At 37.7% G+C, this 121,896-nt stretch overlaps 3 protein-coding genes across 6 annotated transcripts; 1 reads left to right on the top strand and 2 right to left on the bottom strand.

The window, feature by feature from the left end:
- Positions 1–660: 660 nt before the first annotated feature.
- On the bottom strand, positions 661–1,863 carry C12H6orf141 (chromosome 12 C6orf141 homolog). The gene has a single exon (XM_068558331.1). It carries the CDS (start codon positions 1,861–1,863, stop codon positions 1,285–1,287), a length of 579 nt encoding a protein of 192 aa, XP_068414432.1. The 3' UTR covers positions 661–1,284.
- Positions 1,864–22,670: 20,807 nt separating this feature from the next.
- CENPQ (centromere protein Q) lies at positions 22,671–37,951 on the bottom strand. Of its 2 annotated transcripts, none has more exons than XM_068558100.1 (9): positions 37,886–37,951; positions 33,646–33,788; positions 32,829–32,883; positions 31,648–31,768; positions 30,979–31,047; positions 30,301–30,430; positions 25,249–25,359; positions 25,011–25,085; positions 22,671–23,492 (listed from the first exon to the last, which is right to left on the bottom strand). In XM_068558100.1, exons 2-9 carry the CDS (start codon positions 33,745–33,747, stop codon positions 23,361–23,363), a joined length of 795 nt encoding a protein of 264 aa, XP_068414201.1. In that variant the 5' UTR covers positions 33,748–33,788; positions 37,886–37,951; the 3' UTR covers positions 22,671–23,360. The 2 variants fall into 2 exon arrangements, with proteins under 2 accessions (XP_068414201.1, XP_068414200.1); XM_068558099.1 differs by having other exon boundaries at positions 22,672–23,492; positions 25,240–25,359.
- Positions 37,952–38,079: 128 nt separating this feature from the next.
- On the top strand, positions 38,080–65,374 carry MMUT (methylmalonyl-CoA mutase). Of its 3 annotated transcripts, none has more exons than XM_068557526.1 (13): positions 38,080–38,233; positions 41,698–42,122; positions 43,320–43,687; positions 47,168–47,325; positions 47,843–48,014; positions 49,296–49,544; positions 52,327–52,438; positions 53,527–53,642; positions 55,503–55,618; positions 57,222–57,353; positions 58,506–58,653; positions 61,034–61,201; positions 65,011–65,374. In XM_068557526.1, the coding sequence occupies exons 2-13, from the start codon at positions 41,738–41,740 to the stop codon at positions 65,137–65,139; spliced, it is 2,253 nt and encodes a 750-aa protein (XP_068413627.1). In that variant the 5' UTR covers positions 38,080–38,233; positions 41,698–41,737; the 3' UTR covers positions 65,140–65,374. The 3 variants fall into 3 exon arrangements, with proteins under 3 accessions (XP_068413627.1, XP_068413625.1, XP_068413624.1); XM_068557524.1 differs by having other exon boundaries at positions 38,080–38,253; XM_068557523.1 differs by having other exon boundaries at positions 38,081–38,229.
- Positions 65,375–121,896: the final 56,522 nt, after the last annotated feature.

The following is a 121,896-nucleotide window of genomic DNA, read 5'->3' as shown; positions in this document are numbered from 1 at the left end:
GGCAAAGGAGGAAGAGTAAGGGAGGGGGCCCTGTTCAATAGTTTACTCTTCAAAAGCCAGAGTCCCATTTGTTTTGTCAATTCCTGCAGTAACCAGATAACTCCTTCAGTTCATCAGTTCATCTCTAGAGGGGGTGCTTTGCTCCTAACACACCTCCAAACCAGGCCCCACTACTAGAGTTAATAAAGATGGTGTTTAATAAAAAATAAATTAACAAAATAAAAATGAGTTGTTTCAATAGCATCAGAAGAAATTTTTTTTTCAACTGTATCAGGAGAGATTTTTTTTTCAATCCAGTCTCGACTACAAATCTTATTAGTAAGAAACTTCGAATAAGATATACAGTCATTTTATGGCAAACTATATATTTCTATCTACCTTTGGAGCAGATTTATCTGCAGTGTTTCAAACATTAAGATAACTAAAAATTTCATATTAATAGCATTTTTTACTGAACTAAATTAGATACTTGGGGTAAAGCCCTTTGAAATAGCATTTCACCTTCAAAATTCAGTCTTCTGTTTCCTCCCCTTCTTTTCCTAGCTCCTCTCTTTTCTTAACACTTAAAGGTAATTAAAAAATTTTAAAAAAAGAAAGAAAGAAAGAAAAAGATGTGCACACCAGAAGACAGTAACAAAAAAAGATTTTGTTTACTGGCTGTTTTGTTTTACATTTTATTTTCCCATTTTTTACTTTCTTTTTCAGTTTCAAAACAAGCCTCTCTCCACATATATTCCCACCCCCACCCTTTTGCAGAGAGCAGACTTCAAACTTCACTTCTGCTTTCAGGTCTTAAAGAGAAGGGGAGGGCAGGGAGGCAAAAAAGTGACCAACTGAGAGTTATCTCAAAATAAAAATTAACAACAGATTTTCTTATTTCAAAATCCCCACGTTCTGCCAATTTGAAAATACCTTTCCTCCCCTCTTCTAAGGTTCCCAGACCGTCAGAGTATTTAAGCCACGGTATAAAGGAGGTATCGTGTTGTTTACAGTTCTTCAGTCTGCACTGGGTGCCCTGTGCCTCCCTGAAGCCTCTTAAAAGGTTCTTGCTGTCGGTTAATTTCAGGCTGGAGTTTCCGGAAGGGCATTTTCTTTTCTTAAGGATGAGCGCTCCTTCACCAACTCTTGAACGTTCCTCGGGCTCCTCTTCCCCACTGAATCTCCTCGGGGAGTCAGGTCCTGAGGGACCGTGAAACTGTCCCTCCGCGGCGTGGACACGGGGGTCTCTCTCTCTGTGCCGAGAGCTCGGGGTTCTCCAGGGGTCCCGGCGCCCCGCAACCGGTCTCACTCCGTGTTGGCGGGGAAAGTGACCGCGGTCATGGAGCGCTCCTCGGTCAGCGTGGTCATGCAGCCCTTCGCCCACGCGACCTGCAGGACTTCTTGTGTTACCTCATAATCCACGACCCGCACGAGGAGGGGTCTGGGTGGGTCCCCCGGAGCTCGGGAGGGAGCGTCTGCACGGCTGCCAGAAATTCGCTTTTCCCGTGGAAAGAGAGGCGAAGGGCAGTCGGGTTTCCGGCCCTGTCCGCCCGCTTTGAAAAGGTCCTCCTCATCGGCCACTTCTTCCCGTGCGGAGTCCCCCTGAGTCCCCAACCACCTCTCCGGGTGCAGAAGAAAGAGCACTTTCTCTCGGACCCAAGAGTCACAGTGCACATTCTCTCCGGCCTCGCGGTGCTCGGGGGCGCCGCCCCGGCTGCTGCTCGCCCCCGCCGCCGAGGGGTTCGGCGCGCCCAGGGCCAGGGGAGCCCCGCGCCCCGCCTCGCGCACAAACGGCCGGGCGCGCCGCACGCTGTGGGGCGAGGCCGTGAGATTCGGAGCCCCGCGGGGACCCGGGGCCCCCATCCCGGGAGGAGGGCCATTCATCCGGTGGGTCTTCCGCCGGTTCTCGCAGCGAACGCCAGCGGAGCTCTGGAAAGCGCGGGACAGCCAGTCGGCCGTGGGCGTGGCCTCCTCGCGCCCCGCCCCCCGGGCCTGGGACTGTCCCCGCTCCCTCCCGTCCGCACCTCCCTCCCTCTCTCGCGGCTTTCGGGCCTTTTAAAGGCGAAAAACCTCACTTCCCCCGCAACCCCACGATCGCCCCTCCTCTTCTTACCTGCGATCCTAGACCTGCGGCCGTGGTCTCATTTCTGAGTCGCTCCCCTTTCTCTTCTCAGTTCTATCCTAGTTTCCAGCCCACCACCGTTTGTCTCTAAACAACAGGAGACACCCTTGCACTGCACACACACCCGCACTGCCCCACGAAATGCCCAACACAGTGTATGCCTTCTTTCCAAGGACTCTCCTTGGAGTGAAGGAACAAGGAGGTTAAAAAAAAAAAAAAAAGTCTGATTTAATCAAGTTCTTCTGATAAAAGTTTCCGTGTCCACTCCGAATCCACCCTCACCATCCTACCAAGATTATCGAATGTACATCAAAAGCATCTGATTGGGAAAGTTGAGTCCTTTGAGAAAACGCCTGTGTATTGTTTGTTGTTCTTCCTTGGAATGCGGGAATCAGTAAGACAATGGTCACACCGGTCTTCATTTTGGTTTTGGCCATGCTTGTCCAAAGGGGCATTAGTGCCCTTGATCAAACGGAAATAAACAAAACCAAACCGCTACAAGAACTTAAGGAGGGCTTCCCTGATGGCACAGTGGTTAAAGAATTTGCCTGCCAGTGCAGGGGGACACGGGTTCGAGCCCTGGCCCAGGAAGATCCCACATGCCGCGGAGCAACTAAGTCCGTGCGCCACAACTACTGAGCCTGAGCTCTAGAGCCCACGAGCCACAACTACTGAGCCCACGTGCCACAACTACTGAAGCTTGCACGCCTAGAGCCCGTGCTCCACAACGAGAAGCCACGACAATGAGAAGCCCGTGCACCGCAACGAAGAGTAGCCCCTGCTCCCGCAACTAGAGAAAGCCCACGCGGAGCAACGAAGACCCAACGTAGCCAATAAATAAATAAATTTATTTTTTAAAAAAAAGAACTTAAGGATTTAAAATTTTGTGTTCGTTTTTAAAATTTCCCCTTTCACTACTCCCCTACCTCCCTCACCCCCTCCCCTACACACACACACACACACCTCTTTAACCCCAGAAGTTAAAAAAATATATATATATGGATCTCTGGGTAGGCTTTCAGAATCTCTCGTTGCCAGGCCCTCTGACACACTTAACTTTGCCTGAGGGTAATGCGGAAAGCTAGCTAACAGAAAAAAGGGAGCTTAGTTTGTGATTTCCAGTTTGTCCTCGGTTACAGGTCCTTGCTTTATTAGAAAGTGTTCACTTTTCCTGTCTACTTCAGAAAAAAATGACTGCAATGGTGGAAATTTCTGCCCGTATTTTGAAGGACCAAGTAGTATGGTGAAAGATATTTTGGAAAGAGAGGACCTTCTGATGTCTGACAAGTCACTAAAAAAAAAAAAAAAGTGTACAAGGGGTGAGAAAACCTGGGTCATACCTGGCTGACTGGATGCCTGACCTTGGGCCAGTTACTGCTAAATTACAATTAACTAAATTTTTCGAGTGTATTAGGCAAGAATTGCTCTAAGCATTCTATATATTTAAACTCATTTATTCTTTTTTTAAAAAATAAATTTCTGTATTTCTTTTTGGCTGCGTTGGGTCTTCATTGCTGCGCACAAGCTTTCTTTAGCTGCGGTGAGTGGGGACTACTCTTTGTTGCGGTGCGAGGGCTTCTCATTGCAGTGGCTTCTCTTGTTGTGGAGCACGGGCTCTAGGCATGCGGGCTTCAGTAGTTGTGGCTCTCGGGCTCTAGAGCGCAGGCTCAATAGTTGTGGCACACGGGCTTAGTTGCTCCAAGGCATGTGGGATCTTCCCCGACCAGGGCTCGAACCTGTGTCCCCTGCATTGGCAGGAGGATTCTTAACCACTGCGCCACCAGGGAAGCCCAAACTCATTTATTCTTCACAACAAACTAAGGAAGTAGCTCTATAGTCTCCTTGAGAACTCTGTAGAACAGGGAGGTTAAGATCAAATACCAATAAACAGTGGAGCCAGGATTCTCACAAGTTTAAATGTTTGGTCCTATTTTAAATGACCTTCCTATTTTTTTTGTTTTTGTTTTTTTTGACATATGTTACATGCAGCTTTTTTTATTTATTTATTTATTTATTTATGGCTGTGTTGGGTCTTAGTTTCTGTGCGAGGGCTTTCTCTAGTTGCGGCAAGTGGGGGCCACTCTTCATCGCGGTGCGCGGGCCTCTCATTATCGCGGCCTCTCCTGTTGCGGAGCACAGGCTCCAGACGCGCAGGCTCAGTAGTTGTGGCTCACGGGCCCAGTTGCCCCGCGGCATGTGGGATCTTCCCAGACCAGGGCTCGAACCCGTGTCCCCTGCATTGGCAGGCAGATTCTCAACCACTGCGCCACCAGGGAAGCCCAACCTTCCTATTTTTAAACCTATGACTTCATGTTCTTTTCTCTTCATTTACTTAACCAGGAATCACTGAGTGTGTGCTAAATGTCAGCTACTGTTCTAGGTGATGGAGGAAAGAAGCTGAATTGCTTGTCCTGTTGGAATTTTCATTCTTTACATCAGTTACATACATCAAATCCTCTGTACAAACGTAGGAGATAATAAGCTAACTTTAACGCACATGAAAATCAACTGCAGGCTAATGCCCTAAACTACTCTCAAGGATTCTGCTCTTATACGTTTCGGGGAGGGCTTAGAATGTGGATTTTTAGCAAGACCCTCAGCAATTCTGATGCTAGTGGTGCATGGACAACATTATAAGAAACATTACCAAAGATAATACTCTAGACCATAGATAAACTCTAGGCCGTTTTTTGCTGCTTTCATGTGGCAATAAGAACACTGTGTTTTCCTTCCTTGAAGGAATATTGGGAGAATTCCAATGAAGGTGCCTGTATTCTGAGGGAAGTGTAATGTAAACCACAAGATTTATTGCTTTCAAATTTTCATGCCAGTGGGGGTTGGGTGAGGGATTAGAGTAGGCATGGGGAATGGGGAAAACCTATTTGCTGAGGAGTGAGCCTGATTCATCCACCATAAAGCACCTGCATTTCTAGATGTCAAGAAGTTGTGTATTAATGCATAAAAGAATGTTAAGAGGAAATGCCAAATAAATTAAACTTCAAAGAGATAAAGTCTAAAAAGAACATAAAACAAAGAAATAGGCAGCTTGTCTTCAGGATAGTGGTGTCTGCTATGCTTTACTATCTCACAGTGCATAAAAGCCTGATAAAGGGTGCTGATAAAGTGAACCCATTTACTTCCCCTCTGAATTGCCTACTACCAACTCTAATTTAAGGAAAAGAGGCTTTGTCATAAGGATATTAGGAGCTGACAGATTTGTTGGGAAAGTGGGAATACCAGACTTTAAAACAGGTAGAAATCAAAGCTGTTGCCGAGGGAATAAGGAGTTGGTACAACAGGAACAGATTTCTCCGCTGGACAGAATGCACTTCAACTCTCTCACTTGTCCCTGTGGCACTTACTCAGGAGTCAAATTCCACTCAGAAGTATCCACCTGGCTCAGTTTATGCAACCTGCTTACCCCTTTACAATACAGGACAGTAAAAGAAAAGGTACAGTCAAAGAAGCCTTTGGGGGATCCCCTTGGCTTCTGTAATGGAAAAGCAAACAGCTGGACTTACCACCTAATAAAACTGCATGATAGGGAAAGGTAACATTCCAAAAAAGAAGTCAGGGTGTTGTTAAGAATTTTTTTTAAATTGCACTAATGTCTATCACACTAACTATTATAAACAGAGTGTGGACATGGGAGTGACAGATAGGGTATTCTGGATAAGGCCACATTATGAGCAATGGTGCAATGGTGAATATGGAGGCACGTGTAGAGAATAGTTTTGTCCTTGACATTTCTCTTCTCTCACGTCTAAAACACTCTCCATGATTTTATCCATCCCGTGGCTTCAACTGCAACCTGTACTCTGATGATTCTCCAATTTATATCTCTATTATAGACCATGATGCTTATTTCCAGACTTGTGGTAGATTGTATTATTGTCTCAAATTATTTATTTCCTCATCCTGAAAGAAGATCATACTTCCTGGCTTGTGTACCACATGACTTGCAATGCTCCTTATTCCCATACACTTCTCTACCCCACTGATGTTGACTTTGGCCATGTGACTTGCTTCAGCTTAAACAGGTGTGACGTTGGATGCATCTGAGCAAAAAGGAAGAGTCATTGCAAGGTTGGCCCTGGGCAGGCCCCAATCAGAGCTACCATCTTTGCTGTGATCTGGGAACGAAGACAGTACATGGGACAGAGCTGACTGGAATCCAACAAAGTTACAGCAGCTGATACATATTCTAAGCAAGAAACAAACTTTTGTTATAGTAAAACAATGAAATTTGAGGGTTGCTTCCTACCACAGTCTAACCTAGTGAAAAATGTTTCTGTTCAATTTTCTATTGGACACCTCTTCTGAATGTCACTTGAGAACTAAAATGTTGCCTGCCATATTAGTAAACAAAGGATGTTGCAGCCATCAAGCCATTACATTACAGCTGTCCAGACTGTGGGCCCTGAGGGAACTCAGGATAGAGGCAAAGGGGCTGCCCACTTCAAGCCCATCTAGCCGTCAGCCCCAGCAGTCGCCCCCGACGGTGCACCTAAGGAAACTCAGAATGAGAAAGCATAGGATAACTGCCCCAGATAGCTAACTGGACCCAGATAGCTGGGGTGCATAGCACAGGGATGATTTCAGTAAGCCCAGACTCCTGTATCTTCCCAAACATAGAGAAGCGCTAAACTTAACTTGAGATACCCGATTTTCTTTTATTAACAATAATCTGTTGATATTTCAACTACCTGGTTTTGTTGCAAAAACTCCTATATATCCTGGCTTCCTCCCTCTCACCCCCTGTCCTCTTCGGAGCAGTCTCTCAGTGTTATTTGAGATGCTGTCTCCTAAGCTTGAAGTCCTAAGAATGTCCGCCGAATAAAACATAACTCTCAACTTTTATGTTGTGCTTTTCTTTTTTCAGTCAACACACTCTAAACCTAAAATACCTAAAACTGAACTCATTATGTATTCTCTTAAATCAGTCCCCTCTTTCAAGTGTTCCTTATCCCAAGGATTAGCTTGACTACCAATTCTATTGTCTTCCCTTTCCCTCAGCGGCTAGACCCACCCCACATATCTAATATTTAACCGAGTGTTGATGTGTGTGTATGTGTGTATTTCCTCTCTGTCCCTACCTCTCCAATCCCCACAGCTACAAAAATAAAGTCAGACCCTTAGGCATGACATAAAATATCTTCATAATCCTACCCCAGCCTATCACTGTTTATAGTTTAATGAATAAATGAAAAAAGAAACAAACAAGCCACCTAAATGAACACAAAGTGCAAGTCTGAGACTAGGGTGAGGTTATTGTGTATAAATAAAATCCAGCCTGATTATGGATAGACCTTGAAAACTACGAGCCTTTTAGAAGAGATTCTAATCATATTTCCTTTGACAACTAAGGTTCTGGGGACCTGAAGAACTCAGACCCTGCAAAGAAAATCTACACTGGACTGAGTCAGGTGAGTTTGATGGGCCTTGTTATCTTGGGCAAGTCTCCCAATGCCTCCAAATCTATGTTCTTATCTGCAAGGTATAAATAATACCTGTCCTGTGTGCTTCCCAGGGTTTTTGTGGAGGTCAAATGAAACAATTCTTCTGGTAACACTTTGAAACTATGAAACTTGCAAAATATTTTAAATTTATTTTTTTTAAGTTCATTATTGTTTTTTTAGAACTGGGAACCCAAACCACACTTTTTAATGAAATCCTTAGGGAAAGATGCACAAGTCAAGGGCTGGAGCTAGACAATAAGCACCAGACCCATAATCTTAGAATAGAGAAGCTAATGTTACTAGCTATAAATTGGAGAAAAAAGAGGAAGAGAGGGAACGTGGCAGTTCTGGGGATATCAAGCAGCTTAGCCCAGTGGTCTGAGATAAAATGGAAACTGAGGCAAATTTTTTAAAAAGGAGTCTTTGTTTTAAATTTTGTATTACCAAAGGGTGTGTTCCTGGGAGAAGAAAAAAGAGGCTTAGTTTACCTAACATGTGGCCCTGAGACTAACTTGCTATATATGTATGATATTTTTTGAATGAAACATTTAAGCACATTGCCTTTTCACTCCACAGAGAGTTGGCGACCCTTAAAAGATGTCGGCCAGGCACTTTGAAAGGACAAAGAATGCTAGGTGTGCCAGTCAGCTGCAAGAGATGATGCATGCAGCACTCTGAATAGTAGCTGCATAAAGGGGATTTTTAAACTATAATTCATTGTCAGCTGCCTGCATTATCCAACATTTTAAAGTATATTCATCATCATCGTCTCCTGTCAGAGATTAGGATTTAAGACCAGGCTCTTTCATTGAGTATGAGTAAACAACTTATTAAACAGGAAATTTTGTCATTAGTAATTGAGTTGGCATTTTATGATGATAATAAAGAACCAGTGTTCTTTATCCTACATTCATCTTCAGCATAAACAAAATTTGACTTGTTCAACAGCAGCCCATACTACTATTCCAGAGATAATTCAATCTTTGACTCAATATGGGTGAATTAATACTTATGAAATACTTCATATAAAATAATCACTCAGGTTAGTAAAATAAAGGTCATGATCTTAATATATCCAATCTTGATTAGTTTATAATAAAACATTTTTAATGGGGCAAGGCAATTTTTCTTCCCATTACGTTATTTTATTAACCAATGTGCATGTGATCAGGTATGGGGTATAACAGCTGTAGAAATCCTCAGTGATATTTTACATCTACATTTCATTCTCCAAATATCTAGCTGTTATAATTTGCTACGTTTTATCAACAAGCAAAGAGTGGCTGGAAAATACTGAGTCTCTCATTTAACAAGTCTGCAAACGAGTTGACCTGGAATGTCTAGGAACTCAAAGAAACTGTTAGTAATAATCCCTCGTTACCTCTTACTCATACTTCATAATTCATCCCTCCAGGGCAAGGCTTAGACAGAATGGTATAGTAGGTTAAACTGATCATTAGTAACCCCACTGCTTATCTCTACTCCCCCTTCTTTCTCAACTCTTTTACTGAGGACAATCTTATGTTATTTTCAAAGCCATAAATTCATTAAGAAAGGCATGGAATTTAGCCCTCCTTCAGTTTAATACTCCTGATAGGTACCCTTTCCTCCTTTCCTCTGACCATGCTTTGTGTCTCTTTTACCTCTTCTCCGCACTTTCTCCTCCTTTTTTTTTTTCTTTTCTGGTCTTTTATGCAGTTCCTTCCTTCCTGTCTATTGTGATATAGTGCAGAATTAGAGAGCGTGAGTGATGGAGCCAAACTCCCTGGATTTAATATCTACCTTTGTCATATATTAGCTGAGCGACTTTAGGCGGCCTACTTAACCTTTTTCTTACCTTAGTTTACCCATCTGAAAACTGGGGGTAAGAACAGTACCAATCCCATAGGGTTGTTGTTGGGAGCAAATGATTTAATATATTTAAAGCCTCTAGAACAGTGCCTGCCACATAGTAGATGCCATTTCCTCTAGAATGAATGAAGGCAGGGATTTTTAAAAATTTTGTTCACTGCAATGTAACTATCACTGTTGTATCTCTAGTACCTAGACCAGTGCCTGATACCATTGTTGAATTAATTAATTTTCTATTTCTACTGTGTTTATCTTTCAGTGTTTTTCTTTGGAGCTCTGCTTCTTCTTTCTTCCCTCCTCTCAGGTTTCCATCATCTATTGCTCACCTAAATTGTCTCCTATGGCTCTGGGTCTAAGGTTTTTGAGTAGAGTTAAACATCACAAATTCAACATTTATCAGTAATTATTAGTCACGGAGTTTCCAATGAAAAGAGAAAGAAGAACTCTTGAGTCAAGGAAAACTGAGAATAAAATAATACTTTAAATACAATATTTTACATGAAACTTGTGGTGACCTGTGTTTGTCATTTATACATAGGTTAATAAGCTGCCTGTAAAAATCTGCCACTTTCTACCATTAGTTTTATTTTGATTCAAACGTAAAAATATTTAAAAGAAGAGTGTAATAAACAGCTGTTGTTCACCTGGATTCACTGATATTTTATCATATTTGATCTCTCTCTGTCTTTACAGACACACACACACACATACACTATATAGACATTCCTTTACTAGGAATTATTTGAAATTAAGTTACAGATATCGTACTTTACTGCTAAATACTTCAGCATGCATCTTAACAAAATAAATGCCACCACATTACCAATATCGTACTTAAGAAAATTAACATTAATTCGATAGTATCATTTAATGTATCATAATAAATTTTTCCCAATGGTCTACAAAATGTGTGTTTTAGAGTTTGTTCCTCTGATCCAGAATACAATAAAGGTTCATGAGTCGCAGGTGATTCAGTTTCTTAGTCTCCTAAAATCTAGAATGAAGCACTCACATCTTTTCTTCCCACCCTTGATATTAACTTTTTTGAAGAGTTCAGGCCAATTATCTGATAGAATGTTCCATCCACAATTTGGATTATTCTGATTCTTCCCTTATGATTAGATTCAGGTTACGCAGTTTTGGCCAGAAATCTACATGGTGATATATTGCACTTCTCACTGCATTGTATCAGAAGGCACACAATGTTGGGTTCTTCCACTGTGGCTCATGCTAAGTTTGACCACTTGGTAAAGATGGTGACCACCGGTCATCTCCATTATACAGGTCCATTTTACCCTTTACAATATGTAAGTAGTAATAATATTAAATAAATTTTATTTAATATTATTTAATAATAATTCTTGCTTAATTCTTAAATTGGAGATTGCAAAATGTCAACTTTCTAATTTGTCATTCCTTCTACATTCCTTAGTAGGTATTCTTCTGTAAAGAAGAGCTTTTGTTTGCCAGACCACCTCGTTTTCATATCATTGTGGATTCAAGGATTTTTTTAAAAAATTCATGTGTTATAATCCACTGCATTATTGTTATTTTCGATGCTGTTATATATGGTATCAAATTTGCCAAGTAGGAAGTTCGTTGTACCAGTTCTGTTTTCTTTTGACCTGACCAGTTTTTTTTTTTTTTAATTGAACCCGGGTCCTTGGCAGTGAAAGCGTGGAGTCCTAAGCACTGGACTGCCAGGGAATTCCTAACATGACCACATTTAGTCTTGAGCATTTCCTTACTTTCTTGCCCAAGGTGTTCTTTCCTTTTCTTCTTTCCTTTTCCTGTTCTTCAGCCTTTTCTCCAAGAGTTCTATTTTCCCTGAAAGGTATTTACGAAGATCTGACTATCAGGGATGAGCATTGAGTGTTGTTACTTGTAGCCCTTTTCAGTCAACAGAGCCAAAGAATAGATGTTATCTTTAATCCCAGGTCCCTACACTGTTCAAAAGTCAAAACAATATAAAAGGTACATATTCGGGGAAGTCTTATTCCCATCCCTAACTCCACTACTTATAAGTCACTTAAAAAATAGTTTCTCGTTTAATCTTCCTGTGTTTCTGTTTGCAAAAGTAAGAAAAGTTAGCAGAGATCTATTTGATATACACTAATTTTCTCATTCTTCCTTACATACTCTTGTACATGTAGCTTTTTTTTCCACTTAAAAATGTATCATGGAAATTACCTCAAATTACATCACAGAGAACTTCCTTGTTGCTATAAGTGCTTCATTGTGTAGATGTGTCGTAATTCATTCACCTGGACTTTGAAGGATGGAAATTTAGGTTGTTTCTAAAAGTTTGATATTACACATAATATGGGAGTGAATAACCCAGTGCAAACATTGGTTTTATATTTGTGGAGGAATCCTCAGGGTAAATTTCTGGAAGTTGAATTGCTTGTGTAAATGCATATGTATTGTGTTAGACGGTACTGAATTTCCCTCACTGGAGTTGTAACTTTCCTACTCCCACTACCAGTATATGAGTATGCCTATTTTCTACAGCTTCAAACTTGGGTTCTCAATATTTTTTAATAGTATTGCATGACAGTTTAATCACACTTTTTTTTGAGTGAAGTTAAGCATCTTTTCATATGTTTAAGAGTCATTTTGTTTTTCTGTGAACTAACCATGTCTCTTGCCCATTTTTCTATTGGATTTGAGTATGTATTTTTTTTCTCCTCTCAGTGTTAAGGGCTCTTTATATTTTACAGAAAATAGTTCTCTATTTGTGATATAAATTGCAAATAGCTTCTCCTAGTGTATAATTTATATTTTGACGCTAGATCTTTTGCCACTGAGAAATTACACACGTGCACACATACATATGTATTTTATCAAACTTAATATTTTTCTTTTATTACTTCTGAATTTGGAAAGCCTTTCCTTATACCCAGATTATAAAGGAACCAACCAATGTTTTCTTCTAGTATTTGTATGACTTTTCTTTGTAAAGTCTTTATTTATTTATTTATTTATATCTTGGATCAATTTGGAGTTTATTCTTGTATAGGTATGAAATATGAGTTTAATTTAATTTTACTTTTTTTCAGATTGCTATCCATTTGTCTCACTGCCACTTATTTAAAATTCCATCTTTACCCCAGTGACTTGAGATGCCACTTTGATCTTATTTTAAACTTTCCTGTGTACTCGTTATTTCTGGACCTTTTTTTCCCCTGACTTTGTTCTGCACAAGCATGTACCATTACTACACTTTATATAAGTTTTGTAGTATGTTTTAATGTTTGTGGGGTTAATCTCCCCTTTTAACCTATTTTCTTTTCCTGAAATTTGTATTGTTATTTTTGCATATTTATTTTCCATGTTCTTAGTCTCAGGAATCTGATAAAAGGAAATAGTCAAAAATGCAGCAGAGAGACTTCCCTTGTGGTCCAGTGGTTAGGACTCGGCACTTTCAGTGCTGGGGCCTGGGTTCAATCCCTGGTCCGGGAACTAAGATACCATAAGCTGCACAGCGCAGCCAAAAAAAAAAAAAAAAAAAGCAAAAATTCTAATGGGACAACTAGAAACATATCAAGATATCAAGTGCTCGCTTTGGGAAATAATCTAGAACTAAAATCTGACATCTAGTGTTCACTGCAGTAACTGCATGGTACTAACTAAAGTCTGACAGTCTTACTGGATTATAAGCAATGTCTTTTAACAGTGTTTAAAACCTAGAGTATATTTTGCCTTGGAAACAGATCTGTTAGAGGGAGAGAAAGCCGCACATCAATTAGGAAGAAGAATACCCGGATGTTCGCTATTTTTGTTTGTAACTTTTAAAATCACAAGAGCCAGAATAAGGGGGAGTGAACAAAAGTTCACTCAAGAAAATAAAGTTCACTCAAGAAGTGAACAGGGACTTCCCTGATGGTCCAGTGGTAAAGAATCCGCCTTACAATACAGGGGACTTGGGTTTGATCCCTGGTCAAGGAACTAAGATCCCACATGCCACGGGGCAACTAAGCCCCGTGCCCCTCAACGAGAGCCCACGTGCCTGCAAACTACAGAGCCCATGCACCACAACTAGAGAGAGAAAACCCACACTCCTTAACGAAGATCCCTTGTGCCTCAACGAAGACCTGACGCAGCCAAATAAATAAATAAAAATAATAAATAAATAATTTAAAAAGAAGTGAACAAAATTGGAACAGGGCTGGAACACACATGCCGCCAACACTGCTGAGGTTGGAGGGGGTAAAGAAAAGAGGAGAGGCTGGGAGTGGCTTCTTTCCCTCTTTCACCTCATTGCTCAGGTACAGTAAGATCAGAAAAAGCAAAGGGCTGTCGGCAACTGGGTTTTATAGCTGGAGCCAAGATTTCTATCAGAGATTGAAAAACATGGGTGAATAGAAACTTGGGGAAAGAGAATTAGGCTGTTAATGTTACCTATACTGACACAACAATCCCTCCGTCTGCATTTTTTTTTTTACTATTTTTATTTTCCCCAACTAAAATGATTTTAATGCTAACATCCCAGGTTAGAAGGGAGAAATCATCTTTGTAGTAGGTGCTGTGCTATTCCATCGGCTGTGTTTTACTTTCAGTTTTATTTTTTCCCTGTTCCTAGTGCTTACTGGGATTAGGGAAAATGGATACAAAACTTTAGGTATTATCACAGACAACTTACAGAAATTTAATTTATAGTTCTTTGTTTTTTTCTCAAAATTCAAATCACCCAACAAAAATTCGTGATGAAAAATGCAAAATGAGTAGAAACAAAACTTGTGTTATTAAATGAGATTCTATTCTAGAGGATGTCTAAATGTCCTCCGAAACTGCCCTGCCTTGTCCTGCTCCCAAAGTTTGAGCAGACTGAAATCTCCATTCTTCCTCTGTATTTCCCCTCAGTGAGTCTTAGGCAGAGTGAACATTCATCCTCACTAAATACAGACAATTGCAAAACCCAGTTCGCATCCACCCAGAGCCGACAAGTACATGTCTCTGGAGAGTTGAGCATGTTGCCTGTACTGAGTCCTCAGAGAGTTCCTAGCTGCCTGAGAGGCCAATTAGCATAATAATTCAAAGTACAGGCTTCAGAATCTGACAAACTCAGGCTCTGATCATGACTTAAAATCTGCATAACCTTTGATGCGTCATAAAACCCCCGAGCCAGAACTCCGACAATAAGATAAATCTCACACACACACACACACACACACACACACGCACGCACACGTACACAAAAGTATATATAAAATTCGGCACAGTGGTTGAGAGTCTGCCTGCCAGTGCAGGGGACACGGGTTCGAGCCCTGGTCTGGGAAGATCCCGCATGCCGCGGAGCAAATGGGCCCATGAGCCACAATTGCTGAGCCTGCGCGTCTGGAGCCTGTGCTCCGCAGCGGGAGAGGCCGCGGTGGTGAGAGGCCCGCGCACCGCGATGAGGAGTGGCCCCCGCTTGCCACAACTGGAGAAAGCCCTCGCACAGAAACGAAGACCCAACACAGCCATAAATAAAAATAAACAACAAACAAACAAACAAAAATGAATCTAAGAATAAAGTCTTAAAAAAAAAATTTGGCACAATTATCAGCATGTAGTTAAATGTTAAGTAAACAGTAGGCACATTATTATTAGTAAGACAATAAGGCACAGGGCTATAATAATGATGCCATGTACCACCTGGGAGTAACCCTCAGTTATCAATGCTAAAGATAATGAGAATCCCTGGGGCAGAAACTAGACCACATTCTCCCCAGAGATTTATGGACTCCAGTTACTTAGACCTCTTCCCTCTGGCACCAAGGATAAGTCTCTAGGTAACAACTGGCTCATGGTGACCTAAACATACTGTCACTCCCAAGGAATCATACTTTTTTATTAAAACAAAGCTCTCCTTCAGCCAGTTTGTTTACTTTTCTAAGAATAAATACCTAAAATTTAGATTTCCTCTAATCTTTGTAGTTGGGATTTTTGTGACCTCCATGGGGTAAGAAACCAGTATTTTCTATATGGCTAAGTCAACTTTATCCAGACTAGATAAATCCAACCATTGTGTTTGTGTCTGCTTTTATTGCAGATAGAAGAAAATAGCTTGTGATGTTTATCTCTTCCTTTATTGTCCTTGAAAGATATGCATACACAATCAATTGGAACCCAAATTAAAACAAAAATTCTGACAAGGATAAAAGACTAATAAGAGTATTGATTTTAATCATTTAATCAATTTAATCATTTAAATTTCCTTTACGAAAAAGATACGTGACTTAGAAAAAAATAGGTTGAAATCAAAATAACACTGTTCTGGCTCGGCCTCTAGCACTGATTATCTATATGATCTCGAAGAAGTCATTTATTTTCTTTGGCCCGTAAATCTTCATATGTAATGAGAGAATTAAAGTTTATCTTATCAAAATTCTCTGAGTATGTACATATGCATACAGAAATATGAAATAAATGTAAATATATGTGTATGTATGTTTACACGTGCATTTGCATATCCAGATTCACACCTACATATGCATCTTAGTTTCCCATGAGAAAGCAGATTATAAACAAGGGGGCTGGAATAGGTGATAGGCAATGTCCAATCCTATGCCAACATCATCTGTTTTGAGCTTTTTTAAAAAAATTTTTATTGATTTATTTGTTTTTGTTGTTTTTTTGTTTGTTTCTAGCTTTTAAAATGCCCATATCTTCATTCCTCCATCCAAGGCTACTGAGAAATAGAAACTTGTTAGCAGTACAAATTCTCAGGCCTGACCTCGGACTTACTGAATCAGGGGCTGTGGGGAGAGGCTCAGCCATCTGTGTTGCAACCTGCCCTCCGGGTGATTCTGAAGGGCACTAAAAGGTGAGAACCACTGCATTCAAACATTCCCAGGGAAGAACTATAGGCTAGAGTCCTAGGCAGAAGTGGAGAGACAGTAATTAAAGGGAAAAAAGCAGGATATTCTACAGAGAACTTGAGTCACAGGTGGTAGGAAGAGTTTGGGGAAACAGCAGTGGCAGGCACAGGGGAGCATTATTTTGGGTCGTAGGGAACTGGCGTGGTAGTGGGAAAACCGAGCAGAAGCCCAAGCAGCAATAAGGAAGCAGTAGCCACATGCTCCCATGTTAAATCACTTGTTCTCATGCAGTCATTTCTGCTCCTTTGCGAAGACCCGCTGACTTTAGAACCTTCTTCCTACAGTGGATCGCAAAGGAGGATAATTATCTTGTTTTTAGCCATAGCTGTCTCTGACCCCTATAGTCATTACTGTAGAAACTTGAGACAGGGAGAGTTAGGCATTCCCAGCCTAACCCTGCTTGTCTTCTGGTCCTTTTCAAAAATTTAAGGTTCTCCTGATTCTAGTTTTAATTTTTCCCCTCATTGACAGCTAAGGAGCATGTGTTATGTTCAGAAAAAGGAAGAAAATTCCTGGAGTTCTAATGGGCTAGGGGTGAACTTGCCCAGAGAAAGCTGCAGGGGTGAGAATAAGCCTATAGAATCGACAAGGCAAGAACTCGGCTTGGATGCTGTTTAGGAGGCTAATGGAGAACACGTTGTCATCCAGGACATTGCCCTGAGAGGGGAATCCAGCGTGAGGGCCACCAGCCAGCTGTAACCTTTCCTGCGAAGCTCTGGCAGGGTGTAGCCATGGCACATGGTGGCAAACTGGTCTGTGACAGACCAAGACACGGGGTTCCCCTTGTCATCATTGACACACACTCGGGAAGCAGGAGAGGAGGTTGGCAATATACCAACCAATGAACGACACTGTTCATTGCCGCCCCAAGACCAAGTCCGGTTGAGTAGATAAGCATCAGCAACTCTCAGGTAGGTTAGTCGTGGGGAAGAACTCATTCTCGAAGAAAATGACATGAGAAGAAATATGAACTCGGTATCACGGGACCACAAACAACTACTTCTCTTTTTATACCAACTCAAACTGAGAAATCATCCTCGAGATAGTGCCTTGCAAATACCAGAATATTTTCAATGAATTAGAATCAGTCACTCACCGCTTATAAATATCTTTTAGGGTTTCATTTCTGATAAGACACAACACTCATTATATTAGATTTAAGTCTTTCCTTCGAATTTAATGCCCCTTTGTTATTGTCCTCAGAATAGATGAAGGTAAGTATTTCATTTTTCTGTAAAACAGATCTCAGACTTGATCTTATTAACTCCTGAAACTGCTGACACCCTCTCTGAGGGCCTTAAACAAGTCCAGATTCTTGGGCCCCTAATCGTTTCCTTGGTAAAAATAAACGTTTTAGGATAGAATTTCTATCTTTATGCATCTGTGACCAGAAAAAGAAATACAAATTTCTTAATATTCTAGGCATACGTAGATGCTCAAGAAATGCTAGCTCTTCCAGACCTTTCCCTAAAAGGTCTGGAAAAAGGTTTAAAAACCCATGAAATTAAGATTAAAAAAAAAAAAAAAAAAAAGGAAAGATAGAAATTGGTGCAATTTCTGAGAACTGAGATGGATTACTTAGTTGCAAGTCTCTGGGGCTGGTTGTGCTTCCGAATTTGCTTTCATTCTTGAAATTATCAGTATCCTAAGACCATCCCCACTTAAAAGATTGGTAATGTCATTCTCACTATGTCCTTCTTTATAAAGAACACGTTTGTGTTTTCTTTTTATTAGCGGTTCTGCAGTGTTAGCTCACATTCCAGGCATTCCGTGGACTCTGACACTGGGTCACTCATCTAACAACTAAGCAGGGGGAAAGAATAAATAAATACAAGCAATAACGGGCTCAATAGGCTTTCTCATTTAATTCTTGAAAATAAACTTCAAAACAAAGTCAAAGAAGCCTCAGGCAGAAATGTCACTGCAAATAAAAACACTAACACATGTGTTTCAGGAGTGACAGTGGAGACTATGACCTTGTATGTGAAGGGCAGATATCCAAAATAAGGTATCCAAATTTGGGTAATGATGTAGGTGTTAAAGACAAACTGTCAGACTTCCCTGGTGGCGCAGTGAATAAGAATCCGCCTGCTTTGGGGCTTCCCTGGTGGCGCAGTGGTTGAGAATCTGCCTGCCAATGCTGGGCACACGGGTTCGAGCCCTGGTCTGGGAAGATCCCACATGCCGCGGAGCAACTGGGCCCGTGAGCCACGATTGCTGAGCCTGCGCGTCTGGAGCCTGTGCTCCACAAGAGAGGCCGCGACGGTGAGAAGCCTGCCCACCGCGATGAAGAGTGGCGCCCGCTTGCCACAACTAGAGAAAGCCCTCGCACAGAAACGAAGACCCAACACAGCCAAAAATAAAAATAAATTAATTAATTAAAAAAAAAAAAAAAAAAGAATCCGCCTGCCAGTGCGGGTTCGAGCCCTGGTCCGGGAAGATCCCACATGCCGCGGAGCAACTAAGCCCATGCGCCACAGCTACTGAGCCTGCGCTCTAGAGCCCGCGAGCCACAACTACTGAGCCCACGTGCCACAACTACTGCAGCCCACGTGCTGCAACTACTGAAGCCCCTGTGCCTAGAGCCCGTGCTCCACAACGAGAAGCCACCACAATGAGAAGCCCGCGCACCACAACGAAAAGTAGCCCCCGCTCGCCGCAACTAGAGAAAGCCCGCATGCAGCAACAAAGACCCAACGCAGCCAAAAATAAATAAAAATAAAATAAATTAATAAAAAAAAAAAACAGACAAACTGTCTAACTTCCTATGCAGAAATAAATCTGATTTTAAAAAGCCTGACTGGGGATCGAGGAAAATTTAAAACAACACCTCAGGGATAGGACAGTAAACAGACTGTGGGAAACTCTAAAACTCTAAAGGACAAATAGCCTGATCTTTTCTACTTCCTAGCTCTATCACCACTTACTATTTGAGTGATCTTAAAACAAAGTTACTTAGCTTCCTTTGTCTCTGATTATGCAGGATGGGAATAACAGTGATTGCTATGAAGTTTAATCCCCATAGGGTTGTTACTAGGATTAAACATTGGTATAAATGCATGTATACATGTAATGGGCTTAGAATAGTGCCTGGCATATAGCACATATCAATAAATATCAGCCATTTTAACCATTATTATTTCTGTTATACAGCACTGTCGTTCCATTTGAAAACTTACCTTAATTTTAAGGACCTCCTTGGAGGTGGAAATGGGTAAAACTGGCTAGGGCACATTTGTTTCTATTAGTTAAAAAAGGAAAAACGTCCATGTAAAAAAAGTACTCTATGGTAGTTTTATTGTATTTGGAAAACGTCCCTCCTTCATCTTCCTCTTTGTCCAATTTTAACCAGTATAACCAGTCTTTGGATATGGTTATAAACAGCTGTCACTTTAATGAGGAGACAAACACCCAAGGCAAGAGAAAGTGGTTGTGTGGTGGTGAAGTAGTGAGAAATACATTCAAGGGTGGCAACTCTTAACGAGAAAACTAGTTAGAACAGGAAAATGTATCAGTCACTTTGGACAGAATAAAGCACAAATGGGAAATTTGAATTTCTCTCTGCTTTTGCTTTCCTTCTTTCCTCTCTCTTCCTTAAAGCTGAATATTTCTTGACAATGAATGAAACCTGAGAGGATTTAGGATACTTATGTTTGGAAACTAAGCCAACCTAAATGATTCAAATATTAATGCTGACAGGTGCACCTACATTTATTTCTGGTAAATAGAGAATGCCAAGAAATTCTGTCCAAATGAAAGAAAGTAAATCCCTTAATTTTAGGTTGCCGGGCAGGTGTCTCATATTTAAGCAAAACCTGTTTGTTAAACATATGCCCAACTGAAAGTTGGAGAATGGTAGAACCCATATAAAATAATGATTTTAAATGACTGACAGTAAACTGTGTTTCTGTAACATCTGTACAGGCTGCCTTCCCCCCACAAATTACACCATTTTCCCTCCTTCCTTCAGCAGCATTACTGGGGACCCATTTTCATGTATGTTCAGCAACTTTCCCTTTCAGCCTTTTTCAATCTTTTCCAATCTGATAGGTGAAAAAGTTTTGCTGTTTTAATTTGCATTTACATGATTATTTTAAGGTTGAAAATCTTTCAAGTACTTACTGGCCATTTATGTATTTTCTTCTGAGAATTGCCCATTTTCCTATTGGTATTTAATCTATTTTTTACTGGTATTTAAGAGCTCTTTATGAATAAAGATATTATTTTTGTTTTATATATGCTATAGATATTTTTCAGTCTGTGCTGTGTCTTTGGCCTGGTTTTTTAATTTTTATTTTAAAAAGTTCAGTTTTATGTAATGATCTATTAATTTTTTTTCTTTATGGTTTTATCTCTATTTATATGAGACAAAACCATGTGTGTCTCTGTTTATATGAATAATACAGGCATACCTCAGAGATACTGCAGGTTCAGTTCCAGACCACCACAATAAAGCAAATCTCGCAACAATTTTTTGGCTTCACAGTGAATATGAAAGTTTAGTGTATGACTACTACTACAGTCACACTGTAGTCTACTAAGTGTACAACAGTATTATATCTTAAAAAATGTATATACCTTAATTAAAAAATAATGGTGTTGGAAAAATGGCATCAATAGACTTGCTCAAAACAGGGTGGCCACAAACCTTCAATACGTAAAAAACACAGCATCTGTGAAATGCAATAAAGTGAAGTACTACAAAACAAGTATGTCTGTTGGGCTTTATCTACACTGACATCAGTTATTTATTCATAAATTCTGTTCAGTTTATATTTTTCTATTTAATTTTATTTATTTTGAATATATTCTGTCATAAAGTAGGAATATTTACCACCACCCTCCACCAACATCCCCAGTGTGGATGGTTCGCTAGCTTTCTCAAGACCATTTATTGAATAATTTATTTTCTCTACATTTTATTTGATATTCTATCTTTATCAACAGGCTACATTTTTACACCATATAGGCTCCATTCCAAAATATTTATCTTTTAGAATTTAAAGTTTCTGGCATGGGCACTTATCAGTCACCGGAGAGAAGGTGTATGATAGTTGGCATGGCCTGTGTATGTGAGAATTTAGACAGATGAGGATACTACATAAGATGACCATCTGAATTACTAGGACCTTGTGCAATTGAATTTCAATTTTATTTGGGTCTGTAATTAACTCTTAAATTCTTCACAAAGAGTATACCACAATTCAACCTTTGAAGAAAATATTGTGTATGTTGCCTGCTACCTGCCAGAAGATACTGTACGTCTCTCAAAATTAGATCATGTACTTTACAAAGCTACAAGAGGGTAGTATGACCAGTTTATGCGTGGTAGAGAACTACCCCTCAGCAACAATGGTAAGTCAAAATTCCTGTTGACTTTCAATCATCTGTTAAACAGATGTTCTGAGAGAAACAGCAGACTTAATGTAACTCCTTCATCCCCACCAAAAGCGATTATAAACATCATGGTTAATGATAAAAGTGATCTGGGGCTCTACTTGCCACTCTAAAAACACAAGGGTTGGGCTTCCCTGGTGGCGCAGTGGTTGAGAATCTGCCCGCCAATGCAGGAGACATGGGTTCGAGCCCTGGTCTGGGAAGATCCCACATGCCGCAGAGCGACTAGGCCCGTGAGCCACAACTACTGAGCCTGCGCGTCTGAAGCCTGTGCTCCGCAACAAGAGAGAACGTGATAGTGAGAGGCCCGCGCACCGCAATGAAGAGTGGTCCTCACTTGCCGCAACTAGAGAAAGCCCTTGCACAGAAACAAAGACCCAACACAGCCATACATACATACATACATACATACATACATACATAAATAAATAAATAAATAAAATTAAAAGAAAGAAAAACACAAGGGTTTTTAAGTTTTAAGACATTTTGTGAAAGCTTTTTCCTTTAGTTGCTTTGCCTGGCATGTAGCAGACAGTCCAAAGTATATACTGTAATGTTCTCTTTAAATGTTGCACTATAGGTTTCCTTTCTCGAAGACTTTCTTTCCCTTAAGATCCATTAATGTCCTTTTTGACCATTATTTCCTGAGACCTTTTTTTTGACCCTTTTGCTGAGCTGCCCAGGGTTCCCCATGACGTGTGGTCTCCCTCACTGCAGTGAGCACTAAACCCAACTTATTTAACCGAAGCTGTCTTCCTGGTGGTCTCAGCCTGGAGGGCATTAACAGAATTATAGCACCCTCTAAATTAACTGACAGAACATTCTAGGTTAGACAGAAAAGTAATTATTTTATTTTATAAACAGATAAAAGCAACCCAGACAATATACTGTGGTTGGTTAAAAATGATTTTTAATATATTTAAGTGATAATTTCTTCACGTGTATATGCTTATTATCGCAATGAGAAAAGATTTAGAAAGGGATTTTTTTTTGGTTTGGTGTTTATTTTAAGGGAATAAATGAACTTGGGTTCGTTTTTAACAATTTTATGAAATAAAGGTATGCTCAGATGAGAGTAGAAAATAAATATTCAACATCTATTCACTAACCTAACCAAAGAAATAAAATGTTCATGCTACCTCTAAAGTTAAAGACACCTGGCAAATCTTAATTATGCCACAAAAAGTCTAGGGAGTTATGTAAAAGAGCAAAGGCATTTGGGGACTTCTAGAGTTCCACATGACCGGACAGAAAATGCAAGTCATCAGCCAAAAAAACAATACTGATACCAAACACATTTTTATGTGCTAGGCACTATAAACACTTTATGTATGTTAAGTCACAGTATCATATTTCCTCTGCACTAACCAATAAATGAACTCTATTCAGCCATTATAAACCATCAGATTGTGGCTGTTCTCATTTTACGGTTTTAGGCAAATAACTGGAAATACAGCAACATAAATGTGAGTTCCTACATGTGGGAATTGATAAAAACAGTTTTCAAGGCCTACGTTAGATGTATAGAGGTTAATGGTAGATTTATAGAGGTTAATTTTAAAGCGCATATTAGGAGAATCCTGAAGAAGCCTCAGCCCCGGCAATATCACGTAGAATAACATTTCTACAAATTCATAAACATTAAACTCATATGGAACAATCTACAAACAAAACAAAACGATAAACTCTTTAAGAGGCATCCAGTCTTTTATAGACTTCTTCAATGAAAGTTAACATGTTCTTCATCTGGGGTGAATTATGGAGAACATCTAAGTCTTTCAGAAGAGCGTTCTGGTTTGGAATTAGCATCAAAATTTCTTTCTGTGGGCATGACAATAATTCTTTTTTAAATTTTATTTTTATTTTTTGATATATAATTGACATTAACATTATATTAGCTTCAGGCACACGGCATAAGGATTTGACATTTGTATACACTGCAAAATGATCACCACAGTAAGTCTAGTTAACATCCATCACCAAACACAGTTACAAACTTTTTCTTCCTTGTGATGAGAACTTTTAGATGTACTCTCTTAGCAACTTCCAAATATACAATACAGTATTAACTCTAGTCACCATTCTGTCCATTACATCCCCATGACTTATTTATAAATAACTGGAAGTGTGTACCTTTTGACCACCTTTACCCATATAATTAGTTTTTAATCTTTCATTATGAAAAATGTTATATGTATGTTATTTAGAGAGAATGGTATAATAAACCTCATATAATCTTCACTCAGCTTCAATTATCATCAACTCACTGCCATTCTGCTTTTAAATCTATGGTACTCTGTTTTCCCTCTGCCCATTCCCATTCCTCTCACCCTAGGTAGATTTGAGACAGGAAAATTTTTTTACTTTCTGGGGAAACGTAAAGGCTTTCTACCACTGTGAACACTTACACTATAATACCTATGGGGGTCCTTTGCAAAGGTAAGTTAGCAGTGTGCTGTGTACGCCCAAATGGGACACAGTACTGTCTTAGGAAAAGTTGCACGTGCCATTATCAGAAGCACAAACAAAAGCAGCTGTCAGGATTTGCTTCCAGAAACCCCTCCTACAGCCATGACTGCACAAATGTGGACACAGCACTGTCTTAGGAAAAGCTACACACGCCATTATCAGAAGCACAAACAAAAGCAGCTGTCAGGATCTGCTTCCAGAAACCCGTCCTACAGCCATGACTGCACAAATGTGGACACAGCACTGTCTTAGGAAAAGCTACACACGCCATTATCAGAAGCACAAACAAAAGCAGCTGTCAGGATCTGCTTCCAGAAACCCGTCCTATAGCCATGACTGCACAAATGTGGACACAGCACTGTCTTAGGAAAAGCTGCACACGCCATTATTAGAAGCACAAACAAAAGGAGCTGTCAGGATCTGCTTCCAGAAACCCGTCCTACAGCCATGACTGCACAAATGTGGACACAGCACTGTCTTAGGAAAAGCTGCACACACCATTATCAGAAGCACAAATAAAAGCAGCCGTCAGGATTTGCTTCCAGAAACCCGCCCTACAGCCATGACTGCACAAATGTGTAAAGATATATGCACAAGGGTGTTCCTAGCATTACCTGTACTAGCAAAAATTATATATTTCCATCATTTTCACAAATTATTACATCATGGCACATCCATACAATGGAATGCTATACAGCTATTGACAAGAATGAGATGTTCAAGTTATACTGTCAAATGAGAAAAATAATTTTGCCTCACAGTTTATATCATGGATTTTGTTTAAAAAAAAAAAAGGAATAGCATATAATGTTTTTACATATATACAATTCGTAACTGGTGATGCAGTTAATATGGTAAATTGGTACTTACCTGAAGTATGGGTGCTTTGAGACTCTTCTGAGAAAGTTCGGGAAGAGAGAGTACCTCACTATCTATTTGAAACATCTAAAGTAGAAAAAGAAAGCTACAGATTATTTCATAAAGCTAGATTATTTCAAAAGGCTGACTTCTCTTATTACACTCAAAAGCTGTCTGGGTAGAATCTAATCATGAAAAATTATATCCAGATTCTAGCGATACTTTTTTTTAAAAAAATTACCTGTTTTACCTTCCTTTCCTCTTCTTCTACCTCACTTCTCAGAACATGAACTTTGTTCTTTAAGCTGTGAATATCCCCAGTCATTGACTCTATGGTCTCCACTATTTTATCTGTTTCTTCCTGCATCAGAGAGAGAAAGCTAATGTTTTAAATTAAATATATTATTAAATGAAACCCAAACAGCTATTAATATATACATACATATTTTAAAAACACCTTATATATTGAAACACTTCTGGAAGAAACTGATAATTTTCATTTTTCTTTCAGAAAACAGACTCCCTAGAAATTGATTTACCAACGGAACAAAGATGTATGTGAAGCTTTCCTCAAAAACTTACGAAAACTGCAGGCATCAGATAACCTGGAAGACCTGTGTGAATCTAGCAGAGCCCAAGGACTGATGGCAGCAGGTACAGGAGCATTCCTTAAGCGGTATGTAACAGCAGAGAAACTCTAACTTTAATTTAGGAACATCTGAGTGCTATTTTCATTTGCCAAAAGAAAGAAATGCTGAACATTAGGGCAGAGATAGTAATAGAAAATGAGTGGCAGTTTCCCACCTAAAAAGAAAATATAACTTACGGGGGAAAACAAAGAGAAAATAAGAAATGAATGAAATGAGTATAATGATATCAGGGGTGTACTGATTGCAGGCCACACATAGAGTTAGCCAGCTTCCAGGTTTCTAAATGGTATTAATACTGTACTGCTTTCAAATCTAGTCCTAGCAACAGCCAAGGATAGCACTGCCCCTGGGGATCAGGGAACAAGTAAAGAAGCCACACAGAAGTCATACAGAAATAATAACTCTTAAATCCTGAGGAGTGATATGGTTGATACTTACATCTACATCATTCTCCAAATACTGGAAGCTGAATTTTTACCGTCAACTATAGTAATTTTCCTCAACAAATATATTATGGCTTCTAGTAACCATTAAAAAGGGTACCTGCAGAGGTCTGCAACTGCCCATAGGCTGTTTTTGATCAGTCCAAGAGCTATGAATGGTTTTTACATTTCTAAAGGATGGTTAAAAAACAAAACAAGACTATGCAACAAAGACCATACATGGCTCACAAAGAGTAAAATGTTTATCACCTAGCCCTTATAGGAATAGTGTGCTAATCCCTGAGTACCCACGACTTTGGGTCTGTGAGCTACACTTATTAGACCAAATAAGGTCACATTCATGGGTTCCAGGCATTAGGACTTAGACATATCTTTTGGTGGGCCACCATTCAACACACTACAAAAGGGAATGAATAATAGCACTGAATGAAGGAAAGGGTTAATGTAATAAGAACTAAAATTTTTCAGTATAATTTTAAAAATTAATTTTGTTTCATTGCTTTGGTTATCTTCTTTGGGTATTCATACCATATCCATGCTGTATCTTTTTTGCCAAACTTTTATATTTGTCACTTTTCCTCAATACCTTAAAAAAATGTCATTCTTTCTTTTTGAGTCTTAAGATTTTCTCCTTACTTTACCTTTTATTTAAGTATTATTTGTTCTGTTCATTTGCTTATTGCTCCTTCTAACTTAGTCTGCATTACTAAAAGCTTTTTTTCTTTTAGCTCTAATTCTTTCCTGAATTCCATAACTTCATTTTTTAGTATTTCTAATATTTATGACTTTTTTCATACCTTCTATTCTTTTTCTAAATTTCTTTCTGCTCGCTTGGGAAATTAGGTTAGCATTCATCTGTTTTGTGAACACATATTTTTGGCATGCTTTTGTTGTCTGTAGAAATGTACTTTTTGTCCTTCTTCTAATATTTTCTTATGCTAACTCTGGTTGTAAGATCAGAGAGATTAAAAACTATGCCCCAGGGCTTCCCTGGTGTTGCAGTGGTTAAGAATCCACCTGCCAATGCAGGGGACACAGGTTCCAGCCCTGGTCCGGGAAGATCCCACATGCCGTGGAGCAAATAAGCCCGTGCGCCACAACTACTGAGCCTGTGCTCTAGAGCCTGCGAGCCACAACTACTGAAGCCTGCACACCTAGAGTCCATGCTCTGCAACAAAAGAAGCCACCACAATGAGAAGCCCGCTCACCGCAACGAAGAGTAGCCCCCGCTCACTGCAACTAGAGAAAGACGGCACGCAGCAACGAAGACCCAACGCAGCCAAAAGTAAAAAATTAATTAATTAATTAAATGAATGAAAAAACAAACAAAAAAACTATGCCCCAGCAGGTCCTATACCATCTTCTCGGTATCTCTGAAAGACTTTGTTCACCACTGCCTTTCCCTAGCAGCAGCAGCGAGAGTTCAATGAATGTGTCCTTATTGCATGAACACAACTTCTCTTACTGGTAACTGATACAGGTTTTGGAAAGTCATCACCAGCAGTAACTCTAGGCTGCAGTGGGAAAAAGCCATTCTAAGTAAGGCACACTGGAGAAAACTAATAGACACAGATAACACCTACAAATTCCTAGTTCAAAGACTCTTATGCCAATGAAGAACTCTTATGCCCAAAATGCCAACAGTGCTTCAACTGAGTAACTAACTGACTGTGAAGCAAACGTTAGGCTCTTGTGATGTTATAAGAAATATACATTTGATTTTCATCCCTGATTCTTGGCACAGAGCTTCCAAATCCTTGGCATTTTCTGAATGATTGAAGTGGGAGGAGCACTTTTTGTGATTCATAATCAGCGCCTTTCAACCATACCTGAATTTATGCTAATGAATAACTCATAGAGGATGGAGGCTGGTTGCCAGAGCAACCAAAATCCTGTGATCAGAGGGTTGGAACTTTCAGCCTGGATCCTTGATCTCTGAGAAGGGGAGAGGGCCTGGAGATTTAGTTAATAATAGATATGCCTACATGCTGAGGCTTCCATAAAAACTCTAAATTACTGGATTCAGACAGCTTCTAGGTTGGTGAACACATGGAGGTACTTGAACAGGCATGGGACTTCCGTGCCCCTTCCCATATACCTTGCCCTATGCATCTCTTCCCTCTGGCTGTTCCTGAGTTGTATCCTTGTTAATAAACCTGTAATAGTAAATAAAGTGCTTTCCTGAATTCTGCGAGCTGTTCTAGCAAATTATCAAACCGGAGGAGGAGGTCATGGGAAGCCCCGATTGATACTTGGTTGGTCAGAAGTACCGGAGGCTTGGCCTTGCATTGGCATCTGAAGTGCGGGGCAGTTCTGTGGGACTAAGCCCTTACCCTGTGGGGTCTGTGCTAACTCCAGGTAGTTAGTGTTAGAATTGAATTAAATTGTAGGACACCCAGTTGGTTTCCACAGAGAAGTGGAGAATTGCTTGGTATGAAAACCCCACAAATTTGGTGTCAGAAGTGTTGCGAGTATAGAAAAACAGTTTTTTCCATTTAATTCTATTTATGCTTTTGGCACACGGAGATCCAGTTTTAGGTGTAAAAGAGAAATGCCTCCCAGTGTTACAAAAATCACAGTATCATTTACTGTCTCTGATCAAAGACTATTTGCTATCTCTGATTTAGTACTTTATGCAAATATTAAATGTTAAAATAACATTTACCATTATTATACTTTAAAACCTTTTAAAATAACCTTTAAAAAAAGTCAAACTCATAGAATCAGAGAGTACAAAAGTGGTTGCCAGGTGCTGGGGCGGGTGGGGGAAATAGGGAGAAGTTGGTAAAGGATACAAACTTGCAGCTAAAATGAATAAGGTTTGCGGATCTAATGTAAAACATGGTAACTATAACTGATATTACATAATTGAAATCTGTATTATATAATTGAAAGAGAGTAGAACTTAAATGGTCTTACCAAAAAAAAAAAAAAGTGAGATGACAAGGGAAATTAACTAGATGGGGGGAATCTTTTCACAATGTATAGTTATATTAAATAACCATGATGTACACTTTAAATATCTTACATTTTTGTCAATTATATCTCAGATAAAGCTGAAATTTAAAAATTAACCTATATTAATGTTATCCAACTGTTCATTAAGTGGGGGAGCTAGTGTCAGTACTGAGAATATACTCTTGCAAAGTAATAACATTGGGATGAAAGTTAAATACAATCTCATACAATGAAGAAAGTGAGGCAACCACTAAAAAATACCACTCTATAAATTTACAATATATGTAGAGCTGTTGCTCACAAATAAATCCTTCCATTGTTATTCTCAATCATATGGAAAATCTGGAATGACCTATTTGTGAATGGTGAGTTATTAGAAATCGTTAGGGATGCATTCCTTGCTTAAACTACCACCACCTCGTATTTACTAACAAAGGTTAACAAACTTATTGATTTACAAAGTTGAATTGCTAACAAAGACCGTATCTACAAACTACTTCAAAATGGCAAACGGATATATGGTCCAATCTGTTTTAGTTTTAATAATTATTTAATAAGCCCCCTGAGGTTGCTTTTCTTAATTGTTCAAGTATCCACTAATTAAAAGCCTGCAGTTTATCATGACAGCTAATATTATCTCCCACTGTCTTCTACAGAATAATGATTAAGAATCACTTGCCCTGAAATCGGACTAATAGGTTTGCATCATAACTGTGAGCAGTCTGTCTAAGTTTCAGCTAGAAATGCCCATATGTCTCTTTTTCACACTTGTAAAATGTGAAATATAGCACAGGTCTCTTTAAATCATTAAGGGCTATAACTGTAAAGTGCTTAGAACAGTGACTAGAACACAGAAGGCCCTCATTACATGTTATCTATAATGACTATAACAACAGTAATGATGATGATTGTGTTCTTCTTGCCAATAAAGTAGCATATACAGGACAGAAAAACTAATATAATGGGTTTTGAAATGCTACAGCATTTAGTGATGAATTCCTATAATCTGATATTTAAAGTCCGATGAAAAAAATAAGACTGCTACTTAATTACAAATATATTAGAAATAGTCTTAACTTTAGAGGCCCAAAGTTCAGGCAAAGTTTTTGCTTTGTTAAAAAAAAAAGTTAATGAAAAACCTGGTCCAAGATCTAGTATTTGTTATTAGAAGAATATCATGACAATTTTAAAAACTTTTTGGTCTTTTCCCCCTTCCCCTCTAAAGATGAACTCCCTGTTCAAACTTCATACCTGCAATAATGCCAGACCCTCTTCATTAGCTCTGTGCTGTGCCCTTTCCATTTTCAGTAGACTTGACACATGAGTTAAATCTTGCTGCTTTTTGGGAGGGACTTTCAGGGTTTCACACAGTTGCAGCAATCTTATGGATAGAATAAAAACATAACTTTATTTTTGAGTACCATTAGTATCATTTTTGTTTCTTGTTTTGAAATACTGTCATCCTCTTTTTTCTTCCCTCATACTCCCAAGGGCTGTAATATTCTTTTATTTTAAATAAATTTATTTATTTTATTTATTTATTTTTGGCTGCGTTGGGTCTTCGTTGCTGCACGCCAGCTTTCTCTAGTTGTGGTGAGCAGGGGCTTCTTTTGTTGTGGAGCACGGGTTCTAGGCACGCAGGCTTCAGTAGTTGCGGCACGTGGGCTCTAGAGCACAGGCTCAGTAGTTGTGGCGCACAGGCTTAGTTGCTCCGCAGCATGTGGGATCTTCCCGGACCAGGGATTGAACCCGTGTCCCCTGCATGGGCAGGCGGATTCTTAACCACTGCGCCACCAGGGAAGCCCTGTAATGTTCTTTTATTAACAGTGGCTAATCTTAGCAATAAGTCGCCCCCCCAAATCCCTGACAAATCATCATTTAACCTTTCAATTATATTTCAATCATTTTTTAATTGCATAACTGTATTACCTTTTCTTTAGGAAGTTCAGATGATATTGAATTTTTTCCTTTTCTCTAACACTGTTACTCAAAATTGCTCTAGAAGAGAAAAAATAGGGATTGAATAAATATTAGTTTGAAACATAACTAGTATAATCTGTTTACTTTTTCTCTCTGATTTCTTTCAAGTACCCCTTTTTACTAGCCAGGCAGAATCAATCACTTTTTCTTTTATGTTAAATACATTTAAAGCAGAGGAATAATCTAAGTTCTTTTTTATCACATTATATTGTTGTAATTAATTTATAGGCCTGACTCCTCTGATAGATTTCAGCTCCTTGATGGCAGAATCCTGTCTCTGTATTCCTTTTAGCATGTTAGCTTCCACATAAAGTGTCAATTTGAGCTAACTTCTTCCTAAAGTATCCCTCACCAGAAAAAGTTGTAGATAGCAGATCAAGCAAAGATTTCAATTTTATTCCACTGATGAAATTCCAAGTTTCTGAAATTAATAAAGACATTTTTGCTGAATGCTAAGGCCATCAAAAGACATTAAATAAATCTTGCAAAAGAGAAAAACACCCTATCACCATAAAGTACATAATAACATTTAAAAGGATACTGTCTATAGGAAACATATAAGCGGAAACATATAAGCAGAAATGAAAAGAGTGAAATAGAAAAAAATTTCATACTCACATTATTACTGATTCCATCATAGTTTGCAAATGTTCTCTGCTATTCTTCGAAAGAGGTTGCCAGGTTTTTCTCTTGTGGGTTGCGATCTTTACCTGTTTTAGATTAGTATGCTTTGCTTGTCCTGTCACCGGTGAAAGAAGAGACTCTAGTTTTTCTAGAAGTTTTTATGTTTTTACTTAAAAAGTGATTCAAATATAAATTTATCTAAAAGAGCTAATGGAATTCTGAGAACCAATATTATGAAGCTGTATAAACTATTTAATTTCCTTTTTATTGCACAGCCATAACAGGCCAGGTATTGAATATGAATATGCTATTGTTATATTAACTAATACTATTAAGTGATATTGCGGATACAAACTCAAGACAATCTTAAATAAAGAACCAAGCTACAACTCTTAGGATTCAACATAAAAGTCTGGTTCTCAGAAATGACCTGAATTAAAGGGCTTCATTGAGAAGACTAGAAAATGATTTCTGCCAAATGCTGGATGGCAACTGAAACAAAGGAGATTAACCAAACCACAAACAGATAATCAGTGTCTACTAGGTTGTTGATATTATTCTACTTATAAGAAATAAACAAAGGAGATACACTATTGGCTCACATGAAGATTAGTTTTGGAGAGAAGGGAGATTAAATAATTACATTTCAGGTATGCAAAGCATTACAAAAGAAAAAGTACAGTGCACTATGGAAGTATAAAACCGGAGGACCTAACTTGGTCTTGGGTGAGGAGAGGTAGAAAATTCTTCCATGCTGAAGTGATGTTTAAGTAAAGATGACTACTCCAAACTAATTTACTCCAGACAAACTTAGTGGTTCCAATCTAATCTAAATAGTGGTGGCGAAACAGAAGCATATTTGTCTCAAAGAGAAATCAGTAGGTGTGTCTGTATATCACAAATCAGTAATAATACAGACTGTGGTACACTTTGAATTTCTCTTGCTCCTTTCAACTTAGGACCCTACACAGTATTTTGCTACAGGTGGTAAGTAAAATTTCAGTTGACCAAAAGAACTGACCAACCAGTGCTACTTATTCTTGCAAAAATAAGAATGTAACTGTTTATTACTGTCTTTTGCTTATGCAGAACTCATAAACAAGATACTGAGAATTTTTTCATAAATATAGATAGCTTGGGAAAGATAGGTTAAACAAGACATAGAAAAGGAATACCTTCAGAAGACAGATGTTTTGGATGACTTTTATTTTTTTTCGTTGTGTTTCTAACCTAGAGGGAAAAACACATGTGTATGCACAAAGAATTAAACATTAGATAAAAAGATACTGCTATTGCAATAGATTTGTCATGTATGTTGGAGAGAATTCATATACCTTCTGGCAAGACAGAAAAAAAGTATATTGCTACTTCTACAGAAAAAGGATGTGTATTTATCACAAGCAGAGGATATACTAAAGCTACTCCTGAACAATGGTGATGAAGTATAATAGAATTTCATATGGTGTCAAAGAATGTTTTAAAGAAATCATACTCATCTTGTCTGTGAAATAGTGTTATATACTTTTCCTGAAAAACAAATATAGGCATTGTCTAATACAGGGTAAATAGAGAAAAATTGTTGATTATTTCTTTTATGGTAGGAAGAAGTTAATTCCTCCCAAACTAATTTTTCTCTATGTTAATAAAAATCTCCTCCACCAATTGACAGATTCTCTTGTCTTTTAACATATGAATGCCATAGAATCTGTATACTATATTCCCAGTCTTCCTATTTAAACACCTTAGCAATGCCCCATAGCACTTCTTCCCTAAAGAATTCTCAGATCAATATCTTTAGAAATTGAGGTAAACAATTTTTATGTGAGAACTTTTACAAACCATGTTGCAACAGCTCCCATATAACAATATATGTGGAATAAGAATTACTATAATTTGTAGTAAAGCTGACCTTTAGTCTTCACATACTGCTTTACATAGAACAGATGATATTTCTAATCAGAGTCCTGAATGATAAACTTGATATTTCATTACCTCTTTCTCTGATAACTCCGCTTCTTCATTATCAATTTTTCTTTTTGGATTTCTTTTTAAATGTTGAGACCTTTTCTTAGAAGGATTTGCTTTGCTAGACATCTTGATGTAAACAGAACAACTATAACAGTGTTTCAAAATGTCTGTAAAGATGAAAAGAACACTAAAGACTTGTTTTATTAAAAACATTTTGTTAAAAAGACTACCTATAAATGTTCCAAATTTGCCTTTAAAAAAAAATCATAAAGAAAGCTTTGGCATAGTATTGTGTGTTTTTAAAACATTTAAATATATTTTAAAACAAATAACATTGGTTCTCATTAGAGTAAAGATATCTAATTCAATTTCATTCCTAAAAATTTCTTCCATTTGTATGGCGTTAAAAAATCTTATATAAAAACACTTTTACACCTCTTACTTTATACTCCCCCAGACAATAACGTTATCTCTATATTTAAACCCAAGAAGATGGAAATATATACTGCTAAATTGTTTTACTCTAGTCACAGATAATGTCAACTCAAAGAATAACATTCAGGCCTTCTTATTTTAGGCTTAATGGATTTATCATTCAACTTAACGTCAAAGATAGGAGACGATAATTTTTAGGATTATACCATGAATCTACGCTGTAGACATTCATGTGGTAAATTCACTCATAAGGAATTAAGAATTAAAAAGTTAAAAAGTTAAGCTTTAACTTTTTCTGGGTTATGTGTATTTTAACAAAAGCACAGAAGTATACTGATTACTCTGTCTTCTCACACATTACAAAACAGGCACCGGAGTGGGGATGAGAATGTCAATGACAAAATTTAGAATAATTCCTTTTCCCCATTTAATAGTTCTTTATCACCAAACTCATTTCTGCTAAAAGAAAGAGAGGGATAAAATATATATTCCTGCATTAGATCATAAAGAGCAGATAGCTAAGAAGTTACATACACGTTTGGTACAGTACACGTGAACACAAACCCACATACACACACACACACACACACAAGTATGTGTGGTGTGTACATTATATATACATATTTTTCTAGACATGTATAGTTAGATATATAGATAAACCAGTCACCATTCCTTTTCTAAAAATTCAGAGTTTATCACATTACAATTTAAATATACATGCAGATTTAGAGACAGACAATAAAGTGGGTACTCTGGATAAATCTATTCTCTCAAATTTTAAAAGGAAAAGTTCAAGCTTTTCTTTTTCCCGTAAGACAAAAATAGTGGGAAAGAAAGAATTAACTGAAAGATCACAAACCATACTTGGAGACTACATGTCAGATCAGTTACAAAAAGCAGTGGAAGCTAAAATACACTTTACCCTGCTTTTGAACAATGTGGCACCTTATTCTACACACAGTCTCCTCTGTTGCATTCCTGAAATGTCAAATTCTCTCAACTTGACATCCATGCCATATATTTCCCCTACTTAAAAACCAATCCATATGAGAGTTTTGCCTGTGGACCTCTCCTGGAAGGACTGCCATGTACAGTACAGTTGTTCACTGAAGAAGAGCATCCAGGTGAGAGAACAATTGAAGGCTGAGATTTAGTCCTCATTCCATTTAGGAGACTAAAAATGGTGCAAATTCCTTCTCACTCTTGTTATTGAGAGGTGAAGTATATGTCCCCTTGTCTTAAATCTTACAGACTGTGCATCGGTTTGAGCAGTAGAATATGGTGGAAATGATTCTGTACCAGTTTCCTGGCCCAAATATGAAGAGACTAGCAGCTGCAACTTCCCCTTGCTTGGAATATTTGCTCTTGAAACCCAGCTAGCACTCTATGAGGAAGGCCAACATGGAGAGGGACTAAAGACCCAGGCAAAAGCCCCAGCTGAACTCCCAACCAATAGCTAACACCAACGACTGCCAGCCTCACGCATGTACCTGAGCCAATACACTGCAGCTGACGCTGCGTGGAAAAGTTATAAGTCAACCCTACCAAGCTGTTTCCAATCCCAAATTTTGGAACAAGATAGGTATTTTTTTTTAATTAAAAAAGAAAAATCCTTCCGTAATACCTACCTTATAACATCCCAACTCTTTACCATGACATTTATAGTCCTTAACAATCTAGACCTGCCAAGCTTTCCATACTTCTCTCCCACTACTCCTCAACTGTATTTCCCTCTCCAGATAGACTGGATTCCCGGAACACACTTTGAGTAGTGCACATACTCTACCAGAGCTGCTCTCTCCTGTCTGTGCGCAACCTCCTCTCAGATCATGAGCCACCTGCTTCTGAAAGCCTTCCTAACCACTCCACCTCAACGCTCTACAGAAGTCTGTGGGCTCTTACGGTCTCTTTCATTTGGCACTTATTTATAGTTTGGTTTTGTTCATCGTTTTTCTTGATATTCTTTATTCAGTAACATGTAATTCAGTGCTACTCCAAATTTGATTTACAAACTGTTTGTTACAGTCTTTTAAAGTATAGACATTAAAAGTATTCATTTAGAAACTTTTATGGCAATTTGACAACAATTTTATGTATGTTAGATCTGGCCAAAAAATAACTGGCTTCGTTTTTTCTTTTTAAGTTTAATTTTTCTAATAATTCATTAAAAAAGACTTTCTTTTTTAGAGAAGTTTTATCGTTACAGAAAAATTCAGCAGAAAGTACAAAATTCGAGCATACCCCCCCTTCCCTACTATCAACATCCCATACCAGAGCAGTGCATTTGCCACAGTCCATGAACCGACATTGACACATCCTATCACCCAAAGTCTATGGTTTACATTAGGGCTCATTCTTGGTGTTGTACGTTCCATGGGTTTGGCTAGTATTCAGTTTTTTTTAAATTGTATTTTACAAAAGTATCAGTTGTGACTGATTAAAAATTTTAAAAAAACCCCAAATTGGTCCTTTACCACAGACAGTCTGAAAAGCTCTGTTTTCATTGATACCTACTTGAGGCAATTAGCCATAGTGCAGAAAGTTCCTCCACCTCAGCACTATTAACATTTTGCATGGGATAGACCAAAATTGTCTCCAGACAAATATCCGCTGGTGCAAAACTGCCCGAGGTTGAGAACCACTGCCAAGAGCCAGCCAGGGATGAGGACAAATTGCCCAGGTTCCAAATCCCAGCTGTCATTTAACCAACTGTATAGCCTTGGGGAACTAAATTTGCTCACTTTCCCCATGGCTAAAAGTATCAACATCAAAGGCTTTTGTAAAGCTAAAATTTTGTACAGAATACATAAAGTGCCTAGAACTTGGGACATAGTAAGAACTCAATAAATAAAATAATCTACTGTTACTGTTGGGCTAGTTGTAGCAGATACAAAAAGGAAGAGTAAACTTTGGCCTGTTTTGGATCCGCAGGAAAGCACAGGCTAGTGGTAGTAGCTACAGACACGTGAAAACAATTCCTATGTATATTCAGTTATACACAATGCGACAAATGTTACGAGACAAATGAGTGAATATCTCAAATTGGTGTGGGTATGGGGGGGGACATACAGAATTCAGAGAAAAAAGTAATATTTGAATTACATTTTGCAATATTTAGCCAGAAGGAAGGGGAGTAAAGCATTTGAGAGAAAAAAAGCCCGTTGGCAAGACACTTCAAAAGAAACTGGTCTGTTCAGGGGCAGAAAAAATTCAGAGAGGCTTTGACGTGTACGGGAGGAATGGACAGAAAAAAAGACTGGGACTGTAGTTTGCAGCCAGACTATATACTGCAGTAAGGAATGTATTCTTTACTCTGTAGGAAACAGGGAAGTATTCTAGGTTGTCTTGTTTTCTTTGCCAGCGTGCTGAAACTCGTGGAAGCCACCAAGCTAGACCTCTGTATGGGCACAACAGGTGAGCACGACGTCTGGCAAAACTGCAAATACACAATGTTTACCTCTTGACAAATGAGGCCTAGGTGTAGCGACGCTGCCGACCGCAGCTTCCTTAAGGCTCAAAGGCACTCATCACTAAGGCCACACTTAGCCCCACGACTGACTGCGGGAGAGGTTAAGGAGGGAGAACAAGGACTACGATGATTCGGGGAAACGAGGAAGGAACCATGCGTGGCTTCACTCACTCCTTGCGAATCAAATACCACTTTTTCAATCACTGGCTCCGAAGGGCACACCTGTTCGGATCTCCCTGCTCTTTGAAAACCACCTCAAGCTCCTCAAACACGAGTCGCCGAGTTTGCCACCAACGCGCCGCACACAAAACTCATCCCCAAACTGGAGCCAGCGTCAGGGAAAACGCTTTCACTACTCACCAAAGACGCCTCTTGAATCCTTCCAGGTGCCGCGCTCAGAGCAATTCGCGCCCAAACCTTCCAAAGCCGCGGAGACCCGGAAGTGAACCAGTAGAAACCGGAAACACTTGTGGAGAGAGGCGGGAATCTAGCCACGCCCCTAACGTCATCGGGAGCGCTCCCGCGAGAGCGCAATGAGATTGGCTGGAAAGAGGGTGGTGTCGGCCTACGCCCCCGTCCCGTCCCGCTGGCCTTTGCGTTTGCTTGGTCGCAGGCCCAGCTTTGGGGACCTTTTACTTGTAGGGCTGCGGGCGCCGAGGTGCAGCCGTCCTCTCCCGCATCCGCGGTCCGAGATAGGCCGACCCGTGAGTAAGACCGTGCACCTTGAGGCACGTCAGCCTTTCAAATCCCTCCATTTTTCAGACTCCTCTCTCCCCCCTTACCTGTCCTCTGAGCCTCGGTCCTTTCCCTCCTCCCAACCTCCCAACTTTCTCCTTCTTGACTTTACGACCGGGAAGGGATCCCACTCTCCTCTACTTGCTTCTTAGGTTTAGATTCTCCACCGACCGCTCTCTTTCAGCGAGGGGGAGTCCGGAGGTACTGCAGGATAGAAGGTGCCTTTAATGTCCCAGAGGCCATGTCGCCATCTTCCTTGGCCCCCCAGGCACCCCGAAGTTTCTCTAGGCCGAGGGCGATTGTAGATTTCACAGGGATGTGCTGGCTTCACAGCTGCCTCCCGTCTAGGCCGCGGTGATTGTGAGGGTTTTTTGTAAGAGGTGGCGGGAGTGGAAGTGTCTTTCTGTGTACAGATGAAGGTAAGGTTGAGAGGGGGAAAGACAGGTCTAAGTTGACATGAAAGTGTAAATTACTAACTTGTTCTCATTTTTATCTTGAAAGTGCAATCCTTCATAAGCTCGAAACTCAATAATCTGTTTGTGAATTTGTGTCGCATTTAAAATCATTTGATGATTTTCTCCCAGTATTTTCTTATGGTTAATGATTTATTTATGCTAATAGTACATTTAATTGGCATGCTGTATGCTGTCCTCTCCAAGCTAGCTTTTTTTGAAGTATTAGTGCGGAACCACATGTAAACAAACTTGGAAGTTACTTGATTCAGAGCTGTATGTAGGTGTTTTACCCATATTTTTTGAGGGTGTGGGGTCAGGCTTGCTTCATCGTTGCTCTTTAATACATTCTAACCATCAATAACTTATTATATTTGCTTTGCATGTTGCTTCTTTGGATGCTGAAGCCTCTTTTGATTGATATGAGAAGAATGCAGAAATCCTGTTGCCATCAGCAGAAGTTGTGTTCTTATCTAAAAGTGATGTCTATTTCCAACCGTTACCAATTTGCCATGCGATTTTAGGAAGTCACTTATATAGGGCTCTTTCCTATCATTTATCCAGGTTTAGAAAAGCCCTACCTGTATTTTGTGTGAAATGAGTTTGATATTATCTGTCTGCAATCTAGTCTCAGGCAGTTTTCAGATTACTTTTTATATCATTACTACCCTAATGGTTCAGTTATAAATTAATTATTTTTCTCACCCACCTTTTAAGCTGGTACCTGTAGTTTATGGCTCACAAGAACTTGGATGACAAGGACCCCATGGATTTAATAGAATAAAAATCATTATAGTTAAAAAAAAAAAGGAATTGTTTTTGTTGTATTTCTGTTTCGACTTTGTTCTATGCACTTTTTAACTAGTTGAACACATTGCATGTACAGTTTTTTATCTTTCACTTAATACTTTTTGAGCCTATCTCCTTTTTTAAGAAACCGTGCATAACATATTTTAAACTTTAACTTACGTATAATATACTTGCAGATAAGTGCACATATCATAATTGTAAAATTTGAGGAATTTCCACAAACTGAACACATCTTTGTAATAGGAATTCAGATCAAGACCATCACCCCAAAGCTCCTTTCTTGCTCCCTTTCTCTCCTAGTCACCATACGTAACCACTCTTCTGACTTCTGACATCAAAGATTAGTTTTGCTAAAGTCCTAAACATATTTTAATAGCTATATAAAATTCTGTAATTTGTATATACTGTAATTCACTTATTTCTTCATTGTTAGACATTGATGATTCTAAGTTTTCTTTACTACAAGTAAAACTATAGGGACCATGTATTTTATCTAGTAACTTTCCCAGGACTGATGGCCCTCAGTGGAATGGCATAATCATTTCAGAGACTTTTTGTGCGTATTGCCAGTTTGCTTTTGGAAATAGTTAAATCAGTGGATTGTCTTTTGTTTAACAACTCCCTAACAAATGTTGAGTATTCTTATTTTCTTTTAAGCTCCACTAAATTGATAGGTAAGAAATAGTATGGAAAATAGAATTTTAGGCTCACTTTGCTCCCACCAGTGGATTGTCTTTTGTTTCACAACTCCCTAACAAATGTTGAGTATTCTTATTTTCTTTTAAGCTCCACTAAATTGATAGGTAAGAAATAGTATGGAAAATAGAATTTTAGGCTCACTTTGCTGTTGCCTTATCTACTATATGGCATGATGACTATATTGATAAAATTTGCAACTCAAAATCTTTTAAAATACTAGGCTCTACATATTGAGACTATATGACTCTGACAAGGATTTAGTAATTCAGGTGAACAGTTACTGCTTTTCTGTGTGGAATTTTGATCAAGCCACTTTATTTCTATATTTCTCTGGACTTTAATTTCTACATCTGTAAAATGATGAAATCGGACTTAGTTACCTAAAATGATGAAAAAGACTCTGCTAATTATCAGGAATATACAGCTCTGATGCTGGATCAGTTTATAGAATAGAGGAGAATATATACAGTATATGATATTTTATATACGTGTGTTTTGCGTAAACGTAAAACATATATAAAGAAATATATGAACATAAAAAAAAACAACGTTCTAATATATTGTAGTGTGGGAGATGATAGATGTATAAAGAGGAAAACAGAGCTCTGTGGTATGGATTACTGAAGAGGCCATTTAGCTGAGCTTGTAGTTTCAGGGACAGGCTGTGAGTATATTAGTTAAATGCTTCCTAGGTTTAAATGCTAGCTCTTCCGTGCCTCAGTTTCCTCATCTGTAAAATGGGGATAATATTAGTACCTATTTCTTGGTGCTGTTACGAGGATTAAAATTGCTGCTCTACATAAAGTCCTTAAGGAGCGCCTGTCACATAGAAAGCCCCGCATACTGGAGGTGATGCCTTAGCCAAAGAAGAGCATCTAGGTCGATGGAAGAGCAAGAGCATGTCACGGAACTTTGACGTATGCAGGGAACTGTAGATAATCCAGTATTTCTAGAACACAAAATGTGTAGAGGTCAAAGACAGAGGTGATTCTGAGAGATAAGCGGGGATCAGGTCATGGGGGCCTTGAATACCTGTTTCGTTCACCACTTTTTTCTCCAGCGTCCAATGCTGCCTGTCATAAAGTAGGTGTTAAATAAAAACCTTTTGAATGAAAAAGTTAGTTAGGAGGCTATGCTCAATCCTCTATGTGATGCAGAGCCTTTGAAAAATTTTAAGAGAAGTATGATACATGATCATGTTTTCATTGGTGTCAGTGTGTGGAGTGGATGAGAGGTGGTAAGGTTGGTCGGTAAAACCAACGAAGAGTCTCTTGAGGAAGAGGACTAGAACTAGAACAATGATAGCAGTTATGGAAAAGAGGGACCAGAGTTAAAAAATATCAGGTGGAGGGAGCAGCAGAGGAGAAGAGATGAAATCATACTAATACAGCCTTTCTTTTTCTTTTCCCTTTTCACCAAAAACTCCTATTTTACTGCTCTCTTATAAATACATATGCACTGTGTTTCTTTTTCTAGGTCAGTTCTTGTTCCTGTTGGGTGTTTTCCATGCTCCATCATGTTGAGGGCTAAGAGTCGGCTTTTTTTGCTTTCACCTCATCACCTGAAGCAGCTGAAAGAGTCATCAGGCTCCAGGCTTATATGGCAGCGACTTCTGCATCAGCAACAACCCCTTCACCCAGAATGGGCTGCCCTGGCTAAAAAGCAGCTGAAAGGCAAAAACCCGGAAGAACTAATATGGCACACCCCAGAGGGGATCTCCATAAAGCCTCTATATTCCAGCAGGGATACCAAGGACTTACCTGAAGAACTTCCAGGAGTAAAGCCATTCACACGTGGGCCGTATCCCACCATGTACACCTTCAGGCCCTGGACCATCCGCCAGTATGCTGGTTTTAGTACTGTGGAAGAGAGCAATAAGTTCTATAAGGACAATATTAAGGGTGAGATTTTAGTGAGACGTAATATTTATGATCAAACATACACTTCCTCATCTTGGTTTTTTTGAAGGGAGGCTGGTTAATCTCTATAAAGGTAATAGTCACTTTATAATTTTGTAGTTAAGGCTATACTCTGAAAAAAATATTTTTCAACTTCCATGGTCAAAAAGATAGATGACCCAGAATAAAGTGCTAAATTCTTGAGAGTAAACAATACTTATATGCACATTGTGTAAAAGGAATTAGGTGAAGTGAAGTTGTATGAAGAAAAGAGACCTTGGCTTTGCCTTTGAGAAGCTTTTACTTAAAACCATCAGGATAGGAATTGGAGGGGAAAATGGTTTAAGTGATGGCCAAAGAAAGGAATAAACAAATGACCATGTACAAATTTCAGTTTTTTGCATGGTTTTCATAATTCTATTTCCCATAATATTTGAATGGTCAAGACAAGAACAAAAATAAATAAGCGAGCATACAAATACTAAATTATGTTAACTATATACAAACAGCCATATGTTTTTGTGAATCTTAAATATATTTCTATCAAAAATTGTTAAGATAGGGCTTCACTGGTAGCACAGTGGTTAAGAATCCACCTGCCATTGCAGGGGACATGAGTTCGAGCCCTGGTCTGGGAATATCCCACATACCACGCGGAGCACAACTAGGCCCGTGCCCCACAACTACTGAGCCTGTGCTCTAGAGCCTGCGAGCCACAACTGCTAAGCCTGCGTGCCACAACTGCTGAAGCCCATGTGCCTAGAGCCTGTGCTCCACAACAAGAGAAGCCACCGCAATGAGAAGCCCGCGCGCCGCAACAAAGAGTAGCCCCTGCTCGCGGCAACTAGAGAAAGCCCGCGGGCAGCAATGAAGACCCAACGCAGCCAAAAATAAATTAAAAATAAAAAAAAATCGTTAAGATAAAATCTTGAGATGGACATGAGATATATGACATGTTTGGTTCCATCTATCCTTTATTATAGTGAAGTCTGGAATTCACTTTGTGCATTTTAGCACATGGGAAACAGCAGACTTTTAGTAGGAAATAAAGTATTTTATTTAAGTTTGTTTTGAGCATAAAAAATGTTTATTATAAAAGTATAATGTGATGAGATGAATCAACACTAAGTAGTGTTAAAGAAAATCAGTTTACTTTGATGCCAGACTCTAATCCTACATTATTTTTCTTTATATATTTAGCTGGTCAGCAGGGATTATCAGTTGCCTTTGATCTGGCAACTCATCGTGGCTATGATTCAGACAACCCTCGAGTTCGTGGTGATGTTGGAATGGCTGGAGTTGCTATTGACACTGTGGAAGATACCAAAATTCTTTTCAATGGAATTCCTTTAGAAAAAATGTCAGTTTCCATGACCATGAATGGAGCAGTTATTCCAGTTCTTGCAACTTTTATAGTAACTGGGGAAGAACAAGGTGTACCTAAAGAGAAACTTACTGGTACAATCCAAAATGATATACTAAAGGAGTTTATGGTCAGAAATACTTACATTTTTCCTCCAGAACCATCCATGAAAATTATTGCTGACATCTTCCAATATACAGCAAAGGTATCCTTTGTGGTTCTTATAGATTTTGCTATAGTTCTTTGAATGTAGGAATTTTTATAAAATGCCATAGCCTAATTTGAATTTGGTAATTGAGTCAGAGTAATAGTTGTAGTATAGAGTTAGGGTGTGGGTTTTGTGTTTATGTGTGTGTATTGTTAGTTTTTAGTTTTTGGTCTTTAATGTACTAGTTTTATGGTCTGTCATTACCTATGGGACTCTGGGCAGTAGACATTTATTGTATTTTCTTTATTGTTAAAATTTTTATTCTCTGATATTTGTTAGAATCAGGGAGGGCTTATAATTTACACTTCTTTTATTTCTCTCCAAAGTTCAGATTCAGTTGTGAATAGACACTGGTGTCAGACAGGGATCAAAATATTAGCTTTATTTCTGCAAAAAACTGGATTAGAAGATAACGCTTATATCTGCAACCACAGTGAGGTCCCTAATATTTCACCCCTGAACTAGGTTCATTTTCCCAAGATTGGTGGGAAAATAAGGTTCTTGTAGTATTCCTATATTAGCAGCAATCCTTCTACAGGGAAACATAAAGCTTCTTCATTTCCTCTGAGTAATTCATTTATATTTTCCCCCATCATTCCCATTTTACTTTTTGCTGGCAATTCTCTCTTCTTACCTACCTTAAAATTAGACTATTATTTCATAGCAAAGGGCAAATCTCTTCTCCATCATCAAACCTTTTTTTTAATCTCTTTACCTCTTGTAATTGCTGTTATCTCAGAACTCTTGCTAGCATTGCCTGCTCTCCTCATTTGATAAACTTTATACTTTTAAATTTTATTGCTTTTCATAGATTCCATCTGCTCACATGAATTGTATAGAATACACGCCTATCACCTTTTTCAATTTCAAGAACACATGCACAGGAGGATGGATTTGAGCAGTATATGACAAATACACACACACACACACAAATAGCAGTAGCTTTAACTAAATAGGAGTCAATTCTGTTTCAACTAGAAAAAGTTGGAAGGTAGACTCAGAGTCTTGGTTGTATGGAAACACTGCAGTCCTGAGGATTCCAGCCTCCTTTCATTTGGCTTCTCTGTTGTTTGTGTGCCAGCTCATGATTAAGGAAGTAGGTGGGCCGACTGTGTTTGTGTCGGGAGAGGGACCTAGCCCCTCTGATTAAAGGTGAACTTCCAGAAGGAACAAACCAAACTTCCACTTATATCTCAGTGGACACAAAGAGAGAAGATTGGAAATGTAGAACACTTTGGCACTGAATGTATGGTTCAGGTACAAGAGGAGAGTGGAGAATGGCTATTGGAGTGGATAGTACCAGTCTGCTGTTACGTACTTGGGCATTTAACCTTGTGAAACACTAATGTCATCTGCAAGTTCAAAATTGCTTTATATAATCTTTCGTATAAGTGATAAAAGTGCCAGTTTCAGATATTGATCAAGTATGTTATTTGAAGTAACTAAACTTTTATATTGTTCCTCTAAAAAATACTTAATTGTGACAAAATACACATAGCATAAAAATTACCATCTAAGTATACAGTTCAGTGGCTTTAAGTACATTCACATTGTTGTGCAACCATCACCACCATCCATCTCCAGAATTCTTTACATCTTGCAAAACTGAAACTCTGTACCTATTAAATAATAACTTTCCATTCTCCCCTTCCTTCAGCCCCTGGCAACCACCATTCTACCTTGTGTTTCTATGAATATGACTACTCTAAGTACCTCATATAAGTGGAATCATACAGTATTTGTCTTTTTGTGTCTGGCTTATTTCACTTAACGTAATGCCCTTAAATTGCATCCATTTTATAGCCTGTTTCAGAATTTACTTACTTTTTTTTTTTAATTTATTTATTTTATTTATTTATTTTTGGCTGCGTTGGGTCTTCGTTGCTGTACGCGGGCTTTCTCTAGTTGCGGTGAACGGGGGCTACTCTACGTTGGGGTGCGCAGGCTTCTCATTGCAGTGGCTTCTCTTGTTGCTGAGCACGGGCTCTAGGCACGCAGGCTTCAGTAGTTGTGGCTCGTGGGCTCAGTAGTTGTGGCTCGTGGGCTCTAGAGTGCAGGCTCGGTAGTTGTGGCTCATGGGCTTAGTTGCTCCGCAGCAAGTGGGATCTTCCCGGACCAGGGCTTGAACCCATGTCCCCTGCATTGGCAGGCGGATTCTTAACCACTGCACCACCAGGGAAGCCCAGAATTTACTTCCTTTTAAAGGCTGAATAATATTCCAATGTTCCCAGTGTTTCTACTATTCTTAAAAAAAATTCTGCTATTAAACTCCTCTCAGTAGAGAAGCACATGTTTGTTTCCTTCTCGTTTGTAACTCCAAATATATTCAAGTAGTCTCTCAATTCCATGTAATTCAATCCCCTTATTGCTTTTGTGATGAACATTTTTCAAGAACTCTTGGTTAGTTATAAATAAAATATTTGCAAATGTAAAATATAGATAATCCATACCATACACTAACAACAGCTAACTTTTTTTGAATACTTATTGTATACTGGCATAATACTGTACTAAGTTGTTTAGATGAATCGTTTCTTTTAATCCTACAACAATTCCATGAGGAAGGTAGAGTTATTATCTATTTTATAGTTTAGGAAACCAAGGGATAACAAGGTTGAGAAACTTGCCTACAGTCTTCTGGCTAGTTAAGTGACATGACTAGAATTTGAGCACTCTGACTTGAGTCCATGTTCTGAACCAACTGTAATGAGTGTCTGATTTAGTTTTTATTATTTTATCTTTGGTTAATTCTTGGAAGGATAATAGTTTTTTGGTTCTGCAGGTTCTGTGTGATATGTACCCCACCTAACGTGACATTTTAGGGGGATAGTGGATTAGTGGTTGTGGTAGAAGGAACCTGTCTGAATTATCCTTAGCATTAAATGTCACAGTAAATCAAACTGAAATCTTTGATTTTTAAGCCATGCATTTTTTTCCTGTTTTGATATATAGTACTAGCACTGAATCATTTTCTTTTTTTACCCACTGTGTACTTATGCATATTCAATGAGTTCATTCAAATAAGATAATTAATAACTAGTTAATAATAATTAAATTTATACATCTTCAACAGATTCTCCCAAAAGTTTGAGGTCTTAGGACCTCTTATGAGGTCGAAGTCATGAGTTTGGAATTAAAGATGTCATCATTCAGTTCTTGGGCCAAAGGTTACATTCCTAACCTCAGCCAGCTAATTTCAGAGTTTAACTTTTGGTGCTAAATGATGGTTGGTGATTCTTTTTCACTAGAAAAATAAAACAGGTACAGTCCTTACAGTGTTTCATTGGATCAGCCATTTTAATTGGAAAGTGAATTGAATGTAACTAAACATTAAATATTTTCAGTTAATATTATGAACTAATTAGTATATCTGAATCGAATATCATTTTAAAATAATATTGTCTTTTAGAAGATAGGTCTAATAGAACCTTTCTTATACTTTTATTTACAGTTGTATTTTTTAATTATTTTATATAGCACATGCCAAAATTTAATTCAATTTCAATTAGTGGATACCATATGCAGGAAGCAGGGGCTGATGCCATTCTGGAACTGGCCTATACTGTAGCAGATGGGTTGGAGTACTGTAGAACTGGACTCCAAGCTGGCCTGACAATTGATGAATTTGCACCAAGGTGAGTAAATTAAACTCCAATATTGCCTCAACATTAAGAAAGTTCACAGGACCATTTTATGAGTGTATAGCAAAATATATTGATAAAAATGAATTTGTATATATAAATATACCAGATTTTTTTTTATGTTTTATCTGAGTGATAAAGAGGGAATAAGCCAATACTGTTTATAATTAAAATTCAGAATTAAATTTGACTGTACTTCTTGGTAAATTAGAGGAATTTTGGCCTCTGCTGTTCAGAGAACACAATTAACCGGCACATTTGACAAATAATATTAAAATGTAAATATGGTTTTCAAGACAGATTTGCTTTTGTTCTTTTAATATTTCCATTTTAAAATACAGAAGTCATCTATTATTACAGGTTTAAGGTTACTGAAGTACATATGCTTTGATTTTAATTCAAACTAAGTTGCTTGAAATTAAAATCTGAGCTTTTTGTGTGTATGTGTGTGTGTGTGTGTGATACAATTAATTTCCATTTTATAATCAAATTCTGGACTTTACTATTTTAGGTTGTCTTTCTTCTGGGGAATTGGGATGAACTTTTATATGGAAATAGCAAAAATGAGAGCTGGGAGAAGACTCTGGGCTCACTTAATAGAGAAAATGTTTAAGCCTAAAAACTCTAAATCTCTTCTTCTAAGAGCACATTGCCAGACATCAGGATGGTCACTTACTGAGCAAGTATGTATAACATTTAAAGTGTAGAATTTTAGTAAAGTCATATATTTTCTTCTAAGCAACTTGGCATAGTCAAGAAACAGATTTAAGAACTTATCTGCTAATTGAAAATCATAATTATTCTGAAGCGTAACGCATGCTTATATTTGTTTTTACACAAATTATAATAAATAAATGAAATTGGCCCCCTCTAGTGGCTAACAATATAAAATCATTTAAATCTTAGCTTACATATAAGGCTGTGTATTTTACTTTTTTAAAAGTAAAAAAATGTGATGAGGAGGAAGAAGTACAAATTATAATTTAAGTAATATTGTCTTAAATAATTTTAATGGTTAAAATTCTTAACACAAAACTTCCTCATTAAAATTTGATTTTATACCTACACATTTTTTTACTATAGTTGTGTTTAAATAAGCATGCATGCAAACAAGCCATTTAAAAACTATTATCACTTGGGTAATCTATTTAAATTTCATTTCATTAAAAAATTATGTGGTGGTGATCTTTTTTAACATGCATTTTCTTTCCATATTAAATTATTTTGATACATTAAAATAATTTATAACTTTAAAGTTACATTGCTTTTATAAATTTAAAACAAATATAAACTAGTAGTCTCCCTATTAAATATGATTTCAGGTACTTATAAATGGAGAAATATAGATTTCAGAGTTGGAAAGAACTTTAGTAATTGTTTTTGACTTAGCCTCCTCATTTTTGCAGCTAAGGAAGCTGAAGTTCAGAAAGGTCCAATGACTTGCCCAAATCACAGTTAGGAACAGAATGAACTAGAAGTCATATTTCTTGTCTCATAGGCCATTGTTCATCTGTTTTATTAATCGTTTATTAATAAATCATTGCCAGTTTTGTGCACCTCATTAGGGTAGATACTTCAAGGTATACAATAATTAGGAGATAGTGAATTATGAAATGAAGTATGTTAATTATCTAAGTAGACAAAGTATACACTCATGATGCACATATAGAAGACTATTTAGGCAATACAAAAATAAGCACAACAAATACTTCATATTTCAGATGATTATAAGAGGCGATGTTTTAGTGCCTAAGCACAGACTAGATCCTTTGGCTCTTAATCCTAAGTCTGGTTTATTTACTAATTTGTCTAAATTTATTAGATATTCTGAAGACTAATACAGACTTTGGCAAAGAAAGTATGCATCAGCCACTGCTTAATCATTGTCATCTTTTACGGCTGCAATATATATCAATTGTTGCCTTGTTTTGTTTTGGTTTTTTGCCTTTTACTAAATGTTTTAGGATCCTTACAATAACATCATTCGTACCGCAGTAGAAGCAATGGCAGCAGTGTTTGGAGGGACTCAGTCTTTGCACACAAATTCTTTTGATGAAGCCCTGGGTTTGCCAACTGTGAAAAGTGCTCGAATTGCCAGGAACACGCAAATCATTATTCAAGAAGAATCTGGGATTCCTAAAGTGGCTGATCCTTGGGGAGGTTCATATATGATGGAATCTCTCACAAATGATGTTTATGACGCTGCTTTGAAGGTCAGTTTCTCCTCTTTGAAACTTTGTTTATAAGATTTACAGATTTATAAAGATTTATAGATTTTTGATTTATAAATCAAATCATTTATAGATTTATATCAAGATTTATAAAGTGTTTCAGAGAAAAGGGAATTTTAGATTTGACTTTATAGTATTTAAAATTGAAACTTAATTTAAAAATACATTTGTATTTGTAATAAAGTATTTTATTTCAAAGAGTTAAAAAGACAACTAATTTTAAAAGACTATAACAAAAAAGCAGTCCTTTCTCCTCCACTTGCTTGTTTTCCTGCTTCCTTGAGTCAGCTACATCTTTTTGTTTGTTTTTTTTTATCTTTTTTTGTTTGTTTGTTTTTATCTCCATGTTTTAAAATTACATGTATATACTGTTTGTTCTAATTCAATCAATTTTAGACCTTATCTACTGCTTTGCTAGTATGGTAGCTTAGTATTTTAGCTGGATCTTGTCCCTTCTTTCCTTTGTCCCATATTACCAATATAATTATATCTCAATGTAAATCCTTCCTGAAGTCCTCTATATTCTCATTTGATTTAGACTGGTTTCTCTCTAGACCGTTGCTGTCCTTGACCTTCCCTTTGTCATTATTGTCAGAATCCTTTTCACCTCTGCTATGTTGAATCTGTGTCCTGAATCCTGTCTCTTTGTTGATTATCCCTTGTTATTTTGAAGCACATCTTATGGGAACCTCCTAAAAATGGTGCATGGGAGATGAATTAGTTGAAACTTTGGATGTTTGAAACTGTCTTTATTCTACTTTCATATTTAATTGATAGTCTGGGTTTGAAATTTTTCATTTGGGAGTTTGTAAGCAAATTTGTAAGCATTCACCTACTTTTTATTCTAGCTTTCAGTATTTCTGTTCAGAAATCTGATGCTATTCTCATTCAGGATGTTTCTTTCTGAAAGTTTCAGGATCTCTTCTTTATTTTTGTGTTGATGTACCTTGGTGTGTGTATTTTTTCCTGCACTGTCCCCTTTGGTGGACATTTTTCACCTGGCCCCTTTTTCATGTTCTCATAGCTCTGGGAAACTTGTCATGTATTATTTTTTTGATAATTTCTCTCCACTCATTTTCCTTTGGTTTCTCTTTTCAGAACTTATGGTTATCAGGTAAGGACCTCCTTAAATGATTTCTGACATTTTTATCTGTTCTATAATGCATCTTTGAGTTTTTGTTCTGGTTTTTTGGAGAGTCATCACCTTTATCTTTCTACTTAAATACTTTAAAATTTATATATCGTATTTTTAATTTCTGAGAGCTCATTTTTGTTTTCTAATTTTTCCTCTTGCATTCATACTAGTTTCATTATTACAGAATCTCTTCTTCTTTTTCTGAGGATCATTATATTTTTTGAAGTTTTCTTTTATATCCTGTATTGTCACTGTTTCCTCTGTGTGCCTTTTTGTTTGCAGTCTTATCATTCAGAATGTAGGTTTTTGTTTCAGTAAGACATCTTATTCTTGCCTCTCCCTGTACTTGATGTTTCATAGTCCATTGCTTCTCTAGTTCAGTAAATTTTGGTTTTCCTGACAGAATGGGAGAGAGGTAGTTGCAAATTCTCAAGTAGTCCCCTTCTTTTTAGCTTCCTAGAAGGTTCTTGGCTTCTGTTGAATCCAGTACAGGTTCTTCTTTCTTGAATCCATCAGCAGAAAGCCAGTTTGACCTTGCTCCTATCTACGAAATCGTATTCCATTCCACCATCCATTTTCCACTGTCTCATGTATATATGAGGCTGTGATTGAAGGTTTAGGTGTTTCTTGACGTCAGTAATGCTAGAGTTATATCATTACTCTGCTGCTCAAATCGAAAAATAAAATGGCATTTTGAGATGTACTTTTTAGAGTATTTATGTAACCACAAAAACTTTATTTATGTAATTAAAAATAAAAATTACAGAATTAGTGTTATCATTAGTTGGCTTCTAAGACTTGAGCGAGAGATTTTTGTGTTTTCCAAAATATGCTTGTTAGTGTTTCTGTTGTCTTTTTAAATAATTTTAAACACAGAATGTCTTTTTTCTTATTGATATAATTGGCATATTAACACTGTATTAGTTTGTATACAACATAAGGATTTAATATATGTATATATTGTGAAAGGATTATCAGAATAAGTTTAGTTAACATCCATTACTACACACAGTTACAGATATTTTTTCTTGTGATGAGAACTTTTAAGATCTATCTCTTAGCAACTTTCAAATATATAATACAGCATTATTATTATTATTTTTTTTTATATTTCAGCTTACTTTTTTTTTTTTTAACTTTGGGTTTATTTATTTTATTTATTTATGGCTGTGTTGGGTCTTCATTTCTATGCGAGGGCTTTCTCTAGTTGTGGCAAGTGGGGGCCACTCTTCATTGCGGTGCGCGGGCCTCTCACTGTCGCGGCCTCTCTTGTTGCGGAGCACAGGCTCCAGACGCGCAGGCTCAGTAATTGTGGCTCACGGGCCTAGTTGCTCCGCGGCATGTGGGATCTTCCCAGACCAGGGCTCGAACCCATGTCCCCTGCATTGGCAGGCAGATTCTCAACCACTGCGCCACCAGGGAAGCCCCCTAATACAGCATTATTAACTCTGCAGAATTTCTAATTAATGCTCTGTTGTTAGTTCTTTTCTTATGAAACATTAAATTTACCACTAAAATAGTTTATAATTTTATTAACATTAGTAATTATATAACATAACACATTTGTATTGTTTATTAAAATATTTTCATCTTCTCTTCTAGTTTTATTAATCTGTTTTTCCTTGTTAGCTCATTAATGAAATTGAAGAGATGGGTGGAATGGCCAAAGCTGTAGCAGAGGGAATACCTAAACTTCGAATCGAAGAATGTGCTGCCCGAAGACAAGCTAGAATAGATTCTGGTAAGATGAAGTAGAAAAGTTTATATGTGAAATCCAGTATTTAAAAAGAAATATTAATTTCTGTTTGAAGATAACATATAAAGTTAGTAAAACAAAAATTATAGAAAAATGAAACTTGGATAAAATGTTTCTTATGAATCTGTATGTATCTATCTCTGTGTTTGTATTTTTGCATGCCTGGATGCACATGAGCAAACACATGTAGAAAGTATGTGTGGAGGTTTGCCCATTTATTATGTGTATATATGTGGGTAGATATCTCCACCATTTTGAAGATGACATTATTATTGGTCATTGTGCTCTGCATTGGACTATTCATTTATTTATTCATTCAATCAGCCAGTACTTTTTTAGTCTTTAGTATTTGAGACACTGTGCTATGTCTGGGCATACAACTGTGAATGGGACAGACATGGTCTCTACACCCATAGAGCTTACATTTTGGTAAGAGAGAGAGAGAAAATGAACAAGTAAACAAATAAATAGACAAAATAGTTATGGATTATGGTAAGTTTTATGAAGAAAATAAGAAAAGAGGTATATCCTGAGGTAGGATATACCTCTTTTCTTGGCGGGATGTCTTTAGCTAGAGTAATAATCTAGTAGTTTGAGGCAAAATATATTTATAGTGTTAAAGAAGTATAATTTGTAATTCTGGTTTATCACTTATAGATTTTAAAGGTATTTTTTGTTTAAAAGTGATTGGCTGTAAGAGGATTCAAGAAAATATTAGAAAAGCCATTGCATGTTTGTCTTCTACCTCATAAGTCTTAGTTGGTAGCTGCTACTACAGTTTTAATTTCGTAGTGTTAGAAGAGAGTTTATCAGAAACTCTGGGAAAGCATATAGTTTGGGTGAATAATCAAAGCCCTCCCTTACAGAGATCCTGATATATACCTGTCTTTTCCCCTCCTATCCCCATTCCATATTGGTATTCACTGATCTATATTGAAATTTCATTAAGAGTAAAAATACTACTTAAAAATATCAAACTTATAAGGAAAATATGTGTGGTGATCAGAGCATTACTGTTAGACAGTTATTTGTGAATAGAATCTACATATTATTTTCCTCTGGGAGATTAACAGGTTCTGAAGTAATTGTTGGAGTAAATAAGTACCAGTTGGAAAAAGAAGAATCTGTGGATGTTCTGGCAATTGATAATACTTCAGTGCGTAACAAGCAGATTGAAAAACTTAAGAAGGTAATAACAGCTATCATATTTTGAGCGTTTTCTGTGTGCTAGGCACTGTCCAAGCCCTCACGCTGTCCTGCTGCATTGTTAGAACCACCATATGAAGTGTGTATTATTTCCCAACATTTTAAAGGTAAGGAAACTAAAGATAAGGGAGATGGAGAAACTTGCCCAGGATAAATAATTAAGGATCCAAGACTCAAATCTCTAAGTCTGTTGACACCAAACACTCATGTTTTTAATCATGATATCTGCCTCTGTGAAACTTATACGTTCTTATTAAAAACCACACCATAATAATAATGTCTCCTATAATTTACACATTTGAAGTAAGGCTTAGATGATTATATAACTCACTCAAAGTTAAAAACAAAATTAAGTTCAGAGTCCATATTTGAACCCAGGTCTTCTCACTGTAATTTATTTCCATGTTCCTGATACTACTATGAAAGAATCATTTGCTTTCAATTTTAAAAAAAAATTCAAATATATTTGAATAGTGCTTTAGTAAGATACAGTTTAGAATGAAAGATATTTATATTGAAACTAGAGAACTGTTTTAACTTTTAATTTCCAGTTTCTCACTGAGATGAACCGAAGTATATAAAATACTAAAGTAGATAAAACATATTAATTCTTACTGCTGTAACCTATATATTTCTATTGTATGAATCTACTTTGGTCTCTTAATCTCTGGCTTTAGTAATTACTGCTATTTCTAAGGCAGGAAAGTTGAAATTCCTTAATGGTTTTCTCTGTTAACTTTCCCTATGATTGTTTAAGATAGGACTTTTTTCCCCTCAGTTCAGATGTTCTTTAAGAATCCAGTAGACTTTGTCCAGTTAGACTGTATGTGTAACTTTCAACTTCCATTTGTTTTTTCTATTAGAGTTAATGGCAGATGTTTAATGATATTATTTCCTTTTTCACCCTCATTCAGGAGACAATGACTCCTCTCCCACATTTTTGTCATTTTTTAAAGGGTCCTATTTAGGATGTAGCATTATATTTCCAGTGGTCACAAAAGTCTCAGTATTTATTGTATTTGGAAAACTGCTTTTTTCCTCACTTGTACTTAAACTCTCTTAAACGCACAGCTTGAGGGCATCCACTTACCATAAATGATATCTACCTTATTTTGGGTAAGAGTGAGAAATTCAATAATGATAATGGATTTGGGTTCCTCCTTGCCTTTAATATAAATTTTCTAACCCACCTCTGCTTATAGATATGATATAATTTTAGTGGCATCTTAGGCAGTATCATATTTTAGACTTCTTTACAGGTGGTGAAAACTTGTAAAAAATTGGATTTTAGGTAACTTTGTTTAGGCAGGTTGTTAGCAGAGCAGAATAGAGCTAAGACCCAAGGGAAAATGTTTTTGACTACACTTTTCATTGTCTTTCTCTCTCTTTTGCAGTATTTCTCATTGTCTCTGTCTCTCTTTTTCTCTTGGGATTATTTTTAAGTAGAATAGCGATATACATACATATTATTACCAGTAGACTATTAATTAGCTAAGGGAAACTTAAAATATAACTAAAATATTCCCTAAGTTGTAATCTATTAAGTAGCATGTACTACTTGGGAGGGTCAGCACTATTATTTATTATTGCCCTGCTTGTTTCTGAATTATCAGTGTTATACAGAATTTAGTATTATTTTAGGAAGTCCTTAAATGTTGAGGGAATGAATAAATGTAATGAATATCAATGCTAGGATACATATTATTCTCTTCTATTTTTTTCTTTTGTTTTTTAAGTTAGGATTATGGAACAATTTCCATATGATATAAATAAGAGTATAATCTGATCTCTGTTTTATTCCCTAATCACATAAATGGTCCCTTTCCTTACCCTTTTCTGTGAGGTCAAATCCATCAGGGATCAAGCTTTGGCTGAGCGGTGTCTCACTGCCCTGACTGCATGTGCTGCCAGTGGAGATGGGAATATTCTCGCTCTTGCAGTAGATGCAACTCGTGCAAGGTAAGGATATGTAAGTTTGGAGATTTCCACATCCTAAAAGTTGACCAGTTTAGTTTTTCAGGGTGTACTTAAATGAAAGGCTGATTCTATAAACCATGTGAGCCTAAAAGAAAATATTGGAAACCAAAAAAAAAAAAATTCTTGTTTTTCTTAAACATCTGTGCATTTAAAACATTCATACATTTTGAATGGAGTGTATTAATATTCGTGTATTTCCCTGTGGCTCAGGACATTCGAAGCTATTATAGTAAACCTGTGTCACTGATTTGCAGGTTGAAGTTTGATATACTTTCAAGGATAGGGAGACATTATTATGTTGGACAGTAATCAAACCTGCCCTTTGTCCAAGCTGGACAGTATCTCTGTCTTCCAAGACTGTGTACTATGTAGACATCTCTGAAAAGATAGTCCAGCATAAAGGCAGTCAGTGCTTTGCCTTACAGAACATGCAGAAAAGCAAGTGACACAAAAACGTTTCTCCCAATATACGATAATGTCACTAAATAAATTATTTTTGCTTTTATTGATTATTGCTTAATATAATGGACTTTTAAGTTGTTTCAAGTGCTTAAGGGATGGAGTGAATAGTATATTGGTTGTTTTTTTGTTTGTTTTTCAGTTTTAATTTCTTTTTTTTTTTTTTTTAGTTTTAATTTCTTAAAAGAAATAAGACGACTTCTCTGCTTAAAATCCTTCAGTGGTCTCCCAGTCCTTTTAAATTAAAACTTAATCTTACCATGGCCTGCAAGACTGCTGGATATGATCCTTGCCTACCTCTCTGACCTTGTCTTATCCTACTTCCTTTGTTATGCTGTGTACCAATGTCCTTCTTTCTATTTTTAGAGCATAAAACTTGTTTTCCTACTTCTCAGAGCCTCTGCATTTAGCATTTCCTTTTCAAACACTTTTCCCTCTTAAGTTCCCTTGCGTGTCTCTTTCTCATCATTTAGGTCTTAGTTCAGAAGCTGTATCTTCATATCTTCAATATCCCTAAAACATTTTTCCCAAACACCTCATTCCATTTTGCCTATTTTAGTGTCTTTATAGTACTTATTACCATAAAATTATCTTATTAATTTATTTGTTTGTTAGTGCATTATCTGTATTCCCTGACTAGATGATAAATTCTGCAAGAGCAGGTACTTTTGTTTTTTTTTTTTTGGTCTTATTTATCACTGTATCTCTAGCACTTAGCAGTGCTTGGCCCATATTAGGCACTCAAGACATGTTGAATGAATTAATAACCAAATGGAATATGCTAAAAGATTTACTTTTTATCAAAAAATATCAGTAGGAATATTGCTCTTTGCCCATTTGTATTGTTAAGCAGTGAATTATTCAGTAACCTTTAGATACTTGTCTATTAGTAGTTTTTAGGTCATTCGGTCATTTTTCAGTAAAGGCATTCAGAATCATTTTTTTTCATAAGTATTCTGAGGAAAGATCCTATCATGAATGCAGTAGAAAGCATTCAGATTTAGATTTTTGACAGCCTATTTTTGAGTTAGGTAAGAAAATATGTCTAATTATATTGAATGTTAAGTTAAATAAATATTTTTATCCCAAATAATGATGTTAACAGAACTTCCATTTAATATTTTAGATGTACAGTTGGAGAAATCACAGATGCCATGAAAAAGGTATTTGGTGAGCATAAAGCTAGTGATCGTATGGTGAGTGGAGCCTATCGCCAGGAATTTGGAGAAAGTAAAGAGATATCATTTGCTATCAAGAGGTAATATGTGAGATTTCTTAAACCAGAATGTCATCTTTTCTGTTAACACAATCCCCATGAATCTACGGTGGGCTTAATTTTTTCACATACCACTGGAAAATATTTGACTTGTACTTTCCTCTTAATCTGTAGCTTTACTAAAATAACATTTTGAACTTTCACCACAGTCCCCTTTAGGAGTTTCTCGTTTCAAGCAAATGTTTGTTTAGCTAACATTGATATTGCTTCATATCCTCCAGGTACTTAGATTTCAATCTCCTTACGACGGTACATTTTCATATTTTCTGAAGTTTTATTTACATTGTTTAATTGCTCAAATAATTATAAAATCTTACTTTTCCTATTTGAAAGTAAATATTTGGTTGCCATCTGTGCATAAATTAAAATCACTCGTCACTGGACTGACAGTAAATAACTGTCAAACATGATTTGGAAATATGAATTAATATAAATTGATCATGCTTCTGAAGTGAGTAGTAGCTTCCTGATGATTGGTTTTCTCAACCACTGTAATAAATTTTCCATGAAAAATATTATGTCACTACTCATATATGAGATAAATATCAAAACAACCAAGGTGAAAGTCATCGAAATGGAACATTTTTTTTTCTTTTAACAAAAATAAATTTGTTTCTTCGTGCTTTTTCATCTGAGGCGTAAATTTATTGATTTAAGCAAGCAAGTATTTTGATTATACATTAAGATACCACATTGAGGTCACCTTGGGGGAGTTCACACTTGTGAAGGGTAAGTGAGATATGGACAGTTCAAAACAGCTAGGAGTCATGTATATGTACAAATACTTCTGAAGGCATTTTTTAGTTTATATTTAACTATTTCTGCATATTGTACTCTGGGGACTGTCTTAAGTTGTAAAGTTGTTATTTCCTTATCTTGCTTCACTGTGATGTTCTCAGTGTTACAGGCTTACAGTCTGTGCCATCTTTCAAATTTTTTTCTAAGGGGGGAGATGGTAAACATACTCAGGCTCTAATGGAGTTCTTAATGTGAAACAGAGATATTAACAAAATATGAGTAAACAGATTAGATGTTTTAAATAAACTTGAAAGTTTTACTGCAAATAAATTAGAGTCTTATATCTTACCTTTGGACAATTAATATATAACTGTTGTATTTTAAAATGTTCCTTAGGGTTCAGAAATTCATGGAATGTGAAGGTCGTAGACCTCGTCTTCTTGTGGCAAAAATGGGACAAGATGGACATGACAGAGGAGCAAAAGTTATTGCTACAGGATTTGCTGATCTTGGTTTTGATGTGGATATTGGTCCTCTTTTTCAGGTATTGAAAATTGTTGGGAGGAATTTCAAGTACTATTGCTACATACTGCGGATAGGTCAACTGGAATGAAGACTAAAGAGTATTCATTGCATTTTCACCAGGAAAGAAGTAAATCTTCCTGAAGAGGCCCAGCCTTTATAGTCTCCCATAAGAGTTTTCCCATTTGGGATTTTAAAATACTACTCTAGAGAGGCTAGAAGAAATTGTTACTATAAAGAGTTAGCACAGACTTCTGGAGATATGTCCTGAACTGTTGGTAGATAAATATGTAAATGTGTTTAGAGTCTTAGGCGTTTAAGGTGGGTTTTGTTAAGAATCTCAAATATGTTTCAGATTAAACAAATAGTATACACTGTATTTAGATTGCTTTCAGTCTTCCTCTAAGTTGAATACTTTCCCATTCTACTTTTTTACTTACATTTTGCTGTCCTTTTGCTTTAGTTTGTTTGTTTGTTTGTTTTAAATAGTGATCAGATATAATGCATTTTCAACATTTAGTGGTTAGCTTTTGGGAAATAATTTTTCATAAAATAAAAGAATTTTAAAAAATTGTTGTCAGCCATTGGCATCTAAAGGAATTTCTCAAATAACCAAAAGTTTATTTCCCCATTATACACCATCTGCAAAAATATAATTTGTCTTTTAGTACCACCAACTTTGTTACCATAATTCTGCATCATTAAAATAAAAACTTACCTGTGGCTGAAGGTACAATCATGCAGTTCTCTGATGACTGATTTAATTAAAATTAGATTTGATGTTTTTAAAATTGCAACATTTGATCATTTAAAATACAGTTTAATTTATATAAACATAAGGCATGGAACTGAATTGTTTAAATGGAATTTTTTAATATAAATTTATTTATTTATTTATCTATGGCTACTTTGGGTCTTTGTTGCTGCACGCGGGCTTTCTCTAGTTGCAGCGAGCGGGGGCTACTCTTCATTGCGGTGCACAAGCTTTTCACTGCAGTGGCTTCTCTTGTTGCAGAGCACAGGCTCTAGGCGCGCGGGCTTCAGTAGTTGTGGCATGCGGGCTCAGTAGTTGTGGATCTTGGGCTGTAGAGCGCAAGCTCAGTAGTTGTGGCGTATGGGCTCAGCTGTTCCTCGGCATGTGGGATCTTCCCGGACCAGGGCTCGAACCCATGTCGCCTGCATTGGCAGGCAGATTCTTAACCACTGTGCCACCAGGGAGGTCCCTACGTGGAATTTTAATCTAATCAATTTTGGTAGCATGGATGATATGAATAACAAATCATGCTTAAATTAAATGTCTTACCTCTAAGAAATCAATAGCAGGAATATGCACATTTTTAAAGGTTTTAATTTCGTGTGTTAATATTTTTCACAGACTCAAGGTTTTACCAGTATGTTGTGTGACTTACCTAGAGATCTTCTTGAATGTGGCTCCATTACTGAGTATAGAATCTTTTGTTTCTGCACTCAAATTATGAGCCTTAAAATCTTGCCAACTCAGAAAATTGACAGATTTTGATAGTATTTTTAGTGCTTATAATTGTGCAGTGGTTTCTCAGGTGGCCTTATCCTTTCCAGTTGTCTCAATTTACATTATATTTACAATGAGAAACTTGTAGGTACTTTTTACATGAAATGATTTAAATATATGTGTACAGTATCAAAGCAATGTCACGGACTCATTACAGAGCAGATATTATCTTCGGTAATTCAATTCATAATTGAATGTTTGAAAACATCCTTTATGATTCTATATCCCAATGGTTAAATTAGTTAATAAATGAGAGGCATGCCCTCCTTGGCACTGTCCTTTCTCTTGTTTATGCACTTTCCTGGGTGCTGCAGCCCCTTAACTAGTTTCTATAGTTCTTACCTTATTTTGCTCCATATATTACTGTTAATTCCGTGTTTCCATGGGAGAATGAGGTCCTGGAGCTTCCTAGTCCACCATCTTGTTCTTTCCCATTCTATTTTAAAACCTAAGGCTCACTTTTTCATGTTGCATTTTATGTTCAGTCTTTTACTTCTTTATAAACCCTATGCCATGTTACCCCTCAGTAAATGTTGATAGTGAAGACAACAGATGTATTTTTTAAAAATTATAATGAAGAGATAATATATATTTTGCCTATATTCCTACTTTATCTTGAACATTTTGGGGGGGACTATATTTTGGTGTAACTTAAATCTAATTGATAGTTTGTAGTGCTAGAAGCAGATATAGCCCTGGTGTTTGTTATAATAATTGGATGAGTTAGTGTTTGATGATGAAGTATGAAGTTATATTCACTTCAAGATTTTTAATGAGGAAAATCTTGGAATGTTGATTGAAGTAGTATAACACTTTAGAAACACATTTCGGGATAAATAATGGTTTGCCTCTTTACTTTTGAATTGTTCAGACTCCCCGGGAAGTGGCCCAGCAGGCTGTGGATGCAGATGTTCATGCTGTGGGTGTGAGCACACTCGCTGCTGGGCATAAGACCCTGGTTCCTGAGCTCATCAAGGAACTCAGCGCCCTTGGACGGCCAGATATTCTCGTCATGTGTGGGGGGGTGATACCACCACAGGTATTGTTCATCTCCTACATTTTCTAGTACCATGATGGGAAACCTGAGTAGCTTATTCGTAGTTCTTTAATTTTCTATATACTTTCTCCAAAAATTTGTTGCAGATTTAGAGCCAAATCATTTCCTAGGTCATTTACTAAGTAAATTCTATAAAAGTGGTCCATGTTGTTTTCTATTCAGACTATATTATAATTCAATATGCATAATTTGATTTAATAATATATAATGCTGTATGAGAGAGTTGGCTCCCTACAAACTAGTCACCTAGTTAGAGATCTATCTTCTTTATATTCAATAAGCAATGATGGAGAAGGAACAGGATAAAAGTAATAAAATCTCACAACTGGAGTAGCGAAAAATGGTGAACACACAGTGACTATATCAGCCCCTCCCAAGAGATAGAGTGAGCACCCCTTGTCCTAGCAGTGGAGCCAGTCCTTTAGTCAGTCAGTCGGTAGCACTTACTTCTGTTGTTTTAGAGTCACTGCCTTGTCCATTTCCTGCCTGTTCCCATCCCTAAATGTTGCCTTAACTCAGCACTGTATAAATTACATGGTCCTGTAAGAGCCCCTTTTTCATGAAGCTAATTTGATTGGGGTATAGTTTTCTTAGCGACAAAAATACCTAATTCAGACATAAATGGAGTCAGCCTGTCCTAAAAATTATTGGCTGAATGGGGCAGAGGTAGATTCTTGAACAAAAAGATCCTCTTAGGAAAGGAGAAATGGATGCTAGGTAACAATAATGTCAATTAATTTATTAAGGGGGCAGGGACACCTTCCTGATAAGTTAAAATAGTTAAGATATAAATTGAGTCTATTTCCAATTTAATTTTTAATTATATCAAATTTTCTTTTTTTACTAAGAATGGAAAAAGTATTGAGTTACAAGAACTTTACATGAAACTGCTCCTAAGTAAATGATTCATACATACTATAAAGGCCTCACCACTATATAGCAGGAATCTGTCAGTGACATGTGACCTTGTGCCCATGTCTACAATTGTTTTCCCTCCATTACAACTCAGAATATAAAATAATGAATTTATACACTACTTAGGAAATGAGAAAATACATATATGAGGTTATGAGATTGGTGACAATGTGGGGCTGGCGACCAAGCTGTGTATTACTTATTCTTTCTAACAACACAATACTTAATGTGGTACAGTCAACACAAAACTGCTTTTGTTAGCACATTTGCTCTTATCTTCATAAATATAGTTTACTATTTGGGAATATAAAGGGCTTTTAGTCTTTATTGCTGTCTGTCTGTGGAATACTTCTATCTATATTGCAGTTTTAGAGTCTACAATCCCTAAGCTCTTGGGCATGATATTAAAATTTAAGAACCAAAATAATTAGGCAGCACAAAATACTGGCATTGAAATATGAATTGAGAAGAAATGCAGGCCTGTTATATAAGTGAGTTGACATTTTCAAGAAATATATTTCGTATAAGTCTCTGGATTTTTAAATTACCTAGAACTTCTGTAGGTGTTTGCCATACTTTTTCCCCCATGAGTTTAAAGACTAAGGATCAAAAAAAAAAAAAAGACTAAGGATCATATTCTATAATGACACACTTGTGTGTTAACATGGGTATCCTTTATAATATAATTATATATCAGTTAACACCCATGCATTTTTCTCATTATTTGTTTTCAGTAAATTATATAAAATGTTGGTATTATTCAACTGAAAGTCTCCTAGATTTTAGATTAGAGAGCACTAATATATGGCGGTTAATCAGAATGATTGAGCCATTGCCATTGTGGAGCTTATAGCAATAAGATGTTAAGTGCCATTGCAGAATTATGGTATTACAAGAATATTATAAGGAAATAATAGAGATAGAAAAGAAGTAGCTGGGGGATAATTAACATGACCATGTAATTAATCATCCAATGTGATCACTTTTAAGAATGAAAATGAGTACTACTAAAAAGGGTGCTGCCAAAATAATCCAGTTAAAAAATGGACAGAAGATCTAAATACATGTCGACAGGTACATGAAAAGATGCTCAACATCACTAATTATCAAGGAAGTGCAAATCAAAACTGCGAGATATCACCTCATATCTATTAGAGTGGCTATCACCAAAAAGACAAGAAATAACAAGCATCGTCAAGGATGTGTAGAAAAGGGAACCCTTGTGCACTGTTGGTAGGAATGTACATTGGTGCAGCCACTATGGAAAACAATATAGAGACTTTTCAAAAAGTTAAAAATAGAAGTACATATGATCCAGCAATTCCAATACTGGATATTTATCTGAAGAAAACAAAAACAGTGATTTGAAAGATATATGCACCCCCATGTTCATAGCAGCATTATTTACAATAACCAAGACATGGAAATAACCTAAGCGTCCATCAGTGGGTGAATGGACAAAGAAAATGTGATACACACACACACACACACACACACACACACAGAGGAATATTATTCAGCCATTAAAAAAAATGAAATCTTGCCATATACGACAACATGGGTGGATCATGAGGGCATTATGCTAAGTGAAATAAGTCAGACAGAGAAACAACAAATACCACATGATCTTACTTATATGGAGAAGAACAGATTGGTGGTTTGCCAGAGGCAGTGGTAGAGGGTGGGTGAAATGGGTGAAGGGGGCCAAAAGGTACAAACAGTCAATTATAAAATAAATAAGTCTTGGGTATATGTGTACAGTATGGTGACCATAGTTAATAGTACCGTACTGCATATTTGAAAGTTACGAAGAGAGTAGTATGTAAGTAAGTAGTACCTTAGAGACTAAGGACATAGTACTAAGTAACTAAGAGAGTTACCAAGAGTAACCAGAGTTACTAACCACAGTTAGTTAGTAACCACAGTTACTCAGTGTGTTACAGAGTTTTAAGTATAAATCTTAAAAGTTCTAAACTCAAAAGTGCACACACAAAAAATTGTGTAACTAGGGTGACAGATGTTAACTAGACCTACTGGTGATCATCTTGCAGTATATACACATATTGAATCATTAAGTTGTATACCTGAAACTAATATTATGTGTCAGTTATACCTCAATAATAAAAAAAAAAGACTCATGGGAAAAAAAAAAAAAGCTGTTGCAACAGTAAGCACAAACCAGAATGTCCTGGAAATATGATCACCCTAGTGGATGAGGATCAGGACTTTAAAGCACGTCCTAAACTTGATACAGCTACAAATATTCTGCTGTTAAAACAGTCTAAAGCCTGGAGCAGTATTTGTGCCCTGGGGATCTTTTCACTCAAACTTTGTGTAAAACTAACAAACAGCAGCAGCAACAACAGAGAATTTTTTTAAATGAGTTAATTTTCATTTCTAGAAAATCGAATTCCATCACGAAGCCAAATTCAAAGTACTACACCATTCACTAGCTGTAGACAAAATTACCTTGGAGGAAATAAATAGCCTTGTAAATTTAAAGCTATAATGTGTTGCTAAATTTAACACAAATAATGGCAAGTAGTAAAAATTTAGGTGAGAGAAAATTATGGTTTAGGGCTCAGAAGTTCTCAGTTGGTGGACCATACAGCTTCCCACCACAAACAACACACTGGGGTGTTTGGAAAATGGGCGGGATGTCTTTTGTTCTTTTAATGTCTTGGAGTACTAACGGTGGTGCTAGTGGCAGTCCCAATCAAGGAAGAAGTTTTCAGCCCCAAATGCCAAGAGTGTACCGGATGAGAAAGCTTGGGGCGTTGGGGATAAAGAAGAAAGGACAGCATTCATTGTCCTTTTGTTTCATTTTCTTGAAATTAGAAATATTGTCTGTTCTACTAATTAAATTCTTTCAACAGGATTATGAATTTCTGTTTAAAGTTGGTGTTTCCAATGTATTTGGTCCTGGGACTCGAATTCCAAAGGCTGCCGTTCAAGTGCTTGATGATATTGAGAAGTGTTTGGAAAAGAAGCAACAATCTATATAACATCCTGTTTTTGTTTTAGCTTTCTAAACTGTTCTTTCACTAATGATCAAAGAAGCCACGTCTTCAAATTATTCAACACCTAATATGTGCTTTCCTGAAAGCTTTACATTCAAGTACCTGACTTATAAGAATGTTGTTATGCTATAAGTGTGTATGTATAGTTTCACTTTAATTTTAATATTAAAAATTAAAAAAAATCCTTAAAAACTCTCTATAAAATTATCCTTAAAAACTCTCTATAACATATGCTCAATACTTTGTCAGAAACTCTAGACAAAGGTATTATTTTTTTTAAATTGTGATATTTATTTGAAAGATTTCTTATAAACCTATTTACTTTTTATTTTAAGAATTAAACAATGCCTAAAAAAAAATCTGACTAGTCCCATTCTTTAATTTAGTTTTACATTGACTTGAATACCAGAAGATGTAATCCCTATATATAAAATAATTATACCTATCTTGGAAAAAATAATGGGAGTGTTTATGTAGGGACTATATTGTGATTGTAGTCCTCAGCCAAATTCTACCAGAATTACTTCTATAAGTGTATTAAATCAGACCCAAAGTTGGAATGGGGAGGCGGGGGGGAAATGGCAGAATATTCCTTCAGGTCTGACTTTACTTTCTTCCTGAACGTGAACACGTGACCCTGTTATTGCTAGGCTTGGCTTAAGACTCAGGAGAGTGGATCTTTATGAATAGTCCCTAAAATGAAAGTGCACAGGCTGTTACCATGGCTTCCTCCAGAATGATGATGTGAACCGGGAGTGTAAAAGGGCTATGGTGTCTGTATCTGAAAAGACAGTGGTGTGATTCAGTCTGAGTCTGAAGGCTTGAGAACCAGGGGAGCCTATGGTGTAAATCCCAGTCCAAGGGCCAGAGAAGAGATGTCTCAGCTCAATTAGTGAGATGGAAAAAAGTGGTGAATTCCTTCTTCCTCCAATTTCCTTCCTCTTCCAGGCCCTCAACAGACTGGATGGTGCCCACTCACATTGGGGAGGGCAGTCTACTTTGCCAAGTCCACTGATTCACATGCTAATCTCAGCCAGAAACACCTTCACAGACACACCTAGAAATAATGTTTAATCTGGGTACCCCATGGCCAGGCAAGTCAACATATAGAATTAACTATCACAGAGCCCTTTGACATTGCTGATGGGAATGTACAATTATACAGCTGCTGTGGAAGGTGATATTATTCCTCAAAAAAATTAAACAATTAACATATGGCCCACCAATTCCACTTCTGGGTATACGTGCACAAGAATTGAAAGCAGGGAGTTACACAGATATTTGTACATTAACCTATGTATATTAATGTTAATGGCAGCATCATTTACAATAGCCAAAAGGTAGAAGCAACCCAGGTGTCCACTGACAGATGAATGGATAAACAAAATGTGGTATATACATACAACAGAACGCTATTCAGCTGATTTCTAAAAAGGAAGGAAATTCTGACACACATAATAATGGATGAATCTTGAAAACATTATGCTAAGTGAAATACGCCAGTTACAAAAGGACAAACATTGAATGATTCCACTTACATGAGGTACCTAGAAGAGTCAAATTCATAGAGTCAGAAAGTAGAATGGTGCTTGCCAGGGCCTGGGGAGCGCAGGGGACAGGGAATTAATATTTAATGGGTATAGAGTTTCAGGTGGGGAAGATAAAGTTCCAGAGATGGATGGTGGTGATGGTTGCACAACAATGTAAATGTACTTAAAGCCACAGAACTGTACACTTAAAAATGGTTAACATGGTAAATTTTATGTTTTGTATGTTTTACCACAACAAAAAAGTATTTAGGACAGCCCTGGCATATGGTACCTGTTTTATAAATGTTAGTTGTTATTATTAAACAAGAATGAATGTTAAGTCATGAAACTGGGAAGGTAGGCAGGGACCTTTTGTACAGAGGCTTGTACAGTTCAGGGATTTGGACTTTATCCTGAAGATAAAGATAGAGATTCATATAAGGGTTTTAACCAGGGAAATAATCTGATGAGATTTGTTTCAGCATAACAGCTGTGTGGAAGATGGCTTTTAATGGAGTCGAGACTGGAGATAAGAATTGAGAGACTGTTAATATAATACAGAAATTCTAAGTATCTAAGCTTATCTGCTTAGGTGCTGCTCAGAAATGGCAAAGATGGAGAGACTGTGATCTTATTTTTGGAAGACTGAATTGACAGAATCTGGCTTTTGTCTTAAAAAAAAAAAAAAGGCTCTTGATCCTTAGGTATTTGCTGTGTGGAATCTGCTCTCCCCTCACCCATTTTAGTTGTTCTTTTGTGGACCTTTTTTGATGTGCAGTGATTTCACGACTGGATACACTGGCATAATGTCAACATTAGGAAAAGGCAGAATTACAGGATTTGTTTTCTAATGATTTTTTGGTCAATACCAGAGCTTCAGAAGCTTTTCTGGCTTTGGAAGTATACTAGAATGATGTCTCTAGGCATCTGAAGATGTCAAATCCTTTCCTTTAATGGAAATATAAGTGTTACAGAAATATTAATATTATAATAGTAATATAGGCAGTGGAGGGGAGCTTCGAAGACGCAGCCTTTCTGAGCAAAACCTGCATAGAAGTAGGAGGGATAAGCAGCAGAAGAAAACCGGATGAATTCTTCTGATTTCCATTTCAGGGAGTGGGGATTCATTTAATGGGGTGGGGATGGGGGGCTGTTAAACAGCTCTAGGTCTATATTCACAGACAAGATTATGCTATTCGTCAGCATCACTCTCCACTAGTATCTGTATATTCCTATGCACTCCATACTACTCAAAATTCTTTTCTTTAAAAAAGAACCTAATAAAATCACCTACGTTAAGGCATAAAAGTCTGCTAGCATTGACCATGTTTGTTCTATCAGGAGTATTTTTATTTTTATATTTTAAAATTAATTAATGTATTTTATTATTTTTGGCCGCGTTGGGTCTTCGTCACTGCGCGCGGGATTTCTCTGTTGCGGTGAACGGGGGCTACTCTGTTGCGGTGTCTGGGCTTCTCATTGCGGTGGCTTCTCTTGTTGCGGAGCACAGGCTCTAGGCGCGTGGGCTTCAGTAGTTGTGGCTCACGGGCTCTAGAGCGCAGGCTCAGTAGTTGTGGCGCACAGGCTTAGTTGCTCCGCAGCATGTGGGATCTTCCCAGACCAGGGCTCGAACCTGTGTCCCCTGCATTGGCAGGCGGATTCTTAACCACTGTGCCAGCAGGGAAGTCCAATCAGGAGTATTTTTATTTTAAATGAGGAAAAAAAAACTTACTGAAGTGATGAATATCTAAATATACTTGTTGCTATTTGGACACTTGGTAAAAATGATGATGATGATAATAGTAATGGTGATAGCAACTAATGTTATTTCTACCAATAGATAAATCCTGACCCATTTCCAACAATTATGGACCATGCTTTAGACCATTTGACGAAGTTTGATTTTTATAAGTACCTTAAAGTTGAGACATAAAATTAAAAAAAAAATATATATATATATTTGCTACTAAGATATTCTTATCTAATTTGTGCTTATCATTATGAAAAGTGCTCTCAGCATTCAAAACTATTTTCAAAGAAAATTATTTTGGTTTTCCTGATTAAACATAATATTGTTTTCTGGTTCTCAGATCCTCCTTTTATTTGATTTGATTTTTCTATTCTACATGTAGGTGTCTCCCTAAGTTCAGGATTATTCTATTTCCCTGAAAATATTCGAAATGATGCCCATTCTGGCGACCCATAGGTGCTATAAACACTCTCAGAAAATTTCTTTAATAATCTACTTAGATGCACCTAATGTCATCCTTTGTGATTGTGATCTATGGTTGAAAAAACAAAATGTTGATAATTGTTCATGAACTGTACTGCATTTGTGCTAAAATGAGCAGTTCATTAGCAGTGAAGCTAGAATATGACCTTGGATATGAGATTGTTATTGAATTCTATTCAGTAAATCCATCCCTAATTCACACTCATTTTAAGTTACTAATTCTTCATGGCATGTTTCCTCCCTCTGCACTTGAACCTCTTATTGTTATACTGATCTTCTCTTTCCATTTACCATGAGATCAGAGAATGATATTAGGAATATTTATACACAACGCAATATACAGATTCCATTAAAGTCCTTTAAAAAAGAGAAATGCAGAATTTAATAACTTCTTTCAGGATTACTTGAATATCCTTTTGATTCTGAGACCATGGACAAAATATCAATTCAGATAAATGCCATGAATTCATGTAATGTGTACTATTGGTTGACTCTCAGGTGTTAAATTCTAATATGCTATTACTTTTTATTTTTTATTTTAGGCTGTGTTGGGTCTTCGTTGCTGCGTGCAGGCTTTCTCTAGTTTCGGCAAACAGGCTACTCTTCGTTGTGGTGTGCAGGCTTCTCATTGCGGTGGCTTCTCTTGTTGTGGAGCACAGTCTCTAGGCGCGCAGGCTTCAGTAGTTGTGACTCGCGGACTCTAGAGCGCAGGCTCAGTAGTTGTGGCGCACAGGCTTGGTTGCTCCGCAGCATGTGGGATCTTCCCAGAACAGGGCTCGAACCCGTGTCCCCTGCATTGGCAGCCGGATTCTTAACCACTGCGCCACCAGGGAAGCCCTAATGTGCTATTACTTTTAGAAAATAAAGACATACAAGATTTTATTATGTTTTAGCAGAGCTCCACATGGCCAGTACGCATTACATATGTCTATAGAAAAGAGACATTTTCATGTTAAATTATTACCAAAATAGCCTAAAACTTGTAGTAGAGTAACATTGATGGTATTCTCAGATTTTCTAGACTATCTTTACTTCAAACAGTCTGTCCTATTCTCTCCTTTAGTTTTCTCATTCTCGTTAGACCATATGGTCATCAGAGCAATGTTAGTGACAATTTTCTGTCAGAATAAATGGTTATCTGGACAATAAGCTTTGAAGGACACTAGGCAGATGGCTGTCTTTACCTCTAACATGTTCTTTGGTTTAAGGCATTAAGACCTCTAAAATTATTCTTCAGAATTGCAAATATATCTGATGAAAGCCTACTATTCAATTGAAAATTTAAATTTGATTCTAAAAGCATTGACTGAGAGGGCTGTTGCTAATTCTGCACGGTTGTGCACTGCCCACCTCCAGGGAGAGCCATTTACTTTGTAGTCTTGCACTGTCACAGCCCTGCATACTTTGTGCTGCTGTTTTCCACCTTGAAGGGGGCATAACGGCAGACCCCATGTCAAATGTTTGTCTTTAGGATTAAATGAGATAGTGCATGGAACCCACTTTGAACTGTGCAGCCTGCAGTGAAAGACCAATCAACGTTATCTATAGTAATTATTACACTTTATGCTAGCCTCACTTCTAGCCCTTGGAAATAAAAATAATGTATACATATGACATGGTTCCTCTCAAGGAGATGGTAGCCAGTTTGCAGGAGATGAACTCGCAGGAAGGTTGTGACTACATGATGTGAAGGAAGTCTCCACATGATGCTGTGAGAATACAAAATTTCTGACTCTCATCAAAGTCACTGCTCAGTTGGACAATAAATTTGTAGACCAAGAGAAGAAATAATCAACTCGTATGATTTCAAAGATGCCACCCCCAAATATACTTTCTCGCATGCTTAGTTGTGCTGGAAATTCCTTTAACAGTAGACCACATCTTTAATTCTAGTTAGGACTGAGAGTAAACTCTAAATAACTCTGGGAGAAGTGTTGACAATTCATATTAGATCTTTTTACGCACATACATTTTGATCTGGGAGAGAGTATAAAGGAGCTAAGAGAATAAAAAGGGTATTTGTGTGAGTAATAGAATGGGGGCAGGGGCAGAGAAGAAGGGAAAATTGAGGCACATTCTTGCAATGGGTTTTCCTGAACAATGGGAAGTTGGCAACAAAGTTTTTTTTGGTTGTTTGTTTTTTAAATTACCTGTGTACGACTTATGCTTTCATCCACCCTACTGTCCCACCATTCCCAATGAAAATATGGGTTTGCTGAGGCCAAATTTGGTTCAAGAACCAGGAGAGCCCAACATTTGTCTGATAGGACACTTTCGTAAAGAGAATGTCAACAAAAACTACGCGCCCCATAGAGAACCAAGGATGGAAAGAAAATAGTATGTATGCTAGAGAATGCTGCACGTACACCTCTTCTATACAGACATATCTCCTCTGTCAAACTATTTTCATTAAATAATTTGAGTATTTTTAACAGGTATGTATGTGTGTATTTGTGTGCATGCATGCATGTGTGTGCGTATGCATGCACAGGAAAACAATTTTCACTTCATATTTTTGCTGAGGGTCCACTTACTGGTACTGAAGATATGCGGGTGACGTGGAAGCAAACTATTGTGGGTATTGATGGGTATAATGCTTTCTATTTCTAGGATTTTTTTTTTTTTTTATTCAATACACATTTATTGGGCAGCTTGGGTATGCCCGCAACCTTTCCAGGGTCCCGGGAAAACGGAAAGTAATAAGAGACGAGAATCTAAGTCCCCTTGGCTTGTGTGCCCTGGAAGGGTAGGTCGGGGCTGTCTGGGTCCCCGCTGGGCCCCGAGGAGGGCGCAGGGCACACGGTAGGCCTCAACAATCGGTCCCGGAAAAAACGCGAGAATTGATGTGCCACGCCCTCCAGGCGGAAACAGACCCGACATTGCGGAGGCGTCCCGGGGCTTCTGGGAATTCCACCTGCGGCCCGGGAGGCCTAAGAAGGGTCGGACCCTCGTGCCTAGCGCCCTCTCCGGGGCCCTCGCAGCTCAGAAGACCGACTGAGGTGAGTGAGCCGCGTTTCGGTCCAGGCCAGTAGCTACAAAGCACCCTTCATCCCTGCGCCTTCCACCCTTTTGGCTCCGAGGCCCTATTTCTTCAAGATTCCACCCGGGAGGCCTCACCTCTTCTCCATCCTTGACTCCTGCTACCTTTTGGAACCCTCGGCGCTCCCCCTGGACACGTCCTCCTGCCCCGTGACCGTGCTCCTCGTCAGGGCGCCTCAGGGCGCACGGAGACCCCTCCCCAGCCTGGCCGGGCGCCGGGGATCTGGTAGCGAATCCCTTTAGCCTTTCCCTCTAACCTGGAGTATCCCTTGATGTGCTGGTGCACGGCCCTTTCCAGATTCTTGGACAGCAATACCGTAGAAATGAATATTGCTTCCTTAAGACTCTTAGACAAGCAAAGCTTTTTATTAGAAGAGATAGAATGTGCACAACGGAGAAAGCAGGCGGGGGGAAAAGGGCCAGCTCCCAGGGGCAAGTTGCTTTTATAACAAAAGGTAGGGTTTGTCTCATAATCACTGATAATTTCTTTGATCAGCAGCAGGGGGCTCCAGGGTGGCTGTCAGGAATGGGGAGTGCTGCTCTGAGAGGAAAGAAATGCAGGAGAATTTTCTGCGAGAAAGCACAGGCACGGATAAGGTGCAAATGTATAGTTGAGCTTTTTGTGTTATGGCAGCTAGATATACTCGTCAGTGTAACAGAGATAAAGTTAATCTTTTAAGCCTGTTTTTTCCCCCCTTCTGGGACTCAGGCCCCCAGGGCCTTTGTTCTTTAGCTTGCAAGGCCTGTTTTGCCCAAGGCGTTCCCTGGTCCTTTTCCAAAATGGCTGTGCTCTTGTCTTCCTGTCTCAGACAGACAGGGGACTCCAGCAGAGCCTGGGAAGGAAACCCTCAACCCCACCCCGGGGACTAGGGCTGGGGAGGGAGCAGTGCCAGTGTGTGGAGGTCACTGTCTGGGGGCCTCTAGTTCTAAGATTCTGATTCCAATATGAAAATACATTTACTTTTTCTTCTTTTCATTCTGTTGATCAAGTGGCTTCTCTAGGCATGTGGTTTTTTAATTTATTTATTTTGAAGTATAGTTGATATACAGTGTACAATGTTGTGTACAGCTGGTGTACAGCGTATATATATATATATTCTTTTTCAGATTTTTTCTATTATAGGTTATTACAAGATATTGAATATCTGTGTTATATAGTAGGTCCTTGTTGTTTATTTGCTTTATATCGATATGTAGTACTGTGTGTATGTTAATCCCAAATTCCTAATTTATCCACCCCCCCATCCCCTTTGGTAACCATAAGTTTGTTTTCTATGTCTTTGATTCTATTTCTGTTTTGTAAATAAGTTCATTTGTATGATTTTTTTTTAGATTCCACATATAAGTGATACCATTAGATATTTGTCTGACTTACTTCACTTAGTATGGTAATCTCTAGGTTCATCCATGTTGCTGCAAATGGCATTATTTCATTCCTTTTTATGGCTGAGTAATATTCCATTGCATATACATATATATATCTCCTCTCTAGGTTTTTTTGGTTGTGCATCAGCTCAGCCTCTGCGAATCATGTCCAGTTGTGGAAAGAGCATGGACTTGGGCATTAGATTGACCCAAGTTCTAGTTCAGCCTTTTTCCAGATGTTGGATTGTGGGCAACTTCAACTGCTTGTCTTGCTGAGCCTCAGTTTTCTGTCACCCTCCTTGAATGTTTTGTATATGAATATATGTCTCAGACAGAGTAAACACTGAAGAATGTTAGTTTTACTTCCCTCAGGGAGATAGAAAAATGTGTGGGTTATCCAAGAAGACAATGACACAATTTTTCACTCAGTTAAGACTGGAAGGGAAAAAAAAAATCAGATTTTCTACTTTACTTTGACTACTAAAGATATCAGAGGACACTAGTACATAGGATATGTTATTTATTTAGTCTGTTTCCAAGGTGTGGATTTGTGATATATAGAAATCTACAATAGCAAAGCCAAAGTAAGTTCTAAAAATGGATTTGATTTGAGTCACCTTGTCAGCTTAGAAACAATATTGTGAATACAAGTGACAAAGTCCTAAGGAAAGGCAACAACATGCCACTTTGCTGGCTCTCACAAAACTTAATTTTCCATGCAATCTCTAGTGCATTAAAAAAATGAAATGTAACATCAGTGTTGAAGGGTGTCTCCAGATGGCCTTTTATTAGCTGCTGAGAAGGCTGCTATTATTCTCCATCAACTGTACACATCACAACAACAGTTCTCACCTTTATATGCAATAAGCTATCACTGTTGCATGAGATACTAAATGACTCTTGGAGGACTGGTCCCTGAAATATTTTTTGAAAGGCCATGTGCATGGCAGAGTTCACATGACCACAAATCTGAATTTGTTCTATTTACTTGAAGGTCAGACAGTGTTGGTTTGCAACCTTGGGAGCTCGGTGGGTGAAATCTGAAATTGGCCTCCATACGCGGAGGGCAAAGAGAGAACGAGGAAAGAGGTAGATCACTCCAGATTGGTAGGTGGCAGTTTTAATAGGCAAAGGAACTTACATCTGAGGCTTGTCTTGGACGACTGTAAGATGAGTAGATCTCCACACCCATCCATCAGAATCTTAAAAGTTTATGTAGAGGCCTTGATTGGGTTCAGTCACGTATTCAGTCCAGATGGTCTCAACAAAACAGTGCTCTCTCAAGAATTGTCCTTGATATGTCTCCGGCTGTGGGAAAGGTGGGTGGGATGTACATTCCAAGAACAGGGAAGGGGGTGAGGCACCTCTGATTGCCTGGGTTCAGCTCTTGGGTCAGCTGGTGGTCATGTCCTCTTGATGACCTCCCCCAACAGAGAATGCCAGTGAATACTTTTTGCTTGTTTTTTGTACTTTAAATAATTTCTGCTTTCTACCTCTCTTATGAGAGTTCCATTGATTGGAATAATCTCAGAAAACTTTTAAAGTGGAAAAAATAAATTATTATTTGAGACTTTATTCAACTGAGCACATCCCAACAGCTCAAGACTAGAAGTTTCTTTGTAAGGGCAGGTCAACTTAGTTTTTTAAAGAATACTGAGGGTAGGGAAAATGTTTAACTCCACTTTACATTAGCGTACAGAAAATTTTTGTTTACTTTCTGAGCTTCCTGCCGCTTTCCAGCACCTCTCCCTGTTTCTAATTGCATCATTTTCATAAGGCTCTGCATAGAGCAAATTCATTCAAAGTTCCCTAGTGATACAGATTTAAGAAAAAAAAACACAAAAAACCCTAGAAAGATGTAGAAAAGTTAGGGCTAAATAACTGTGTTTTAGGCGAAATTTTGGATGGAACCTGGGTTTTGACAGTGTGTTGATTTACATGGTTATTAAGGATGTGAGAGCCAGGTCATGATAAGCCCTTGGTCTGAATAGGAGAAATTAAGGGTCACCAGGAACAAAGTGTCTAGTGAAATGGAGGCCAAGGACTCTTGTGACCAGCTCGTTACTGTCCTCCAAGGGGTCTACACGAACCATGGGATGTGGCTCTCTCCACTCACACTCTTACCAGGAGCATGTAGGGCATTAAGAATATGGCACCCTGGCCAACATCCATCCTGTCTGGTTGATGTTCATGTCAAATGATCTGGGAACCAAAAATAGTTGCCCAGGAAGAAAATAAACTCTCATTAACAATGAACATCACATGTGGAGGGAGAAGAGAGCTGAATAAAAGACTGTGGTGTCCTACTCTCTAAAATCTGCCTACGTTCTTTTTTCTTCCCTCAACTATTCATGAGATATTGAGTTCCGTGTTTCTATCAGAGCATTTACTAATTGGTGCTACATTCGACTCTGCTCTTAGAGCACAGAGACTAAGTCTCATTCACATTGATTTTCTCCACAGTCTAAACTTTGCACCAACAGTAAGTGCCCAATAAATACTGTAGAATTAAACTTCTCAGTAGGGCTTGCATTCATGACCCCTGTCTTAGATTTACCTATTCACTGGGTATTCATTTTTTCTTGTCTGCTGATTTCCTCTTCTCCTAGACTATTGGCTGATTTTTGGTGGTGATCTGCCTACCTGGTTCCAATTCCAGTTGATCCCTGTGATTTCTAAGTTTGTATACTACTAGACTTACAAGGTTGAGGAAGCTTAATTTGTACTATATTACTAGCCTTTTTCCATACTGAGATTCAATTCCCTCTTTAAAAATATGGAAAGGGTAATTTAATCTATTTTGCAGGGTAATGTGAAGATTAAGTGAGATAATTTATTCAAAAGGACTTTGTGAACTGTCAATCACCATACAAAATGATGTTATTATTAATAGTTAATTGTAAGCTCTTTGAGAGTAAAATGTACCTTGTACTGTGGCAGATTGTGTTGACTGCCGAAGCATCCTACAAGCCCCTTTGTGTTTCCTTGCTGGTAGAATCCTCCTCCTGCCGTAGAGGCTGAAGATGCCTAAATACTCTCTTTGCTGCATCTCCGGCAGCTAGGATTGGGCAGGGGACCCAATTCTAGCCAACAAGACCTAAATGAAAATCAGCTCTGTGGTTTCTGGGAAATATTTAACTCTCTGAATTGAAAAATGCATGAAAACAAAATATCCTGTTTTCTGCCTTGCTGTGGTTGTCTGGAACCCTGATGGTGATCATGCCACTCCAAGGAGAAGAGCCAAAAGTGAGAGTAATTTAAGAGTGGCAGAGTGGAAAGCTGTATGGAACGTGGGTCTCTGATTCTATTGAGCGACTACTGATAAATGGAATATTTATAAATGGAATATTTCCTGCCATATCAATAAACAAAGGATGTCACAGTCACCAATGATTGCAGCCCTCCAACGTGAGCTGGTGAGCCCTGAGGAAGGTCAAGGCTGAAAAGAATACCTGCCATCTAGCAGCCATCAGATTGCAGCCATTTGAGCCCTGAGGAAACTCAGGATGTGAAAACACACACTGGCCCCAGATAGCTGAGGTGCATATCACAGGAATGATTTCAGTGAGCCCAGACTCTTGCATCTTCCCATACATAGAAGAGCGCTAAATTCCTTAACTTGAGATGTCTGGTTTTCTTTATTTAACAATATAATCTTTTGACTTCCCAATTACCTGCTCTTTGTTGAAAAAACTCCTGTATAACCTGGCTCCTCCCCTCGCCTCCTCAAAGGAGCAGTTTCTCAGAGTTATCCGAAATGCTGTCTCCCGGGCTGCAGTCCTCATTTAGTCCCAGATAAAACTTGACTTGCAACTCTCACATTGTGCATACATTTTTTTTTAAGTCAACACTACACAGACCCTGGAACTGCCTGGCCTCCAGAATTTTTGTTATGGGGGAAAATAACTGTTCTGACCAATTAAACCAGTTTTAGCTGCGTATTCAGTTGCTTGCACTGAACGCATTCTAGCTAATATATATTTCTAATATATCCTTCACAATGTCAAGACCAAGTTTATGTTCTTTTTTCAAAACACTTTTTTTATTGAGGTGTAACTGGTGTACAATATTATATAAATTTCAGGTGTACAACATAGTGATTCACAGTTTTTAAAGGTTATACTCCATTTGTAGCTATTATAAAATATTGGCTATATTCCCTGTGATGCATAATATATCCTTGGTGGCTTATTTTATACACAGTAGTTTGTACCTCTGAATCCTCTATCCCTACCTTGCCCCTCCAGCTCCCCCCTGGTAACCACTAGTTTGTTGTCTATATCTGTGTAAGTTTAGGTTCTTAAATACTCCCTGTTTGATTATAATTATATTTCTCTTCATCACATGTTTGTGTAAAATGGGTACTCATGGTCCCAGTCTCCTTGCAAAGGCAAAGAAATTGCACCCTAGGAAAACAAAGACAGATTGTTCAGATTATACGACCTTGTCCACAGGCCCAAGGCCTGAAATAAACTTGACTTAAATTGAAAGCAGACAGGCTGTAGGCAAGATACAAAGATTCACTGGAAATGGAGACCATGATTGAGGACAGTGCTTCCAGCTGACTCTGCAGACTGGAAATGCGAAGCTTCACAGCCTCTTGCTTAAACAGCCCCACAGTTGCTTCATTGTGGTGAGTGCTGTTTCCTCTCCACTTCTTCCTACTCCTCTTTCTCATTCCTGGGGTGAAATTTGTGTGATTTAGTGAGCCCTATAACAGTTTAAATTCAGAAAGACTGGTCACAGATATGCTCAGATACACTCAAAATCGTGTGTATGCTTTCTTAAGGGAACGGCCCTTAGAAAATCCCAAGGCTATCATTGAAAATCTGTGTCATCTAAAATAATCCATCTAACATGTTTGTCAGGCTATAACCATAATATAAATGGCATCGGACACATTTTACCAGTTGGATAGTCTTCATTGTTAAAGCTTTGCTTTCTAATTCTATCCTAGCCAGCCATTAACTCTCGGCATGAAGAGAAAATATTGCTTGAAAGACTGACAAATGCCCTCATCAAGTGATTGTGTTGGGCTGGTTGTGTTGTCGGCAAGAGAACCGACTGGTCATTAGTGGCTACAACAGTTTTATGACCCATTAGTTTGCTTGGTAGTGGAGTGATGACCATTAGGACTGACCACAATGAGGCTGTGTTTTCCACCACAGCTGGAGACCTGTGCAGCCTCCTTTTAGATGTCAGGACACAGCTCCTAACATTGAGAGTTCCCCAGAGTGACAGATGGAATTTCAGTCATCCAAGGGCCTGGTCTTCCTTCTCTCATAAGTGATATTGCTGCCAAATTCAGCAGTTTTATCGGCTGCTGTAGAGACTCTTAATGATCAAAGCCAGTCATACTGTTCAATTAGGCAGAAAGAGGACACAGATGTGAGCAGAAAGGCACAAAACCAGGGAACACAAATGAGAGTGAGAAAATTCAAATCAGTGATGGAAACCCTGTCTGGAAAAACTCGCTGAGTCTAAAAGTGTCCACAACAGAGAAGTCTCCAGTGCCCAGGGCTAGGTGGTGAGAGAGCTCTTAAGAATGCCCACCCAGGGTGAACTTGGATTTGGATAATGGCAAGACTGACACCAAGGAGGATTATTGGCAGTGGGTCTCCAGCAGCGTTAGCCTCTTAGGTACCTCTGGTCATTTTAGCTCATCTGCAACAGGTGAAGAGAACAACAGGTTGACAGCTGCCTCAATTGGAAGAAGTGCAGTATCAGAAATGGCCAGGAGAGGTCACCATTCAGGAAGCTATGGGAGGACTTGGCTGTTTGGGGAAGCTGTGAGAGCCACAAGCAATCCAAAAGTGATGGGAATCTCCGACACAGAAAGGAAAGGTGTGGCTTTCTCAGGGACTTGAGCACGCAATAGGTTTTTGGTGAGTATAGCATGGTAGGATTGCATGGGCCCAATCTTTTCAAGGCCCAAGACTAGAGCTATTTATTGTCTTTATAATTGCCTATCTCCTGCTATTTCTCCTCAAATACACAATATACTCTTTTCTTTCCTTATCTTTCTGTTATTAATTCTTAGCACTTTTTATAATATTTATGTCTGTCTAATACATGTACACACATATATAAGACAGACAAACACACATATGTCTGCATATCACATAATTGGATTTGTTTCTGACAATGTTTATCCTAAAATTTGCAACTAATATCGTCATGTCATTAAATACTTTTGAAAGCATAACTATTAATGACTGTTTCTTATTCCATTGACTGCATATAAATAATTCATGTAACTATTTCTTTATTGTTGAGTTTTTAATGTTGTTTAGTGTGGGGTCTACTTAAACTCAATGCCATCCTCCTTAGGGAGAGGCCAGCTAACATGCTTTTTGTGCTTTGAGGACGGAAAATTAAGGAAGCAGCTTATTATAGTTGAAATTGCTTGGGATTTAGACTCAGCAGATCTAGATTTCCGCCTGAGGTCTGCCCTCTCTTAGACAATCATGTAACCTCTTTTAACTTCAGTTTTCTCACCTATAAAAATAGGATTAATCATATATGCTTTATGAGGTTATTATTATTAAGTTAGAATGTTATTGGGAAAACCATGGCACTTAGAAAGGGCTAAAAATATGTATATATTTTAGGAATTTTAAGGGCTTTTCCTTTTCTAAGCGAAATCTTTAGGAGAGGAGGAAAACTAAGCAGCAATAATACCCATACCAGTCAGGGTTCTTGGTTACAAAAAAATAGAAACCGATTCTGGCTAAATGGAATTTATTGAAAGGGTAATACACAGATCTCTGAATTTAAGGGAGGGCCGAAGAAATAGACGAAGAAAGCAGACCAAAATTTGAAGTCATGTCACAACCAAAATTTCATCCTGCAAATAGGAGCATCCCTTCCTACATTATCACTGGACTGGCCTCCAGGAAGTCAGTCCCTGTTGTCAGAAACATCTTCATCTTTAGATGCTCTGGTAGTGCTTTACTCTTAACTTCACCACAGCTGCTCTGAGTAAACACATTCTTTTTTAAAATTTTTTTAGACAAATGAAAACATGTTTTATTTACAAGAAAAAAAGTCTGTACACTGTGTACACATAAAAATATACAAAAACAAATTAGAAAATATCAAAGTGTTAAAATGTGTACAGACACTTTTAAAAGGTAACTCCTGGAAAACCTCAAGCCTTAGTTCGTTTGAAGAGTACACATTTCAATTTTAAAAATTATCATGCAAAAAAATTCCCAAAGCTGTTAAAAAAGTTCACTGGTTTCCACCGGAAAAACTTCATAAGGATTTTATCTAGAGTAAAACAGGATATGTGGTATCATAAATGTTAGGTTTTAACACGTTCGTTCTTTAATCGCTTTCAACGTTTCTATAGTTTTTATAGTGTATGTTCTATCCCTCTTCTGTTAAATTTATTAAGAATTTGATCTTTAGGATGCTATTTTAAATGAATTTTTCAAAATTTTATTTTCGGATAGCTCACTGGTAACGTATAGAAACACAGTGGGTTTTTGTATATTGATCTTGTACCTTGAAAATTTGCTGAATGCATTTTATTCAGTTAGCTTTTTAGTGGATTCTTTAGGAGTTTCTATATGCAATATCATGTTATCTGAAAATGGAACAGTTTTACTTGTTTCTTTCCAATCTAGTTGCCTTTTATTTCATTTTCTTGCCTAATTACCATGGCCAGAACCTCAGTACAATGTTGAATAGAAGTGGCAAGAGTGCATATCCTCATCTTGTTCCTGGTCCTTAGGGAAAAAGCATTAAGTCTTTCACTATTAAGTATGATATTAGGTCAGTTTTTCCATGATGCCATTTATCAGCTTGAGAAAGTTTCCTTCTATTCCTAGTTTGTTGAGTTTTTTGTTTTTTGTTTTTGTTTTTTTATCATGAAGTGGTATTGGATTTTGTGAAATGCTTTTATTTTGCGCCTGTTGGGATGATCATGTGGCTTTTGTCCCTTACTCTACTGATATGGTGTATTACATTGGTTGATTTTCAGACGTTAGACTACTTGGTCATGTTGTACAATTCTTATATATTATAGATTCTGTTTTCTAATGTTTTATTGAGGTCTTAATTTTCTCTGAAATTTTTTGTATTATTTTCTCAAGGTTCAAAAATTCAGTTGGTACATCTGCTGGCTAATGTTATGTCTGACAGCCATGCCCCAACTGCCAGAGGTCTGGGAAAGACACTTTTTTTCCTTTTCTTCTTAGGTAGTAAGAGATGGAACCCCACCTCTACTCACTCAAACAGAAAAAATGTTTGCATACTAGACATCCCAAAATGACAAATATTCATTTTAACATTCCATACAAACAGCCACATTTTGGAAGTCATTATTTTGTGTTGTGTATTCATATTCATATTTATAAGCATATATAGAATTATACCGTGAAAGGGGCAAGTTTTTTTGATTTCATAAGGTGAACTGAATCACACCCTGTTTTGCATTTTCACTTTGATGTGCAGCCTCTTTGGTGCCTCTGGGGTAACAATGTAGGCAGAGGAGAGGTTTACTACCTAAATTACAGTATGCCAGTGTTAGTGCTGAGGGTGACTTTTGGTGGCATGAATATATTTCAAGTGCTAAAGAGTTTCTCTTTCTACTTTTCAAAGCCATTGCCTGCTGCTGGTTGAGGATAGTAACAGTCCATCTCAGAAAAGTCAGAGGTCCCCTTTTATCCTCACTGAGTTCCAGGCTTCTGTATTAATTCTTCCTCTTTACAGCACCCTTCCACTCTCAACACACATACCCACGTGGACTGGGAAAGCGAGTGTGGAGATCCTCCCCAGCCCCAGGGTGGGATTTGGAAGGTGAGTCAGAGGGAGGTACAAATTTAAGCTCTTCTAGCACAGGGAGGAATCAGCAATCGAGGTATTCAGTGCATGCTTGTGAATGGATTACCTTAAGCTCCATGATTTAGCACAGTGAAGCCTTCCCAGAACACTAGGGAGAGAGCTGGACATCTCATATTGTGCTGATCAGAATTCGCTTTTGAGTTTAGGTCACGAAACCCTGGCCCCAGAGCTGAGGAGCTCTCCTCTGTTACTTTTCAGGTTATACTCTACTGAGGGCAAGGTGCTGCTGATAATTGGACACATTCGTCTTTTGGTGACAGGGTGATACTACTTAACATCCAGGCTGTCTCCCACTGTGCTGTTCAGAGTGAATGAGCTCATTCTGTGATTCCAGAGGAATGCAGGATAATCGTCCTCTCACATCTTAAATCAAACCCTGCATTTTTTTTTTCTTGGAAATTTGAAATGGTTGGATACGCGTGTTTATTTGAGAGAGGAAATGCTTCTGAATCTTGCTGGAGGGCCATTAAATGAGGATTCCATTATTAAGATGGAACAGGGGGATCCTGAACTGAACCAAGAAGCTGCTAGTGAGAGCTGGGTGATGCTGATCAAGACACCCTCTGAGGATAAATGCTGCATTTATGGGCACCATCACATTCTGAAGTGAAGAACAGGGAAGTGGCAGACTGGCGGGGGGGGGAACCTTCTAAGGTTATTTACACTTTTTTTTTTTTTTTTTTTTTTACAAACAGAGCCAAGTTCATGTTCAGGCCAATAGGAGAAGACTATTTATGGAATGGGATTTGAAAAAAGAGAAAAATGGTCTCTGAACTCCATGAAACCCCATTAGCTTATCAGGCATAACTCTTCAGTGATGCTCTTTTCAGTTCAAATATTCCTGGGAAAGGAAACATGTGAAACCATAGTTAGCTTTTCTCCACTCAACTTGAGACATTAGTTTTTTCCCCCCTCATTTATTTAAGACACTATTATTTGGTATCTACCGCATAGGATTTTCCTGGGGTGTGTGTGTGCGTGCGCGCGCGCGTGTGTGTGTGTGTGTGTGGGAGAGAGAGAAGGCGGGTGGGGGGGGATACATAGAGAAATTGTAGAATTTTTCCTCTTTAGAGCTTACAGCCTAGTTAAAAAAATAACTCATGTGAGTAAATAACTTTAATATAACACACACAGTGACATATACCTTGAACAAAGTAAAGGTGGATTTCAGAAAGGAGAAAATTTCCTTTATTCTTTTATCCATTTACTAATTTTAAAATTTTATCCAGTCAATGTGTCTTGAGCCATACTCTGTGCCAGGAACTATGCTAGGCACATGTGAAAAAAATAAGGACAGTCTTTTTTTCTTCATGGAACTTAAAGTTCAGCTAGGGGACAGAATTTAGAGACGTAAGCCCATCACTGCACACATAGTTACACTGCGCATGTCAACTCTAGCCAAATAAAACAGACTGCAACAAATAGGGGTGGGTACTAAGGCGGTCTTATTTAATTTGGGATGTTGGGAAAGGCCTCTCTGTCAAAGTGACATGTAAGCGAAGATCCAAAATTCAGGAGGAATTAGCTGGAAGAGGACCAGGAGAAGAGCCGAGGCAGCAGGATTTTCTAAAACTCAGAGTGGAGGAGAAAACAAAAAGAGACAAACAAAACTCCCATGACACATTGGAAACTGGAAAGTTGGCCAGTGGAGTATAGGAGAGATGAGAGTAAGATGAAGCACAGGATAGGGCGAGTACTGATGGGTGAGCAAGATATGATAGAATGTTGTGGAAAGTGATCAACAGGAGGAACCCTTCCCTTAATGACAGTGCGGTAAAAGCATGAGCTTAAAAATGGAGATTATGTTCCTAAGAGACTTTCATGAGGGCTTAATTAATTAAAGAGGGTCAAGTACCTACCAAGTGTCTTGGTGCATAGTAGCTGCTCAACAAGTCTCAGCTCTCTTTCTTTCTCCCTTCCCATTTCCTTCAGTCCCTTGTTCTCATTTTTCTTTCCGGAGAAAAGAGGTATAGCCAGATGGCTTAGTGGGCATCAGATGTTGTTGGTCACCTAGAGACAGGGAGGTAAACAAAAGTGGGAGCCTGGAGTTGTTGGGGGGCTGTATAAAGTAGACCCCCTAGAATGGAGCCAAATCTGAACAAAGAGAACAAAGTGGTGGATTCTCAAGATGTCTTTTGAATTCTAGATCAAGCTGGTGCCTGAAGTCAGATATCAGACTTGGGCAAGTGAACCGCCCTTTTTGTTTGTTTGTTTGTTTAAAGGCTGTCACATTCATTCATTCATACCTGAAAGATTCCTAAATGATACAGGCCCCAAATTTGTCCATAACAGAAGGATGAATTATGGGGAAAAGGAGAAAAAAAAACCACCATGAAGGTCACCATAACTGAAATGAATGCCTGGCATGTGCAGCACATTCTGCTGTGGAGACTGCTGGGACAAGGCTAGAACACCCTAACACCTATATGTGCTTTGCACGTCATCTCCCCTCACCCATGGGGGAAGAAAAGAAGAATGGTGAAACCAATTCAGTAAGAGCTCAAGAAGCTCGAATACCAGGTATTGGTGCAGAGGGACTGCTGCTCGGATTCCATAAGAAAAAAATACACCCACGAGTTACCATATGTTACAAAGCTACTGGAGCAGAAGTGTTCCCCAGGTTACACATGTAAGCATCCCTGAGGTGACTGAAAATATTTTGGGAATAAAAACCCTAAAAAGGGAAAGAATATATGTTTCTTAGCAGGGTGGGCATTGGTATTTTTCCCTGAGAGAGCCTGGGATAGTGCAGTCTGGGGCATAATCATGGTGGGTTCCCCAGATACACTCCGTGTTTCATCATTTTCATGCTTCAGAGCATTCAGTCTCCAGAGAAGAAAGACAGTGCATCCTCAATGTTGAAATGTCACTTTCAATCAATGTCAGGAATGCTCTTTGGAGATGTTAAGTTTGTAAGTCTATCAAGGGATTGGATATTTATTTGAGCCCACTGTTGTTGCCAACTCAGGAACTTGAGTTTTATGTTGGGTTCTGCTTGTAATTAGCTGGTCATCTGGGCTCCCTGGGTCCTCCTTTGTCAATAACTATAGATACTTCGATAAATTTTTAAACCTTCTTGGTTTATTTTTATGCAAAGTGTAATAAAAAAGTATCACAACAGCAAGATCCTTTTTGACCCACCTCCTAGAGAAATGGAAATAAAAACAAAAATAAATGGGACCTAATGAAACTTAAAAGCTTTTGAACAGCAAAGGAAACCATAAACAAGACGAAAAGACAACCCTCAGAATGGGAGAAAATCTTTGCAAATGAAGCAGCTGACAAAAGATTAATCTCCAAAATTTACAAGCAGCTCATGCAGCTCAATATCAAAAAAACAAACAACCCAATCCAAAAATGGGCAGAAGACCTAAACAGACATTTCTCCAAAGAAGATATACAGATTGCCAACAAACACATGAAAGAATGCTTAACATCATTAATCATTAGAGAAATGCAAATCAAAACTACAATGAGATATCATCTCACACCGGTCAGAATGGCCATCATCAAAAAATCTACAAACAATAAATGCTGGAGAGGGTGTGGAGAAAAAGGAATCCTCCTACACTGTTGGTGGGAATGTAAATTGATACAGCCACTATGGAGAACAGTATGGAGGTTCCTTAAAAAACGAAAAATAGAACTACCATATGACCCAGCAGTCCCACTACTGGGCATATACCCTGAGAAAACCATAATTCAAAAAGAGTCATGTACCAAAATGTTCATTGCAGCTCTATTTACAATAGCCAGGACATGGAAGCAACCTAAGTGTCCATCAACAGATGAATGGATAAAGAAGATGTGGCACATGTATACAATGGAATATTACTCACCCGTAAGAAGAAATGAAATTGAGTTATTTGTAGTGAGGTGGATGGACCTAGAGTCTGTCATACAGAGTGAAGTAAGTCAGAAAGAGAAAAACAAGTACCGTATGCTAACACATATATATGGAATCTAAAAAAAAAAAAAAATGGTCTTGAAGAACCTAGGGGCAAGATGGGAATAAAGACACAGACCCACTAGAGAATGGACTTGAGGATATGGGGAGGGGGAAGGGTAAGCTGGGACAAAGTGAGGGAGTGGCATGGACATATATACGCTACCAGTGGGAAGCAGCTGCATAGCACAGGGAGATCAGCTCGGTGCTTTGTGACCACCTAGAGGGGTGGGATAGGGAGGGTGGGAGGGAGGGAGACGCAAGAGGGAGGAGATATGGGGACATATGTATATGTATAGCTGATTCACTTTGTTATAAAGCAGAAACTAACACACCATTGTAAAGCAATTATACTCCAATAAAGATGTTAAAAAAACAATATCACAGAGATGTTGTGAGGGTTGAATGCAGTAACTTAGAACAGTGCCTGGAACACAGAATAAAAAAAAGATCTCAAATGAGTCTACACATACCCCTGAAGTTATGATTTTGGGGTAGGAAAAAATATATGTGAACATTTCTTATTATGATACTTCTTACAAGAGTCCAAAATCCAATAATCTTCAGCCTCCGCAGTGTATCCCTAACGATGAACCAATTGCCATTGTGAAGTAAGACTTAATCAGGATATCGTCATAAGAAAGAGGTAACAGTATTCACAGCACTAGACTCCAAGCAGAGCAGTGAGAGGTTGGGACATCTGTGGAAAGAATGCTTGAATATAGAAATGGTGCATTTCATCATTTCAACATATATGATTTAGCTCCATCTGTATTCTGTGTACCCATTGTAGTGTCCTTGTGCTGTCCTTTATCTTGTAACTGAATGAAAGTGTGAGGTGTCTGGAGGGATGGAACAGTGCTAGGGATGTAATCATTATTTCTTAAAAAATTAGAGGAACATAGTAAATGTCAAATCATAATTATTACACCTGAAACTAATGTAATATTATACATTAATTATATTTCAATAAAAATAAATAAAAGAAATTCAGGTTTGGTAATACCACTTGGTTGCTTTACATCTTTCAGTAACTCCACAAGGATAAACTCTTTCATGTGTGCAAATATCCTCATCTATGATCTGTCCACTGCCTAACTGCATCCCCCCATATCTCTTCTTTCTCTGCTTCATAATTTACAATCTGTCATTTTAGAGCTATTCATAGTTCCCCTCTGTGTTTTCGTTCATATTACCCCTTCTACCTGGTATGTCCTTCCCTACTCTTCTCTCCACTCCACCCTTCTGCCTGGTTAACACCTACACACCTTGATCTCAGCTCCAGTAGCTACTCAGGAAGCCCTTCCTGTACCCAATGGCCTGCGTTAGTGGTCACATCCTAGCGAACATACAATGCATGTCCACATCTCCACCAGCATACCTACCTCAGAATTTTATATTTGTCTGTGATGGTCTGTATTCCTCATAGACAGTAGGTTCCTTGTGAGAAGAAGCTATTTATTCATCTTTCTATACACTGAGCTCAGCAGAGTGCTTGGAATATCAGTTTAGTTCATCCTTTGTCTCCCAAAAAAAGACTTCTTAGGAGAAATCACCTCTCTTTGTCTCATTTTGGCAGAACTTTTTGAACTTGAAAACTGTTAAATTCTATCAGATACATTTATTTTGTGCTACTCGTAAAGATTAAAGGCTTTGAGGCTACAGATAGGCAATGAGAGATTAGGTAAAAAATAAGATAGGCGAAAGATGTACTATTTTCTATGGATACATATCATGAGAATCCAAGATATTTGTTTTCCTTTGGAATGCCAAAACTAACTGTCATGACATAGTGCCATTTCTATTTGTTAAATACTATAGGTAGTACTTCTAATATTAGTATCCATGCGGTTCATGGTATAGGAAAAAATATCAAGTTCCATTCTTTGAATGGAACACTTTTCTTTACCCATGTGCCCGAAAAACATTCAGGGAACGAACAACTTGGATTCTCCCATTTTTCATCCCAACCTTCATACCTTAGGACTTACTTCAAAGTCAGGCCAAACTTGGGACTAACTACTTAGACAATAGGTAGCTCTAAATTGCAATATTTGTTAGGGCTTTTTAATTCATATCCACATTCTTGAGTTATATGGTAACTGGTTTTATCAAATTTATTCTAAGCCACAAAGAGGAAATCAGTTACTTCCTCTACACTTTTGGATAAACTGAGCCTGTCCTACTTTCTGAGTATGTCCCAGCATTTACCTATGGGTATATCTTCTTTGATTAGAGCTATCATAAAGTCAAGCATAATGCTCCAGAGATAGCACTAATGGATTAACTTTTAATTATTAAAAAACTCCACAAAACCCGTGGGACTGCATTTACATCCATGATTTTTGTTAATGCATTGAAGCAAAGGGCCTGTCTCTTGTGATTCATTAGAATCATAATGAATCTCCTCTGATTGCTGTTTCTTTCAGCAATGCTTTCGGGATGCATTGCTGCCAAATGAAAGAGGATGTCGGAGGCAAGGAACAAGTTTCTGTCCTTAAAAATCACCTGGGACCTTCATTAAAAACTTGAGAGGGACTTCCCTGGCAGTCCAGTGGTTAAGACTCAGCACTTCCACTGCAGGGGGCATGGATTCGATCCCTGGTCAGGGAACTAAGATCCCACATGCCACGCGGCATGGCCAGAAAAAAACAAAACAAAAAAAAAAATGAGAGACTGACCCTAATAAAATACAGGAGAACCAAGATGGATAAGCCCGGATGTTACCTAAAAGCATCTGCCCTCAGCACAGCAATCTCTACTACAACTTTCTCGAGTGCTAGTAATTCAGTTCCCATCTGGATATATCAGCCAGGGAGCACATTCTTGCTCACGAGATGCATATTTTCTATACATATTTTAAACAATTGCTTATTGTAAATTTTATTTTATATTCTATTCATTTGCTTTACATTAATAACTTTAAACTTCTTCCAGATCCACATGGCTTGCCCCTCTCCCTTCTCTCTTCCACTTAACAGATTTGAAATTTTACCACCGACATTAGTTTGGGGTCAGACAGATGTGCACCTGAATCTCACTCGCTTCTTAACCGAAGGACCTGAGCTGTGTTACTTAATATCTCCAAGCTTCAATTTCTCATCTGTAAAATTGGGGGTGATGATGATTACAGAGTTGTTTTAAGAATTAAGTTTGTTAACTACGTACACGTTACTAAAGACATACACTCCTCTCTTTTATTTATTTGGAGGTGGGGTATCCAGAAGTATCAGATCTTATCCCTGACCTCAAGTTGCTCAGAGTTTACTGAAGAGAAGAGATGATAAGCATTGATTGGTATAATGCCGTGTGTTACTAGAGCTATACACGGTGCAAGACTTTATGTACATGTCCTTGTTCATCAGCCCATACATAACTTTGACGAATAACTTAATTTCTAAATAAGTAAAATTTCTAAATAACTAAAATTTCAAAAGTTATATCTATATTTATATATCATAAATCTTAGAAATTAAAGATAATCAAAAAGAGGGAAAGAAGAACCATACTCCACTCTGAGCACTGCTAAGATCTTATATTCATTTTCAAACTTTTCTTCTGTATTCTATATTTACCTATATCTAGATATTATACATTTATAAATAAAGGGGTACACATTAAATACTGCATTTTGTGAACTTACTTTTCCCCTCAACAGTGGACTTACTTTCCAGAGCCACATTTTAAACACCCTTTATTTTGGGCCAAAATGCTGTATTTTGGATAGTCTCATCCTCTAGTTTGCTGTTTCTGTTTCCTTTTTCAAGGTCTGGCAGAGGGAATTCAGTGTTCTCTCTACGAAGGTAATTCCTGCCAGGGCTTGGTTGTGGCGAATTGCGGTGGCAGTGCACTGTCAAGTTTGGTTCCCAGAACTCTAAATGTCACGTTTAAGTTCTGCTGTGTGGCTGGACCCTTGCCAGAAAAGATTAAATATAGGACCAGGTCGCTCTTCCTCCCACCCCATCCTTTTTAGCACTGCAGCACTCAGAACACAGAGAAAAGCACATGTAACCTCTACAGTTTTATAAAATCTTAACTGACTCCACTAGCTTATATTCTAAACTAATTCAGACAGAAACAGGGCTGAAGTTTCTTTTTCCTGGTCTATGCAAGAAAGGTTTTTACAGAGAAAATTAATAACATAAACATGTCCAGAAAGTAATAGATTCTTGAAAAGAAAATTATTTTTATAGCTTCTGGGCACATTATTTAGTTACAAACGTCATTTATATACATATATTTTGGCCACTTCAACTTCCCACCACATGTGTCTACTTTCAACAAATTCACTCTGATTCTCATTCAGAGTGGGCTGGAGAAAAGGGTGTCTAGGTCTGTGCAACTAGATGTCTAGGTCTTTGGTAGAGTTGTATGTCCCCACTGCTGCTTTCCCAGATGCCTCAGACAATGCTTCTCTCACAGCACAGAGCAGAGCAAGTCAGTCAGGGCAAAGGATTAGGGTTCTTCCTTTCGTTCTTGTTGTTCAGCTTAACTTCTGCTGAGCATGATATGTAGGAAACACACTAGCAAGATCTGACATGCTAAGCTTATTCATAAGACCCAGGCTGTTGTTCAGTGGGTATAAAGTTTCAGTTATGCAAGATGGATAAATTCTAGAGATCCACTGTAAAACATAGTGATTAGCGTTAACAATACTGTATATCTTAAGTGGGCAGATCTCATGTTAAGTGTTCTTACCACAATTGAGAGAGGGAGGGAGAGAGAGAGAAAAGGGAAGAGAAGGGAGGGAAAGGAAGGAGGGAGGAAGGAAGGAAAGAGTAAAGGAAGGGAAGGTGGGATTTACTGCCAAGGGATGATGGTCCCCCTTCCTGGCTTTGATTAACAGGGATATTTCAGACATTAAATTTGTATGGTTTACTTTCTCATCTTTTATCTTCCCAATTATTATCCAGAGCTGTTCAAGTAACTGACAAGCTGTTGCTCCAAACTGTCCTTCCTTCACTAGTTTGTTTTATTTTTTAGATTCCACATATCACTGATATCATATAGTACTTGTCTTTTTCTGACTTATTGTACTAAGCGTAATACCCTCCAGGTTCATCCATGTTATTGCAGATGGTAAAATGTCATTCTTTTTTTATGGCTGAGTAGTATTCCATTGTATATATACACCATATCTTCTTTATCCATTCATTTGTTGATGGACACTTAGGTTGCTTCCATATCTTAGTAGTTTTAAATAATGCTGGCATGACTATTGGTGTGCATATATATTTTCAAATTAGTGTTTTTGTTTTCTTCGAATATATACCTAGGAGTGGAATTGCTGGATCATATGGTAGTTCTGTTTTTAGTTTTCCGAGGAACCTCCATACCGTTTTCCATAGTGGCTGCACCAATTTACATTCCCATCAACGGTGTACAAGGGTTACCTTTTCTACACATCCTCACCAACATTTGTTATTTGTTGTCTTTTTGATAATAGCCATTCTGACAGGTGTGAGGTGATACCTCATGGTGGTTTTGATTTACATTTCTCTGATGATTAAGGATGTTGAGCATCCCAGGTCTTCTGCCCGTTTTTTAATTGGGTTGTTTGTTTTTTTGATATTGAGTTGTATGAGCTGTTTATATATTTTTGCTATTAGCCCCTTATTTGTCATAGCATTTGCAAATATTTTCTCCTGTTCAGTCGGTTGTCTTTTCATTTTGTCAGTGGTTACCTTTGCTGTGAAAAACCTTTTAACTTTAATTAGGCCCGCATTTGTTTGTTTTTACTCTTGTTTCCATTGCCTTATGAGACAGCTGTAAAAATATATTGCTACAATTTGTGTCTGTTTTCTTCTAGGAGTTTTATGGTTTCTGGTCTTACACTACTTTGAGTTTATTTTTGTATATGGTGGGAAGAAATATTCTAATCTCATTGTTTTTACATGTAGCTGTCCTGACTCTATTTTAATTGAGGTTTCTGTTTATTAATTTTTACAATATCAATCATCATTACTATTACCTCCTACAAGTTTGGTATAACTCTCAACCTCTCTTTCTTTCCCATCCTCTGCAACCGGTTAAAAGGCACCTCTTGGCTTGATACATAGTGAAGTGATTATGTCCAAATTGAACTGGAAATTATCTGTTTGACAGCCCCATACAGCTCAATGTGCACAGCAGTATTCAGTATAAAATGAAAATGAAGTAATGTGATTTGATCTGAGCAAATCCAGAAGGTAAAGAAGTAGAAACAGGTGCTTCAGACTCACATTGTACTATTTCCTACTGTGCTGTTGCTTTCCCCTCCACCTATAGCTGTGGAAAAGTAAGGACTAGTTTTTATATGTTATCTGCCTAGCCAGTTAGCAGGGTTGGTCCTGAATGTAGTAAAATAAGTCCTTTAAATGGGTAGCACTTCAGATTGTGCCTTTGGTCATTTACTTCAAGTTGGAAGGGGGCTTGAGGTACAGATCTACAGTGATTCAAGGGCAGAGACTAATAGGTTGGTCAAATGGTCAAGGACATGGAAAGAATAGGTTGGAAAATTGATAACAAAGGTGTTTGGGTGAGGGGTTTGTAGTATGAGCACAGAGTGTGATGAGATGTATATCTCATATAAATGTTTCTCAGACGTCTTCAGTTGATGAGAAGGGTCTTAGAGGTGCACTGTCCAGACTCACCTTCAAGTCAAGTTACTCATTCCCCCAACTATGGCAAGTGTTGGCTGTTTCTTTCTGCCAGAATTACCCTAGTTGATGGCAATGGACTCATTCAAGAATAGTTCCCCTCTTCAGGAGCAGTCCACGTCCAATTACTAGTAGATGTAGTGGTAAAGCCTCACCCTTTACCTCAACTTAGGAAAACTTTGAAGGTCCCCAAATACAGAACTTCCTGTAGAATTGGCTGAGACCTCTGTTTAAACTGTACTGTTTCTTTCTTTAGAATTATCAACGCAAAGATCCCACAGATAAAATGACTCTAATAGTTCCTAAATTCATTATTTTTTAATATTGACTATTTCATGTCAAGTTAACAAATAACAGGATATTTGATAATTTGATTGATTATATGAATATATGCATCTCAGAATTTGGGTAAGGCAGACTTCATGGTTCAGAAGAGATGTGCCTACCTAGAAATGGTTAGGTTTTTGTTTATAAATTGTAACAGTTTGTAAGCACCAGTTTTGCTCAGTTGGCAAAATTAAGAAAGTTTTAAAAAAGACTTAAAAGAGGTTGTTGCTAATACAGTAAGACTTGTCGATTCCAATCTGGCTGAGAAATAGAGCTCATAGCAGATCCGTCTATTTGGAAAGGTGAGCTACTTTCTCTGTAGTCGTCATTGCCTATGATCAACAGTCCTAGGACTTCCGAGAAGCATGTGTATTATCAGTGTTAGGGCAGACTCTCAGAGCTTCTGAGATCCAGATGGTTGTCACATATACATTGAGAAAGAGTAACATATTAACTGAAGAAGGATTTTATGAAAAAGGATGGAAGGAATGTAAACCATGACCATTTAAGATGCTTCATCAGGATGTCTCTTCTTTCATTTAGTTCTGTAGCAAATGTACCTTAGGCACCTGCTGGGTGATATTTTCGTTTTACATTAACTTATCCTACTTTATTTATTGTGTAATGGATTCTGTGACATTCTGCATAAAAATCATAGGAGAATACCATGTCAGAAGCTCATGATTTTATGTGTAAAGTTTTCTTCCACCAATATGACTTAAGACTCATGAATTTATCATAAATGCTCATATAAATAGTTGTCCTCATTCAAGGAGATTATTATATTTTTTGGTAGTTGCACTAAAGATTATTATCAGTTACGGATTGCATTTGGCATGATGTAACAGAAACCTGACTACAGTGGCTTAAGCCAAAAAAAATTTATTTTTTGTATAAGAATTATTGAGGCTCATGGTCCAGGTCTGAGGTAGCAGCCCCTTGAGACCACCCATATCTCAATCCTATAGCTTTATGTCCCATCACCTTGGGCATCTCTTCTCATACTTTTGGTTTCATGATGGCTGCTTTAGTTCCAGACCACATTCCAAGCATAAAAAAGGAAGGAAAAAGAAAGAGTAGGAGAATTGCTTATCTCAGTAATACAAAGCATTTGTAGAAACCCCTGGCAGAATATGGCTTATATCTCGTTGTCCAGAAATGTGTCACATAGCCATCATTGCTGCAAGGGAAGCTAAAAAAGGTTGATTTTAGTTGGCAAATAGCCTGTAGGTACAAAAGCTGTGAGTAAGAAGGAAGGGGAGAATGGATACTAGGTAGGCAAGCAGTGGTTCTAACAAAATGCATTTCGACTGTATTTTACCTTTCTTCCCTAAACTCTGCCTGCCATTGCTAGATTTTGTTGACTTACACTATTGTCTACTCTGACACTAAAAAGTTAGTGATATATTTCTCTAGAGTAATTCTTTGCATATAAAATGGAATTTGAGTATGCATAAAAATCTCTCTGGGTACTCATTTTTATGAGAGGAGCCATTTTCAGTTAAGAGGTTGCCAAATTATCCTCTAAATAGTACCGCCAAATGTGTAATAATATTTCACTACTAAGAAAATTATTGTATTAAGCCCGATTCCTGATTAACTAACTTTGAAAACTCACCTTTCGATCAATGCCATGTAAATGAAATTTTTCCTTGGACCAGAGAAATCATCTTTACCCTGTATGATTATATGTCTATTATTAAAAATGGATGAAATGTATTTTTTCTTGCACCTGATAATCCTCAGGTTGGTAAGGACAGTTTTAATTTTCCTGTGGTTCAGTCACAACAGTGGTATCTCTAGCTTCATTGGCAATAGAATGACTTGCTTAGTTTTAAATGACTTAATTCCTTGCTGAATTTCACTGGCATGCTTTTCCAAAGGAGAAAATCTTCAAACGACGAACTTCCCAGATTGCTAAAAGAGTCCTCTGGGAAGGAGACACTTGAAAAGAAGTTCAATATCTGTTTACTGCCATCACCAACTCAGCCTGTCACAGATGGATTGTAAAAAAAAGTCAAACAGAAGCTCATGGTGTTTTCAGATCCAAAGATTAGAGTGCTGTTGATTTCTTATTTACCAAAGGAAAAAATCTAGGGGCAAAATGTTGCAAATAAAATAATACAATTTTTAAATTGGTTTGTCATTATTATGTGGTAAAGATTTGGATGGGTCCTGAGGGACATTTTAGCAGTAGAAGATTACAGTGTTGACAATTTTTCTTAAAGAAAGGCATTAGAATTGTTCTTGTTAAGTAAAGTGGTATTTATTTATTTATTTTTTAACATCTTTATTGGAGTATAATTGCTTTACAATGTTGTGTTAGTTTCTGCTGTATAACAAAGTGAATCAGCTATATGTATACATATATCCCCATATCTCCTCCCTCTTGTGTCTCCCTCCCACCCTCCCTATCGCACCCCTCTAGGTGGTCACAAAGCACCGAGCTGATCTCCCTGTGCTATGCAGCTGCTTCCCACTAGCTATCTATTTTACATTTGGTAGTGTATATATGTCAGTGCTACTCTCTCACTTCGTCCCAGCTTACCCTTCCCCCTCCCTGTGTCCTCAAGTCCATTCTCTACGTCTGCCTCTTTATTACTGTCCTGCCCCTAGGTTCATCAGAACCTTTTTTTTTTTTTTTTTAAGATTCCATATATATGTGTTAGCATATGGTATTTGTTTTTCTCTTTCTGACTTACTTCACTCTGTATGACAGACTCTAGGTCCATCCACCTCACTACAAATAGCTCAATTTTGTTTTTTTTAATGGCTGACTAATATTCCATTGTATATATGTGCCACATCTTCTTTATCCATTCATCTGTCATTGGACACTTAGGTTGCTTCCATGTCCTGGCTGTTGTAAATAGTGCTGCAGTGAACATTTTGGTACATGACTCTTTTCGAATTATGGTTTTCTAAGGGTATATGCCCAGTAGTGGGATTGCTGGGTCATACAGTAGTTGTATTTTTAGTTTTTTAAGGAACCTCCATACTGTTCTATTTAGTGGGTGTATCAATTTACATTCCCACCAACAGTGCAGGAGGGTTCCCTTTTCTCCACACCCTCTCCAGCATTTCTTGTTTGTAGATTTTTTGATGATGGCCATTCTGACCAGTGTGAGGTGATACCTCATTGTAGTTTTGATTTGCATTTCTCTAATAATTAGTGATGTTGAGCATCCTTTCATGTATTTGTTGGCAATGTGTATATCTTCTTTGGAGAAATGTCTGTTTAGGTCTTCTGCCCATTTTTGGATTGGGTTGTTTGTTTTTTTGATACTGAGCTGCATGAGCTGCTTGTGTATTTTGGAGATTAATCCTTTGTCAGTTGCTTCATTTGCAAAGATTTTCTCCCATTCTGAGGGTTGTCTTTTCATCTTGTTTATGGTTTCCTTTGCTGAGCAAAAGCTTTTAAGTTTCATTAGGTCCCATTTGTTTATTTTTGTTTTTATTTCCATTTCTCTAGGAGGTGGGTCAAAAAGGATCTTGCTGTGATTTATGTCATAGAGTGCTCTGCCTGTGTTTTCCTCTAAGAGTTTTATAGTGTCTGGCCTCACATTTAGGTCTTTAATCCATTTTGAGTTTATTTTTGTGTATGGTGTTAGGGGTGTTCTAATTTCATTCTTTTACATGTAGCTGTCCAGTTTTCCCAGCACCACTTATTGAAGAGGCTTTTTCTCCATTGTATATTTTTGCCTCCTTTATCAAAGATAAGGTGACCATATGTGCATGGGTTTATCTCTGGGCTTTCTATCCTGTTCCATTTATCTATATTTCTGTTTTTGTGTCAGTACCATACTGTATTGATTACCGTAGCTTTGTAGTATAGTCTGAAGTCAGGGAGCCTGATTCCTCCAGCTCTGTTTTTCTTTCTCAAGGTTGCTTTGGCTATTCGGGTCTTTTGTGTTTCCATACAAACTGTGAAATTTTTTGTTCTAGTTCTGTGAAAAATGCCATTGATAGTTTGATATTTTAGAATCAGCTTGTAGATATCTACAAAGAATTCTGCTAGGATATTGATTGAGATTGCATTGACTCTATAGATGAATTTGGGAATACTTGACATCTTAACAATATTGAGATTTCCAATCTGTGAACGTTATAAATGTCTTTATTTATTTAGTTCTTCTTTAATGATTTGTACTTTTCAGCATAGAGAACCCTTAACTATATTGTTAGATCATTACCTATTTAATTTTTGTGTGGGATTATAAATGGCCCTTTAAGTGTTTTTGATTTCTGGTTGTTCATTGTTAGATGATAGAAAAATAACTTTTTTTTCGTTTTATTTTGGTTTGTTTGTATATTGATCTTGTATCCTGGGATTTTAGTTCACTCATTAGTTTCAGAAGACTTTTTAAAAAATTTCCTTTGGATTTTCTACCTAGACAATCAAGTCAGGCAAAAGAGACAGATTTACTTTCCTCTCCAACATGCATGTCTTTTATTTATTTTTCTTGCCTTTATGCACTGGTCAGGACTTTTAGTATGATGATGACTAGGAGGGTTGAGGACATTCTTGTCTTGCTCCCCAACTTAGGAAGAAAGCATTCAGTCTTACAGCATTGCACTCCTAGCTTGCTGAGAGTCTTTCTCATGAGTAGATGTTGACTTCTGTTAACATGCCTTTTCTGCTTCTTGCTCATCGTGTGAATGGTTGCCTGGCTCCCCTCAACTCATGTAAACAGAAATACACATTGTTTATGTTTGGATTCCTTTAGGAAACATGTGCCTAACCTAGCAGAAGGAATAATTTTCCCGTATTCAAAGCCGGAACATAAGAGAAAAGAAAATTAAACTGTTACTCACTCACTGACAATGAGTAAATTGTTTTCCCCATCTACAAAAATGTTGGGCTAGATGACCCGTAAGGTTCTTTACAATTGTAATACTTTATGGTGCTAGAAAGCATAGAGCTTCTATGTTTACAACTGGAAATCAGAGAGCTCTGAAGCTAGAGAAACTGTTCTGGAAATATAGGTCTAGGTAGGGCAGCAAAACGAGAGGAAGTAGGCAGCGATGGGCAGCATGAAGGCACTAGGTGCTTAAGAAATTGTATGTGTACAAACTTGGGATGCTAGAAAGAAATACAAAGGAACATTAAAAGAAACATTAAATTTCATGTATGACTAGGACAATTAAGTAACTTGTCTATATCTCACTCAACTTCTATATGTTATAGTTATGATCATTCAAATACATCATATGTTTGAAAACATCAATTATATTAATGGCAAATATATAAATTCTAATTGTTAAAGTATTCTAAAGAAACTAATGGAATATAGTTCCAAATGAAAAGAAGACAGTCTTTCTATATTGAGAGAAATACATATTTTATATTATTCAGGCTTGTGGAAGAAATTTGGTCTTCCAAGAGGTCCAGGTAAATTCCCAACTTCACTTTCCAAATTTGATAAATTACACAAAAATTTCCTGGACTCTATCTTGGTCATTAATTTTTTTGTCTGAAGTTTTCCTGAATATGCTTTTGCGTTATAGATCCTTGTGTATTTATTATTAGGTAAAGTAGTTTACCAGCTCATTTATCATTTCATGGCAATCTGTTGTGGTTCTTTCTTTATTAACTTAAAAGGTAGCTAAAATCAGTAATTTTCATTGCGGCAAGGAGACTTAGATTCCAGTATCTTATCAGTAGCAAGTTTTCTCTCTTTTGAGTTATAACTTACTACCTTGTCAGGCAGCCCAAATGGCCTCCTGGTAAAACGGGTAACTTGTTACAGTGATCTTAAGAGTTAATCGACCATATCCTGGATCTGGGATATTTTGAATGTCTTTTTTCAATTTTTAGTCAGCTGTTAGAGAAATTTTAAAGGTGGAGTAGATAGGTGTTAACTATTTGATATACCATCTGTGAGGACTTTGGGAAATATCTCTTAAAGAAAATGCTGTAATGAAAAACTCTTTTATGGTATCTATACATTTTTGAGAAAAACCACAAGTGATTAAAATTACTTTTCATGGCTAAGTGACTTTTTAGGCATTAATCAAGACAAGAGATCTATACTGTGGGCCTGCAAGATGGTAGTAAATGTGTTTTGCTGCACAGTCTATTAATAGCTTTGATACATCTTACTAAAACAATTCTGGGAAATGGAAACTTAATTAGCTGGCTGACTCAGTTTAAAAGAGATTTTCAAGTGCTATCCCCCAAAGCATTAACTTCAGAAAGTTCCAGCTGGAACCCAGGATTTAGCTGAGGTTACATTTTTATGACAATTATCCCACAATAAATATGCAGAACCACAGTTCATAGACACTTTCTACTGCTGGTTTCTGTACTCTGCTGTAGTTGCTTAGTCCGCAAAATCTGAGCTGACATGGGATTGTGTTTAAGTGTACTGTTTTGAAGAGATGTAGTACTCTAGAGAGTGAGGGTCCAGCCTGGGGAAGGGTCAATGCTTTCTCCCTGATCAATATTGTCTACAGTTCTGTGTTGGGGAGGCCTGGAGCTAGTGGAGAGATGGACTCCTGAGGAATAAAGAAGGTTTCCTAGTCCAGGCTGGAGCAGAAAGTTGAATGTATGCCAGGGAGCTTGGGGAAACACGTATCATGGTGTGGGGAAGTTAAGGCCATTTTTAAAGAAAACTACTAAGCACAGAAATATCTCTTCATCTGAAGAAATGGATTCCTTTGAAACGTACAGTAACAGCAGTAGTAGTAATGTGGGCACGTTTCTTTCTTCCTCCTGATGTTTCTGAGGGGGCTGAACTGGTGAAACACTACGTTTTTCCCCACCTCTTCACCACGTACTTTACTCTAGTCGAAAGGGGTGGCTTATCTCTGGCAAATTTATGAAGACATTAAACCAGGAGTGAATACCCTCTACTCCTTCACTCAGGAAGTCTGAACCTGGGCAGGTTCTCTTTGTGGAAAGGCATTTAGTTCTCACTTTAAGCTCTCCGGTCCACTTTAGTCTTTATGGATTATCACAGTGATATTTTGGTCTTTACGAGATTCCCTTTCTCTTATTTCTAAATGTGTTCAGAATTTGGAGAGAGAAAAAATATCCTATTTCTTGGGCCTCCTGGGAAACCCCAGCAGTAACACCAGCTTACATGTACAGGGTGGGTCATGTGTGTCCCAGATAGTCCTAGTTACTGATGTCAAGATAGAGGTCTTCCTCACACTTGGAATGTGTCTAGTGCTTCTGTCCTAGGTAATTGTAATTTTGTAACCTTAATATTTTAATTATCATAAGGGTAAAATCTCCATGATAATTAGAACAAAATTACAGAGTTTTAAGGAATAGATGCATAGGTTTTAAAGAAATACGCTTTTATGTAGAATTTTCTGTAATGCATGACTCTACTCAAACCCAAATCTCACACATAGTTTGCACATAGAATAAACACGATGTTCTTTGTTGATATTTCCAAAAGCCACAACATCAATTCTATGTGGGTTGCTTTCTTGGAACACAGAGCATTATTTCTTTTGCTGAGAAATGGAATAGTCTGTGAACATTTTTTTTTCCTGGCTTAAAATTATTTTTTTCTGTTTTTCCCTTTTTGACAGATCCATTAAATTTTTCAGGTTCAACAAGGACAGAGTCCAGCTTGCGGCCATGTACATGGTACTATCTGCCTATCTCCATTTTACCAAGTATGGGGGTGGTAAAGAGCATATGGAAACATTAACAGGCACTGTGAAGGTCCCTTACTCAGTGGTTCTCCGAGTGTGATCATTGCACAGACAACATCGGCATTACCTCAGAAGTTGTTAGAAATGCCAATTCTTAGGCCCCAACCCCAGATCCGCTGACTCAGACACTCTGGGATTGGGTTTAGCCATGCTGCATTTTAGAAAGCCCTCCAGGTGATTTTGATACATGCTAACATTTGAGAACCACTGCCTTACCTTGGATAAAACAGCTCCTTGCTGAAATACTCAGCCTGGGAGAATCCAGTTCGTTTGGGAAACATATCCACCTGCTAATCTTGTCTGCTCCCATGCATTTTTTTAAAATGCAGGCAGAGGGCAAACAGCCTCATTTCTGAGATTAGCAGTTGTTATCCGTCTGGTTGTATGGAATCTTCTGTTCTGACTTCTAACAAGATTCCAGTTATTTTCTGAGTAACTACTACGTGTCAGGCAATGTGCTAGGCTCAGCGAATACAGGAGTGAAGAGAAGTGAAATCTCTGCTTTCATGGGTTTTACTGTTTAATGAGTAGAAATTTCAGAAGCAAGCAAATATGTAAATGATTTCAGATTGTGATAAGGTTTAGGAGAGGACTATCAGAATGTGGATCTATTTACATACTGTGGTCAGGAAAAGTGCCTGATCTTAGCTTTGCCTGAGATAGCACCGAGCTTGGCCTTCCCTAAGAACTGGTGGAAAGCCAGCCTTAGGACAACATGATTATCGGTGGGAGGGAGACTAGCATGAGATGAGGTTGGGTTTGTAGGCGGGGCTAAATCATTGTATTCCAAAAGAATCAGTCTGTACACCTCTTCTGCCTGATTCCTCATCCCCCGTGAATATCACACTTAGTTCTTTTCTCCTACAATCAGAATTCACCTGCCCCGATTGAACTCAAGTCTGCAGATACTGGTGTTTGCCTATGTTTCTTATGTGGCTCAGTACCCTTGGACACTGATCTTAGCTTTGCCTTCAAAACTCTTGTTTTTCAGATATTAGTATATAATACTATTGTCCCCCAACCCACTTATTTTTTAGAGATTTTATTAAAAATAGGCCAAGAGGGCTTCCCTGGTGGTGCAGTTGTTAAGAATCCACCTGCCAATGCAGGGGACGCGGGTTCGAGCCCTGATCTGGGAAAATCCCACATGCTGCGGAGCAACTAAGCCCGTGCGCCACAACTACTGAACCCACGCACCGCAACTAATGAAGCCTGCACGCCTAGAAGCCTGTGCTCCACAACAAGAGAAGCCACTGCAATGAGAAGCCTGTGCGTCGCAACAAAGAGTGGCCCCCACTCGCTGTGACCAGAGAAAGCCTGTGTGCAGCAACAAAGACCCAATGCAGCCAAAAATAAATAAATTAAAAAAAAAAATAGGCCTGAGGTCATTTTGTTCATTATATGATGCTGCATAACAAATGATCATATTACCATAATTTAGAAATTTTAAAAAACACAGTTTCTGAATCTCAAAATACAGGCGTGGCTGCTGGGTAGTTTTGGCTCAGAGTCTCCCAAGAGGTTGCAGTCAAGCTGTCGACCAGTGCTGTAGTCCTCTGAAGGCTTGACTGGTCATGGAGAATCTGCTTGTAAGATCACTTACATGGCTGTTGGCAAAAGGCCTCAGTTCTTCACAACATGGGCCTCTGCACTGAACTCTTCACGACAGGACTTCTGGCTTCCTCCCAAGCAAATGATCCAGGAGATAGAAGAACCAAGATGGAAGCTGTGATGTATTTCATACCTAATATCAGAAGCTACATATCATCACTTCTGCCATATTCTGTTGATCACACAGAACAACGCTGGTATAACATGAGCAGGGGTTACACAAGGATATGAATACAAGGAGGCAAAGGTCATTGGGGACCAACTTGGAAAAGGCCATCACATGGATTTAGGATTACGATAAGTAGTTTTAAGTTTTAGCTCTTCCATTTACTATTACATGTATGATTGTATGTATATATGCCCTTAAAAAAAGAGGTTATTTTTACCTCTTTGCTTCTCAGCCATAGTTTCTAGCTAAAATATTTGCTTACCAATCTTTCATTCTTTGACTGTTTTGTCTTTGGACTAATAACAATCACATTATAGCAGCAGTGGCCACCATTGGATGTGGGAACAGGTCAGGAGCAATACTCAGAAACACGAGACATTTGAAACCTAAAATGAATTACAAAGGCAGATCGTATGCATTTCTAAGTATTAGTCATGAAACTCCGATAAGATCATTGCCCTATAGCTGAATTTCAGCCTTGGAATTTTCTCTTGTAAATTTTCCTGAATAGTTTTATAAACATTGTCCCTTAACTCAAGTTTCGTTCAGTGCACAAATTTTGCTGAGTCTACTCTTCTTTTGAAAACAGCCCTCATATTTATCAAAGGGCAGACCATCCGAGATATTAGTGGCAGATAATAGTTAATGAAGTTAAAATAAGAAAAACATCTTTATCGTTTTCATTTAAATTTTATCTTATTATCTTTTATTCATGGTTTGGTACATTTACTGAACATTTTTGATATGAAAATCTGCTCAGCCTGTTATTTTTCCTGTAAAGCAGTTCTCTGATCATTTCTCCTTCAGTGAGGCCCAGGAGATTTTCTTTAACATGCAAACGGAGGAGCCATTGAGCTCTGAATTATAAACACTTAATTTCATGAAAATTTGAGATAATGAATTTTAGGGTTTTTTTAACGAGTAATAAAAACAAATGGGTAGAAACTGTAGGATACTCCATGCCTTGTTGGTTTTCTCTTGTTAATTATATTTATCACTCTGAATGAAGTCTTACTGCTAAAACACATGTATGAACTAAACTCACTCAATTAATTTGTACATATTTTAGGAACAGCTTGGAAGTGATGTATATATGGCAAGCTTTTCTCCCTTTCTGCAATATCTTTATGTGGATGAAGTTTAATGTAGTCTGGTTAAGAAGTAAAATAATGAAATATCATCTGGTTTTTATTTATGGCCATTTTATACTAATTTTTGATGCTGAAATAGCCCTGGAAGTTTAACATGCAAAATTAAATTTGGTATCATCAAGGATAGTAAATATTAAGGTAAAGGAAATAGAGTGTGTGGGGGAAGAAAACCCCTTGGATTCTTGGTCTATTCCTCTTAAGAAATTTGTAATCCAGTATTAGCATTGTCTATGCATGTCTGTTTTCTCCAGTGGATTTTGAATCTCTGGGCAAGGATTGAGCTGTGTTTACTTCTTATCCACAGTACTGAACATAGTGTATAGAACATACTAAGTGCTTTATAAAATAATGATGAGTCAGGGAAACTCTATGACTCTGACTCGAGATAAACTGAGAAATATAGGGATCTTCCATTCATCCTCAGGAGAGAAAAAGATGTGGCCATATTTCTATCTGTAGGAGGTAGCTGAGTGTTTGACAGGTGGATGGCAGCAGGTCCAAGTGTCCTGCTAGCTTCTTCTAGCTCTGAATAGAGTTGTCCTAGTGACATTAAACATGTCCAACCCTGTATGTCGGGACGACCTCATACAGGCACTCACAGTGTGCATGAAGGATTGGTAAAGCTAAATATGTTTGGTAAGGTTTCAATAACTTTTTCCAAAATAGCCAAGATATTCTTGACTTTCACAGATACACAATAGGTTGATTGGAATTTCATAAGACAAAACTAGGAATTTATTTCTACAAATCAGGTATTTTAAAGTCTAGATTTAGTATATGATGGTGAGGATGACAAAGTGACAAAAGGAACCCCATACGAGTTGTGGAATGCAATGTAGTAAGACAAAAATTACATGAATTTGGGATTAAGATAACTAGCATCAAGTCCTGGTTCTTCTGTTTACTGGTTGTATGACCTTAAAAAAGAGGTCATTTTTGCCTCTTTGCTCATTAGTGTCTTCATTAGTATAATGGAGATTATATTGGTTGTTGTGAAGAACTAGGAATAGGCTTTTATTGCTAGAAATAGTATTTGAAAGGTCAACAAGTGTTAAAGATAGGAGGAGAAAAAGGAACCTTTTGAAGATACGGTCTGTGAAGAGGAAACCCTGATCCCTTTGGTGGTAGGAAATAGATGCTGACGGCTGGGAGGGCAGGGAGAGAAAGAGAGAGAGAGAGAGGGAGAATGAATCACAGAATTAAACTAAATTTTTTAATGTTTCACTGCAATCAGTGGATAATATAAGATATTTTTCAATGGCCTAAAATGTAATTATCTCTAAGTTGTCATCTAAAAAAGATTAGGCTCATTTCTCCAAGGAGCAAGTGGAGCAATGTGCTGTATGATTATCTAGTGAATATGATTTTTATTATAATTGTATATATTACCATACCATTTCCCACCTATGTGATTGATTCTTAGATTATTTTCCTAAGTTTTAGCCTTATTATACTCTCAATTACTAAACTTGCTTTTCCTTCTTTCCTCCCACTCTAAATTTATATCTGGCTCATTTTGTGTAAGTTCTTTGACTGGGCCCATGAACTGGTGTCACAGGATCAGTACATGCCATCTCTATGATAACCAGTCTGGGAAGTTTCTACTGACGTATCTTTCAGCAATCTGATTCTTTCTTTGGCTGTGTCCAGTCTACTGATGAGCACATCAAAGCAGTCTTCATTTCCGTTACAGTATTTTTGATTTCTGTCATTTTCTTTCTATTCTTTCAGAGAATTTCTGTCTCTCTGCCTATGTTATGTATCTGTTCTTGGTTATTGTTTACTTTTTCCATTAGAAACCTTAACATATGAATCTCAGTGATTTCAAAGGCCCTATCTGATATTTCCAAAATCTGTGTCATATCTGAGTTTGGTTCTGATGCTTGCTTTGTTTTTTCAGACTGTGTTTCTTCTTGCCTTTTAGCATGCCTCCATCTGCATCTGTTCCATTCCCTATTCTGAGGGTGTAGCCCTTCAGGGGCTCTAGCTGATCATCTGGTATGTTCATAGGAGCCCATTCCTTGGAAGGCTCCTGGTGCCTTTCATCTTAGTGCTGTGAGACTGTAGGGAATTCCATTCTGTTTGTCAGAGGTTATTTTTTGTTTGGTTTTGTTTTTTTAAGCTCATTTCTTTAATTCCTTGTTTTGCATAGCTTAATAATTCAGCAGATTTCTTGAAATGCCTGCTGTGTGTTAGGATCTCTCAGTTTTACAGTTATATGATTCTAGCTCCAATGACTGATAAAGTTTGATTGGTTTTAGGTCCTATAGAAGCAGTCCTATTTGAATGCAAGCAAAGTCTGAATTCTTAGGTACTAGCCTGTTTTCAGAACTGGCAGATGCCCGCACAGAAAAGGTAGTTTGTCCATAAAATAATTTTTCTGAAGCTCCTTTTTTTGTGTAGTTGTAGTCCCTGTGGTCCTCATTACTTCTGCAGCTCCATGGTTACTTGAAACTGATGACTTCTTTAAATTGTATCTGGATTTCTTGGCTTTTCTTGGCAGGAGTGTTGGTTCGCTGTAAACTGCTTTATCCCATTTTGAAGTGGAAGGTCTCCAAATCACGTCATTTAAAGCAGCACCTTTATAAAAATTGTTCTCAGTATTGTCTGTTCTGTAGCAACAGCACTGTGGATGTGTAACAAAATTAATACATTGTGTAATACATTTCTTTAGGTTGAGTAAAGCATAAATTCTAATAAAAATGAAGCATTCATCTTTATAAATAAAATTATTTATGAATAATAACATCATAGAGCTTACATAAATGATCATTAACCATAACTTTTTAATTTTACAAATGAGAGTTTTGAGGCCTGGAATTAATGCATTTTGTTCATTTACTTATTTTTCTGCCAGTGCTTGGGGACTGATTTTGTGCTAAAAGCAGCACCACTTGCCGAGGTTACAGAGAGAGCAAGATAAAATTTCTGCCTTTTAGTGAAAACCTTAACTGTAGTAAGGATCTGAACAGTAAATGTACAAGCCCAGAGCAGCATAGGTACTAAAATATAAATATATATTGGAACAGTATGTGAGCATATTACACGTAGTAACTGAACGGAGGATTCTGAGAGAATTTCACAGAGTATTTTAAGTGAGTCTTAATGACTCAGAATTATTTTGAAAAGGAGGGGTGAAAAGGCATTTTAAGTGAAGAATGGCATATGAAATGTCACAATATGAAGCAGCATGAGATTTACAGTTTAGAGTGCATGATGGGTTTTTGATGGTATGTCAGTGTGGTATAAGAATGGAAACTCAAGACTCATATTGTCAAGGGCCTTATGCACTATGCATAGGAATTTGGACTTCACTGTGCTGTCGGGGAGAGCTAGTAAAGTGTTTATGTAGGTGAAGCTTGACTAGGTTCAGGGTGGCCAAATAGAGGTTAAGTGGCTTGTTATCATTCACAGGAAGGAGAGTTAAAGTCATGATTGAAATCCAGTGTTCTTGTTCTTATTAACAAGTCGACTATAATAAGAGTATAATATATAATAATAATATTTATTATACATTTACTATGTGTTTAGTTCCATGTTTTTATTTTAGTTAATCATCACCATAAGGCTATGGAATAGAGAAGAATTCTGCCTAGAATGACTTGCTGATTATAAGTAGGAAAGGATACTTTTGAGCTGCTATGCTTTGATCTTTGACCAAACCTTGTATATCTGTCTGCAGTTTCTATTTGCCTGAGAACTGGAAGAGTGAGTAAAAAGAGCTATACCTTTATCACTTCCAGAAACTGAGAGATTATTTTGTGAACTTGTAACAAAACCCATTAAACTATCAAGACTTCTCAGCTAGATTAAAGTAGGTGGTAAGGGGAAAAAAATGGTTTACAGACAGAAAAAGACCTTGAAAAAAATCACATGAATGCCTTCAATAAGTCATTACATAGACCAAAACCATGCCAATGTCAGCCAATGTCAGTCCATATGCTGGAGCCATCACAGAGCATCAGAGTTTAGGGTACAGGGATGCAGGAAGAGAATGTTGGCCTACAGGTCAACAGTGAAAGATTTTAGTATCCACTGAGGAGACTGGATGAACTATTTTGAGACTCTGCCAGGGGTAGGAGGGCTTTTTTTTTTTTTAATACTTTATTTATTTATTTTATTTATTTATTTATGACTGTGTTGGGTCTCTTAGTTTTCGTGTGAGGGCTTTCTCTAGTTGCGGCAAGTGGGGGCCACTCTTCATCGCGGTGCGGGGGCCGCTCTTCATCGCGGTGCGCGGGCCTTTCACTATCGCGGCCCCTCCCGTTGCGGGGCACAGGCTCCAGACGCGCAGGCTCAGTAGTTGTGGCTCACGGGCCCAGTTGCTCCGTGGCATGTGGGATCTTCCCAGACCAGGGCTCGAACCCGTGTCCCCTGCATTAGCAGGCAGATTCTCAACCACTGCGCCACCAGGGAAGCCCGGTAGGAGGGCTTTTATAGGGTGAGAGGAAGACGACTTTGCTTGTATTGTTTTCTCTAGTGGGTGTCCAAACTACTATTAATAAGATCCATAGTTTTGGTTGTATTCTCCAAGGTTGCCGTGGAAATCAGGAAGCTATAAAACAGTTGAGTTTGGCTAAGTAAGAAAATTACCAGTTATACTCAGAAAACAGGAAGCAGTATAAGACCATTCGTTAAATGCTACAAATATGACTTTCTTTAGTTGAGCGTTTCTATCTCATTTATTGTTAAAAATGTCTTTTGAAGTCTCAAGATGAAAAATCACCTAGAAGCAGAAATCATTTTTAACAGTCAGTGATTAAGCCTGAGGGTACTCAAAAAGCCTTTTGTTACAAAGAGTCTGATATATAAGATGGTATTCTTTGTAGTATATTTTTTCTATAGATCTAAAGAACTAATCATTTCAGCAAAGGCTGGAACTCTAAAGCACTAGAATTTGTTTTGATCATATATTGCATTACTTTTAAATGCCCAGGCAATGAAAGTTATCCATTCTGTCTTCCTGGAATATAAATTGATGGAAGAATTGTGAATTTTCATAGAACGTTCATCTGTTTGATGTTACCTTGTCAGGTGTGAGCATTTAAAAGTGACCTTCTGTGTACTCACATTATGGATACTGCCCAGTAGTATTCTGTTTCCTTAGAGGGAAGAAGGATGACACCTCTATATGCTCCTAGTTTTTCTCCAGGTTTCTCCTGTTCTTCTGGGACTGGGGGTCAGTGCACTGGGTTAACCCAGTTCTTGTCTTTCAACATTTTCCTGTTGGCAGGCTATAATCAGAGTCAACCTGCCTGCATCTCCAGAAACTGCTCTGATTATCCTCACCTCCCAAAGGAACAGAAACAAGACACTCTAGGGTTTTGAGGATTTTGTACAATTCACCTATCAAGTTTCTGTCGATAGAGCTACTACCTACCTAGTTAGCTAGTCTTTGAGGAGCTGCCTTGTTAGAACGTCAGGGATATTACACTAAATGGCTAAGACAAATCACTTGGAAAAATACCCTTAACGCATAACTTTATGGTCAGACTAAATATCTGTCCCATGAATAGTCAAAAGGAGATAAGACAGTGGGGAGAGGAAGATTAGAGAAAGAATGAGAGGTGAAGCAAAGGGAGACAGAGAGGAAGTTTAAATCAAGTTGATTTACGGGAGGCATGGATCTTAATCCACAGATGATAAGGGTCCTGACAGCAAACTAGAGATAAATTATTTCTTAAATGGCATTGAGGATTTCCCACTGAACAAAGAGAAATGAACAACATAAAGAATAAAAAGTTGAGCGAGTTGCCTAAAAGAAAGAAAACCCCACAATTACTATTCAAAGATACAAAACTTTTAGAGATAAAATGAAACTGCTGTAAACATCAGGAGACTATTTTACGATTTTATCTGTTAGTTAAACAGACTTCACATGAAAGAGGCTAGGAGACTCTATACTATCGAATCTTGTATGAAAAAAAATCAAGGGAATATAAATCACAGTATGCAGCTGAGCACTTGCTTATTCAGGAATGGATGATAATTTTTGAATTATTTATGCTCCTCTGTGAGGAAAACCCCCTGCCTTTCAACACATATTATATTTGTATTTTTGAAGATTGGCTGCCAGCTTCTGTTTATTAGGGATACAAGACTACTTCTGCATTTGTTTAAGAATTAAGTTTGGAATTTATGGATGAGGGATCGCTCAGTCCCCCAGCAGGAAAGAGCACACTCAAAAGGGTTTACCTAGAAATAATTTAATGAAAAGCTACGTGCAAGGGTGAGTTCAGAGCAGTGGGAACCGGTGAGGATTCATCAGGCAGCCAGCAGTAGCAGCTGCAGAGGCTATTAGAATCCTTAGGCAGGAGGAGTAGCCTTTGCCGGAGTTAAGCTGAGAGTGGCATTAGATGTGGGGCAGTAAATAGCCCACCCCTCTTCTTCCCAGCCTTCCATCTCCTTTCAGAGTCTTTTATCGATTAAACCCAACAGGAAGTCAGAGGCAAGAGAGCTTCTGTAATGTAGTCCATAGAGGTTTCAACCTCTGAAATAGGGCACATAGGAAGAGGATTCATTTGGTACATAAGATAATTACATTTGGGAAATGATTCACTTGATGCCTATAGAAATCCAGATGGATGTTCTTAGTTGAGGCTGGAAAAAAACTTAAGCCAAGGGATATAGGTTTACAAGGAATCAAGCCTTAGTCATTACGCTCAGCTTCATAATCAAGGTTCTGTCTGAAACTTTTCCTTTTTTCTTTCTACCCATATACATAAGGGATGAGTCTATCTACTCCCATAGCTTAAATTTCCATTATCACTCATTATTATGTTGCCACTTTATAAAGTCTGTACTTGATACAAATGTATATTCTATTATATTTGTACATGATGTTTATATATATAGTAACATATATTCTTGTCAATTCAAGTTTTTCTAATTTTTATACTTCAATTCTTTGATATTATTGTTGATTTTTTAACTGATTACTATCTCAGTTACTGATAGGTATTTTAAAAGTCCTGCAATATATTGTAATTTGCCAATTTATTTCTATGGTTTTTTTTATATTTCTTCTTTATATGTTTTGAATATATGTTACAAGGGAATAGAAATTCAGATTTTTATATTTTCCTGGTGAATTAAATATTTTTTCATTGTGGAAACCTTCATTATGCCTAACAATTCTTTTTACCTTAAAATTCCCTTGGTTTGATGCTACTGTAGTCTTCTTTCAGTGAGATCTGTCTGATCTCATTTCTGTATTTCCATTGTCAAACTTTTTCTTACTTTATATTTTAGGTGTGTTTCTTATAATCTACATATGACTGGGGATTTTAAAAACTTACTCTGATTATCTTATTCTATTAACTGTAGAGTTTTTGTCCATTTCTTAAAAAATCAGGTTACTGATAGACTTGAATTTCTTAAAACTATCATACTCATATTTGGCCTTCTTTCCACCTTCTCTCCCTTCTTTACTTTCTTCCTTCTTGTTTCCTTTTTTCCATTTTCTTCTCTATTTCTATTCTTTTAATGGTTTCCAATGTATTTAACATATATACTTAACTTCACAAGTAAAGAAATCAATTTAGTTATCCATATCCCAAACAATATAAGCTTAGAAAAATATAACCCCAGTTACCCAAGTGCCAACTCATACATCACTCTTATCTTTCAATTCTACCTCTTTAGCATTATGAGCTAGACATGGTAGCAGACAGACTCTGGGGTGGCCCCCGATTTGGTATCCATGCCTTTGTATAATCCCCTCCCATTGAGTGTGGGCGAAACCAGTGGCTTGATTTTAGTCAACAGAATATGGCAAGGATGATGGGATTTCACTTCCATAGTTACTTTATGATATATGATGCACTTTGCTAGCAGATTTGCCCTAAAGGCTCTCCTTGCTGCTTGATAAAGTTAAGGTTCCCCTTGTTGGGGAAGCCCAAGAGGCAAGGAACTGTGAGAGAACTGTAGGACTGTAGGTGGCCTCCTTCCAAGAATCAGCAAGAGCCTGAAGCCTTCCATGAAAAGAAATGCAAATTTCCAGTCACTCAAATAAACTTAGAAGCAGATCATTCCCCCGGTGAGCCTCCGATGAGACTGCAGCTTTGACTCCAACTTTGATTATAGCCTTGTGAGAACCCAGCTATCCATGCCCTGACTTCTGACTCATAGAAACTGTGAGATAATAAATGTTTGTTGAGTGAATAGGTAAGGGAAATTAAGAGGTACAAACTTCCAGTTACAAAATAAATGAGTTACAGGGGTGAAATGTACAGCATAGGGAATGTAGTCAACAATAATATATCTTTACGTGGTGACAGATGTATTACGTGGTAACTGGATTTATTGTGGTGATCATTTTGAAATGTATAGAAATATCAAATCGTGATGTTGTGCATCAGGAACTAACATAGTGTTGTAGATCAATTCTACTTCAAAAAAACAAGCAAAGTCATAGAAAAAGAGATCAGATTTGTGGTTACCAGAAGCAAGGGGGTGGGGGGGAGGTGGAACTGGATGAAGGTGATCAAAGGTACAAACTTCCAGTTTTAAGATAAGGAAATAGGGATGTAATGTACAGTATGATTAATATAATTAACACTGCTGTATGTTATATATGAAAGTAGTTGAGAGAGTAAATTCTAAGAGTTCTCATTACAAGGAAAAAAAATTTGTTTTAATTTAGTATCTATATGAGATGATGGATGCTCACTAAATTTATTGTGGTAAACCTTTCACGATGTATGTAGGTCGAATCATCATGCTGTACATCTTACACTTATACAGTGCCTATGTCAATTATATTTCAATAAAACTGGAATAAAAAATGTGGGTTGTTTTTAGACCCGAAGTTTGTGGTATCTTGTTACACAGCAATAGATAACTAATACAGAGATTAATATTGCTTTCTTCTTATTTACCCATGTCTACTGATGAACCCATCAAAGACATTCTTCATTGCTCTTACAATGCTTTTGATTTCTGGCATTTCCTTTTGATTCCTTGTTAAACTTTCCATCTCTCTGCTTCCATTGCCTATCTGTTCTTGCATGTCTACTTTGTCTATTAGCGTCCTTAGCATATTAATCATAGTTATTTTAAATTACAGTTTGATAGTTCCAAAATCTCTGCCATATCTGAGTCAGGTTCTGATACTTGATTTGTCTCTGTATATGGTATTTTTGCCCTTTAGCGTGCCTTAAGGTTTTCTGTTGATAGCTGTCCATCGTATATCAGGTAAAAGAAATTGAGGTAAATAGGCCTTTTGGAAGGTTTTATGTTTATCTGGCTAGGAATTATGCTGTGTTTACTGTTTGCTGTAGCTATAGGTATCAGAGGTTAAAATTTCTGAGAGTGTCCCCTGTTCTTGGATTTCCTTAGAGACTCTTTCTTAAATTGGGTATGAACCTTGCCGTTCTTTTAGCTGTAATCCCTTGTTATCTTTTAGGAACATGATTGATGTGATGATAAGGTGTGAGGACAGGACAAATATTACATAATCCTATGATTAGGTCTCAGCCTTTTAGTGGACCTGGGCTACTGGGCTGTGACTTTCACAAGAGCTTGTTGGTTTTTTGTTTGTTTGTTTGTTTGTTTTTGTTTTTGTTTGGACTAGAGGGGCATGAGGTTGGGTATTTCCTTTCCTCCAGGTTGGTTGAGCTCTAGTAAAATTCAAGCCAGTTAGGCTCTGGTAAAATAGTTTTTGTTTGAGGGCAGGCCTCTGTTAAGGTGCGCAAAGGAATCATTCTCCGATCTTGACCCTGAAAATGTGCTGGGGCTCCAAGCACATTTTCAGGGTCAAGAACAGAGAATGATCGTGAGGTAAAACTCACTCAGAAGAGTGTGGTGGCCCCTAAGGCTGGAGGTCCAGAGGGTTTTAACTTTCCAGGTGGCCCACCTCTCTCTCCAGCAATTAGTCAGTTACCCTTCACATGCTCCTACGGGTGCTGGCTCTGATAGCAGCTTCTGTTCCCTTCTTCTCCTGATAAGCTGTGATTCTCTTTATCTGCCTGTGTCTCTTCAGGTAGTGGTTTGCCCAGTGACCTCGATTCTCTGATGGATCTAAGAAGAGTAGTTGATTTTCAGTCTGTTCAGATTTTTGATTGCTGTGAGGCAAGAGTGGCAACTTCTGATCTCTTTAAATATTGCACCAGATTTTTCTTTCTTTTTTGCTCAACATCCTTCTGGAATTTAAGAGTACTGATTCCTATCATTTTCCTCCAGTCTAAAGAGTGTCATTGTCCTTTACTAAGGTCTGTTGTTTGCCAAGTCAGTTTTTGTCTTTCTACACTTTTTATTTATTCTTAATTCTTGAAGAATAGTCTTGCTGGATATAGAATTCTGTATTAGATTTTTAAACTTTCTTCCTCTTGGAATTTAATAGCTTCTTGAATCTGTGCTGTCATCAGTTGTCAGAAGTTCTTAGCTATTGTCTAATCAGGTTCTGCATCTCCCCATTTCTCTGTTATCACCTTCTGATACTCCCATTAGATGTATGATAGAACATTTTATACTATACCCTCTCATATTCCTCCACCTCTTTTTTTCTGTGAGTCATTCTTGATCATCTCTTCAGCTCTAACTTTCTATTCTTTAATACCCTTCAATTTTCCTCCCAACTGGTATTTATCCATTGTGTTTTCAAATTCAGTATTAATTTTCAGTGATTGTATTTGGTGCTTTTCAAATATGTTTTGTTGATTTTTATACAGTTGTCTCTTGATTTCCGCAGGGAATTGGCTCCAGGACCTGCCAGGGATGCTCAAGTTCCATAGTCAGCCCTCTGTATCCACGAATTCTGCATCCTCAGATTCAACCAATCGCTGATTGTAAACATAGTACGTGATCTGCGTGTGGTTGGTTAAATCCATGGATTCGGAATTCATGGATCCGGAGGGCTGACTGTATATTTATTGAAAGAAATCAGTGTGTAAGTGGGCCCTTGCAATTCAAAAGTGTGTTGTTCAAGGGTCAACTGTAGTTATATATTACTTCCTCATATTTATAGTTCTCTCTTTTGTTTCTTTAAATATATTTTATGCATTTATTTTATATTCTTTAAGTGATAATTTGAATATCTGAAATTTTGCAAATCTGATTCTGTTGTCTGTTGTTTTTGAAAGCTCCTTTTCCTGATGCCATGCTTCCTTATATGTTTCATGATTTTTTTTTTAATTGAGGGTCTTTAGAATTTTATCAGTGGTAATTTTTGAAGCTCTTTTTTTGAAGGTGAGTTCCTTCAGAGGACATTAATTTCCTTTTGTTGTATAGCTATAACAACATCCCTTCAAATGAGCAAAACATATGGCTTTTTTGGAGGAAGTGGGCAAGGAGCAAAGAGACACTACCATTCTGAGCTATTTTAGGATAAATTCTGATGGAGATTCACAAGAATGCACAAGTAGTATAAATAATTTTAGGCCACAAATATACATAGGTTCTGAGGTTCAAGGGAAAACCTGCCTCTCACTACTCAAAATGGCCAAGGTTTAAATAGAAATTATCTGGCGTCCCCTTCTATATGTCAGCTTATTTCCAGTTTACTTTTATTTGTTTCTCCCTGAAGGTACCAGCTTTATTATGGATTCCTATTAGATCCTGTCTGGCTTTACGTGTGATCTCCTATGTCATATGTGACCGTCAAAACTGAAGCTACAGTTGTTTGTTTTCTAATTCTCTGAATTCCATATTCATTATATTCACTTTTAGTTGGTTTCAAGGAAGGTGTTAAAGATATTTAAACTTGGCCTCAGAATACAATTCTATTTTTATATAAGGATTTTTGAATGAGGAATACCTTCTAAACTCACAGAGCTGCATTTCTAAATGAGAAAAATGTTTTAAAGCTGACTTCCATTTTCTTCAATTAAATATCTAGCCTACTGTGATAGCACTGAAAAAAGAAATTTTCAATAAGAATATCAATAAACATTCTTTACAAAACTTTATTTGCTCTAAGTAAAATGTATCATTACATAGTCATGGGGACGTTATAAAACGTGCAGTAGAAAAGGCATGAATTCAAGCTGGTTCTGAAGGAAAATAATCACATGTTTATTGGAACACAGGAGAATTTTGTCCTCAGTGCTTATGGTAGAGAGAGTTGAGGACAGTCAGTGTTTTTGTTTTTTTCAAATAGCTGCTCAAGGCTGAAATATAACCAAGACATAAATATTGACATTGTGAGACATTATTCTAGGGTTTTGAATGATGATAAGGCATTGAAATTAATTTCAATAAGACATTGAAATTATTGATGGTTTGTTAATGTTGTTTGAGCATTTTATTCCCTTTCCTAAATTCTAATATTCAGTATTGTCTCCTGAATGAAAATTAGTTGAAAACCACTAGTTTAAAGAGGGAACAAAGACCATATTAGAGACTTCATGAAATGCAAAGTACAGTTTTCATTGTTTAAGTTTACCAGGATAGGCTGCAAAGAAAGAGTTCTGGCCATGACATTCTTCACTTTAAAGGAAGAAGAATGATGATCTGACATATTATTAGTTTTCCTTTCTCTTTAGGATTAATTTTTAAATGCAAGAGCTCTTTAGAAGTCTCAGGTAATTATGTTATGGAAAAGTTATGATATGGAAATCTAAATCTCATATATATAGGGAAAGGCAGAGGAATAAATTTAAGAGTAAAATTATTAGTACAATCATTTTACTTAATCATCCCAATGATTAATTTCATAGGTGTAATTAAGAAAGTAAGCATTTGCACAATAGATCTACATTTGATCCACAAGTGTATGACCGTTTTTATCCATGCCGTATTCAGAATAGGTTATTACTTTTAGATTAAATTTTGTATCTGTGAAGCACATTTTCTACAGTTATTTTATACTCATAATTTTATAAATGGCTACCAAGTGAGTCCTTGATCCTATCATAAGAGTTCAACCATCTTGGTTATCTAGAGATTGACTAATAATTATATAAGAAATGGGTATTAAGGCATGCTATAATTCAATTTAAATAAATAGTTTATCTGAAATTTGAAAATAACTGGGAGTCCTGTGTTTTATCTGGTAACCCTATCTCTGACATCACCTACAGCTGTGCTCTCTCTTCCTCTCTTTCTCCCCCTCTCCCCTTTAACTTGGCTGTAGTCACACTGCCTCCTTCATCCAGATACACCTTTCAGATCTTGAACTACTTCTCATTTATCAACAGGGGGTAGAAGAGGGCCAGGGATGGGAGAGATAGCTTGGGCAACCTCCCTCCCAAATCATGAATTATATCATCCACTCAAATTATCATAAATAAACACACAATCACAATATTGATTCGTTCAGTTCATCCAAAAAGTATTTGAGTGCCTTGTATGATCCAGGCACTGTTATGACTCTGAGGACATAGCATTGACAAATACAGATAACATTCTGCCTCATGAAAAATGGCCAAGTGCTTTTAGCAGGGACCTGTGTGTGTAAAATATATTAAACAGCATCAGTGCTACCGGGAAAAATAAAGACATGAATGGGGTTGGGAAGTGGCTAGGATGATCATGGAAGCTTTGCGGAAAAGATGTCCCAGCAGAGGCCTGCAAGACTGAGGTGGCTGGACATGTGATGTGTAGGGAAAGAGCGTTTCAGGCAGACAGACCACCAACACAGGGGCTCAGAGACCTTGCTTGGTGTGTTTGAGGAGCAGCCAGGAGGCGGCGCTGCAGAGCATCGTGAGCGAGGGGCGCGTGTAGATGGGCACAGAAGCGTTAGGCAGGAGGTCCTGGAGTGCCTTTTACATCATTTTAATAATTTAAGATTTTTTTCTGAGTGAGATAAGGAGGCTTTGGAGATTTGTGAGAAAAGAGTAATAGTCTGATTTATATATTTTTTTAATTTTTATTTATTTATTTATTTGCTGTGCGTGGGCTTTCTCTAGTTGCCGTGAGCGGGGGCTACTATTTGTTGCGGTGCGCGGGCTTCTCATTGCAGTGGCTTCTCTTGTTGCAGAGCACAGGCTCTAGCCATGCGGGCTTCAGGAGTTGTGGCTTGCGGGCTCTAGAGCACAGGCTCAGTAGTTGTGGCACACGGACGGGCTTAGCTGCTCCGTGGCATGTGGTATCTTCCTGGACCACGAATCGAACCCATGTCCCCTGCATTGGCAGGCGGATTCTTAACCACTGCGCCACCAGGGAAATCCCTGGAAGAGACTTTTGAGACCCAAAGAGAGAAGGAGCTGTCACGCTTGCCCAGGCGGAGATGTCAGGGTTCTGGACCAGAGTGGTGGTTGTCGGTCCCTGGGGTAACCATGGCAGATGGGATGTATTTTTAAAGTAGAGCCAACAGGATTTCCTGATGTACTGGATGCAGTAGGTGTAAAAAAGAGAATGATTTAATGATGACTCCAGGATTCTATGTAAGTAAAAAAACCACATTTGCTATGCAAACAAAGCTACAGGTAATCTATGGCCTTGCTTCTAAACTGACTGTAAATCTTTTAACTTAAAAAGAAAATATATTCATATCTGTCCACAGCCATAATACTTTTCAGAGACTCAGGGCAACTTTCTTCAAAATTTTTTAAAAAACAGTTGACTAATTCTTTAAAATTTTTCTTCCAGAAAATATTGGATTTTTCTTGACATAGGAGCTTGTCAGTGTTAAGGGCCTGCTTTCTACTTTAAGTTCCCTTTCCTTGAACCTGGGGCCAAGTAAAAAGTTAAAGAAAATCTGATGAGGCATTTTAACACTGTAAGTCCCCATAAAATTCTCACACTCAGTTTTCTTTGCCCTGTGACCTGCTTCCCTTAGCGCTTGGCCATTTGAAAGTGTTTATCTCATTACCGATTTAAACCATATCATTGAAATGGTTTATGTTCTATTTTATATTGAGCCTGCCTCTTTGTGCAAAATGTACGTTTTTCTCACTTTTGACAAACACATACAAAGGTTTCTAAATGTAAGTGCATTCATTTGGAGTAGTTTTACTGAGTACCCACTATGTGCATTGAGCTTGAAGGGGTCAAGAAAGGAAATATCTGACTTCAGGATGCAAGGAATGATTTAATATGAAAATATAAATACAAAAAATTGCAAAAGCAGGCACAGGGAAATTGATGAATCATGATTAATAGTAATGGTTAAATTTTATAAAAGGTATTTTCTATGTATCAGTCACTATTGCAGTTTTATCCTGAGGACCCACTGAGGTAAATGCATTATCTTCATTTAACGTATGAAGGAACTAAGGCACAAAAAGGTTGAGTTCAAGGTCTCACAGCTAAGGGTTTCCAGCGCCAGAACGTAAATCCAGGGACGTCTGTTCCTGAGTCTGTGTTTTTAACTGCATTTCTGCCTCAAAATGACATGAAAAATAGGTAGTACAATTTATCAAAAAGGAACGGGTCACAGCAGACCCTGGAATGTTTAGTCCCATCTGTGTGAAGTTGGGATTTGAGACATCACTATGGGATGAGTAATGATTGCTTTTCTAAAATCGGAAGTCTTACACACCTTCTGACAGGAAGACAGTTTTAATGAAATCCTAAAATTTTAAACTGTATAATTCTGTGATTTTCCTCTTTGAAGTAGGCAGCAATTTTCCCTTTGTCATTCACAAGCCAGAGACATAATGTAATTTTTTTCTTACTTTGATATCTCATGCATCTGTATAACCACATGATGCTCTGAGAATATTAAATATTCCCTTCTGCAGGATACAAAATGCAGTAAAGTTTATTCTTTCCAATTTTATACAAACAAAAGTAAAGCATAGAGAGTTATATATTCTAGATGGTGATGGATAATTAATTGATCTCCCTGTGTAACTGTACAATGTACAAAATATCAATTTTACATTACAAATGTTTTCTCTTAATTGTTCCTCAGAGGGCTTTAGTAAAAATTGGAGCATATCTTAAAACAATCAGTTTGCTATCCTAAAGCTCTTTGTTGAAGATAACAAACTGATAGCACCTGGTGTGCTGGCTTTTCTGCAAACATCGGAAATTGTCTTTAATTTTTCCCAATTTAATTTATTTTTGTACTGCAGTAATAAAAAAGACCAGGTTAATATTTGTGCTTTTATGTTTATCATATATTTGATCCCATCCAGTGTTAACGTAAGAGCATTTACGCTTTCATGAAATTATTATGATAGCTTTGTTTCTGTTTCCTGAAACTTTCCTGCCAAGATCTCATCATGTGTACACAATATTTTAATCACCTATTTTATATGCAGTTGAAAGGGAAAACATTTGGATGTGAGTAAAAAATAAGCCTAAGTGTCACCAAATTTATAAATACCTCCATCTGTAGCCATATTTTATTCCTTTTTTTTTTGTATTGAGAGGAAGTGACTTTCTTTTTACCACAGCTAACTCCTCTTCCTCTGCTCTAAATCCCAAACACTAGACGACCTTCAATAAATTAAGTTGAATGACTGTGTGTATGTATGTATGAATGAGTGCATTCTTTGTTGCCCTTGAAACAGGAGGCTCTTTTGGTCCTCTAACTTTGGCCAAGGCCCCAAATACTAAGAACCACACAATTGATGTTAAGAAGCTACCATTCAAAGCAAGGTACAAGACTACTTAAGCTTCTTTATAAAGGAAGGGGCTTAAAACCCAAGTTGGAAGCTACTTGGAGAATACAAAAGAGTGTGGTTGAAGAGATCAGAGCATTATAGCATTAGAGCAGCCCTGGAGCCATCTTAAAACAGCTTGGTCCAAAAGGGCTGCCTGGGAGGCACTGGGGCCCTGATAAATTGTTTGTGCAGAAATGGAGAATCAGGGGCTGAAGGAGGTGCTATAAATGTTCACTTGGAGAGTAAACCAACCCTTTTAGATATTTACAGGTGAAAGAGCACCAGCAGTGGGATGGGGGATGTTTCTGAAAGGTTCTCACAGGCTGACATGAGAAATATACAGTAGTCTAAGCTCAACCTTTTAGTTAAGTAACACATTGTTCTATCAACCATTCCCCATTATCAAATAATTTCTGTACATGCAAGATAGCTACCATGGTTGCAACTGATTTGGTGTTTAAAAGTTATCCATATTCTCCTGATGCAGTGATTGAATTTTTTTAAGCACTTTTTTTATATATAGACATTTTAAAAATAAGGATTCTGTAGGAATTATATACTGTCTTAATTTCAATGCAAGTAGTAGTTTTGTAGATCTGATCTTTAATGTGTATAATATTTATAAACCTTAAATATTTGAGATTAAATGTATGAGCCTAAACAACATATTTAAATCAAAGTAGGAATTAAGTGCGGTGTGTATATATATATATGTAAAATCGGACATTTCTCACAGAAATATAACATGGACTATATAGAAGCATGTAATTTGCTTAGTTCCCCCTCAGTGGTCTATGATAATATCCCAAGATCCCTTCCATGTTCAGCTGTTAGAATCCCTACCAATATTTGCTGTTCAAGAATCATCTACATGAAGAGATAACCTAATGATATTACACTTACTTTCCAGATCTAATTTAGCTTTTCTAGAGACAGAAAACAAGTCAAGCAGTTATGTGTGCAATTACTAGGTTATCACTCTTAACTCATTTATGTGTCACTGTGATATCAAAATTAACAAAAATTGAGCACTTCAAGTGGCTGTATTATACTCAATAAAAGCAAACATGGTGTTTAAAATTCTGCTTTTTAAAAATTATATAAATATGATACTGTCAAAAATAAAATAAAAAACATGAGGAAGGGAATGAAGAGGTTTCTACTTTCCCCTCTCTGACATATTATCCGTTAATAATCCATGATTATTTTTCATAGAGTGCATAAAAAATACATCCACTCTTGAGTATTCGGACTTTTGCTTTTACAGATGACACTGGGTCTCAGAATAGCTTGTTAATCGTTACTGCAAATAAGCCAAAGGACATTATCACTTTTAGTCTGACAGAACTTGTCATACAGCATTTATCTCCTGAGGATGAAACATGAAAAATTGCAATGTATGCAAAAAGAAATTAGATAAGGAGAAGAAAGAAAATCATTGAAATTTTATTTAAAAGACAAAGTTTCGAGGACTTGTAAATTGCCCAGTTTTACTATGATGAAAGACTAAGGTTTCCTATTTCACATCTGGGAATGTTTACAGCGTGAGTTTGTGACTTTGCTCATGCATAGTCACGTTTAAATCTCACAATAATCTTACGAGGTAGAAACTATGATTAACCATACTTATACTCGAGAAAACTGTAGCTCAAAGAAGTTAAACAACATGCACAGTGTTGCACAACTAGAAAGTGGCTAAGATGGGGTAAACAGGTTTGTG

Source organism: Eschrichtius robustus, chromosome 12 (genome assembly GCF_028021215.1).
Source record: "Eschrichtius robustus isolate mEscRob2 chromosome 12, mEscRob2.pri, whole genome shotgun sequence".
NCBI classification, from domain to species: domain Eukaryota; kingdom Metazoa; phylum Chordata; class Mammalia; order Artiodactyla; family Eschrichtiidae; genus Eschrichtius; species Eschrichtius robustus.
This window is presented reverse-complemented; position numbering and strand designations above follow the sequence as displayed.

What these genes read in the sequence shown, in the direction of transcription:
- C12H6orf141 (XM_068558331.1), bottom strand. Translation starts at nt 1,863, where the DNA reads ATGAATGGCCCTCCTCCCGGGATGGGGGCCCCGGGTCCCCGCGGGGCT.
- CENPQ (XM_068558099.1), bottom strand. Translation starts at nt 33,747, where the DNA reads ATGTCTAGCAAAGCAAATCCTTCTAAGAAAAGGTCTCAACATTTAAAA. An exon ending in CTGAACTTCCTAAAGAAAAG is followed by an intron (nt 30,431 to 30,978) that starts GTAATACAGTTA and finishes TCTATCCATAAG; the next exon opens with ATTGCTGCAACTGTGTGAAA. An exon ending in AGGGTCTGGCATTATTGCAG is followed by an intron (nt 25,360 to 30,300) that starts GTATGAAGTTTG and finishes TCTCTGATGCAG; the next exon opens with GAAGAAACAGATAAAATAGT.
- MMUT (XM_068557526.1), top strand. Translation starts at nt 41,738, where the DNA reads ATGTTGAGGGCTAAGAGTCGGCTTTTTTTGCTTTCACCTCATCACCTG. An exon ending in CTATAAGGACAATATTAAGG is followed by an intron (nt 42,123 to 43,319) that starts GTGAGATTTTAG and finishes TTATATATTTAG; the next exon opens with CTGGTCAGCAGGGATTATCA. An exon ending in TCTTCCAATATACAGCAAAG is followed by an intron (nt 43,688 to 47,167) that starts GTATCCTTTGTG and finishes TATTTTATATAG; the next exon opens with CACATGCCAAAATTTAATTC.